The sequence below is a fragment of the Mytilus edulis genome, chromosome 1, assembly GCF_963676685.1.
Source record: "Mytilus edulis chromosome 1, xbMytEdul2.2, whole genome shotgun sequence".
NCBI lineage: Eukaryota > Metazoa > Mollusca > Bivalvia > Mytilida > Mytilidae > Mytilus > Mytilus edulis.
This window is the reverse complement of record NC_092344.1, coordinates 34,204,904-34,340,336: the sequence shown is the minus strand read 5'-3', so window position 1 is coordinate 34,340,336 and position 135,433 is coordinate 34,204,904. Positions and strand designations below refer to the sequence as shown.

At 32.2% G+C, this 135,433-nt stretch overlaps 4 protein-coding genes and 1 long non-coding RNA gene across 9 annotated transcripts; 2 read left to right on the top strand and 3 right to left on the bottom strand.

Moving 5' to 3' along the window:
• Window positions 1-7,245: 7,245 nt before the first annotated feature.
• On the bottom strand, window positions 7,246-34,128 carry LOC139481582 (uncharacterized). Of its 4 annotated transcripts, XM_071265004.1 has the most exons (21): window positions 34,041-34,128; window positions 32,073-32,287; window positions 26,251-26,399; window positions 25,660-25,763; window positions 24,673-25,120; window positions 23,126-23,314; window positions 22,137-22,235; window positions 21,394-21,547; window positions 21,028-21,048; window positions 19,095-19,402; window positions 18,183-18,380; window positions 17,541-17,639; window positions 17,138-17,291; window positions 13,785-13,901; window positions 12,660-12,775; window positions 12,051-12,137; window positions 11,242-11,313; window positions 10,399-10,498; window positions 9,883-10,023; window positions 9,194-9,285; window positions 7,246-8,648 (listed from the first exon to the last, which is right to left on the bottom strand). In XM_071265004.1, the coding sequence occupies exons 2-21, from the start codon at window positions 32,278-32,280 to the stop codon at window positions 8,553-8,555; spliced, it is 2,952 nt and encodes a 983-aa protein (XP_071121105.1). In that variant the 5' UTR covers window positions 32,281-32,287; window positions 34,041-34,128; the 3' UTR covers window positions 7,246-8,552. The 4 variants fall into 4 exon arrangements, with proteins under 4 accessions (XP_071121105.1, XP_071121112.1, XP_071121123.1 ...); XM_071265011.1 differs by lacking the exon at window positions 21,028-21,048 and having other exon boundaries at window positions 34,041-34,121; XM_071265022.1 differs by lacking the exons at window positions 32,073-32,287; window positions 34,041-34,128 and adding an exon at window positions 28,031-28,312.
• Window positions 34,129-34,832: 704 nt separating this feature from the next.
• Window positions 34,833-39,314, top strand: LOC139481572 (uncharacterized). The gene is made up of 3 exons (XM_071264995.1): window positions 34,833-34,994; window positions 36,820-36,940; window positions 38,342-39,314. The coding sequence occupies exons 2-3, from the start codon at window positions 36,827-36,829 to the stop codon at window positions 38,693-38,695; spliced, it is 468 nt and encodes a 155-aa protein (XP_071121096.1). The 5' UTR covers window positions 34,833-34,994; window positions 36,820-36,826; the 3' UTR covers window positions 38,696-39,314.
• Window positions 39,315-42,641: 3,327 nt separating this feature from the next.
• Window positions 42,642-62,796, bottom strand: LOC139481562 (carbohydrate sulfotransferase 15-like). The gene is made up of 8 exons (XM_071264983.1): window positions 62,679-62,796; window positions 55,018-55,341; window positions 51,074-51,281; window positions 50,549-50,671; window positions 49,985-50,141; window positions 48,624-48,786; window positions 48,112-48,259; window positions 42,642-46,873 (listed from the first exon to the last, which is right to left on the bottom strand). The coding sequence occupies exons 1-8, from the start codon at window positions 62,736-62,738 to the stop codon at window positions 46,689-46,691; spliced, it is 1,368 nt and encodes a 455-aa protein (XP_071121084.1). The 5' UTR covers window positions 62,739-62,796; the 3' UTR covers window positions 42,642-46,688.
• A 2,214-nt stretch (window positions 62,797-65,010) lies between these two features.
• Window positions 65,011-103,347, bottom strand: LOC139519379 (scavenger receptor class F member 2-like). Of its 2 annotated transcripts, XM_071311396.1 has the most exons (7): window positions 103,043-103,347; window positions 78,210-78,283; window positions 74,844-74,945; window positions 72,819-72,962; window positions 68,944-69,040; window positions 65,982-66,091; window positions 65,011-65,204 (listed from the first exon to the last, which is right to left on the bottom strand). In XM_071311396.1, the coding sequence occupies exons 2-7, from the start codon at window positions 78,268-78,270 to the stop codon at window positions 65,113-65,115; spliced, it is 606 nt and encodes a 201-aa protein (XP_071167497.1). In that variant the 5' UTR covers window positions 78,271-78,283; window positions 103,043-103,347; the 3' UTR covers window positions 65,011-65,112. The 2 variants fall into 2 exon arrangements, with proteins under 2 accessions (XP_071167497.1, XP_071167506.1); XM_071311405.1 differs by lacking the exon at window positions 103,043-103,347 and having other exon boundaries at window positions 78,210-78,444.
• Window positions 103,348-110,268: 6,921 nt separating this feature from the next.
• On the top strand, window positions 110,269-120,939 carry LOC139481555 (uncharacterized). Its single transcript, XR_011654634.1, has 4 exons — window positions 110,269-110,580; window positions 114,073-114,171; window positions 117,023-117,140; window positions 120,615-120,939. It is a non-coding gene; the product is annotated as an uncharacterized lncRNA (long non-coding RNA).
• The last annotated feature ends 14,494 nt before the right edge of the window (window positions 120,940-135,433 follow it).

Genomic DNA, 135,433 nt, shown 5'->3' with positions numbered 1-135,433 from the left:
TCAAATGACCTCACTATAAGACACGAGAAAGTGTTAACCTCTTAGTCCACAAATCAGTGTCTTTAAGCAAGTGTCAAATGACCTCACTATAAGACACGAGAAAGTGTTAACCTCTTAGGCCACAAGTCAGTGTCTTTTAGCAAGTGTCAAGGGATCTATCTACAAGGTATTAATTCCGTGAGTGAACACCTTCCGGCAGCAAGTGTTATAAGTGCTCTTACGCTAAAATGTCTATTCTTGAACTTATCATAGAATACCTTCAAGTCAGTTTCAAGTTGAATTCTTTAGATAATACTAAATCACAACAAGCATATATTATATGTTCTATTAAGGTATATATACGGGGGATCTGAGACAAGACTTAGTGTCTGCATGTGTAAATCAAGTGTTATTTCTTTAGCGCATAAATAAACACCTTCCAGATACTGTGACGTGTCAAGATAAAACCAAACAGTAAACACTCATAAAAATACCAGGTTTATATTTTCGTATACGCAAGATGCGCGTTTCGTCTTTATAAGACTCAACATTGGCGCTCGAATTGAAACAGTTTGTTGGCCAAATCAACTAAAATGAAATAGAGCGTAGAGCTATAGCGCTTTCAAACCGAAAACTCTGAAAAGTTCATTGTGTTGTTCCAAATACGACCAGGGTAATTAATATATATTGGAAGAAGGTGCATGGTACAAGAACCTTAGTATAGGTCGAATAATCTAAAATTTTATGTCTAGAACATAAAGTTTTATTTTATCTTTCACCATGGCCCCAAAATTGTACGTAGAATGGTGCAACTTCTCAAACATTTTTCTCCTGACCATAAGGGTTAACTGAGGTATATATACACATATATTTAGTAGTTTGAAGTTCTTCCGTACGTTTGGTAGTAGAGCCCATTCTGAGGGCTCCAGAATTTGATAATTACCTCTTTTATCAAAGGAAAATAGCTTCATGGTTTGTTTGAATTTCACTTCACATGTTCTTGCATTTCGATCTGCACATAAGAAACAATATTTGTGAAGCAAGGACCTTCGCAGAGATATCTGCCAAGTTTGTCTGCTTCAAAAGGTTTAGATGTACACGAAAAGAACACTTCATACGGTCAGCAATAAAAAAAAATAGAGAAATCAATGGGACAAAATGTTTGACTGATCATGAAATCGGAAACACAGTAACACTTAAAAACACCTTTAGGAACATGTCTGAAAAAAAATGTTTTATTCTGTCCAGTGGTTCACACGAAGATCAGAATTAAAAAACAAAACTAACAGACGATGATAGGCGCACCGGAAGAGATTATATCTTCCTAAAAAGGTTTTCACAGAAATGTTGCAACAAATGGAAGTTTTTAACGACATTGACTGGCTCTGAGACTACGTGTTATAGTAGTCTCAGACTGGCTATACAGGCCTTGCACGGTCGGTAAATGTTGCTAGGATGGGTTACTTTTTATATACCAAATATAATCAATGGATTGCCATTTCACTAGAGTAATATATCAATTGGTCAGTAATTTTATCTTTCGATTAAATGTAAGTTTGATCGATGACTACTTCTTATTACATATTAATTGATAAGAATGACCACATGCGGTTAACTGTTATAACATCTCTATCCCCTGAAACTTTAATTGACACAATTAGCATATTCTTTCAAATCAAATCAAGATTAATTCCACAGGTATATTTAAGAAATTATTTTTGCCATGAAATATAAATATGATATCAAATTAATAAACAAAAGGAGAGGGTGTATATAGGAAATCTCAGTGACACGTGAGTAATCACATTTTAGAACGACAACTAGAGAGAGGTAGGAGATGGAAAAAAACTCATAGAAAATCAGTACAGAAATAGACTCAATTATTTACACACGGACTACATACATAACAAATTCAAAATGATGGAAATCACTGGAAGACTTATGTGCAAATTTCATATAGATCTATATGTCTTCCATTTAGGTATGATGCGTAACTGCAGTTCTTTAGAAAAGTACGATTTTTTGTTGGTCATTAAATTATCACAAAATTAACGTTTTGGAAGCAAAAGAATACTGTGCATATGAAGATTCATCTAGAATTTTTTTTATTGTAGTTCATCAGTAAACATGGGATCATAATATTGTATTGTTCCAAGACATAGATTTTTTTAGGCAAATACTTTTAGTATTCCAATTTAAAAAGGTGCACTTATATATAGACATACGATTACCACTGATATTGTATCAAATCTCTATATAAAAGACCAAAATATATTACACATGTTGAACATCATCATATTCTATATGTGATGGTTTTAAGTAAGAAGTATGTTGTTCAGTGGTAATTGGTTGCTGTCTGTCATATTTGTTTTTGTTTATTATTTGTTATAAACCAGGCTGTTGTTTGTTTGTAGTTCATTTTTTTTTCGTTCTTTGTCACATCAGGGATATTTTAAAGCTGACTATAAGGTTGCTTATTATGGAAGACTATTGAAGAGACCTTAAGTTGATGAAATCCTCTTCGAATGTGAATTGTCGTCAAATTGGCAATCATACCATGTCTCCGAATTTCATATAGCAACCCAATTGACAGAGCTAAGACATTTACAATTAAATATAACTTGAATGTTTTAAAGATAGAACCAAAATTATTATACAGTTCAATAATGCATATTATAAACAGACATGAGAAGTATTCAGAACTTTTCTATATTTATAGATTTAGTGGGTAAGCTGGCTACATCCTATTGAAAAAAAAAGTTAAGATTTTTGGTAAAAACAGCAGCACATCTATACAATCATATAAAAAGAAACATACAAAAGAATGCTCACAGTTACTGAAAGCATGCTCAAACTACTTTCTGATATGAAACTATATGATGCTACACCCAAATATCTGTGGTTGTACCTAACAGTTGCATGCATTAAGGTCAAGAAGACAACAGAAAGACACATTCCTGTGCAATGCATGGAAGGCACCTGTACAGAATTTCAAAGAACACTATTTTAGTATCTATGAGTATTCTTTGAAATTGCTTCAGTTTTATTAGTCCCTTAGAGGTGAAGCTGAAGGGAACTTTAGGTTTGCTCTCTGTCCGTCTGTTTTCCTGACTTTTTGTCTTCATGCTTGAAGATATTAATTTAATATTTGGTGTCTTGTTTAATCATGATAAGTTACAGTTCAAGTTCGATTTTCACAATTTAATCCTTTCTCTTTGTTCAGTCAAAGCCCTTTCCATAGAATTAAATTTTTGATGAAATACTTATTAATTACTAGATTTCTGTTCAAAGGGTAACTCATTTTTAAAAAGATTTGTAAAAGGCATCGTATTTAGATAAATGACATTTTGGATTTTTTTCCTTTTCTTAAGTAAATTGTTTGATTTTATTGGTAGGTTTGTTTACACCATGACAAGTTATAGATCAAGTTAGAATTTTGTTCCATTACAATGAATTTTTAACTGGTAGGGGACTATGTATTGCCATGCAAAGAATGCTTGCTTTTTTACTTGTACATGTGTGTTTGTTATCTATTATATACCTAATACAGGGTTTAGTGATTTTCTGTACTGATATTTATAGTATGAGCATTTATGTATCTTTTGTTATTCCAGTGATCCAAAAAAAAAGGGGAAGGGTTTGAGACCAAACATAACCAATTTATCCCTGTTCCACATTCATAGTACCAGTGGTAGTAACATGTATAAGGGGAAATTAAGAGCTTGCAATATTGTATAGATTTCTATGGTTGATATCATTTGTTAACCTCTAAATGTCTTTTGGTTTTTAGTGTTGTGTTGGGATGCTATCTCATTGACATGTATCCAACATCTCCCTTTATTCTAAGGTTTTTCTTTAATCAAACCTGTCAATCACTGTGACCAATATCTATCCATGACAGTGGTAGATCCAGGGGGAGGGTTCCAGGGTTGGAACCCCCCCTTTCCTTTGGACAATAAATGCATTTGAATGGGAACATATAGTTGGAACCCCCCCTTTTGTCCTGGGTTGGGAACCCCCCTTTTAAAAATGGCTGAATCCACCCCTGCATGACCAAATGGAACTCCAAATTACCGGTAAGTTGAAAAATAAAAAGATATGGTACGATTGCAAAGAACAACTATTCAACAAAAACAAAAGGGCACAGATGTGATCAACTACAGGTGACTGTACACCCTTCAGCAATGAGCAAAACTTTAAACATACAGCAAATTTTAAACGTTCAGGAATGACAAAATGTAAGATAATTCTGTTTTTTAAACAGTTGACGCAGATAACAAGCACTTGATTACAGTGTCCTGGCTAAATGTAGGAACATACATAATGTGGCAGGGTTAAATATATCATTATTTATCAGCACTGAGCTCTCCCTAAATTTTGACAGAGGTGCAATAGTTAGACAATAGAACAAACTGTAAAAATCAAGCGAAAAGAAGATTGACCTATAATGGTATACTTTTACAAATTGAGATTTGGATGGAGAGTTGTCTCATTCACACTCTAACCACATCTTCTTATATCTATTGTTTCAAACAAGAGTGCACACGCTGAAATGTCTCGCCTTCTTTACTAATCATTGATATTATATTGATAGTCCTAAGTATAAAGCTTTATTACAACTGTCACATAAACTTAACATTAACAAAGATAACTAAACAAAGACCAATGAACCATGAAAATGAGGTCAAGGTCAGATGAACCATGCCAGGCAAACATGTACAGATAACAATGCTTCCATACAACAAATATAGTTGACCTATTACTTATAGTTTAAGACAAATAGATCAAAACACAAAAACTTAACACTGTGCAATGAACAGTGAAAATGAGGTCACAGTCAAATAAAATCTGCACGACTGACATATAGATCATAAAATATTTCCATACAGCAAATATAGTTGACCTATAGCATATAGTATTAGATAAAAAGACCAAAACTCAAAAACTTAACTTTGACCACTGAACCATGAAAATGAGGTCAAGGTCAGATGACACCTGCCAGTTGGATATGTACACCTTACAGTCCTTCCATACACCGAATATACTAGACCTATTGTTTATAGTATCTGAGATATATGGACTTGACCACCAAAACTTAACCTTGTTCACTGATCCATGAAATGAGGTCGAGGTCAAGTGAAAACTGTCTAACGGGTATGAGGACCTTGCAAAGTATGCACATACCAAAAAAAATATCATATTACTCATAATAAGAGAGAATTCAACATTACAAAAAATCTGAACTTTTTTTTCAAGTGGTCACTGAACCATGAAAATGAGGTCAAGGACATTGGACATGTGATTGACGGAAACTTCGTAACACCAGGCATCTACTAGTATATACAAAGTATGAAGCATCAAGGTCTTCCACCTTCTAAAATATAAAGCTTTTTAGAAGTTAGCTAACACCGCCGCCGGATCACTATCCCTATGTCAAGCTTTCTGCAACAAAAGTTGCAGGCTCGACAAAAATCAGTCCTAGCACAAAAAAGAACTACATTGTATAAATAAAATGTCAAGACATAAAATACTGATTTAGAGTCATCACAATTATTGAAGGCTAATTCAAAGCCAATTTCAATTACTAAAAGACCATAATTCCTGATTAAAATTTTCAGCCAGTTCTCTGCCAATGGATAGAGATGTCATAGACAGTCTTGTGCAATTCCCAAAGCAGGATCATCAGTGTTAACAACTAGATAGTAATATAAATTTAGTTTAAAAACACTAAAACTTAAAAAAAAATCATTGATATTACCATAACGATAATAATCAATGATCTTTTTTAAAAATACTACAATGAGTTATTTTGTTTGTTATGTAAGTCAAATTTGCTTACATTTTACCACCTAATACTATAAAAATCATAAACTCCTTCTTAGTCTTGTAATAGAGTGTTTGCCTATACAGCAGACGGCCATATGATTGATCATCAGCTGGGTAAAACCAGGACTTTGAAATTGGCATTTGCTGCTTTTCCCCCTAGTTCACAAAAGTTAGGAGAAGCAACACTGTTAAAATCCTTAGAAAGACAATAATTGAAAATATAGGAAAACCCATGAATTTTTGTTACCAATTGAGTCACAACTTTTTATTGTAACAAATTGTAAATCTGAATGTCACTGGGAGATTTCAAAAGACTTAACAATAATGGAAAGATTATGTTTTATATTTATTATGAAAATAAATATGAACACAAAATATTATAGTCATAAACATATAACAATTATAGTACAGCATAAATTATTGTAAATAAATAACATTTCATGGTTGAAACTAATAATAATAATACTACAATACTCCTTTGAATAAGACATTATTAAGTCACCAAAACGGAGTTTTTGGCGACTTATTGTTTTTGTTCGGTTTCTTCTTATTATTATTCTTATTCTTCTCTTTCTGACCCCTTAAACTATCCTACCATTTTCTTTAAAGCATTAGGGGATGGAAACTTGATATTTATTCTGGGTACAGGTCTGCATCATGGGGGTTGCAGAACCCAATGTCCATGATACCAGGGTGTCATCTTGGCATAATTAGGGGGGCTCAAAGATGGGTGGGGTCATTTTTTTTTGCATTTCATCAATTTTCTGCTGTAAATAGAGTAGATGGTATTATATTTTCTTTTATGAATATTTAGAGACACATGTCAGCTTCAACTTGGAACTAATTTTATTTCAGTAGGGGGTCTCCTTGGCATAATTTTAGGGGGGTGAATTTTTATGGAACATTCCAGAACATCAATGTCAAGTTAGTTCTAGAGACATTACATGGTACATGATTGTATATAATTATGGAGGGAACACATTACAGTGGGGGTTGGACTTTGGAATATTCAAAATGGCCGCCGTTACCATGGAAACAGCAAAAATATGAAAAACTTCAAAATGCTTCAAAATTATTGAAACTTATAGCAAATGTTGCCTAATGTATGTACACTAAACTTTTGAGTTTGGAATTTTCAAAATGGCCGCCGTTGCCATGGAAACAGCAAAAATGTCCAAAAATTTCAAAATGCTTCAAAATTGATGAAACTTAAAACAAATGTTGCCTACCATATGTGGACATTACTTTTGACTTCAAAATTTCAAAAATGGCCGCCGTAACCATGGAAACGGCAAAAATGTTAAAATATCAAAATCCATTCGATTTAATGAAACTTTACACATAGGTAATTTGGCATCATTGATACCGCAGAACAAACGATTTGGGGTCCGTTTTGGTGACTTTTGTGTTAGCATCCTAACACAGGATTACTAGTTATATATATTTTTTGCTAAAACTGATTGTCAAGATTTTCAAGGAGTTCAAATCCTAGTGTGAACAACCTTAACTAATCATTAGCCATAAAAGGATGATCTTAAAAGACAACATCCCTCCCTAAAACACAAATCAAAGGCAAATACACAATTTAGTCATGAAAAGCATTTCCATGAACTTTTCCATGAACTAAAGACTTTTAAAATCAGTTAGCTGATGAGAAGTTAAAAACAAATAAGGTGACAATATAGGTGAAATATTTTGTTGTCTTCTAACAAAAGAACTATTTTAAAAATTGTCTTTCTGCCCACACAAAAAGTAACTGGCAATCTATCAACAGTTAAATACTGTCTTGCGGTAATCCAAGTTGCATAATTTTCATAATTGAAATAATTTATAAAAGGTTTTACAAATTAAAGTTATTACACAAACACATTATGCTCAATTAAAAGTTGAAAACTATCAAAGACTTGGAAATTATTTCTAAGTTGCAAAAGTTATTCCTTTATTAAAAATATTTGGCTTTCAATGTTTGGTGTGGTCAAAAGATAAAAAGACTATCATTTTTATGAAAACCACTAATGGGACTCTGGTGGTCATGAAATCAAACAAAATACTAACAAAAGTACTAATCACAGAAATAAATTATTGCTCATCATGATAAAAACCTGTCACCTGATGTAGGCACCAAAGGATAGTAAAAAAAATCTAGTATCAGAAAATTTCTGAATTGTTTTTACCATCTCAATGAAATCTGATTAAACGTTCTATATTTCTAAGCTGATTTGCTTAGTTCTAATAAAACTTAATCAAAATACACCTCAACCCTTTAAAAGCATCATTAACAATTGAAATTTATTTTTTGAATTGATAAGATATTTTTTTTTTCTATGCAAAACTATACACTACATAGCTTTACAAAACACAGCTTTTAATCATTACATATATAAAAATAAACATAACTAAATACATCATATTACATGTACATTTATGGATTAACTAATTCATGAGACTATTAAAATGTACAGAAAATACAAACTTTTGGTTACTTTTAATTATTCTATAGCACATTATAAATACTTACAAAAATTAAAGAAAATATTAACATAGTCATCACAATATGTCTTCTTTTACTGTTTTTAGCATACACTCAATTCAAATAATTCCAGAAATATTCACTGAACCATGTAATCCCTCACTAAAATCACTTTAACGAAATCATATCTTTATCAACGTCCAGCCTTGCAGTGTTGACTGATGAGCATCATATGACTACACCAATATTGGGTTTACATCTCACTGAGGTGTTTCTTCTACCCACCAATAATTAACATAATAATAAGAAGCAATGTTGTCACTGTTATTATAAGTACATGTGTACCCATCACTACCTTCTTTAATCTGCTATACTGTAAAAGATAAACAAATAAATTAGTTTTAAACATAAATTAGTTTTAAACATTATATAAATAAGATTTAGTATTTCATGTTTAAAATTTATTAGCCAGTTGTTAATAAAATTCATAAGCATACCCCTCTGTCTAAAATGAGTTTGTCCTCAATTTGTTACATTTCCTCATGACTTGATTTCAAGGTATTTCTCATAACATCATGATCGTCATGATAACCATGATTACTGCATTTTTACAAACTGTAGGGGTTAATTTTCAGTGTTGAAACATAATTTAAAAAAAAAAAGCAAAAAAATATTCCCAGGGTGTTTACAGTACGAAATCCGTTCATAAGGTATCAAAAATTTGTAAGTCCACACAATTTGACATCAATTCAAATAATACATCTACTATTGGTATTCACTCTCAAGAGGTAAAACTAGATATTTTTTTTAAATGGCATCAGAAGTTTTCAAACATTTGTAGCAAAAAAACCATCTATTCACATATATACAGGTAATAATAGGTAATTATCCAATAAACAAGAAATAATCAACACTTACTGATGGTTCTAACTGTAAATGTGCATTGCTGTGTGAATAATACATTGGCTTTCTGTGCATTTCATACATATATGTATCATCCTGTTTACGTTCTGAAATATATTATTTTATATCGTTACTAAAGGATTTTCTTCCTTTAAACACAATATTTTAATTACATCACAATAAACAATGATATCCACTGTAAACAAAATAATTTTGTAAATTATAAAAAATATAAATAGTCACTAATATGTAGAACTTTGATATTTTCTTGATATTTATATTTAAACACCATTAGAATATTAGAAAATCATGGGAGTAAAACACAAAAGTTGGCTAGAATGGGGTAAACATGAAATTTATTATGTTGGTTTACAGTAAATCTCATGGGACATGAAGGTTGCATTTCATGGGAAATGACTATTACATCTCGTTGGCTAGTCGATTGCATCTAATGGGATATGAAGACTAAATCTCATGGGACATGATAACTACATCACATTTTTCATGATTACTACCTCACATGGGACATGACTGCATCTTGTGGGAAATCAGCTGCAATCAGCCGATAGATGCACCTATATAGGTAACTTGGAAACTATCAGAGAAATGATGTTTTCTTGTAGGAAGGTACTAGTACACTAAAATCAAGTATTTAACAAACTTAATGTTGAAATCCAGAAAAAAAGGGATGTTGTAATACTAACCTTTTCTTGTTAGAGCACAGTCACTTATTTCTAATATCATGTTGACAGTGATGTAATAACCTACATATGCTACCAGCACCCATCTTAAATATGGAGGGGCACCTGCTTTGGCAAGCTCCAAACCAGCAAATATATTTATAACTGCAAAGACAAAAAACTTTCATTATATTGTGAGTTCTTTTATGTTTTGTTCTCTGCTATATGTCGTTTTGTCACATTGTATATACATTGTACTTGTCTATTCAATGTCATAACATGTTATTTATGCTTTTGCAAATAAAACATTCATTCATTCATTTTAATGTATGGTTGATGCTGTAATTCAGCCAAGCTTACTTGATCACAAGAAGCCAGCTGGTTATCCATGGAAATTATTATAATAATTTCTTAAAAATGTTTTTTTTTTAAGTAGTTGTTAGAAACTCTGCTTTTTAAAATTGAAAAAGCTATGTATGTAACTTTTATATTTTTTACTTTTAATCCATCTACATACTTATGCTAGCACCAAGAAGTTACCTGCTAAAATGTGTCCGATGGTACCAAACCCCCAGTGTATCCAATTAAAACATTTTCTTTTTACTGACCCTGGTAATGGTCTGATCAATGCAACTATTGGCTGAAAAAATATGCATACAAATATTTAATATATTAAAAATATTGCATTTTCATGTAATCTTTTAAATAATTTATCGAAAAAGCCTCTGATCTTATTTTATAAAAAGAATTTAAAGGGGCACTAGCTATGAGATATATGTTTTGTATCACTTGCAAGTGAATAATTTGACCTCATTTAATCCGTATTCATGTGAACTTCAATTTAACCCCTTAGCTTGAGATGGATAACACATGAATTATATGTGTAAAGTTATTTAAAGGAAAAGAATGTCAACATTGAAAGTGAAACAAAAGTAAATCATTTGATTGACTGATTCGATTCACCAAAAAATCGTTATAAATCAAATATGAGAATTTGATTAAAATCGGTGAACATGAATTTGACAGCTATTGCCCCTTTAAATATATGATTACACATTGTTACTTTCACTAATTTCTGCAAATTCTGGAATGTTTGTAACATGTTAAGAAGGTTGTTCAAATCCTGCTCGTGCTTGTGCACTCAACTTCAATCTTAATTGACTAAGATTGTCAGTTCTCCTATTGAAGGTCAGTGGTTTTATCTGGGCACTCCTGCTTCTCTACCAGTAAAAATTGACAGCAACAAAATAGTCAAAATGTGATACTTAAAAGTGGCATTAAAACACCAACAATCAATCAACGTAATGTTAATGTAACTTTAGTGGTCATTAAAACATTCATTAATTTTTAAGGAATGGTAGCTCTGGATAGCAATATACTTACATTAGCAACTGTAAAAACTAGCACAACAATTCCAATTATAGGATGGGCTTGATGAAACATCTGACCATTTATCTGCAAAAAAAAAGAAAACATACACATAGAAATTAGGTATAAATGAAACACTATCATTAATCATCTTGGATTAGAATATAAATTTTAGTTTGGAACAGGTAGAAAGTATGATTTTTCAGCACATCTTTTACATTTGAAGTCAATGAATGACTAATAAAATTTGTATAGGTTTATTCGATTTCTATTTTTTTTGTGTTCAGTAATGTATTCCTGAATTGCTTTAAAAAATTGCATATCTGGTTTAAGTATACTATATCTACATCTACAGGTTACAAAGCACTGCTTCAGAAATAATTTTGCACAGCATGGGCGGTTACGAAGTTAAAGTTAAAACTGATAAGAATAAGATAATAAGCAATAAGAAAGACAGTGAGAACAAGAATTGTCTGCTCTCTGGTCGGGTTGTTGTCGCATTGACACATTCCCCATTCCCACTATCCTTTTATGTGTTCAGTGGACTGTGAAATTGGGATCAAAACTCTAATTTGGCATTAAATTAGAAAGATCATATCATAGGAAACATGATGTGTACTAGGTTTTAAGTTGATTGGACTTTAACTTCATCAAAACTACCTTGACCAAAAACTTTTACCTGAAGCAGAAAGACGGATGGACAGATGAACAAAATGAACAAATGTATGCAGACAGGAAAAAACATAATGTCCCTAGGTGGGGCATTAAAAATTTCCTAATTGTGTTTTGGATCTTCAGATAATATGTTCTACCATACATCTTACCTTACTATAGCCTTCCACATCTAGAAACACTAAAATGGCGCTAATGATCACACATAGAAATACAACTATCATCATCAGTCTGTGTACCTGTAAAATACATTTATACTTTTATTTTTAATATGCAAAATCAGTAACGTTAGCCTTTAGTTTTCATTATGCATTCAGTTATCTTACTTTTAAATTGTAGAATTATAAAAGTGACATAAAATAAGCTTTTCTTGAATTTTAAAATTATAAGCCATTAGTTTTCTCCTTTAATTTTATTCACATTTTTCATGTTGGTATTCTCATTGTTGGAAAGCCCTACGGTTGCCTTTAATTGCTAACATTTACTCCATTTGAACTCTGGTGGATATTTTTATCATTGGCAATCACACATCTTCTATTTTGTTTATATCATGTATGCAATACAATAATTCAACACACCCAACAGTAAAACTATACTTGATAAGCCTTAACAATCCTTTACATTCTTTTGTTAAAGTTCTTTATATAAAAGGTCAGCTGATAATTAACAAATGCTTAAAAAGTTTCAAACAAAATATCAAGTTGTATTCAACTGGAATATAAACAAGGAAAACAATATTTTTCTTTAATAAAATAGGGTACCTGATACCAGATCCTTTCATCACAGATAGTACTTCCCGGCCAAATCCTCTTATAGTATCTAACGATAACTATAGCTATACTGGCACAACCAATCCAGGCAAATATCATCAATGCACCTGTAAATTCAGGGAAAAAAATTATTATACTAGGAAATAAAATCATGTATGACATTGAAATAGCATAGAAATATACTGTTTTCCTTACTACACAATGTTTTACTTGATGTAAATTTTACTATTTTCTTAATAAAAACAATAATACTAATTATATACTGCTGTCTCAGTTACTCCCTTCCTTGACCATAATGATATAAATTTCTTTGATGTTATGAATCAAATAAATAGTAAAGGATAACTCAATGGGTATCAGTAAGACAAACATTTACGAGTTAAAAACAAGAATGTGTCCATAGTACACAGATTGTCCATAGTACACGAATGCCCCACTGGCATTATCATTTTCTATGTTCAGTGGGCCATGAAATTGGGGTAAAAAATCTTATTTGGCATTTAAATTAGAAAGATTATAACCTAAGGAACATGTGTACTAAGTTTCAAGTTGATTGGACTTCAACTGAATCAAAAACTACTTTGACCAAAAACTTTAACCTGAAACTGGCACTATCATTTTCTATGTTCAGTGGACCGTGAAATTGGGGTCAAAAGTCTTATTTGGCAATTAAATTAGAAAGATCATATCATAGGGAACATGTATACTAAGTTTCAAGTTGAATGGACTTCTACTTCATCAAAAACTACCTTGACCAAAAACTTAAACCTGTAGTGGGACAGATTGACGGAAGGACGAACGAACGGACGCACAGACCAGAAACATAATGCCCCTCGACTAATGTAGGTGGGGCATTAAAATACTAGTCTCCTTCAAGCATTTTTGCAGAATTTAATAAAACAAGTATCCACAAAAAAAACCATTTTTTCCTGAAACATAAAAAATGGTCCAAAAAGAGATAAAAATAATAAAGTAATTTTGCAGAGAAAATTAACCTTAAAATCTTGACCTGATTAATAATCTTCTTGATGTTCAAAGTATAACATACAATTATGAGAGGAAAGATTTATACAGATATAAGCTTTGTTATTTTAAAAGAACATATAAATAAATTACCATGGAATTTAATGAGATAGTAAATCACTCTTCCTGAGACAGATGAATTCTTCTGGAAATCCACCAATTTTAATGATACTATTGGTATTTTCTGGATGCTGTGGGGAAGCAGTTTTCCTGAAATGATGAAATTTTTATTTACTTAAATGTGTAATACAATGCTTATCATTCTGATAGTTTATCAAGAAATGCTACAAGATTCCTTATATAATAATATTTTAAAAAAAAATTGAATATTTACTGTACAATATCCCCTAAATTTGACAAAAGTTTGGTATTGCTTTTAAATCATAACTTCACTATCATAAAATTTTGAGAGTTAAAAAAAAAAAAACTTCAAATTTTACTGATCTGTTATACATATTTTTAGGGGGGCAGCTGACACCCACCTCAGGCTGCAGGATTTCTCTCAATGTTGAATACCCATTGGTTGCCTTTGGGTGTTTTCTACTTTTTGGAGGAGTTGTTGTCTCTTCTATTGGAGGGTATCTACATGAGTATTGAAAAACTTAAAAAGTCCTTGAAGAAATCGATAGAAAGGGACTGCTGCCAATATCTTATGTATTATATTAATACTATTAACAATTAACACCAGTATTTGTGAAAAATTCCTTAAATATCAGAAATGATTTAATCATATAAACCAGATGCTCCACAGGGCGCAGCTTTATACGACCGCAGAGGTCGAACCCTGAACGGTTGGGGCAAGTATGGACACAACATTCAAGACGGATTCATCTCTGAATTTGGATTGTGATTAAATAGTTGACACAGCATAGGTTTCTGACACAGAATGAATGTGGTCTAATGAACGTAATTTTTTTTTGCATTTGAACAATTCACTATGCTGTTGAATATTAATCCTCTCAAAAAAAAAACAAATTGAAGAAATTTTCTTTTTAAATTCTGAAATCTGAAATGAGAAAAAAAAATGAACCCCGCTTTTTTTCACCTCCCCCTTTCCCTTATTCCAAAAATGATCTCAATTTAAATTTCTAATGGAGTTTGCAACAATAACTACTCATTTCAATACATCATAAAATATTTAAATATAAAATGTCATACAGTCATGGTTAAAATTAATATTAATTAATAGTAACTTCTAAATCAAAGAGCTGAATAGCTCTGAGGGGAAAGACGGCCCTTGTTTCTATTTCATTTTTTTTGGAGGTTATCTTTTGATAGTCTTCATATAAAGAATGAAAAAAAGAACAGCTAGAACATGTGGAAGGTTGACACTATTGGAATCAATTGTTGTTTAATGTAATTTCGTTTCTTTAGTTTAGGATTCAATTTAGACCAATGGAAGAGATCTGCATCTTCTAAATCTAAACATTCAATTAAAGTTGATAGTTAATTATCTAAAATTCAACTAGTTGAATTCTATCATTTAACAACAACTACAATTATTTTTGAAATCTTAATAGTGTACGACTGAACTGTAGGCTTGGGCCATTTTCCATTTTTTGTGACAGTACTCTTAAATTTTTTTTATTTTTTTTTAAGAAAGTTAGGACTGAAAAATCTATTCAGTTGATAAAGTTCCCAGTTATATCTCTCATCACAGGGATACAGGTACTAATAAAAATAACAGTATGATTGATTTTAACTGTGTGAAGCTTGTTTCCAAATCCTACATTTTGAAATATTTGTAAAATTTCATGAATAAATAGGTTTAAACTACAAAATGCAACATTTGTAATTTTTTTGTAACTATTATAATGATTATGTTGGTACACAAAATTTAGTTTTAATGAAAGACTACTTATCATATACTTAATGTCACATTTTAAGTGTTTATTATAGTGGATAATTAGCTCATAAATTGAGGTGCTCCTGAATTGGAGGAAGATTCTCAAAACAGAGTTTTACAGAAAAAAATGGAAAAGATCGTTTCTCTTCCCGATCTCATGTAGCCCCTTGGACTTCTTGTTTACTTTGAAAGTTGTTGACCTACAAATTAAAGTATTGCATGTTGATGTTTAAATCATCTACAGCAAACATCATTATGTTTAAATTCAACAAATAATATTTTTTAATAAGTGCACAATCTTTGAGAATGATTTAAATAACCAGTGAAGGATATCCCTGCTTATGCGTAGTGTGGCATTCCAACAATGACGTCACTATAAAATATAATGTAGGTTGGATATATTTAGAATATCTCGTCATACTGATTTTTCCGGATTGTAAAAGAAACGTAAATAGTGTAAAGGAGAGCTCGATATACGATAATTTCGAGAGAAACAGAAGGGAAATGTGTAAAAAAAGTGTTTAAAGTCAATTTATTCATTTGTGTCTCCCCATCTCATCATTCTTAGTAAGATTTGTTGGGGGGTTTTCCACACTATAAAAACAAAATGAATGATGTGAGGGAATGTCACTCTGGTCAACCCTATTGGGGATTGACGGCTTGAAGCCGTCTTCCCCAAAAATAAATGGGGAATGTGTCCAAAGGGACACAGATGATGCCCCCGCTATCATATAATGTTATAAAGGGACATAACACAAGAACTGTAAAAGTGAAGCTGCGAAAAATTGAACTTAAACTGAGTTTAGAGGTAATAAGCATTCTATACACATTTCATTAAATTCAGTTGAGACAAACTAAAGTTAAGAACACAGAAACTAAAAAATTCTTCAATTTTTCCACTTGTAAAGGGGCATAACCCTAGAATGGTAATCAAAGTGCTTGTAATCACTGAATGGTCAAGATTGCTTTAATTTATCAGTTGGCAGTAAAGTGAATATTGCATTGTATATTGTATATAGCATTGATTTAAGTTGATTCAACTTCTATTCTGGACAAAGAAAGATAACTCCAATTTCAAAGAAAATTTCATAAAGCATTGGTTTTAGGTGATTCAACAACCAAAGAAAGATAACTCCAATTTATTGACTTGAAACTACAAAAATGCTTGCTTTTGGCCTCTTTTTGGCCCTTTATTCCTAGACTGTTTGCCCCATAACCCCTAAAATATATCCCAACCGTCTACTTATGGTATTAAACATTGTGGTACAATTTCAGAACAGTTGAAATACTTATACACAACTTATTGTCCTGAAACTAGATAAATGCTTGTTTTGGGCCCTTTGGGCCCCTAATTCATAAACCTTAGGAACCATAACCCCCAAAATCAATCCCAAGTTTACTTTTGTGGTTATAAACATTGTGTTAAAAAAATTTAGATGTCTGCTTACTTATTCAAAGTTATTATCCAGAAATCATCCGTCTTCCGACAACAAGATACCAATATATGACTGCAAAAAATTTTGAGGTCGTATAAAAATTGCTCAAGATTTAAATTAACTCAATCTATTTAATTTATTCAACTACTAATAACTTTTATTACCATTTGTAGCTGGTCCATGTGCAAACATAATGTGAAAATCTTCGTCCAAATTGAGCAGTACATCTTCTCCAACAACTTGCTTTTTCCTGGTGAATTTACAATGGAATATTCCATCCTGGATTGAACCATATATTCCACTTAATCCCTTCTTTGGCTGAATAAAAAAATTCATTTAAAAATATAGGTTTATTAATTGTACTATTTCTCATGTCTGTTGATGCATTCTATCTATTAATAATATGCTATTTCTTAATATGCTAAACAAGGAACAAATATTGAATAAGAAATTGAACATAAAAACGACTTGCCTAAATTTACAAACTTACCTTTTGCTGGACAGTTAAAATGTGTATTTTATAAAAAATTGAACATAAAATGAATTTGCTAAAATCTGCAACCATACCTCTATGAGCCTTTGGTTAGTTTTGGAATCTAAATTGACAGACTGGTAAACATCCATAAAACCTTCATTTGTCACACATTCTATTACATTGTCATTTCCCTGAAAGTCAATAAAATTAGTTATTAGTAAGGGTAAAATAAGGTATAAAAAGAATATAAGTTGACCTAGTTTATAACTTAAAATATAAGATATTTGGCTACAAAATCATCTATCCAAGAAGAATATTCTTATATGAATGGTATATGAATAAAATTGCTCATTGAAAACTAAAATTTTAGTTTCAAGTCTTGCTTATAAATTGTACATAGCTGTTAATAGAATTTATAACTATTTGTTATTAATTAAGCCTTTAGTATGTTGATAGATATAGGAAGATGTGGTGTGAGTGCCAATGAGACAACTATCCATCCAAATAACAATTTATAAAAGTAAACCATTATAGGAGTATGTATCATAGAACAGGAAAGTAACAATAGGCCAATCATATATCCCTTTTTACTGAATTAAAACTATTCAAGCCAGTGTAAAGACAGTACCAGTAGTTACATATGTACATAAACTTAAGAGGGATTTTAGGAAGAACAGAAAAGTAAGGGCCTCAGTAAGCATTGATGTTTTTAAAATATCCATTGTAACCCTTACCATATTCTGATCATGTGAGAAGGCTATAGCTATCCACATATTATCTGGATCAGGAGATGAGGCACGACTCTTGATGTCAAACTGGATATCATCTCCTTTGTCCCTCCAAGATATTATAAATTCACACAAACCATTTTTACAATCGTAATAACAGCCTTTAGTCAATCCACAGGCTAAATCTTTCTCCAGACTTAATTTCTGTATAAATAAAACAGAACACTGTTATACCATAATGAAATAAAAATTTTGAGAGCTGCATATCTAATGTCCATAAAGCAATCAAAAGATGTAAGTAAGTGATTACTCTTATTGCTAAACTGTTATTTAGTAAAAGTCAATTTTGTATATTGCCTTCTAGATGTTTTTAGGTTATTTTTGTTGGTGGGCTGCTGTCATATTGATGAGTAATCCACATATTTTTTTCATTTATATTAGTTCATAAAAGGGTACTTGTAGAAATAATCACATATTTTATATATCTTTATTCAATTTTTATATTTAAATGTGAACCTTAGCAAAATAAGAGCAATAAAGATGATAAGTATAATCAATTCTGTGCTGTGTATTGATTCATAATTTTATTTACAGTAACATATCAATCGTACATTTAAATTGATTGTGTTAGAATGATGTCAAGCTGCATGAGTTAAACAAATCAAAATGAGGGTTTTTCAACTTGATGAGGGTAAGATCCATATTTGATAGCTTTAAATAATCTGATTCTAACACTGGTTACTGTGGATTCATTTTTTTTTGTGGGGACCAAATTTCGTGGAATTTGTTAAACTTTCAAATTTGAATTTTAAAATTAAGGTTCCCCTGTACTCAGTGATCAACAACAACTGATAATAGAATGACATGGTGGTTAATTTTCAAGAAACAAATTAACACATGATTACAGTCTAACATTACCTGCAATTTGTCAACGTTTTGTGTTGTGGTAGATACTGTTGTAGTTGTTGTTGTTAATGGTGTTGTTACAACAACAGCTGGAGATGTTTTCTTGGTAGTAGTGGCTACTGTGGTGGTTGTTGTTGGTTGTGGCTGTGGTTTCCAAGTCCATGGTTGTTCTGTTGTAGTAGTTGTAGTTGACTGGATGGTTGTTGGTGGGAGTGTTGAAGCTGGTTGAGTAGTCGGCATGTACTGTAAATATTCCTGTAAATTGATCTTTGTTAGAGATGTAGGTGGAGCAGGGTCATACTGATGTGGAAGTTTCATCCCTACAAAACAAGTTATTGGTTAATTATGACATAACCACTGGTGTTAAACTGATCACTGTAACTGCAGTTATGGTGATCCCAACATGGCGGTAACATATGATATTAAGAACACACACATACAACAATACCGTACATATCAACCTTGTGGCTGAGTAATTCTTTAAAACAATGCGTGCAATGGAGAAATTACAAAAAGACGATTTTACCTGTTTTGGGCTCCGCCATGTTGGGATCACTGTAACTGCAATTACGGTGATCAGTTTAACACCAGTGATAACTACTAATTTAAGATTTTGTAAATTTGCTTTAAAATTAAGGAATAACAGTAATGTAGTTGAAGGTTTGCTGTAAAAAAAAAACCAACAAATATTTAACTTAAAACAGTCTTCACGATGACATATGTATCAACTAGATGGAGCTAATTTGATGGTTTTTCCCTCAAAATTAAAAATGTCTAACATGATCACATGATTTCACGCTCCTAAAAACATAGGTGATAAGTATACACCAATCAATTAATCGATTCTAAATAGGACAACAGTAAAAGGAGTAAAATAAAGACTGATGGTAACACTAAAATGAAGGGAATATCTAAGATACATATGGGATGCACAAACATTTAGTCAGCATATTGTGACGATTTCATGTCTTATAACATAAATTGTAACTTTAAAAACAACTTAATAGTGTTAATTCAGACAAAAAGAGACTTCAAGCTAAAGATAGATATATGAAATACACATACACATGTAAATAAAAATGTAGTTTTTTATTTTTTTGCCAATGAAATACAAGTTAAAAAATTACCAAATTAAAAAAAATACATGCAACATACACAAATATACAGATAAAAAGAATAAAAATTTTATGACAACCATTTCTTTTAAAGAGTTATAACAAATAGACATTTGACATGCTAAAAATGATAAAAACAATCTTACAACTAAAACTTAAAGGGTTGTGACTACTTCAATTTTAAGTAATCTTGCTTCGTCCTAAGAAATACAATTTTTCAATTGATAAATCTTAAAATAATTTCTGACAATGTCTGATGAAATATGTCCAGTCTTGTAATTTTTCTACATTTTCACATACTTTCAAATTCATTGATTCTTTCATACAAAAATCCAAGAGATAACCTTTTCCTGCAGAAATATACTATCCCCCTCCCAAGAAAAATATGGACATATATGGAAATTGTTTGTCATTAAAAAGGCATCTATTTAAACAGACCAAAGGACAAAGATTTGAACATGAACAGGTCACTGTAAAACTTCAACAATGAGAAAAATTCATACCTTATAGTTGGTTCTAAAATGATGACATTTTATGAAACAATTCAAAAGAGAAAAACAACCACAACATTAAACAATAAATATTTAGAACAACAACCACTGGATTACAGGGTCTTGACTAGGGACAGGCATTTAAAGTATGTCACAACATTTAACATGTTTGTGGGCAATAATTGAAAAAAATATAATTTAGATGTATTAAAAAATCTAAATAACAGATTTGTTGGAATTTTGCATTTGATTTGGAAACATCCTTATAGTTGTGTACATGCACAATTCATTATAAAGAAGATAACAAAGAAAAAAAATCAACAGTGTTTAAATACATACCTGCATAATTAGTTAAAGCATCTTAAATTAGTCAAATTAGATATATTCATTATGAATGATAAGTGTAAGTCTCTAACAGATAAAAGAGAACTTAAGTGTCTTAAAATAATATAAACAACAAATAAATAAATAACTTGCTTAAGCACATGCACATAAAGTTCAAACCTTGCTTCAGAATTAAAACTATTGCAAATATTAGTTCCAATAAACTGATTTAGTTTCATTAATAGTTCCAATATGGATTGAATCGATCTTATATAAAGTTACAAACCAGATATATTAAATTGTTTATTATAACCACTCAATGATGTTTAGAATCAGACATTAAAAAAATTAACCTCTATTTATAGAATAAGTTAACCATACCTGACATAGATGATCCAGTAGCAAACATAAGGTACCAGTCATTTCTTAAGTCAAAGATCCTACTTTCTTCTGGTACTATCTTCTGTCTGGTAAAACTACAGGAAAATGTACCATCCACAAAAGATCCTTGTTCATTGGATATTCCCAGTTTAGGCTGTTTATAAATGGTAAAAGGTTAGATTAATAATTGATTTCTTCAAGGTCTCACATAAAATTTCACTCTATGATAAAACAAAATTATAATTCTGTTCACATCTTTTTAAATATTAATCTCCTCACAATAAAGTCAATTAGCAGTTCATTACAAATACTTGTAGTATAAAAATGTGTGTCTATGGTCACTCCCTGGGACTGCTTTTCAATTTACATTTAACAAGAATGTGTCCTCAGTACACGAATGCCCCACTCACACTATCATTTTCTATGTTCAGTGGACCGTGAAATTGGGGTCAAAATCTCTAATTTGGCATTAAAATTAGAAAGATCATATCATAGGGAACATGTGTACCAAGTTTGAAGTCGATTGGACTTCAACTTCATCAAAAACTACCTCGACCAAAAACTTTAACCTGAAGCGGGACAGACGGACGAACGAACGAACGGACGGACGAACGAACGGACGCACAGACCAGAAAACATAATGCCCCTCTACTATCGTAGGTGGGGCATAAAAATACTAAATTCAGTGAGCCTTAATCCTTCTCAGATATTTTCCGTTTGATGTTTTTATTAAAGTATCTTACATTGCTTAGTCTTGTATTGGCATGTGTATCAAGGTTATAAGACTGGAACACACTGATGTTGTAGTCCATTGACATACATTCTATAACACTGTCACTGCCCTGTCAAAAGATTATAAACATTGGTCAAATACACATTTTCATCGTTATACACAGTTTAAATGTGATAAATTCTAATTTCCAATTCCTTAAAAACAAAATTTCAAGCAAAGGAATAAATTTTTCACCACATTCAAGAATAAAGCAGATTTTGAGCATAAAATTCCGCCATGGAAACTACTGTATAAACTAAAAGTGTTCCAATTCAATATGTTTTTTTAAAGTATTGGATTCAAATATAAAGTTTAATATCTGTTAAGGTAGACAAATTGTGAAAATTATTGTTAATTTGAGAAACTAGCTTTATAAATGTATATCGTAGCACAGATTAGGTAGTATAAATTTTGTTATCTATACAAAATAATAATTATAAAAATCATATCTAACTAAAGAAAACATATATATACTTCTTATAAAACATGTCAAATCATAATTCATTGCAAAAGTCATGTGAAATTGAAAAAATACGATTTTTACGATAAAACCTTGACATTTACATCCCTAAATAGACCAAAAATGGTTATATATAGACATTTCCATGTAGAGAGAAAAAAACATTAAAAATCAATGTCAGAATAATGTCTATTTTAGACTAAATTTTACTTAGCAAATCTAAATATAGTTCCAGAGTCATTAATTTTTAAATACATACATGTACATGTAGTACCTTAAGGCACTATGGAAACAAGGAAACTACAAACTAATTCTGTATGACAAATAGATTTGATACCAAATAAAGACGTTTTATGGGAATATCTTCCATATGTTGTAAGGGCTCGTAATGCTTCAACCCTAACTTAGTAACTGCTTTTGAACAATATTTGAAATAAAAATAAAGCAACAAAGCTAAGATTAAAGAAAATATTCTTAAGTTTTGGAAATAGTTAATAAACCATGTGCTTGTCATATGAAAATCCAACAGCAATCCATTTATTTCCAGCTGACATAAGTTTAGTTTTCAATTCCATGTCAATGAAATTAGCACGATCTACCCAGGACACAATAAAACTGCAGCTGTGTTCATCACAGTCATGGAAACATCCTTTTGTCCTGTTACAATCTTTATCTAGTGGCAATCTATCCTGTAATATATGAATGTTTTTGTAAGTGATAGGATGTATCATATCTAAATCAAAATACAAATACAAAGTCTGTTCTTTTAGTTCTGTTTATTGTGTACTGTTTTGTGGGTAGGGGGTTACAATTACATTTCAGTGTAAACTTTTATGCAGCAGATTTTGAGCTTAACATTCCCCAAATGGAACTACTGTATATACATTAATTTTTCGTGGGGTTATTTAGTGGTTTTGTATTGAAAAGTAGCTTCGTGGTTTTTAGGTTGAGAAAAAATTATGTAAATGTCAATTTATAACTGACAATTTTAACTTAATTCTTTTTCACAAAATAAATGAAATCAAAATCCCCAACAAAATTGTCTGCTTTTACAATATATTTGATAAAAGGATTTAACAAAAAATGAAGGCACTGCCATGACCACAATAAAGTGATGAAAGAAGATGGGACAAGATAGTAAACCCTCTTCAACTTCTGTGCATGGCGGCTACTACAAGTAAATACATTTTTGAAGAAGTTTTTTGTGAAAATTGATTTTCCATTTGTTTAAAGTTATAACTTCAAAGGTTGAACTACATTGTATAAATTTCCTATATATGGTAAGTGTTAGCCTTTATACAAGGATTCTTTTTTCAAAATTAGCAATTTAAAAACAAATGTCAAGGTTAATTTCAGCATGTTTATTTGTCATCTTATAGAGCAATTCACAGACATCAATGCCCTTAAAAACAGAAATTGTTTGAAATAACACACAAGAGACAAACAGACTAAAGAAGTGTATCATACATTATGTGTATTGCCAGTGGATTTTTTTTTCTCCAACAAAGTAAAATATTTGTTTACTTTGTAAATAAGCATAAATCTTAATATCTTAATATGTGCACCTGCCCTTGTTTTCAAGGAAGGTCCCACCCTAAGAAAATATTTACAAGGATGGTGTTCCTTAAAATGACTTCTTTGTTATGTTAACCACAAAAGTGTCATAACATTAACACCTAAAGACATGTACTAACAACATATCACAAAGGAAGTCTATTAGTCATAAAATTCATCAATACACTTGCTCAATTAAAACATATTGCAATAAATTCATTTAACTTCATAGGTACCACTTTTCTTTAACAAAAAAAATATCTTTTTAACTGCTGCTTCAATTCATGTATCATCAATTTTTATGGAAAATGCAACTACCCACAATTCATTTATTTGAGTGTCTGCCTCCTCCTAATTAAACCGGGTTTAACCCGACCTTTTTTTTTCAAAATATGGATAAAAATAGGGCCACATTATAGAATAAGGGGTCAAGAGTAACAACTTCTTTATTTGCAGAGTATAGTACATTGTATGTACCGTAATTATGACTTACATCAGGCAGTACATACACCTCTGTTGTAGTAACTATATCCTCTGTTGTGTTTTCTGTACTGTTGTTGGTGGTAATATCAGTTACATTTGTCACTGCAACTGTGGTCGGGGCAGAAGTACTAGTTGTAGTGATAGTTGTAGGTGGAGCTGTAGTGGTGGAAGTTGTAGTAGTTGTCATTGTTGTACTTTTTGATGTTTGGGTCGGGGTTGTCGTACTTGTTGTAGATGTAGTTGTGGGACTTGTTGTGGAAGAGAAGGTCAATGTTGTGGTAGACACAGTAGTTGATGTTGAAGTAGCATTGATTGGTTGACGGGTACAAGAAGGATCAACAACATGGTACAAGCTGTTCAAAATTTGCTGCGATACTGGCACACTATTTTGTTGATCATATACAATAGGGGAGGTCACACTGGTCCAATATGTATTCTTATTTTGTACAATTGTTATGCTGAAAAAAATAAATAAGTTGGAAAAGATTCAAATATATATATTCAATTTCACATGGATAAAAATAATATTTTTGAAGAAATAAATTTTATATGTTTTAATATTAAAAATAGGTTGTCAAACCATAACAACAAGTCAAATGCTTATATCATTAACAGTTCCATTCCTTCTTTTTTAATACAGTAATAGATGTTGAAGTGAACAAAACTTATTTTAAACACGATTTAATGTTCAGTTCAATATTATAGAAGTCAGGAACCTGATGTTCAGTCATTGCAGTTTGTTGATGTGGTTCATAAGTGTTTCTTTTCTGGGTTTTTTTATGTGGACAGCTGATTTTCCTGTTTGAATTGTTTTACCCTAGTCATTTTTGGGACCCTTTATAGCTTGCTGTCAGTGTGAGCATAGGCTCTGTGTTGAAGGCCATACTTTCTGACACCTATAATGGTTTACTTTTTATTTATTGTGTTTGGATGTAGAGTTGTCTCATTCATTTTCTAAGATCTATTCAGAAACACTACTTTATCAAAATGTACTTACACAAAAATAACATGACCCTGTGATACTGGAGGTGCTTGCCATACAAAGCTAATTTTACTTTTATCAGAGTTTTCTCTGTGAGTTAAAGCTTGACCCACTGTACCCTGAAAGAAAATTTTTAGTAAATAACATGCAATCTTATATTTTTAATACATTTACTGATCATGCTGATTTAAAATTCAAATCTAACACTAAACAGCAGTTCAAACAACAAAGACTGAAAGATTAACTTCCTTTAGTACAAAATCATGTAGCTCTAATGTGGATGGCATCAATTTAAGCCTAAATGAAGAGTTCATTTGTAGGTGTATTTATTTGGTCTGAGAAACATGTTTACATTGTACCATGCTAATTTTCCAAATGATTCCCATGCAGGAAGAGCAGATAATTCTTTTGGACATTGACAGTATCCTAGTAGTTTTTATCAATGACACTACATTTCTCCTACAAAGTTGACATGTGTCACAAATAAAGAATTACAGTACATTGATTCAATCATATATCTTTCTGCAGTTTAATAAATATTTTCATTTCGAGAAGTTTCTGGTATATCATTTTTTTTATATGCTGTATTTGGTCAAACATACTTACTAGTCTTAAATCTGGACAGGTGTATTGATAAGGGGCATTGTTGTAGATACCAAAAACCCCAATCTTGACATCTTGTTTGGCAAACATTGCCAACCTGGCCTGCACTAGATAACCTTTGAACTTTGTTTCCCCACATCCTCTAACTGTAACTATAAACAAAACAAAAATATATGCACAACATTGGTAAGATTTCATTGCTATTCTTTTTTTAACAAAATATACATTCACCATATATATTATACATCATATTATGAAAGTGACAGTGATGTAATGAGTGATTTTAAATTTAATATTCTAGTAATTTTAACAGTCCTTCTTCTCTTGTTGCAGAGACTATATATAGAATGGGTTAAAATAATCATGGCACAATCAGGTTTTTTGTACAAAAAGTATTATTATTTGTAGTCTAAAATAACATGAATAACAGAGTAAGCATAGTTAGCATACCAAGTTCTTTTCATAAATTCCTCTACCAAGGACTATATCTAGAGATGTGTCACTGACTTATATACACCAAGGAAATTCTCATACTTATTACAAAGGGACTGTTAGGAACAAATGGAAGTTTTAAATGACCTTGACTGGCTATACAGCCCTCCCACGGTCTGCTTGGTACCCAAAGACTGTTAGGACACCAAGAAGTCTGTTATTTATATGGTGGAGGAAGCCAAAGAGATACATGTAACTGATGATTGATCTCTAGATCAAAGATGGGGCCACTTTGACCAACCAAGGCGTATAAAGCACCCATTTTAATTAAAACTTTGCTTTGAATTCCAGTGGGTGTTGTGTGGGAGGATGAAAATCACCCCTCTAATCATGCTAATGGCTGTAATGTACTGAAATTTCCAGTGCCGAGTGAGAATCAAACTTGGACCATTTCGCACTGTAGTCTATCAGTGTTAACCACTAAGCCGAGACCCCCATACACATTATTTGTTATAAATTAGTCCTAGATACCAAAGAAAAGTATGTGTAAAGTATTTATTTTCAGGAACTGAACACTATAGTCTGAACCACAGGCACTTGTTTCTATCCATTGGAAGACCCACTATCAACGTATATTAACGAGGAAGGTACCCAACTACTTTTTTCACCTCTCCGCTTAAAACCCTTATTTCTCTGTCAATTCAGTCTCAAATTTTTTGTTCCATACACAATACGATTCATGAAAAGTTTATCTTTCAGATGATATACATTGTATTTACCCTTAGAGTACCCCTTACCCCCAGTACACAAGATTTGTCAATGAGCGGAGAAGTGACAAAAGTAGTTGGGTACCTTCTCGTAAATATACGTTGTTATCGGACCACAGATGAATTATCACGTTGTGATTGGTTAAATGCCGTCACGTGGTGACCCCCTATGAGACCGTATGGGGTTAGTAAGTTTCATATGGGGTTCATGACGCGTTATTGGCGATGTCACCTAATAATGTTGTTGAGTTTCATTGTTTATTTTTCAACAAAACGCCACAGAAAAAGTCCAGCGTCCGATAAATTCGTTATACGGTTAACTACTGACCCCCTACGGATCCATAGAGGGTGAATAAAATTCATAGGGGACTCGGCCTCCGGCCTCATCCCCTATGGATTTTACTAACCCTCTATGGATCCGTATGGGGTCAGTAGCGAACCATATAACTTATAATAGTGGGTCTTCCAATGGATAGAAACAAGCGAGCGAAACAAGTGCCTGTGGTCTGAACTGTATATTGTTAAATTTTTACTTTTTTAGACTATGTTCTTTGGCCTATTCAATGCTATTTTCAGTCTTCAACCTTTATTTGAATAACAGGCTGATCTCTTTTGATGCTTAAAGCCTTTGTCGCTCATAAATGACTCTCCACTTGTAACTCATCTAGATATGAACTCATCAGAAAGAAATTCGAAGTTGGAGCAAAAGCAACATTAATTGTGAAAACAAACTCGGTTACGGACTTGGAAAAAAGAAGAAAAGCATAAAATATGTGTAACAACGCCGTACAAGGTACATATTGGACTAATTGGGTATGTTGAAGTTCAAGTAATTAACGAATTCGCACTGAAACATTTAGTGATGCACCTTTTTCCCTACATGGTAATTATGTATTGATAAAGAAACAAAGTTGATACTTGTCAAAAGTCCGGTGCTAAAATGGATGTGATTAAGGTAGATGGGGTGTCTAAATTATGATCCATAGAATTTTTAAATAATTTGCCAAAATGTAGTTCATATCATGCTTTTTAAAAAAAATAATAAAAAGAATGGGTCACTAGGCTTATTTGCATGCTACACGGTGTTCAAAATTGACAAATTTTGTATAGATTATACATGGAAAACCAAATTTTCTGCAATAAAGTGTAATCTACACCATAGAATTTTGAGATAATATATGAGAAGATAGCTTTAATAGTATGCTTTCATTTAAAAAAAAAAGAAAAAATAGGGTCACCAGACTCATTTTCTTGCTACATAATAAAATAGGCAAATTCCTAACACATTCTATTGTAAAAGTACCTTTATCTGAATTATCTGCCCTTGCATTTGAGTTGCCTCCCCTTATGTGGCAAAGTTGGAAAAAATATAATTAAACAAACGTTTTCTGTTTTTTGTAAAATACAACCATAAATATGATAAAACATGTCATTTTCTATATTGAAATGAAAGTTCTTACACATAAATTTCCTTCTACTCTCAAAATTTGTACATTCTATTAAAGATGTACACCTTGTTTTCTAGTATTTCCAAATCCAAGATGGAGGAAGCCTTTCAAACATTATATCATCGTATCTGAATAATACAATTCTTACATGCAACAGGTCCGCCATTTATCTGGGATACAAATGACTAGATAAAATAAGAGTTGACTTGAACAACCACACTGTACATGAGGTTTTAAAATATAACATTGAAAATGACCCAAAAGTTTTCAAACTAACATTGATTATAAGAACATAATACTGGTTAAACTTTTTATCCAGAAAAAAACAATACTTGCAATTCTAGATATACAAAGGCCCCATTCAGTTCATATTTTGGATAAATTAGTTGATGTTTGGAATGATATTCGAATTAAGCAAACATAAAGTTAACGTTTTCAATATAGAAAACTGATAAAAATTACATGAGACATCTTTAAATTCTTTAAACACATTTCTATATCTATAGAAGCAACAAATTAAAATAACTGCTCTGAACATTATGTGAAGGAAAACATGTTCACAAATGAATGTGAATTCGTTAGTCTGCTCGACTCACTGCCTCTTTTTCTTTCCTAAAGCTCAGCTGTTATTAAATGTCGTATACACTATGAATTCGCAATGTAAAAAAAACCAAAACAATTTCAGCCTTCGCCTTACAATATTTTTTGGTCTTTTTGTTTATGCTGTAATGATTTCTGTGGTTGTGGCTTATAATTTCAATACTATATAAAGGTTAATTATGTATTGTATAAAATTATTTTTTCGGTGTATTTCTTTACATTTGTTTTCTATCTTTTCCTGTAACATGTGTAAGTATGTATTTAATGCATAATATGTACGAAAAGGAGTTTCTATAATATTAGAAGAATATCACAAAAAAGTGTTTTCCAAAATTCCAGTGCTGTGACCTTTACATTTGAACGACATACCTCAAAAATTATTAGGGGCCTTATTTCATTATAAAAATAATGAGATAAGGTATGACTGCTAATCAGACAATATATACCATATCTATCTATCTGTAAATATCTTCTGCCAATTAAGGCACACCTCCTGGAACCCGGAATACGGTATATAAGAAATGTTAGATATATATGTTGTGTACAAGTTGTAATGTTGTACAAATTATAATTTGTACAGATTTTTTGTACAAGTTATCAGTGTTTTATGAACTGCTGAACACAAATGGATGATGCAAGCACACAGTCTTTTGTTTTCCATATTTCTGTCTTATTTTGACAACTACATGATACAGTCTAAAACTGAGCATTGGTACAATAAAATTACAAGACCACAAAAAGACTTGATATGGATATGAATATGAAATAAGGAAAAAAAATAAATTAGAATTTAAACAATTCACATATCCTCATTTCCAGTTTGAGGACAAGGAGAATAGCATTAAATGTTAGGTTGGAGTATATAAATTTGAATTTAAAATATTAAACTGGTACATTTTAGAGAATAAAACTGTATCACCTGGTGCAAGAAGGTATGTGTCAAAAACTTATAACTTGTACAAAAACCCTGTACAAATTATAATTTGTACAAACTTACATCTTGACCACAACATATACACTGAATATCCTCCACCAATATTTACAGTAGATCCGCAAGAATTATTTACACTGATAAAAGTTCTTTATCCACACATAAAATAATTGTGTCCGATCTTAAAATCTAAAATTTATATTGTAAAATTGCATTTTAGATATTTATATATTGCATAGAGGTGATCTTACAACACTATTGAAATAACTTATGTTTAATGCCGCATTTTCTATTCTTCTTCTAAATCCAAAGTGCAAATCAGTGATATGGATGTAAAAGAGATCCAAAAGATATAATGGCTAAAAAGAGAACAACAGAGAAACAAAAGTACACAAAACACAACGTAGAAAACTAAAGACTGAGCAACACGCACCCAACCAAAATTGGAGATGATCTCAGGTGCTCCGGTAGGATAAGCAGATCCTGCTAGAAATGTGGCACCCGTCATGTTGCTCGAGTTATCACAAATCCGGTAATAATTCTTATTCGTTAGGTAACATTCGGGAAAAGGCCACGGAATTGTAGCTACGACATAAGGAACTTATCAACTATTATCTATGTAAAGGATATTCCATAATGTTCAATTAGTTCGTGATGGCGTCCGTAAAACTTAAGAAGGGATGCTTTCAACTTCACCACTTAGAACTCTTGGTTTGATAGCTTCCGCGTAAGCAGCAACCCTCTATCAAGGAAATTTTGATAGCAAATACAAGTCCTGGAATATCGTATCAGCTGGGGATATATACTACATATGCAGGCGCTAATAGAAAGTCGCTACATAGAAATGGAAAGTTCACGATTGCGAAGCTGAAATCATCCGTAAAATTTTGTTTTCAATCGACCCTCATTGTCAATTTCTAGATGTAAGTCAAGGTATTCTGTTGCATCCTATTTAAAGTTCGGTGGGATAGATGAGTTCAACATAGTCACCAAATTTTGAATTATTTAGTAGAGAACATCATCTATACAAAAAAAGTACAGTTAAAAGATACTGATAACTTCTTTACTTTCTTACAAAGTAGTTCCTGTATGGAATCAGCATTATATGCATAATGAACAAGTCGGCAAGAAGAGGGGCACAGTTGGTTTCCATGGGAATGCTGTTTGTTTGTTGAATAACGTGTAAGAGGTTAAATCATTGGTTATAACTCATCTAAATTTATCTGGAAACCGAAATTGACATCCGGATAACCTCACGACCAGATGATCTGGAGACCAACAGCTTTCGTCATTGTCATCGGTTGCTGTTTGCCTTATTCATTTTTCTGTTATTTCTCTTTTGAATTGTTTCAAATTTTGTCATACCGAACCTTTTAAAAAATTGCTACTAGTATATGGTATGAGTTTGGTTCATTGTTGAAGACTATAATGTGCCCTATATAGCTGTTTACATTTTCGACCTTTAATGTCTGGTGGTTAATTTTCTCGATTACATTCATACCATATCTCCTTACTTTCAAAATACCATTTTTGTTAAGTCAACCTAAGTGTATCCTTTGCTCAATATTAAGCCATGGAAACGTACAATACCGGTCGTTCTTATGGGTCGTCCGAGTTCAAATTCAAAATAAGCTCTGTGATACTTACCAACAATCTGTTCCCTTGGTGTGTAAGTTGTTTTAGATACAGTAATAACATATGGTACAGGTCCTAGTTGTGGCTGAGTATTACTGTGAAACGGGACCATTGAAGAACAAGACTGAGGACCAGCCCCAGTACGGTAACACTTTGTCACATTGATTAACAATAAAATTAGTCCACTTATGTAAACATGATGCACAAATTCGATTCTCATCTTTAATCTGAAACAAAAGGAATAACTAAACAGGCATGTGTTATCGTTTCAAAATGTAATTTTCTAGGTAGGATTCAGGATTTTTTGAAAAAGGAGCATAATTCCATAACAATGCATATTTGGCCACAATTCTTTCATTAGAATTATATATTTTCCAACTGAAAGCGGGGATGTGTAGGGTGTAGACGCCACCACCCCTTACATGTGCCATTGGTACTCTTAACTATGGGTTGGTTAAGCCTTTTTATATACGACTAAGTTGTGAAGTGGATGCACTAAATTTGTAGGTATTGTCTATTTTTGGTGAATTCTAAATGTGTTTGTATACTCGTTCATCAGCTAATTGTACGGAAGACATATATGTTGTAAACAGTTCAAGCTTACAAGTGCATCTTTAATTCAGAGGTATAAATCTTTATTTTACCCTCAAGCTGAAAATTGTCAATATCTGAAATATTGTTATAAATTTCTTTTTGTTCGACTATCTAAAGTTAATGTTTTTTCTCGTTGGTCAAAAGTAAATAGAATCTTCTTTTATTAAACATCTCGAGCAAGTACTAGAAAGTTGGAGATGAATATTTTCATACAACTTTTTATATACATTTTTTTAGTTTTATCATTACAATCACTGTTAAAATAATGCGGGGTAATTCTACAAAAATGTAATAGACAGACAGTTGTCATAACTGTGAGACTTTTGTTCTGGTCAGTGCTAGATGGACAACATAAATGCCAACTGCTGACAATATTATGTATTATATGTTATACACCGGAGGCTGTAGTTGACGGCATAAGATGGATACATGTACATGGTATGGCTAATTACTTTGGTATTTGGCTAAACGTTACATGTTTTAATTACAGTAGAAAACTTCACATTTGGACATGGTTTGAAAATACATCGATCTTAATAAGATCATTTCAAGTCCTTTTAGAAAATTTCAAATCAGTCAATTTATCCAAAAAAAAAAAGGTTATATTTCTTATTTGGTAAATTGAAAAATTTATATGTCTATAAAAAAAGAATAATAAAAATACTGAGCGTTAAAGAAAATTAAAAAAAGGGGGACCCATAAAATCAGGCTGACATATCGAAATCTGTCAATCAACGGAACTTGTGAAAAATACATCTTCCACATTCGGTACATGCATTTTCCGAAGAAAATGGTGGGTTAAACCTGGTTTTACAGTTGTTTATAGTTCTTATATAATATTACAATTACATCTTTGACGTGTAATCGAGCCATGATGACATATAATCTTAATGTTCAGTTTGAAATTAAACTTTTAAGAAGAAAAAAGTACATTCAACGTTTGTATATAAACAAAAATCGAAATAAAAAAGGGTAAATCCAGTTTCTTCTTCATTTTGATTACAGTGTTATAACCGACCCTGCAGTTTGTTTAAACAAGATTTTTCAGATAAATCATCACATAACAATAGAACACACTTGAAATAAATATCTAGGATTCACAAACAAGCACAGTTGCTTTAAAAAATATATTTCGTAATTTTATGTTATGACGTACAAACTGACTCAATCACTAGCCTCTTTTTTACAGCGGAATTAAGAAGGCAACACTGAGCAATGATGCGCGTGCAGATGTTAATTTCTTTACATTTTAGATCCCTCGCCGTTTGAACGTTTTTTTCTCATTTACTTTGGAACGCGTATTTGGTATTATGCAAAATTGTTTATGGTTATTAAGGTTTGTCATAAGAGTTCTGTATACATATATATTTTCTAAAAATATCTTACCTTTAAAACTTGTGTTAAAATCCAATAATTTAAAAAAAAATCACAATAAAAAAGTCATCTCAAAAAGGGGAATTCCGAACTATAAACTTATTCACATACAAACGAAACAAGCTATCAATATTTAGAGGAAGATGATCACTATTTTGACGTAGACGCTTTGATGGATGTATACCTGAGGCCATTTATTGCTACCTATGATGAGCAATGATTACACCATAACCATAATATCGAATAGGATGACATATTGTAGCATGTTTAGTGCGCTGCCATTTGTTTTCCCATCATTGTTCTTGTTCGACCACACTATTTGAATGTGATAATTGTATTGTTAATGTACTTTTGAGTTACTTAAACATATAAAAACAAACATACCACATCTTCTTATATCTATATAACTTTATTGCATTTTACTGGTTTTGACTCTGAAAACTTATATTTCCATTGTTGCGAGTCCTGTGAACATTGCTATTTTTTTAGATTTGACAAATGCATGAGTTTAAAAACGGCAAAAGTTAAAATTAAACAAAATTGGTTTTCAAGAAACACAGTTCCAGTGGTGTCGCCAAGACAGACGGAACATTAAATCTGTTTTTCGTGTATTTTTCACGTGGTTAAAGAAGACACCCTTATATCGCCTTCGATGATCCCGGCATACAACGCATGCTTGAATTTGATCATTAAAAATAGCATATATGCAACAAAATTAATAAAGTAATAAACTGGATAATCACAAACTATCGAAACGATTTAATATTCGATTCAAATATACGCGGTAAAAACTTTTTACCTGTACTAAAAAATACCTTTAACTTAGTGACTGGGTGATTTTAATTGCAATTAAATCAGGGTATACAGGTATCCCAGGAGTTACCTGCCTTAGTATGATTTGTTTACAAATGGATGACTGAGAATACGACTTTAAGTGTCAACAATTACCAACTGATCATCTAAAAGGTAAGATCAAAAGAGCTGATATTACAGGTGCGAAACTATTGTTTTTTCGACATAGACACTATGATCCATACAGTTGATGATTGATATCAAATAATTGACATTGATATAATAGCCACGGGTATTATTTGAACATTTAAGGTGAATTTGGTGACATTTTTATCGGGTTAAGTGACAAGGTCAATCGGTTTTAGGAATGTGTACAATATGTCTTTTATCTGAATTTGTCGCGATAAAAAATAATTTATATTAAAATTAGTAATTAAAGCATCATTAACTGATTGGTTTTGTTATATATTATATATTTATAGATATATATGATTAAAAAACTTGGCAACACAATGAAAAAACCCGATGCAAATAACCAGCTTTATTTACAACTACGCGAAAGAGAAGATATATTTTTGCAAAATAATGCCTCAGGCTAATAATAATCATCATAAGAACAGTTCCCCCTTCCAAACAATCCGGATTTAGTGCTTGAAAATTTTAAATCCTAATGATTATGATTATTATCCTTGTTGAGTTTATTTCTTCTTCGAGTACACAGAGATCTTCATATAAAGACAACACGAGAAAAGAAAATATTTAGACAGTTCATAGTATAACAGAAGCATGATCATTATCGTTTGGTAAATACTTAAAAAAAACCAAAAAAAAAAACCCAGTTAAGGTGTAAATCTTAAGCATTAATCATTTTCGCTTTCTAATTAACAGTGCTACATACAATGTAGGCCTGTCTTCTGTTGAATGTGGTGAAAGAATAGATATTTTTAACATTAGACCTTAAAAATGAGCGTTATCAGAGAACGAAAATGAAATTGATGTCATATGAGTTTACAAGAATCTAAGTTATTCTTCAGGATATACTACAGTAGCGAAACAAGGAGAGTGACGTGTAAGGCAACAACCATTTGATTTTCTGGGGGTTTCTGAGAAAAAAAATTGTTTGTTTCACCCTCAGCTGCCACTATATGTTATGCTAAAATGGAAAGAAAAAAAAAAGTTTGTACAGAAAAAAAACCCATAAGAAAATCAAATGGTTGCTGCCTAACTAAAGGGAAACAATTGTAAGCAAGAGAAAAACAATTAATGAGAATTGGAAAGCAAAACAGAAAAAAATATTTTTGAAGATGTACAATATTCTTTTATATGTTTAGGAAGTTGATATTGCAATTTGGTTGGATTTTTTTTGTAATAGAAGCATCAAACTATTGACCTAAGTTATACTATAACAAGTTATAATATCACAATAACTCTTAATGAACCAACGCAAGGGTCCGATTAAAGTCCTTCATTTTGAGCATTGTGTAAATTTTGAAAAGAATTAACTTTAATTTATTGTTCTGATGATTATAAGATGTATTACGATTTGCGGTTTTTATTTTAATTATAATACGATTGCTGTTGGTAGCCAGGCGCTTTGAAGATGTCCCCCTTTCTTTCTTCTTGGCATTTTGCGTTTTTGTTTAAAAAATAAATCTCAATATTTCAGTGCAATTTTTGCGTTTTTGTTCTTACTCATTCAATCTTACAAACACTTGCTTACAAGTGCTGCTCCTCATTGGTAGTGGAAGAGTTATTGTAAGATTACATGGTTAAGTGACAAGAACACATAAAAATCTCAAAAGCAGCCCCTTAAAAAATGAGAAGAAAATGGGGTTCTATATCCATAAGTGCCTGTGATACGTATATCTTTTTAACTTGAAAATTTAATTCCCATTTAAGCAAAAGCAAAGTTCTTTTTTTGGTTTTGTGTTACAAACAAAATGTAGAAAATATCTTGTTGTCACAATGGAAAGGCACACATCTGCATTTTATTTTGTAGATAAACAATGTCGTACAGAGTAGGATACACCCTAGCTAGCACGCCATCTACACAGACGATGAGGACGTCATTCCAGCGTGATCGAGTTGCACCAGTTATGTCAATGAATAGAATTGCACAGGTAAGAATTTGAACTTTATTCAATAAAATACCATTTGAGCTGAAAAAACTTCCATTGCCCACTAGGCGAAAAGGTGTTGTATGTGGCATCTAGTTAACGAACCAGAATATGCATACCTTTCCCCGGAGCAGACACAATTAAGAATATCTCTTCAGAACCTTTCGGTTATGTACTCATAAAGATTGCCACTGCAGTCCTATCCCGCGGAAAATGTATTTATCAAGTTTTGTCACAATTATCCAAATAGTTCGACAAAATGAAAAGTTAAGCAATACAATGCCCCTGAACTTACTGAATACTTTTTTTTTTTTTTTTTATTAAAGCGGGATACATGTATGTTGGATATTTTTCATCGTGTGACAAAGCTTGTTGTCAAAATCAACATTATTAAAAAAAAAAAAAAAAAGAAAAAAAATCAGTCAACAACTACGGCAATAACTATAAATTATCTATGCTTCGGTTTTGGTTTCTAGGTTACATTCTCATCGAAGGGCGATAGTTAAACGTCCGGTGGCAGATACTTCGTGAATATTCAGGAAAAAATTTATAATTATACAATAAATATACCAGATGGGTACATCACAAGAGTGTTGGCCGGATTTATGGGCCAGAAATGTTGACTTTTCCTCGAAAAGGACGGAATTTTGGATAGGAGATATTGTGCATTGCAATTTACCACCCACAGACCCATAACAAATATTCCAATCATTAATTTGCAGAGTGCTTGTTAATTTTTCTACGAGGGCATTGGTTGATTGATTGAGAGTAATAAGGCGGAATCATTTGACATGTCTGGATATGTTAACATCCCACACAGTTTAATTAAATGACACATGCATTATCCAAAGCACATGTCTATAAACTGCGGAACGAAAGCAGTGAAGGTGACCATATTTCCATACCACTGTTGATATTTGAATTTAAGGCATTTGACAAAAATATCGAATGAAGTAATGCCAATGTAGTTGCCTGCATTTTTTTCCAACTTAGTAAATATTAAACGTCTGTCAGTGCATTTTAAAACGGCACAGTTTTATTAAATTCTATTGGATAAAATTGAGAATGAAAATGGGGAATGTGTCATAGAGACACAACAACCCGACCAAAGAGCGGAAAGCAGCCGAATCGTTTTTGGCAGTTTCGGTCAATACTATACATAAAAATATCATAAGTCTAAAAATGATCGTAAAATATCTTAAATTCAATGCTGTTGAGTTGAAAAAATAATATAACTGCACAATACTTCATTTTAAACAAATTTGGAATGCCTCATATTTTTAAACTGCATCTTTCATGTGTTTCTTAATTTCATTTATATCAGAAAACTTGACATCTATCCTTTGGGTCGGTGCACCGATAGATAATATATTTTGCATAATTATTTGCATATTACTTTTACAGTTAGCTTGTGAAAGGTTTCTAGTGCTGATGAACGAAACATTGCTCATCAAAGAACATCGGTTGTCTAACATGAGTCAAGTCCTTAAATACCTCAACGGCATGCATGAAGATGTTGGCATGTCGGGTGACAGAGGCGACTTCTATCGGAGAAAACTTGCAGAACAGATATTTTTGAAGTTCGGAATATCTGGTGTAAACCATACAAATGTGATCGTTCTTGTTGAATCAGCAATCAGTTTGGAGAGAGCATCACGGCAGCTGATGAGTGAAGGAGGCCTGACTAGAGATGCACCACCAATAGATATTGATGAAACAGTTCTGGACATTCTTGCAAGACTTGCAGACATGTTTTAATGACGCAATGACAACAAATCAATCCTTGCAATACAAATAGCATTTATGTAATGTATTTAGTAACATGTTTTTGGTTTTTGTTTATTTCATTTAATTGTTTAAAACACCAAAGAAAGTTGTAGTAAGATGAATTTGCTTTACAAATATGATATTTTAGTTTGCTTTGAAAGTTCATCCGGGTGTCTTACAGTAAAAAATACTTTAAAACAAGTTGTCATATTTTGTCTAAAATATCAGTATGTTAGCAGTATTTAAATTTTATACATGGAACGGACGCAATTTTTTTTTAACCCGGTCAGATTTTCTATTTTGTAAAAGCGTATTTGGTAAGTGAAAATGTTGTGAACTATTGTTATGTAAAGACATTCTTATTTGAATATCTTCATGTTCTTTGACAATTTTGTCAATTGTTTGTGGTTATTTGAAATCATCATTTTTTTTATTAAAATGATTTTTTTTTAACATTTCAAAGATTAGATATTGTATATTTTATAGAATGTGAAGTTCAGGAAACTTTGATAGTTTTCCTGGTCACATAAATCACATTATATATTTATTTTAATGTATCATTGTTGTCATGTTTTCTTTTAATAAAACTATTTTATGATCTATTTTAAAACATGTTCAAACAACCGATAGGTCATGAATCACTGACTTCTGATGTTTACGACTGGAATAGTTGATTTATCCTGCAAGTTTATATCATTCTTCAACATGTTAATTTGTTTATTATCATTATACAACCTATAAGGTCTTGTTTTTGTCTCTCGAAAAGGATTATCAACTTTATTCTAAACAAGTATGATCATTAACTTTACAATGAAACAATGAAAACGACTAAGGCAAGATTATATCATTTGATCAAAGTGAATTGAAAATTATAAGCACTAGAAAATTAAAATTGTATTAAAATTATAAGCAATAGACAATCAGAAATACATTGTTTTCATAGTCGTTAGTCAAAAATAGTTTTTTGGATGTTAAAACATGTTTCCAAATTCATTAATGCCTTAGAAAAGGGTGAAGGTTTGTACCTATTAAAACGTTTAAACCAGCTGCATTTGTTTGCTACTGTCCTAAGTCAGGAATCTGATGTTCAGTAGTTTGTCGTTTGTTGATGTGGATCCTTAGTGTTTTTTTGTTTTTTTACATAGATTAGACCTTTGGTTTTCCCGTTTGAATGGTTTCACACTAGTCAATTTTGGGCTCTTGATAGCTTGCTGTTCGGTGTGAGCCAAGGCTCTGTGTTGAAGACCTTACTTTGACCTATAATAATTTAGTTTTACAAATTGCAATTTGAACGGAGAGTTGTCTCATTGGCACTCATACCACATCTTCTTGTATCTACTGACAAATCAGCATTTCAGCCATTTACTATGCTATATAAATACATTTTTTTAAAGCCCACAAGACCTTTAAAGTATTTTTTTCTATATTTGACACAGAGGCATATGCTATTTTGATTGACGCACCCGTTACCTTTTGTGTATTTAATTTATTCAAACTTGTGGATAATCAACCCAGTGGAACCAAATCTGTCCCTTTCTCTTAACGACTTGTTTTTTCTTTCATATAATGCTGAGTTCATTTACGAGCTTCTAAAGCAAAATGAAAGATGCATAACTTTTTATATCCACGTTCACGAAATACCTCAAATTAATGTGTCGACAGTGTCAACATGCAGTGTCGCAATTATCCATTAAATTTGAAATTGTCGATACTACAAATACATTTCGGACTTCTTCACATCTCAAACTGATTGACTGTCAGAGTTGACGCGCGGAACAGAATTTACAACAATAGAGATGACTTCAATTTATCTTTTGTGAACTTTTCATTTTTATGTTGCAACATTTCAACTGCACATGTTACATTCATTACTTTTGTTTTTCTATCCGTTTTGTTTCCTGTATATAATGATATGTGCGGTATACCACAAAGAGCCTGGTAAGATAACTGCATTAATGAAACACACTCATAGGTCCACATAGACACGGCTGGTAATCTACACACGCAGAACATTTGGTTCTGCAATGAAAACCGTGAGAGGATTTTCCGGTTATGCTTGAGTGGAGTAATTGTCACCGCTTCAAAAGGTATGAACATTTCTAAATCGCAATTTTCTCATTCGACTGATCAAAATATTGAAAATCGGAGAATACTATGCTGTGGTGAATACTTTAACGAAGAGATACATGTATCATTTACTGTTGTACGTGGAGTTGAACTCCTACAAAATCAGTTGCCCCACGAGAATTTGCCTAAAAAAGTGACATTTCGATTTTGAAATGGTTTCAATTACAGACCCTCAAGTTCAAATTTACTTTTTATTCGAGCAATGGGTATGAATGTCGTTTTGGGCGGCGTGGACGCTGTCCGGTGTTAATAAACATCTTAATCAATCTAAAAACCTCATATTTTCATTTTGTCATGCGTGAGGGAATTGGTTCTGATTGAGGACATCGTGAATGCGTGAGGGGGCTTGAAATCATATCTTTGTATACAAGCTATCAGTCTTTGAAAGTTGCCTTAATATGGTTAGATTGTTTATGAAAAAACAAACTTGTGTGCATAAATAAAAATTATGAGAACTTTGAAATAACAAGAAATGACCATGTTTTCTAATATAATAGAATGAAATTCAAAACAGTGTAGCTGTGGCCATTGATTGACACATCAAATTCATCCATTGACTGGGACAATTTAGGTAAATGTTTGTATGTAACGACCACTGCTCACCATGTACTTTATAAAGACACTTAAACTGAGGGGTCACCAAAGGTTCTCAACACCTAAATAAAGTAATTTCGAAAAATTAATCAGAAATAACACGATGTTTGGATTTATATCAATTATATAAATCAAAACATAAAGGTTATTCCTAATTAATTTTTCGAATTATTTCATAATTGAAGGCGTTAAGAAACCTTTTGTGACCCCACAGTTTAAATGTCTATCGTGGGTACGTCGTGAACAGTGGTCGTTACAGATAAACGTTCACCTAAATTGTCCCAGTCAATGGATGAATTTAATGTGTCAATCAATGGCAACAGCTACACTGTTTTGAATTTCATTCTATTATGATTTTACGTACCCTCACGCATTCACGATGTCCTCAATCAGAACCGATCCCCTCACGCATGTCATAATGAAAATATGAGGTTTTTAGATTTATTAAGATGTCGATCTACACCGGACAGCGTACACGCCGCCCAAAACGACATTCATACCCATTGACCGAATAAAAAGTAAATTTTAACTTGAGGGTCTGTAATTAAAACCATTTTAAAATTTAAATGTCACTTTTTTAGGCAAATTCTCGTGGGGCAACTGATCTTGTAGGAGTTCAACTCCACGTACACCAGTAAATGATACATGTATCTTTTTGTTCAAGTATTCACCACAGCATAGCATTCTCCGATTTTCAATATTTTGATCAGTCGAATAAGAAAATTGCGATTTAGAAATGTATATACCTTTCGAAGCGGTGACAATTGCTCCAGTCAAGCACAACCGGAAAATCCTCTCACGGTTTTCATTGCAGAACCAAATGTTCTGCGTGTGTAGATTACCAGCCGTGATAGAGTCTTCTGTCTTTCTAAGGCTTATTGTTTATTTTGCAATTAGGAGGATTATAAGTTAGAGTCCCAGAGACAATTTCTTTTAAATTTTACATGTTTAATGAAGGAAAATTTCCTTGCTATGCCGAGTTCCAAATAGAATTACGTGCGATCACAACCAATATCCTATATCACCATGCTGTTTGACACTTGACCCTTGAATTCTTCATCAACCACAATGTGCGGTAAATCAATGTTTTTTTACGTCATTTTTTTTCCTTTTTTTTTTTTTTTAAATTTTTGCCTCCAAAGTTTGATTTCATGTAATTCTATACTTTTTGTGATGGTGTCCTATTAAGGAAATACTACATATAACAATGCTGCAATGTTTGTTGACTTTTTTTAGCCTTGCAAATTTTATTTCTCAAGAATCCATCATGAGAATGTGAATGTTTAACATTTATACTAACAACAACATACATTACAATCATATACAAAAAGTGAATGGAATGACATGATTACATATGCAATGATATAAATAGATATAGGAAGATGTGGTGTGAGTGCCTATGAGACAAGTTTCAGTTTCTAGTGATCCCGAGTCTCCAGAAATCTTGTCACCCTCAGCTCTATTGACTCACAAGACGGAATCGGCGGATGACTCCTTCAGCAACCTTGACATCACCGACATGTACAAGGCCCAATGGAAACGGGTTCAAGTGATGGCGGAAATGTTCTGGATTAAGTGGCGACGGGAGTATCTACAGACACTACAAACTAGGCGCAAATGGCAATTTGCTACTATGAATCTTTCAGAAAACGATGTTGTCCTTCTTAAGGGTAAAAGCGCCCACAGGAATGAATGGCCAGTCGGAATAGTAACGCACATCTTTCCGAGTGAAGATAAGTTGGTAAGAAAAACTGAAGTTCGAATTATGAAGGATGGAAAAGTTCATATTTTATGGAATTAACAGTGACTTTTCTTTCATTTGAGAAAATAGTAGATTTACAGGTATTGAAAAAAGGTATTTCACATAAATTGCATAAATTACAGATACGATCATCACATTCGACACCCCAAATATGACCCTACTTTAATAAAAATTTATGATTCATACACTTAAAATTATTATGCCTTTCGAAGATCAGTTGTTAGAGCAACAACATAACTTTCAAAATTATGAACTGTTTAAAAAAATTCAAAAAATTATAGTTTAAAAAGACTAAGCTGAATTATAAACAATAGTTACACTGTAAAAATGGTGTTTAGATCCTAAACACAATTCTAAGCACATCTTTTGTGCACTTTTTTTTACATGTTTAGATCTAAATGTGTCTCAGTACAATGTGTTTAGGATTGTGTTTAGAATTGTGTTTTCTTAGAAAAATGTGTTTAATTTCTATACACTTTCATTTTTAAAGGTGTTTAAATTCACGTCATGTTTAAATATTATTTGCTTACTGAAAAATGTGTTTAGAAATTAAATACAATCCTAAACACGTTTAGATCTAAACATGTATCACAAGTGTTTAAATTCTAAGCACGAATTTTAAACAATAGTAACCCATATTTGCGTCAACTGATCACAGATATATTATTTGACTTGAGTTGATACATTTATATTCGTGTGTACACTTTGTGCCAGTACCCTATAAATCAACAATTATTCAAAGTATTTTCAATACAAAGAATCTATCTAATAAAATTGAAAATGGAAATGGGGAATGTGTCAAAGAGACAACAACCCGACCAAATAAAAAACAACAGCAGAGGGTCACCAACAGGTCTTCAATGTAGCGAGAAATTCCCGCACCCGGAGGCGTCCTTCAGCTGGCCCCTAAACAAATATATACTAGCCCAGTGATAATGAACGCCATACTAATTTCCAAATTGTACACAAGAAACTAAAATTAAAATAATAATGGACTTATATATATAAAATAAAAAGATGTGGTATGCTTGCTATATAATGAGACATATCTCTACCAGAGACCAAATGACATAGTTTACAACTATAGGCCACCGTTACTATATGCATGTTATATGATAACTTGTACAAAGTATCAGCAATTTTATCTTGCTTATTACAAATAATTCAATTCTTTTCCAGAAATGTACATGATACAATTTGGTGTACATTTCTTCAAACTAAGGATATTTTTATAAAAAATGCAGAAAGAATGATTCCATTCTACCGTTACCAATAAACCCGACTTCTAACAACCATACTTTTAAATAGGTAAAACAATTGAATCTGACATATTTTTCAATACAAACCTGAATATCAATAGGTAAATTCATTTTCTACTTTTTAGTTTACCTGGCCTAAACGGGCAAACTAGGTTATCTCATCACTTGACATCCATCGCCGTTTGTCATCGTCTGTTAGCTTTTTTCACAAAAAAATCCCTCTTATGAAACTATTGGGCCAAATTTAACCAGACTTGTCGACAATCATCACTAGGGTATCTAGTTTTAAAAATAAATGTGTCCGATGACCCCGCCTGTAAACCAAGATGGCTAACAAAATATAACATAGAGGGTCAAATGCAAGTTTTAATAACACAAGATCTGCAAATAAATAAAAACGGCTAAAAACTCAGCAGTTCCCTTATTAGAGTTATTGCCCTATAATGACGATTTTTACCAATGTTTTCATTTTTGTCTAATATTTCAACTATATAAGATAAATAAAAAAGAAAACAAAAACAAAAACAAATGAGTAAGACAAAATCTACAGAAAAAGTCAAACATGAACGATATTGTCCTTTGCCGACGATTTAAATTTTCCCTTTTTTGTCTATTATCTTGAAAAATATTTTAGATAACTAGATACTTTAAACAGCATAGCAAGATGTTGGAGTTATTGCCCTTTAATAAACTTGTTTTTTGCATTTTTGTCTATTATCTTGAAAACTTTAATAGATAGATAGAAACTTTGAAAGGAAAACATACCAACAGGATCAGATCCACAAATATGTCAACATGACTGAAATTTTCAGTTATAGGGTTATTCCCCTTTGAAGATGATTTTTACTCAAACGTGTCCATTGTTGAAGATACAGGTGAGTGACACAGCCTTTTTTGAGCCTCTTCTTTTCATAATATTAAATATAGCGTTTCTAGATTGACAAACTAATCTTTCTTTATTTTTACATGACGAACCAATTGACGCAAACGGTATTTTATAAAGATATGTAAAATCATCAAAACTATATCTACATTTGAGAATGCCTGTACCAAGTCAGGAATATGACAGTTGTTGTCTATTCGTTACATGTATTTTGTCATTTTTATTTTGCTATTTGATTAGGGACTTTACGTTTTGAATTTTCCTCGAAGTTCAGTATTTTTTTTACCATCATAAGTAAATGCTAGGTTATCATTCATTTTAAAAGTACGTTTTCTACAATGACTCTCTTAGTCTTAGCCACATCTACTTTTAATTTTTAAATTAACAATACAAATGCATGGCATTCAAGGAAGATTGTAGTTCAAGGTCAGACTCTCCTAGAATAACAGTCGTGAGAATAAATTAAGTTTAAATTCTTTTTTAAATATACAGCTATTTCATCATTATCAAGGAAAATATTTCCAGTATTGTGAACATTTAAAAAACCATCGAATGTCACAAGAATTCAACTAGATCATTTAAAAACAATGACAAGAGTATACACAGATGACAAATTATCTCCTTGGCGCACACCAACATTGCTTTCAAAGAAACTTAAAGGTACACAAGATTTAACAATTCTATACGCCCGTTCACGGGAAGCTTGTCACGGGTATAGCGTTGTCCGTCTGTCTGTCCGTCATACTTCGCCCAATAACTCAAAAACGCTTTCGCCAATTTTCATGACAATGTGAGAAACAGTTTTTTAATCCCGTGGATATTATAGAAGTTTTCTTTTTTGGAGGTTTAGATCTTCTTTCCGTTTCTTGATATGTTATAATAAATACATTGAAGAAATGATAAAAAGAAACAGAAACTCATGGCATTGAATTAGTATCATTGGTAGACGGAAAATGTAGACAACAAGTGGTTTAGTATAAGTAACACAAACAGTAAAAATACAGAAATTATAGGAGTTCTCAGAAAAACCATAGTGTGCAGGACAAAGATAAACATGTAATAAATTATATAACAATAAAAAACAGAATAAACAATAAAAAACGTAAATAATAAAAAAAAGTTATAAGGCTCTATAACAAGCAAATAATTCATAACTAAAAAACATAATGGCATACAATAATTAAGTACAGTTCCCATGTCTTTCTACAGAAAGCGCAAAAATCACAACACAAAAACAACCTTGTAAGTTGTAGCATTTCCACTAACTCAGCTTGGTAATATCATAAATCATGCCACCTCGCTATGAAATAAACGACATCTTTGGTAACCACAATGCACCATCCTTTTCTATAAATAGTGTTACCACCGAAAACGTGAATCATTAAGCAATACTGCTAGTTCATTGTTGAATGGCGTATATAAGTTCAATAATTTCTCTCTGGTTACATTTGACATTGGTGCAACTTTCTGTTTTGCTTTTGTTTCATATACGTGTTCCTTTGAAAGAATTCCAAAATCGTTCATTTGCTTCATACTTAGATCACCTAAAAGATAAAACTTATTAAAGACCGTCAAATCAATAGACTAAAACAACAGGGAAAATAGTACTATTACATTTTCCCAGCATTAGGTTGACTTTTTTTTGTACCCAAGGCAGGTGAAGGAAGTCAAATTAGGAGCGATGTGATTGGATGTAAGGGTACAATATATATTTTTTGATTTATCTATGAATAGCTGCAGTGTGTATATTTACAGTATAAATTTTGAAACCTATCGAAATATTTTCTAGAGAATTATTCGAAAAGACTTCCAAATTTTCATAATTCTGGTGTAAAATGACGGTGGGCATCGATAACATAAACAAGCTCCGTTGGAATTTGGTCATGATACTATTTAGCTTCAATTCTTAAAACAGAATAACAAAGTACTTTACACCACACATAACTGTTTTTTTAACTTTTGATTCTGAACATATTCATTCCTGATTTGGTGAATATTTAAAGCGACAAGTATCATTTGGTAAGATAGTTGAAAAAAAAGTGACGATACTGAAAATGCAAACAGCAAACAAATTTAAAGAATATTTTCGATATACGATTTAATTAAAGCATATCCGATCTAGAAGGATGCAAGTTATTATGAACATTAATAATTTTGACATACGAAAGTCTGAGTACAGCAAATACTGTTATGTGTTTCAAAGAGAATACAGAATGTGGAAGTCTGCATGTGCATGTCTCAAGTAAGAAGTCTGTAATTGTATGTTTGTCGTTTAATTTGTTCCTCTTTATCATATTTGTTTATCGTTTATAGTTTTGTAGATAAAGCAGGCTTTCAGTTTTCTCGTTTAAATTGTTTTACAATTGTCATATCGGTTCGGTTGTCTCATTAGCACCAATACCACATCTTCTTATTTTAACATCCGATTTTGAACTGTTGGAACGAGAATAGTATTTAAAGTATTCTCAAGGCACATATAATATAGTATGAAGCATGCATGCTTGAATTTATTTTCTCAGACAACTCTCTCCAACTCTACAATGCAGATTTAAATTTAACCTGCATACATATACATCTTTATCTATATACATATAATTCGTTTTTTAAAACATCAGACCAACAATGTTAGATCTGTACATTTGATTTTGCTATTTTTTTTTGTTCTTCCTTCGCCGGGATTCGAACTCATACTACTGAGATATCGTGACCAGTACAAAATCGCCTGCACTGTATATATATATATAATAAGTAATTACATGTTTTCCCGAAGGTGTTATCTTACCTGCTCCAAGAAATTTATGCAGTTCCGACATATGATGGAACACATCTGTAGAATAATCTTCTGTCCTTAAAATAATGAACTGGTCTCTAGGGAAAACTTTAAACCATTCTAACAAATAAACATAATAAAATCCCAAATGTATTCGAGCCTGAAAAAAATAATTACAATATAAAAAGAATGGTTTACTTTAAACTAGGTCGAAGAGAATTATTTACAGCATAAAAACAAATAAATGCATTGCAAAGGAAATGCTAAAATGAACAGTTAAAAACACCAAATGATTATGAGGAAGAAATCTATTTCTTTTGCAAATGATTTTAAAAATATGCTGTCACCATGTTATAATGATATTGAGGATAGCTGTCACTGTGGAACACTGGAAAAAAAACGTAGAAAACTTTTTTGTTAGAAAACACTTTCAAACATATAAACATAAAATCCACACTGATCTGTGTCCACACTTGTTCAAGCAAAAAAACACAATAAAATGTATTAAATATTCCAAGAAGTACCTTTATATCCCATTTATAATGTTGTTTCGCATCATACAAGCATTTCCGGAGACTGTTTACACGATTGCATTCATTAAGGATCTGCAGAGAGGAATTGACAGCAACATCAAAAGCAGCACTTGTTGGTCTACCAAGTTTTAGAAAAAAGTAATCCGAGTATAACCTACAATTTATAACAACATTTTGTTATGCATAAGAAAATAAAAAGTCATCAACTTGTTTTCGCTCTTCATTTTGTTCCAGCTATGAATATATTAACCCAAATGAAATAGGTGAGATGTGGTTTGATTGACAATGAGAAAATATTTCATCATATACCAAAGTCCTACGGTGATGATGTACACATCAATATCAGTTTGTCAATAGTCAATTAAACCACATATTAACCGAAACAAAAGACAGTAATTGTTTTATTCCATATTCCGAGAGAAATGAATGAAATGGAAATTATATACCAAAACCAATTGTAAAACAAACCCAAAATTATTGCTTAGATCTAACATTGTCGGGCTGATGTTAGACGGAATTGTATATACAGAATGTATTGTCAACCTTTTATCACCATCACTGCTGGTGAACCGATGGGTAAAATCTGCTTTAGAGTCGTCACTGGTTCAGACGTACTTATATCGGCACGATCACTTGTGTTCTATATTTTTTAAAGCGTAGACCTAGATTGATTTATTGATTGTTATTCTTGGGATACTACTAGTGGAATATCTTTCTTGTACGTTTAGGACGAGAACAAATTAACATTTTATATAATAGGTAGGTCTAACAAGGTAGGGGAAGAACGGCGTGAATTGAAGAACGGGCAATTTGGACTGACTCTGAAAAAATGCGGGCATGTTGGATATGGATGGATTTTTTCCCCTATCCGAGGTTTGACAAATGTTCTTCAACGTGCAGAGGCGTGACCCACTCTACATGTAGTACATGATCGGTTGGATTTAACGTACACGTACATACGTGTGTATGTGTATTAATTCATCCGGCTCAGTAAAATGAAAACCTCACTTTAGCAAGGGTTTTACTGCCGGAACGAGAGAAATCCGAGGGGACGCCATAGTCAACCCTTCGGGTTTGCAGAACTAATTTAGTTGAAATATATTTCTAGAACTAGAAGTCTATACTGTTTATATTTATGGTGCAAAAACCGTTGCGTGTATAAACAATGGTGCTCAAGCTGATATTTAAAAAACTGAAATTATCACAAAAACGTTAACCAATGTTAGAACCATGAATATGAAAATAAAGGAGAACTCAATACATATCAACTGGTTCAGAAGGAAGTGTTATCTATAGATTTTATTTTTTTGTTGTTAAATATCAAATGGTCCTAATTCTAAACATTCAAGTACCTATCTATTGGATTTCGTAAAGTAATTATAAATTTCATTTCTGGATAAAGATGTCTAATAAGATGTGGTGTAAGAATTTCAGGTTCAGATTTATTCATGTTTTGTGGTATCTGTGGCCATCCTCTAAAATCCCACATATCCATTGGGGTGCCATCACCTGAAAATAAACACACTTTTAGCAATTTGGGCAGGGTTAATCAAACACTTAAAATATGATAAACATTTATAAATATGCATTAATGTATTATACAAAATATTCTCTAATCGACACAGCACTTCGTTATTATAAAAAAGAAGATGTGATATGATTGCCAATGAGACAACTGTCCACAAGAGACCAAAATGACACAGGTCACCGTATGGCCTTCAACAATGAGCTATGCCCATACCGCATAGTCAGCTATAAAAAGCCACGAAATGACAATGTAAAACAACTCAAACGAGAAAACTAACGGCCTTATTTATATAAAAAAATAAACGAAAAACGAATATTTAACACATAAACAAACGACAGCCACTGAACTAACCATACTTCAGCTTATGAATAATTGCAAGATTACTAACCTGTTATCAAGTTGTGATATCCTTGATCATTTGTAGTGTTGCTTATTTGTTCTGCTGACACGGCAAAGTAGGATGTGTAATCATTAAAATTTTGTCGTTTTATTTTCCGTGTTAACCATAAACCTAAAAAATGAAAAGAACTAAATAATCAACTATTTTAATAGTTTAAATAAAATCAAAAACTATTTTTTATACACTGCAATTGCTTCAAACTAATAAATTTTCACTGATGTAAATGAGCTTAAAAGCATTACAATTTGACCAGTTTGTAGAGGCGAATTCTAACATTTGAGCAATTGTAAATGTGAAATAAATACATTAGTTTGATCCTGCTCGACACGTGGCACTCGTCGTGTTACGCTAATACAATACGTTGATTAGTTACATCTTGTGGTTAACATTACACAATAGCGGATCGATAATAATAAAATTAGATATGTCATTACGTACATGTTGTTTTTCCTTCAAGAACTGAACAAATCTATAAATAAAGATCATAAGAGAATTGTGTATACTTAAAATTACCATATCTTTTCCAGCTCCACCACATTGTTTCTTTTCCTCGCGACCCAGTGTTCCCCTTAATTTCAGGATGTTTTATCAATCGATCGAAAAGATCTGATGATCCAGATTTGTCCATCCCAATTAACATAAAATATGGAAGACATTTAATGGCATGATTCACATCTTTCCAGCAAGGGTTCTTAAAGTTTGGCAAATACTGAAATGGTTTCTGAAAAAAAAATGTTTTGTAAAGAGTTCCTAAACAAACTGTTGTATTTTGCAGATTTATTACAGCAGATTTCAGCGAGCAGGGGCGGATGCAGGAATTTTCGAAAGGGGGGGTGCTAACCCAGGGCACCCAGGGCAAAGGGGGGGGGGGTGCAAAACATATGTCCCGATACAAATGCATTGATCGGCAAAAATAAAGGGGGGGGGGGGGTGCGCACCCCCGGAACCCCCACCCCCCCCTGGATCCGCCACTGGCGAGTATGAAGCTACAGGTAGATTCTTTGGTTAGCCTCCTTGTTAGCTCAACCATGAAATGATTATTACCTTAAAATTGGGAGGAGCATAGCACTAATTCATCATCCAATGAAAACACTCATATCAATGGCTTAATTGTTTATAATATGCATGTTTCATACAAACATGTTTACCTAAACAACTTTGCAAATTAAATTTTATTTCATAAAGAATTAAAAAGTTCTTTGTATTACAATAAATTAGAAGCAGATTTACGGTTTGTGTTTTGTTCAAGGATGATAACATTTAGTGTTTTATTCAATGCTAAACAAAGGGAAATTTTATAGAAAATCCACAGCATTCCCCTTGTACTCTCGTAGTTGGCAATTTGATGTTTGATAGATGGAGGATTGCAAGCAGTTCTAGCTATGATTTCCTTAAAACAAGTTTATAAATTTATTAGATATTGTTTAAAACAAATGTAAATATGGACCAATTCATGTACACCTTCCAGGGTGCGCTCGATTTTTGTGACTTTTAAAAAAAAATTGAAGGTTCTTTAGGACTTTTTGTAAACAATTAATGCTAGTCACATCATAGAAAATCAAGTGAGTAATATATATCTTTGACTGTCACTCTGGTATCTTTCGTCCCTCTTTTCTATGCTAAAAATTGTATGACAAAAATACCTTTTCTAAAAAAAACTCTTGAAATAAAATTGGCAAATCAAACACACCTTCAACATGTTATCAATAAATTTTAAATTTAGATTGAAAACTTATTTTTAAACTGACTTGTAAAACTAGTTTTACAATGTTTATATTCTGTCACTAGTTCTGATTGGTTCTCTTTTTAACTATTGACTCCACCCAAAGGCTTGTTTACCTTACCTAATAATCATTTCATGGTTGAGCTAACAAGGAAGCTAACCAAAGAATCTACATGAAGCTTCATACTCGTTGGAATTTGCTGTAATACTTATAGAACAGAGAAATTGATGATGGGGAGGGTTGACCGTTCGCAATCGTGTTTAGCCCAGCCTTATTGTTTATGTGCCTGTTACAAGTTAAAAGCCATTAATTCAGTGGATGTTGTTTTTCGCTGTTACTATTGTTTTTCGTTTATTATCCGGTATTTTGTCAAAAATCAGCCCTATAATTTTTTCTATTTTGTCAAAATTCTTATATGCAGCATATAAGGAAATACGTTGATATGATTAGTTGAGAGGACTTCCGGTAGTTGATATTGACGTTGGTTATTTTTCGATAGACGACGTTGACAGTACTTCTTTTCGTAACCAAGGTAAACAAGATGGCGGCGATAATATCACCGACGTTGGCAAAATTTATTTTCACTGCACGTTAATCATTAAATTAATTATAATACACAAAAACATTTGTTTAAATGATAATAAGAGTTTTTGAAGTTTATTTTTTATCAGATAGCAAATTTCATTGAGTACATATTTTTGCGCTAACCAACAAATATATTCATGCGCCAGGCCTGTTTATCAATGCCATATAAAATATACAATTTTCGTGTGGTAGAGGTAGCAAGTGTATAAAATATATTCCCAATCTCATACCTTAAAGAATTATAAGGATTAAACGCCTTTTAAAAGGAATTTATTGGTGTATAAACTGGACCAAATCACTCACAAACATATCATAAAAGTCCTTTGGAGTTTTATTTGTTTGTGAGTGAATTGGTCGAGTTTATACACTAACAAATCCCTTTACAAAGGCGTTTAATCCTATAATAAATCAGCCGTATGTTTTTTTCGCCTGAATTGTTTAACGTTCTGTCGCGTCAGGGTTTATTATAGCGGACTATATTATAGGAATTACTATAGGCACCAACTGTACCCCTTTAATTGCATATTGTTCCTGTATTGTCATCAATCTCAGTGTTTATGGCCAAACTCAGTTAAGATTCGTCTTAATTTTATTTCATAGAAAATTTAATAACAATTGCCGTTAGAACTATGATAGCATTGTGCTATAATTTCTTTATTCTACTGCGGAAAATTACCAGCCGGAGCTTACTTTGAATAATTCTTTAATAAACAGCAATAATACTCATTTTCTAGATTTGGCTATGATTTAAATTTCACACAAGGAACGCTAATTAGAAAATAACGAAAATACGGCGTTGTCCAGTCCCAGATATATATTTTTTTCGATATAAAGATCCCACCCGTTTTTTAAAAATTAATTTTGTATTTACCTTGAGTTATAGATCAAATTCATTCGTTCAGTGTATGTAAAACTTGTTTCTGTTAATACGTCTTTTGATCGAGTTACGCCATTTCACTTGATATTTATAGTGTCTTTCTATGTTAGATGTTATTTCAGGTAAGGGTGACGGGTGAAGGTTGGCGCCTGTTGAATCGTTTAAACCTGCTGCATTTGTTTGCACCTGTCCTAAGTCAGGTACCTGTTGTTCAGTTGTTGTCGCGTGTTGATGTGGTTCATTAGCGTTTCTCGTTTTTTATATAGATAAGACCGTTGGTTTTCTTGTTTGAATAGTTTTTATAGCTTGTTGTTCGGTGTTAGCCAAGGCTCCGTTTTGAAGGCTGTACTTTGACCTATAATGGTTTACTTTTACATATTGTGACTTGGATGGAGAGTTGTTTCATTGGCCATCATACCGCATCTTCTTATATCAAATCAATAAGTTCTAAATGCTTACAAAATTCCATAAAAATTCAAAATAGAGCCCAATTACGTACAATTCTCGAAAATCAAGATATTTATTATCTATGAGACATTCAATTTAACTCTTCCTGGGAAACAATTTTCTTTAATGTTAAATTTATCACTGAATAACATTTTGATCTGCTTTATATGTGAAAAAATGGTTAAATGTTTGCTTTTCTCTCAATTAAATTCTTAAAATAGGCATGGTGATCTTACAAAGCGTATTATTATGAAGAATAAAAAGGGAGGGACGGGTAATACGTCAATAAGACAGCAACTCAACAACACAAATAATTAAAAAGCATATTATTTTCAACAACAGATAGTTGTCTACAAAGTTTCGTGTGTTTTTAGCCAAAACGCCATCTAATTAAATATCGAGTTGACCTCGTAAAACCACCGTGTCCATATAAGGTATATAAACATAAATATAGATATAAATAGATTAGGCAAAATCATGCAATTTGATTTTTCTAGGTCTCTTTAACTTCATTTAATAAATTAAAAATATATGTTGATCATCGTTTTAACCTGTATAAGAATGATTTTTGTCGATTGGATCAGCCAATCAAATAATTTACCTTTGTTTCACATGCTAGTGATTAATTAATATTCAATGTTTCTTAGCATATTTTGTCAAAATTGAACCATTTTGGTTGCTAAAAGCGAATTATTATTTCACTATTTCACTTTCATTAATTATTGAATAAAAGAAATCCTATTCTAGATTTTTTATATATCTCGTAGCTAGTGCCCCTTTAAAGGGTGGGACTAATATATCCAAGGTTACCATTAAATACAAACCATGCAAAGAATGTCTTCGACCTTTGTATTTTGTCTTTTGTTTTGGCAGTATTTTTCCTGATGATCTATCCATAAGTGAGATTCATTTGATCTGCTTGAATGAATTTTGGAAGACGCATTGAAGTCTAAGAACATTTTTTGTCTGTTTAAGGAATCCAAAGTCAAAGTGACTAGTATACAAGCTATAAGAAATATCACTATGGTACTATACAGCTTTTTTAATTGCCTAGATAGTTTCACAGCAATTGGATTCCAATGATACTGCATTCGCATAGATAGTGTCATGTTATAGTGGAGTTGTTCTGAATGGTTTTCAAAGCATGTCTGAAAAAAACCCAACATTCATATAACACTTTTTGGCAGATTAAAATAGTGCATAGTTAGATGGTGCAAAACCGTTTTTTCACTGTTCAAGATAATAGATAGATTTTCAAGGCATTCAAATATATACAAAATAAAAAAAAAATATTTTTCATTTTTTTTGTTTTTTTGTGGGAGAATATTTTAGGTACTTGTGTCATACAGCTGTTTCGGTTCTTATAATCCTTGCTTTTCAAATATTGGGCTTTGAGCGTTCCTTATGAAGGTAAATCCAGAAAAGCGCTTCAGAAGCATTACACCGTGTTTTTCTTTATCTTATGACTCGCAAAGGACTATCTGTCGCCTTTTATGTTTTAGAAATTGTCTTCCATTAAAGTCCTGCTATGAAAAAATAATATCAAAAACTTTCAATTCAAAGGCGAGTGTTACTTTCACGGCGTTGGGTTATAATTAATTGTAGCCTTTATAGATATCTGCATGATTCGATTAATATATACTTCCACACACTGTTAAAACCACACAAGAGTGTGTAAAGAAATTGACTGCTTTCCATTTAACTTTGCAACCGTATTTTTCCAAAAATGTTACCCATTGTATGGTCAGATTTTGATGTCTTATTGAAACTTAAAAGGAGCTGTCAAAGTTATGTTCACTGATTTGGCTCAAATTCTCAAATAAACTTAAACGTTTATCGAAATAAAAAAAAAGTCTAAATAAAAAAATTAAGATGCATGAGCTGGATAATATGTACTTTCTATCCAGGACTTTGCTACAAACTTCTTAAGTCTTTGTTTAAAAACATGGACATTTTTTTTTACTGGTAGAGGATTCGGTCTGTACTTTCTATCCAGTACTTAGGACAATATATTGATAATATCAAAAACGTACACATTACAAAAAATGACAGCTAGGTGTCAGAAAACCTAGAAATGACAAGAGGTGACGATTGCGCCAAGCAATGTTTTTGCTCATATAAAAAAAATATCCAAGATCAATAAAAAGAGTTTAAAATTTAATAATTTAATTTTTGATGTAACACTTATTCAGACATCTTCGCTAACCAAGGTTTATGCTCGTGTCCCATCCTCTCCAGATCGTAAGCCTTGGCTAGCGAAGATGGTATTCATATTGGCTGAAAGTTTTTTGTCTTTCAGCTCATAGACATTTTGTGAAATTTCGTCCACGGGACAGAATATCACATTTGTAAACTATAACATAGTGTCTCCCTTAGTAAAAAATTGTCCCTAGTACTTGGACATAATTTTATAAAAGGACAATTTTTCATAGTACGTGTAGCTATTTTTTTCTGTCCCTAAAGAAGGGAAATAATTTAGCAATCATTGAAATGTTAGTTAAATCATAATTGAAATTTAAATCAAGACAACACAGATGTAAGCAAAAATGGAAAGTGGTGAATATAAACAGCTATATGACTTTTTGTGTTGTGGTCAATACCCTCCAGAGATTAATATTAATAAAAGAAGATCATTTAGAAGGAAGGCCAAGCAATTTGAAATTAAAAACAATGAAATGTTTTATACACATGTGATCACATGTTGACAAAAAAAAACAACACAGGCGAACAAATTTAAATTGTTATTCATAAGGGCAAACTGAAACAGGTGTTGTACCTATAGATGCCATAATGAGAGTGGATGCCATCTTGGGGTTAATAAGACCTATAATAAGATACCTGGAAAATATTACTTCCCAAGAATCACAGACATTGTCAAGAAATATATATCAGTTTGTGATGAATGTCAGCATCAAAATGATTCACTATGAAAAATATCCAACAAAGGTCAAAATAGAATATCTTTTCAAGGGACACTTTTACACAGAAGTGGACAATATTTTATTATAAAATTCTGTCCTGGACAAAATTTCACAGGTCATATCCATGAAATTTTGTTCATGGGACATAATTTCATGGGGGACACTCTTTAAGCACACATTTAAATACCCCCTACACGGGTTTGAAGAGGAAATTAGTTCATTCTACCTATTAAAAACCAACCAACAAGTTTTCAATGTGTTTTGAATTTAAACTGTTCTACTCTATAAAGTTTTAAAATGATGACGAAAAGAATGCCTACCTTACACATCGTAGCAAAATATTATCAACTATCTTAATTTAGGTTCAGATGTTTAAGATGCATTTTTTTACATCATATTGATAATTTTTGTATTGTCTTTATAACAATCAGTATCATATCTAACAACAGCTTGCTTTCTTTATTTAACTAAAATAAAAGAAAAGGATAAAATGTATTGTGTTTCAAGTACAGAAGAAAACGTGTTAAATGCCAATTTCTGTGTATCGCTACTTTCTTCTTCTATTAGATATCAATCCTATTTGCAGGGTCACCGCATTTAAAATATACCAGAACACTCCCGCGAAATCGCGGGCATATATAGACAGCTTGCGAACTGTTGTAGGATGATTTTTTGTAAAAGATATTATGTATGGAGAATTTCATAACAGCCCTCTCCCTTTTTCCAAAGTCCGATATGTGTTTCCTTTCTGTTAAATTCAATTATTTTCGTGTTTCTGGCCTCAGACCACTATTATTCTTCTCATTTGCTACAAATCATGCATCTTTTGGTAAAATTTTATATTTTCCGACAATGTACATATATTGTATATTTATCACGGCTGTCATTCGGACCATCGACTGCATATTGAAGAAAACGACCGTAAAAATAAGTGGCGATATTCAAGCATGGCGATCGGATCGGATGTTTGTGTCAAAATGGCTTATTTTCCCTCAATGATACTGTGCACTTAGGTAAAAAAAGATGCAACATTTTGAGACAAAACAAAAGGCGACACACAGCCCTATGCCAATCAGTAGAGAAAAACACATGTTGAATCTATAATGGTCACATTTCAATAAATCAGCATAAATTTGAAACCAAGTTTGTTGTGTGTCAGAAAGTACAGTTAGTTTTCCTTGAAACTTGAAAGGGTCCAAATTATAAAAAAAAAAAAGGATTTTGAATAATTTTCATGCAGAACGGCGAAAATTTGCCGAGATACTTTCATACAAATTCAATATTTATCAGAAATTGTCTAGAAATATAAAGACACAAGTCATATTTTTGGCGAATGTCGAGTAATTGTTCATGTAAATTGAGACAATTGATTTTTTGGACTTTAGGACATTTGTAGTGACTTCACAAAGCATGTCTTATTTGGCTGTCTATGTTGTTAAAAACACTGGCATGTGTTTAAATTGATTTTATTTCCCATAAAATTGAAAATAGAAATGGGAAATGTGTCAAAAGAGACCACAACTTGACCAAAGAGCAGAAAACAGCCGAAAGCCACCAATGGGTCTTCAACACAGCCAGAAAATCCCACACCCGAAACCGGGCGGGCTTCAGCTTGCCCCTAAACAAAAATGTGTACTAGTTCATAGAAAATGGATGTCATTCTTAACTCTAAAACATATGCATGATTTGTTTTATTGTTAATTGTTTTTGGCTTTTAACTATCTTCCAGTAACTGCAAGTACTCTAAATTCGCACTTTCGCGTTAATTTGACCTGCTGACAGAATTTGTAATGCATTTCTGTAATTCAATGATTACTTATTTTATGTATATAATGTCTCGACTCACTATTTTTAATATGTACTATCTGTGATAAATTACGAGATTTTTGAACTAATTGTCAAATTTTAAACGTTTTACATCTTCATACAACGATATCCCTTGCAAACAAATTTCTTTTTTTAGAAAGATGAAATCTAATATATATATATAGTTAAGCAATACTGCTGATTCATTGTAAAACAATTCAGGTTTACTGACCCCAATAAATATACTTAGCAATGGTTTTTCTCAACATGACAACATCGTCATATATTTTGACACGATTTGACATGCTACTACAAAGAAAATGATCATATCATTTGTATTTACTATCATTGGGTCCGTATCGCTGTTGGTGGACTATCATTTTTTGGCAGGATTTAAATGATACATTTTGTGTACCTCTACCAACAGTAAAACCCTAACCAAAAAGGGGGCAAAAGATACCAGAGGAACAGTCAAACTCATAAATCGAAAATAAAGTAAAACTGACAGCGCCATGGCTAAAAATGAAAAAGACAAACAGACAAAAAATAGTACACAAGAAACAACATAGAAAACTAAAGACTAAGCAACACGAACCCCACCAAAAACTGGGGGTGATCTAAGGTGCTCCGGCAGGGTAAGCAGATCCTGCTGCACATGTGGCACCCGTAGTGTTGCTCATGTTATTACAAACCCGGTAAATAGGTCACATTCATGAAAAGGGAAGGGGATTGTAGTTACGACGTAAGAAACATATCCGATATCATCTATGAAACGGTTATTCCTTAACGGTCAACCAACTCGCGATGGCGTCCTTAAAATTTACGAAGGGATGATTTCAACTTACAAGTAGATAGTCATGTCCGGTCAGAATAGGACGTTTAATCCAATGCCTCAAATAAAGAGAGTGCCACGCTCTCTGCACGTTAAGAAACCACGCGTCCGTATATGTGGCCTGTTGCATGGCAAATTGGTTGTCTTTATCCAATATACCCGCATTATCCAGTGTATTTTATCACTTTTCAGACAGCAAAAAAAAAAAAAACACCCCAAAACAAACATTAAACAAACAAACATTAGAGATATAGTTACTTCAATTTTGAATCCCTTTCATTTCTGATATTCTATCATTCATTGTAACTACCAACTTTTTTTTTATTTTTTATAAATATATATGAAGTATATGAAAGATAAAATAATTTTTCGATTTGCATTTAATAGTAAGGACTTATATAGTTCTATTAGATATTCCTAAATCAATGGTTTGGACAATATATAAAAATCAAACATCTGAAAAATCTGTCCCAATTAACAAAAAGTAAAATCATAAAAATACTGAACTCCGAGGAAAATTCAAAAAGGAAAGTCCTTAATCAAATGGTAAATTTAAAAGCTCAAACACATCAAAACGAATGGATAACAACTGTCATATTCCTGCCTTGATACATTAAACCTGGTTTTATAGCTAGCTAAACCTCTCACTTGTATGACAGTCGCATCAAATTCCATTATATATTGACAACGATGTGTGAACAAAATAAACAGACATAATTGGTAAAAATGTCAAAAATAGGGGTACAGCATGGGCAGTCAATATTATGTTATAATTCTTATCACTATAAACACAAACAAATATGTAACAAAGAAGCACAAAATGGCATATAGAACAAACCATTTAAAAAAATTCACAGAATTGTCGAATGAAAACTAAATAGTAAAATTAAATGATAAACTGACCTCCATTAATGATATTCATATAATATATATACTTTGTGAACATACGAAATAAATGTGACAAAACAATGATCGCCATGAGAGTGATTGATAAGGAACTAAATATCGCCTTTAGCTTGTGATTGTACAACATTTGATGGACAATACACATGAAATTACACTATAATCATAAAGATTTACACATTATTCAATGTTTTTTGTCGCAATATGTGGTTTTTATGTTATTCTCTATTCCCAAAAAGTGCGAATTCGTGTACTTGTATCTATTTGATTAAAAAATACCTGTACTGCAGAGTCGAGAATATGACGTCAGTTTTCCATTTGCTCAATTGGTTTATAGTTCTAACGTTTTTGTCAATTTTTATGGACCTATCCTTCTTTTACTTTCCCCTGGAAATTGGTATATCTGGTAATACTTACTATTAAGGAAGCAACATTTAACTTCAGAAAAAAGGTGTGTATTAGTTTTTGACTCAGTCGGATTTTTTTTAAAAGTTTTTCTACGATATCAATCAATTTTTTTTTAAATATTTAACACTATAAGGTATGAGGAAAATCTGGATTTAGAATATTTTTTTTTGTCATCTGCTTGACCAGAATACTTTTTTTCATCAAATTGGGGATCAAAATATGATTTTAGATTTAAAAAAAAAGGCATACCCCCCTCCCCAACCCTTGAAGTTAATAGTCGTTCCCTTACTATGTTTTTGAAGTTAGTCAGGAGATGTTAACTGCTTAGTCAACAGGCACTCCATTCAGAAAAGTCATACAATTATTCGATCACATTTTGAATTAAAATATAAAGTGTTAAGAAAATACTAAAAATTGTCTAACATTAAAAAAAACTTACACTTGTGTACTATTATTGGCAAAACGTGTGGTTAATATATATCCATGCGTAATTAGAAAATAGTGACCACAATACTACACTCATTCATATTACAAGAGAGAAGACGATCATTTTCATTGCATGTTCGGACTACATATGTTTATTGCTCAAGGGATTTTTTTCCGAAATGAGGAAGTATTCAGTCAAGGCGATGACCATTTATGTCAAATGACCTGTTTTTCCTTTTTGAAAGTACTTTTCTTGTTCTGTTCTCTTTCGGATTTCTTAATTTAACTTTTCTTAGAAAACAACTATGTCAATCAAATTAGAGAAAAAAAATCATGGTTATATCTTCTTTTTCAAAAGTTTTTATTTTGAATACATATGTTTATTTTACAAATTCAGTGTAAAATACCACAAAAACATTATATAAATACAAATTAAATATTGTCATATTAAAATGGCAAAATTAACGTCATGATTTATGGCTGTTTTTGTGTGTCGATGTTTTTCTGACAAATTGGGTAATACCAGGAACATATATATTGACAAACCATTTTAAAACACTTCACATCGAAAAAATTACATTTATTTTAGTCATTTTATATGGCAAAATATATTTACTTTATGATAAAATTTAAGTTACGATAATCATTATGACATCGATGGGTCCGGGCCTAATGGGCGCACGCCCCCTATAAAAAAAACCCCAATAACTATATCGTAATCTGCTAAGAAACGACATCAAAAGTTCAATGAAGGATAAAAAAAAATACTATTACCCCCGATCCACCTAAAATGTTTTACCATAATTATGCACTGATCATTCCTCCTTTGTGATTTGAATATTTATAATGATGTTTTTTTAGGCGGATTACAATTTTTTATTCGTATTTTATACAGAAGGGAAGTGAAAAAACAGTCTGTTCTTAGTATTGAAATAAAAGGGTGAGATTTTCAACATAACAGTGATGTAGAAAACGAGTCACTCACTCAATTATTCCAAACAACAGACTGATGTTATACCCTCAAGCTCAATTGCTTACTTTTACCGTGTATTTTCCCCATATAGCAAAACAATTTCAGAAAAGCCCTCTGATATGTATTCTGTAAATATATATACAATGATAGTTACATATAGTACAAATATACTATTTAAAAAATTTATTCCAAGATTATTAGTATCGAAAATATTACCTTAAAACTAAGAAATAGAAAAGACAATCCTATAAATATATAGCTAATGGCGAAAACCATTCACATGTCCCAGCGACTGAATACAGGAATACGGGTATGAATGGATTTTTATTACGGTAACTATAAAGCATGCAGGTAAAAAGGTGTGTTTGATTTGTTGATATCTCATTTTGATTTGATGATCGCAAATTTCCATTTTATACTCTCCAGTTAAACTGCAGTTGTAACAATATTCCGCAAAATTATTATTTATATATGACAATACTGTTATGTGTGTTAAGTATTATTTTTCTTTAAAGTATTAAAAAATATCACTAAATAAAATCGGGTGTTGCTTCCGAATTCCTATGAAATATTTGTTATTTCAAAGCAAAGTTCCCCAAAATGTACTGGAAAACTAATTGACTTTGTCACTATGGCAACCGTGACCTAACAATACTTTGGGAGACATTTTTTCCCTACTTTTAACCTTATTATACGATCAGGCTAAGTTGCAGGAAAATCGATGACTGCTTGGCTACTCCCTTTTTAAATGATTGGTTGTTACAGATAATTGTTTTAAATTATTGCATTTGAGAAGTGTTCTATCAAATTTTAAATAATTAGAAAAATAAATCAAGTAAAGCCTACTTTTCTAGATCTTGAAACACGATGAGAATGAAACTTTTTACTTAATCTTAAAAAGACTAGAAGAATTAACTTTTGCACCCTATTTCATGTCAGTCAAAAAATGTGTGTTCACATGATGCCGATAAAGGCAATGACTTTACCCTTTTGGAGTCCAATAGGTTTTCCGTACAAAGCTTTTTGAACCAAAATCTCCTTGGTGTTGTGTTTAACCCTTTGGAACACTATGGGTTTTCCGTTCAAAGTATTATGAACCAATAACTCCTTGGTGTTATGTTTAACCCTTTAGAATCCTATGGGTTTTCCGTACAATGCTTTATGAACCAATACCTCCTTGGTGGGATTTTTAACACTTTGGAACCCTATTGGTTTTCCGTACAAAGTTTTATGAACCAATACCTCCTTGGTGTTATGTTTAACCCTTTGGAACCATATGGGGTTTCCGTACAAAGTTTTATGAACAAATACCTCCTTGGTGTTATGTTTAACCTTTTCGAACCATATGTGTTTTCCGTACAAAGATTTTTGAACCAAAATCTACTTGGTGTTGTGTTTAACCCTTTGGAACACTATGGGTTTTCCGTTCAAAGTATTATGAACCAATAACTCCTTGGTGTTATGTTTAACCCTTTAGAATCCTATGGGTTTTCCGTACAATGCTTTATGAACCAATACCTCCTTGGTGGGATTTTTAACACTTTGGAACCCTATTGGTTTTCCGTACAAAGTTTTATGAACCAATACCTCCTTGGTGTTATGTTTAACCCTTTGGAACCATATGGGGTTTCCGTACAAAGTTTTATGAACAAATACCTCCTTGGTGTTATGTTTAACCTTTTCGAACCATATGTGTTTTCCGTACAAAGATTTTTGAACCAAAATCTACTTGGTGTTGTGTTTAACCCTTTGGAACCCTATTGGTTTTCCGTACAAAGTATTATGAACCAATAACTCCTTGGTGTTATGTTTAACCCTGTGGAACCCTATTGGTTTTCCGTACAAAATGTTTTGAACCAATAACTTCTTGGTGTTATGTTTAACCCTTTCGAACACTATGGCTTTTTCGTACAAAGTTTTATGGACCAATTTTTACTTGCTGTTATGTTAAAAGTGTCCCTTGGTTATGAAGAAAAAAGTAAACAATAACGACATTAGCAACAGGTTGGTCCCCTTTGTATATATGCACAGTATGCCTTTATAACTAGTCCAATACTGGTACCATGCAATAAGATGGTTACTGCACTACATTGTCACAGACATAAGAATGCTAATCTTGAGGCAAAGTTAACTAGTTGTATAAAGCTTTTTATTTCAGATGGAAGAAGACCTAGATATTTCGTATCTGTTTTAAAGATGCCTCATATTCTTAAGTTTTTGGAATATGTCTGTTGTACTTGATCTCATTTTAATGTTTCAGATATTGCTAAAACGTTTGTTGTGTAATTTTCTCACTTATTAGTAAAAGAGAGACGAAAGATACCAAAGGGACATTCAAACTCATAAGCCATAAACTTTTATTTGACTCTTCATAAAATGCAAGCCCTTGACACAGTGCAGACTCTTAAGCATGTGATGCTTCAATAACTGGTTCTTGACACAGTGCAGACTCTAGTGCATATGATGTCTTATTGACACATTCCTGTTTCTATTTTCTATACTATACATAGTTCTATAGTTTCCTTATACTTGATTTCAATGAAAACAATAACAAAAACATGTTTTATTATGAAATAAAATGAGTATTTTATAAATAACATATAATATTGCATAGAAACATAAGTACACTTAACAAGAACACAGACATTTATCATACAACATGTACAATGCGTTGACTTGATGAGGAGCACTTGTTATTACATTGAACCTTAAGTGGTTCCATCTCCACAATAAATGTTGATTCTGAAAAGAGAAAAATTCGAAACACATGAAAAGTGATTAACAAGATTTGTTATTGGTCCATATTTTGTCTAGCTGATTGATTGATTGATTGGTGTTTAAAGGCAAACAATATAGTTACAGGAGAGGTAAACACGCTGCTGACGTGAAATGTTATTTTTCGCGACGTCAAATATGCCTTGTCGAGTAATTTTTATCATTAGCTGGAACAAGAGTACATGGACCCGTCTTTTTTTAAATGACGCTTGGCTTGCTAATGAGTGAATTTTATTTGTTCCATTTTTTTTTAAATAACCAATTGAATAAGATAAATATATGGCAAAAAATACCGGTATTTTCTTTACTTTTCCATGTGCAATGATTGTTGTAAAATTTCCAACTATCGACAAACTCGAAGTGGCTAAATGGGTTATGTAAAAAATACTCACTGACTACAATTTAACACTATCAAAGATGCTGACCAAATACTAATTAATTCCCTTTCATATATGCCAAAAAAACAAACTTTAACGAAAATTTTCCTTCTACAATGAGTGTTGAAAATTTTTCACTATCGGCAAGCAGAAAGTGGCTACACGGCGGATGTAAAAAATTGCTTGCTCGCTACAACTCACTATTATAAGGCTACAGACCAAATATCACACCATCCCCTTACATAGAAGCCATAAAAACATTGACATAAGTTTCCTATTAATGGGTTTCCGAACGGACATAAGCGCGGTTACAAGACCTGCTTTCTGCGAGGTAGGTTAAAATCGACAAAATATATCTAATGGATACCTTGTTGTTCCTTTAACTTTCTCATTAATCTTCTCTTCCGTTCCAGCTTATCTCTATTACATGGACAGTATATACAGCAACAACAACACCCTAAGTGTAATGAACGGTATCTGAAATTATTAAGTATTAAGAGTGTGAACATTTTGACACCATTTTTCAATAAAAATATGCATATAACAAAAGTAAAACCAAATAAACCAAACTCGCAGGTATAAATTAAGTAATGGGAAGACCATTCAATCTAACAAAAAAAAATATCAATCGCTCGACTATTACAACCAACGGAACGAAAAAAAAACCAACTGTCATATTCCTGACTTGGTACAGGCATATTCCAAAGAACATGGTGAGTTGCATCTGGTTTTAAAGCTTCCTAACCCTCCCACTTGTACGACAGTTGTTTGCAGTTCCATTAAAGTACAAAAGACTCGCGACGTCAAGGCTTGTAAAGTACATGGTATGTTAATGGAAATCCCCAAAAATGCTTCTGATCAAAAGCAAATTACAGAATGGGAAAAATAATGGAATATATTGATTAAATGCACACACAAACATGTTAAACCCCGCAACATTCTTATGTGTCGGTCCCAAGCCAAGAGCCTGCAGTTGTCAATGGATCGTGTCGGTCCCAAGCCAGGAGCCTGCAGTTGTCAATGGATCATATCGGTCCCAAGCCATGAGCCTGCAGTTGTCAATGGATCGTGTCGGTCCCAAGCCATGAGCCTGCAGTTGTCAATGGATCATGTCGGTCCCAAGCCATGAGCCTGCAGTTGTCAATGGATCATGTCGGTCGTAAGCCATGAGCCTGCAGTTGTCAATGGATCGTGTCGGTCCCAAGCCATGAGCCTGCAGTTGTCAATGGATCGTGTCGGTTCCAAGCCATGAGCCTGCAGTTGTCAATGGATCGTGTCGGTCCCAAGCCATGAGCCTGCAGTTGTCAATGGATCGTGTCGGTCCCAAGCCAAGAGCCTGCAGTTGTCAATGGATCGTGTCGGTCCCAAGCCATGAGCCTGTATGTAGTCAGCGGATCATGTCGGTCCCAAGCCATGAGCCTGCAGTTGTCAATGGATCATGTCGGTCCCAAGCCATGAGCTTGCAGTTGTCAATGGATCGTGTCGGTCCCAAGCCATGAGCCTGCAGTTGTCGATGGATCGTGTCGGTCCCAAGCCATGAGCCTGTATGTAGTTGTCAATGGATCATGTCGGTCCCAAGCCATGAGCCTGCAGTTGTCAATGGATCATGTCGGTCCCAAGCCATGAGCCTGCAGTTGTCAATGGATCGTGTCGGTCCCAAGCCATGAGCCTGCAGTTGTCAATGGATCATGTCGGTCCCAAGCCATGAGCCTGCAGTTGTCAATGGATCATGTCGGATCCAAGCCATGAGCCTGCAGTTGTCAATGGATCATGTCTGTCCCAAGCCATGAGCCTGCAGTTGTCAATGGATCATGTCTGTCATATTGTTTTTCGTGAATTGTTTTGTAAGTTGATCGTTATTTTTATCAATTAATTTGTTTCATATCTTTTTTATGTCGTTGTCTTTTAAAGCCGACTTTATAGTATGGGTTCTTCTCATTGTTGAAGGCCATACGGTCGCCTATAATTGCTTGCATATCACATCTCCTTATCTGTATAAGATTATGAGAAGTTTTGATAAAGTTTAATAAGTAAGGGGCAATCACAGACAAGGCTACCCCAGCTCTATAACAAAGCGGGGGTTCAAAACACAAAAACGTCTTACACAGATCTTTGAGTATAGGTGACACGAGACCCTACCGCCCATTCCACTGATAATCAATACTTTTGTATCTTTTAAAGTCATAACAAACGAGTGACTGGTGGAAACTAATGTTTATCCAATTTTTGAACCAATGCATGTATATATCATAAACTTAGTCCTCTGTGCACGATTTTATCATTTTCTACGCAAATATATCGTATAATTGTCAATTCTTTTTTCTCTCTGTCTGTTATGATTTAACAAATATGGCTACACATTAAATGCCGTGTTTAGAAGCCGAAGTTTACCGAGTGTCACCTTAATCAATATGAGTTTCTTTGCAACATGGGTAAATTATGTCACTTACAGAAGGAGGGTAAAACTCAAATTGATTTTTAAAATGGATGCGACTCGCAAAAAAGTTTTACCCTTCTTCTGTAAGTGACATAATTTACCTTTGTTTGGTGATGGTTGGATGTGTAGTTGCAAAGCATTACCCTTCTCGATCATGAAATCAGCCTATTTTTAAATTTTGGTGAGGTTTGTCACATGTGTGTTAAGTCTTTCGTTCTCTGTGATGTCTTTGTGCACGGTTTTTTGTCTTTTTGTCATGTCATTTGCAGTTTGTTTTCGACTTATGAGTTTTAATATCCCTTTGGTATAATATTTAGCCTCACTCAGCAGTATCAGCTATACTACTCAAGGAAGACGGACCGATTGCATTGATCCGCAACTCCTCTGAAACCATACCAAGTCGGAAATAATAGTGATATGACGTGTAATGTAATGTTTTGTACTTCATAAATTTGTCTTTGAATCAATTTTTTTCCCCAAGAAAACGCCAATTTTTGAGAAATAGTCAAATTTCGTAGGTTATCGATCCGTGTCTTATTATCGACATTCTGCCCGCAAAATTTAAAAACTCTTTATTTCAGCACTTGGCCAATTGTACCGCAATTTCGCAGGCATCTTCTAGTACATATAAATATAGAAGAAAAACAAAGGATATGGGATATCTATCCATTACACAAAATCAGGACATGCACAACAAAACAAAATACAGTGAAACCTGTTTAAAAAGAACCTCGTCGGGGCTTTAGATTTTGCTCGGTTTTGGCCAACGTTTTTATCAGGTTCACAACGCATACTATTTGATATGACGGTGCTTAAGAATATGATTGGTTTATACAGGTTTTACTGTAAATAGCAATGGAACCTGTTTGCGTTAAAGGCTGATAAAACATACTTTATTATACCAATTTGTAGAAGGTAGAACCCCATTATTCCACCAATAAATTCGAAAAACATAATAATAGCTTGTTCTTTTAATTCTTCTGGCGTAACTGAAAAATAGAAAAAATGCAATAATTAATGATTAATTTGCTTTGATAATACTATTTGTTCTGTGAATGTAACCATAAACAATTTATCTGTTGTAACATACATATGTTTCACATCAGGAATGTGGGTGTTTATACTAGACGTCAAAGCTATATTTTATCCAGAAAAATAAAAATAAAAATTCCAAGTTTCCAATTTTGCAAGTCTACGTAGACGTTCATTCTTACTTAATCAAACATCAATTGGGACCAATTTCCTTTTTTCAGTTCTTGATTTTAGAAAGTCTCATGGTATTGTTCATGTAAAAGTAATGAGAAAAAGATGACGTTCATTTCCTGTTGTTAATGGTCCTTTTCCCCTTTCTTTGATGGTGATGTTCCATAGGTCCCTTATTATGGATTGTACATTTATCGCTTGGTTTGATATGTGCGGGATTGCAGTACCATCTCAAATTTCTATATAGTTTTTACGTAATATTTCTATTTCTAAAAAAAGAAGACTTTTGCAGCAGGAAAATAAGTATCAATTAGTAAAACTAAATTGTATCACACATATAGAGATTTATTCCGAAAGTATGATCCCACCTACGGATATTTTAAAAATTAAAAAAAATATTTATAAGGAGATGTTGAATAATTTCCAATGAAACAATTACAAAAACGATGTTGATTGAAGTATCTAAAGGTCACCATCAAGCCCTCAACAGTAAGCAAAACTCATATCGTATATTAAGCTATAAAATGCCCCGACATGACAAAATGTGAAACAATTCAAACAAAACAAAAACTTCACAGTAGCTTGAATAAGTAATCTTGCATGTTTGCCCAAAATTACTCCCAAAGGAGTCATATGTTTGATAATGTTTGCTGGTTACAATTTATACATTTATGTTATAGTTTTCCGAGATATTAGGCAAAACCACAAAAAATAGTCAGAAAGAGTAATTTATAGGAATTAACCCTTAAGCCATCATCCAACATTTCCGTTCATATTCGCAGTTCGTAGATATATTGTATAGCCTTGATATTCTAAGCTGTTTGCTCCGTCGGATTTCTCTAACTATTATGGCTTTCAAGATATGACAAATAATGTATTATACGTTTGTGTTCAATTTCTATCCATGGCGGTCGTGTTTGTTGAATGGCGAAAAAAAATTAATCACGAACTGTATAATAGATAAATCCTAAAGGTCTTTCATCCAAAGTTTTGTTGCTATTTGGTTCAGAATTTTAGACGAAAAGACTTTTGATTGGTATGAATTATGACACAAACAATAACGGTTGGAGCAATTTAACAGCAAATAACGACAATCATTGAATTACAGGCTTCTGAACTCGGACATGTACACATATCACGAGGAGGGGTCATGATGAGGGGTTGAACATGTAAATAAGAGCTCAACTCTTCCCCTGTGTAACAGCACGACATAGGCAAACTAGAGGCTCTAAAGAGCCTGTGTCGCTCACCTGTATTTACTGATGCTTTGGAAATCATGTAAAATAAGGTTAAAATCATAATTTATAGTATAAGATATCACTAGATACTATAATAATAATATCTAAGATAATAGCAAAAAACTGCAAAATTTCCATAAATTACTAACTGAGGGGCAGCAACTCAACAACTGGTTGTCGGATTTTTCTGAAAATTTCAGGGCAGATATATCAAAATCTGATAAACATTTTGGCCACCAGTCAGATTTGCTCTAAATGCTTCAGTTTCAAAGATATAAACCAAAAACTGCATTTTACCCTATGTACTTTTTTTTAGCCATGTCTGCCATCTTGGTTCGCGGGCAGGGTCAGCGGACACATTTTACTAGATACTCTTATGATGATTGTGGACAAGTTTGGTTACATTTTGTCTGAGTAGTTTCAGAGGGGAAGGTTTTTGTAAAAGATTACAAAAATTTAAGAAAAATTGTAATGACTATAAAGGGCAATTACTCCTGAAGGATCAACTGACCATTTTGATCATGTTGACTTATTTGTAGATCTTACTTTGCTGAATATTATTGCTGTTCACAGTTTACCTCTATCTATAATAATATTCAATATAATAACCAAACTAGAGGCTCTAAAGAGCCTGTGTCGCTCACCTTGGTCTATGGGCATATCATAAACGAATAAAAATTTACAAAAATTACAAAATTTACAAAAATTGTTTAAAATTGACTATAAAGGGCAATAACTCCTTAAAGAGTCAAATGACCATTTTGATCATGTTGACTTATTTGTAGGTCTTACTTTGCTGTACAGTATTGCTGTTTACAGTTAATCTGTATGTATAATACTATTCAAGATAATAACCAAAAGCTGCAAAATTTTCTGAAAATTACCAATTCTAGGGCAGCAACCCAATAACGGGATGCCTGATAAGTTTGAAATTTTCAGGGCAGATAGACTTTGACCTAACGAATAAATCAATCTCATCAGATTTGCTTTAAATGCTTTGGATTCTGAGATTTTCGCCAAAAACTGCATTTTACCCTATGTACTATTTTTAGACATGTCGGCCATCTTGGTTCGCAGGCAGGGTCATCGGACACATTTTTCAAACTACATACCCTAATGATGATTGTGGACCAGTTTGGTTAAATTTGTCTCAGTAGTTTCAGAGGAGAAGATTTCTGTACAAGATAACAAAAAGTTACGAAAAATTGACAAACATTGACTATAAAGGGCAAGAACTCCTTAAGGGGTCAACTGACCCTTTTAGTTAGTTGACTTATTTGTAGATCTTACTTTGCTGAACATTATTGCTGTTGACAGTTTACCTCTATCTATAATAATATTCAAGATATAAACCAAAAACGGCAAAATTTCCTTAAAATTACCAATTTAGGGGCAGCAACCCAACAAACATCAATTCATCTGAAAATTTCAGAGCAGATAGATCTTGACCTGATAATCAATTTTACCCATTTCAGATTTGCTCTAAATGCTTTGGTTTCAGAGATATAAGCCAAAATCTACATTTCACCCCAATTGTTCTATTTTTAGCGATGGTGGCCATCTTGGTTGGTTGACCGGGTCACCGGACACATTTTTAAAACTAGATACCACAATGATTGTTGTGGCCAAACTTTGGTTAAATTTGGCTCAGTAGTTTCAGAGGAGAAGATTTTGGTAAAGGTAAACGACGACACACGGCGACGACGACTACGACGGACGACGGTCGACGACCGACGCCGGACGCAAAGTGATGAGAAAAGCTCACTTAGCCCTTCGGGCCAGATGAGCTAAAAATGTGAATATGTTGTAAATGACATGATATATCAGATCGGCATGCACAAAGCACAAAAGGTTGTATTTGTTCACAGTCCCCAAGGCTGTCATCAGCATAGTAGTCATTCATTCGAAATTGGTATGATTTGTAACAATTCTTTCTTAAATTGTCCGTTTTTTTAAATTTAGACGTTGTAAAGAAACTTATGTTTCGTCTCCATCAAGCATAGTTGACCTTAAAGGAATCTCGCTATTATTATTTTTGTGTTTTTTGCCCATTTTGCTTTGATCGTCCTGATAAAGTTAGATTCAGGAAAAACGCTATAATTGCATGAAATTTTGAAATGAAGTGTTGGTTTTTAAAAAAAATCATAGGCTCTGGACGATCTTTCCACGATAACTTCAGTTGGTGTTTCATTAATATTTTGGAATATAATTATGATAAAGTTGTCTAACTCTTGCAAGAACTTTCACGTCAAAACTAGTATTTTAAGAACGAATTACACCTTAATTGTGACGCGGGGAGTTCTCTTATCAGTACAGGGGTACTTACGAATATCGTCGTCACAAAAGACTCCACTCCATCCATATTCACATCCATAGGTACAATTACCAGACTTTGGATTACACATTTTATATACACAATGAATACTACAATTAAAGGCACAGTTCATTCCATACGACCCTTCTGGACATTCTGAAATAGAAAATACCCATTATATATCATCACTATCGCAGCAATCAGTACTTTGGTACTGATGTGATTTATAACAAACAATCTAAGATTTCCGTTAATAAATTTGAAATATGTAGAATCTTATATTTCAACACCCGCAGGCAAAGTTGCACTTAGATGGATTCGGCTATTTTTTTTTAGGTCCAAAAACTTGTTGATCTCAAGATCTTCATCTTTTCCGCTTATTATACATCCTTTCCTTTCAAATGTTCCTGATGAAGATTAATCCAGAAAAGCGTGATGTTAAAAGCGTGTTTTTTTTCTTTTTACCACAACATGGACAATCATTTAAAAATAGATTCTATATTTCAAAATGACTTTGGTGAATAATACTATCTCATTAGCAATCATACCACATCTTCTTAATATTTTAAAACTGTTGAACACAATGTGTCTTAAACAATTGAGATCGTATATAATAAGTAATTGAATAAAGGAATATTTAAACAACTCCGTATAAAGAGGTGCTGAAAAAAGCTCCAAACTTTTACAAATTTCAAAAGAATGAGGATGGGGAAATTTCCCTGACTTTTTTTCTCACCAGGGTAATTGTCGAAAGTCTCAATCTTTAATAAAATTAGAGTATCACAGCCCAAGTTGCAAGTAAGATTTTAGACGTTTTTTGTGTTCCTATGAGTGAAAAATATGGTGGAAAGTGTCCCTACTCGTACAACTGTTGGACAAACAAGATGGCAAAAACAAAAGAAACTATATATGCTTTTTAATGGTATATGTTATGGGTTGTATCATAACATCACAAAGTATTTATTTTTTTAAGTGTCACTGGGTCACCCAGACATTCCACTGGATTTGTCTTCATACTCTGTGCTTAGCGTAACAGACTGGATTTTCCTCGACCAGTTCTGAGCAAGATGAAAACGACAAAAATCTACTTCTAGGGGACAGCAATTATATATGTTGGACTCTAAAGTGTGATGGGGACGCTAAAGTACGATGGTCACGCTAAAGTGCGATGGTCCGCGAAAATATAGACGTTAGAAAGGTAGTTTGATAATGACGTGAACAGCCGTTTATACAAACCAAAAATGAACATGCCGGAAGATAGATTAGGAATATTTGATTAACAACTTTCTCTCGCACTTGAATTAAAGCTTATACAAATGAGTGTTGCACATTCCGACAATGAACGAATTTTGTATTTGTAATTTTCAATGACGACTGCAAGGGAGGTTGTAACATTAGTGTGAACGGCAACATACACCAATTATTCAAATATTCAATACGCTCCGAATTGTTAAAAAATCATTTTACTGGTACATGAAATATAATTTGTTGCGACACATTAACATTATATTACCTTTATAGCAATTATTACTTGGTCGGATTTGTTAATTAAGAAAAAATCACTTAAGCCTACCGGTAAATTATAAAGCCTATCACATATGTTATACCTTAGCATACTAGCTTTTGCAAAAAGACTTTTAACGTCGATGTTTTTTAAAATCCCTCGAATCTTACCGTTTGGACCATCGAACTTTAAACAGCGTGATGCATCATAATACTTTAACGAACAAACAACCATCGCACTTTAGCGTGAGATACCATCGTACTTTAGCGTATACCATCGCACTTATGAGTACCATCGCACTTTAGAGTCCTACATATACATGTTGTAATTGACCATTCATAACGTATGTACAACTGGCGAACGGAAGAGGTTCGTAATGATAACTTAAAAAAATACATTCATCTTTAGTTTACCAGTACAAAATCGGCGCAAATGAAAAATCGAATATTTCCAAAATCAGCGTAAATGTCATACGCCCAAACATTCTCCTTCAAAGATCATATGTGTATATGTTTGGCATTTAAAGTACAAACCTTTAGTGCAATTATGCCCAGTCCACCCAGGATAACATGTACGTCCAGATATTTTTCCGAACAGAGTTTGGTTTTCTGGCTGCTCTGAATAGTCAGTCACGGCTGAAAGAACATACAAAAATGTAGCAACATCATACTTTGGGGTAAAAAGAAAAAGTGCTGGGGAGAAAAATATATTGCATTTACTTTGATAAACTTTATACAAATAATATATTTATGGACAGTAATTAGAAAACATAAAATACTTACAATAATGAATGAAGAATTTTATTTTCATTTGTTTCATAATTTTCCTACTAAAATTAAGTTTGCTGCAAATTTTCATAAAACGGTAGGGTAAAGTCTTAGAAATATGTCTTTTTTCCTAAGAAGATATGGAATTATGATACGAAACGGACTTAAAAAATCTTTTTTCACATACACTATTTTACAAGAAGCTGTTAATGTTGCTCTCATAAAGCAATGCTGACTTTTTTTTACATAAATAAGGACGTTAGTTTTCTCGTTTGAATTGTTTTACATTGTCTTATCGGGACCTTTTATAGCTGACTATGCGGTATGGGCTTTGCTCATTGTTGAAGGCCGTACGGTGACCTATAGTTGTTAATGTCTGTGTCATTTTGGTCTTTTTGTGGATAGTTGTCTCTTGTTTATATTGACCAAAGCACTCAATTACTACCTGATATTTGTATTTGCTGGTTTCATTTCAGTCTTTTTTTTTTGGTTCTGAAAACTTGGTGGTTACGGAAGCCCATTTAGGATAAATAAAAATAGTTTAAGTTTGCTTACAGAGCTGTGTTTGTATCCTTAACTTAATATTTATTCACTTATTTTCACTAAGTTTTGTGATGCCATGGAACTTTTCCTACCTTTCACCATTGTGCATCTGATATATTGTTGTCCTATTGATTTTTGAATTTCCGATAGAAAAAAACCCATCCCACCAACCACATCTTTTATATACTAAATTGTAAGAAAGGGTTTCACATAGAACAAAATGAACACGGCATTATTACAGTTAGGAAGCAAAGTTGAAAGCAAATCAAATTGAATTTCTTATTTGTTCTTTTTAAATTTTACATGTGTTTTTATCGTTATATCGATGTTAAATAATTCATATTTTTTTCTGAATAGATTTGTATTGTACCTTTATCTGTAAACCTTTGTAAGTCCAATGATCTTGATGAAATGGAGGATGGTTGATTACTACAAAACTAGTTTGACCTAGCCATACGTTCACATGATTGTCCTAAGTCCAAGTCAGGGAGCAACCATTTAACTTAAATTTGATGGTTTCAGTCAGATTTGTTTTTTCGCGCAAAACCTGGATTCAGAACATTTTTTTTGTCCTCTGCTTTAACAATTTTTTTCTTTTAATATGAATAATCTTTTAGGAAAAACATTACCCCCCCCCCCTTTGAAGTTAATTGGTTGTTCACTATATAAGCGGTTGTCTTGGGTAATTCTTTTTGATTTTTTTTCCATAAAGGAATTTGGGGTTGACGTCAGGTCTTTGTTAGTCCCTGCTTTATCATTTCACTGCGTTACTAGACTATGATATTTATAGCTTTACTAAATTTTAAATTTTTCGTTTGCTTGATCAATATATGTTGACCTCTAGGCGTCCTTCCATGTTTTTTGTTTGTTATTGAGTTGCTGTATGATTGCTGTTTTTTCTAAAAGGGTTTCTTTATAATTGAACATGTCTCCAGAAAGATATATATAAATATATGGAAGTTTTTAACGACCTTGACTGGCTATACAGACCTTGCACGGTCGGCTTTAATTTCAAATAGAATGGGTGTGACTACGTATTTATACATCCTGTACCATCAGATTGCGCATGACTATGTATTTTCATACTATGCAGTCAAACATACTTCTCGGAAAATAGACCCATATTTATATAATATCCCAAGATCTAAATACCCCAATTCTAGAAAAAAAACTGTTATAAATACAACAGAGACTTTCTAAGTCCTGACTCAAATTCCAAATTCTACAACAGACAAAAATCACTAACGAGGATCCTGACTTGGGACAGGCATATGAACATGTGACTGGGTTAAGCTTAAATGAACATCAAATGAATGATACAATATAACAATAATTATAAAGTGTGAATGATTTCTCCGTACCTTGTCAAAATGATGGTTTATTGAGAATAAAGATATATAAATTCAACTGAAACTCTGAAACTCTGACACGAAAAAGTAACTGTAATAGGCCACTTCACGGTTATTTCAGCCTTATTGAATAGGGGCAGATTTTTGTTGGATAGAGGAGGAATTTGTTTGAAAGTACTGGAAATTCTTTGCATGTTTTCCAAGCAACCGTTCTGTTTCGAGTGATGTTTTCCCATATTATCCAAACCAATTCAACAAACAGTACAAAAATATGCCCCTATTAAACTTGACTGCTATAACTGTGAAAAGGTTTATTTTATGCATGTGGTTTACTTTTCCAAAGATTAAGAACATGAATCGGATAGTATTGACGATTTTATTTATTTGCGTTGGAATGCAAAATATTCCTGCATCTTTTTCGGCTGTTTCATGATCTATTCTGAAATGTTGTGTGTCAACAATTGTTATGTGGATTATTGGAATATTCTAAAATTTCGAATCTGTCACCTACTAGCATGCAGAGAGGATCTTCAATTATCGTAAAATCCATCGAAAAGTATTTATATGAAAAATTTAATATCAATGTATAATATATTTCCATTAATTCAATTGTCGACGCTGTGCTTGTCATCAGCGTAAAAAGACCAGGAAATTCGTGTAATTATTTCATTTCCTGAACAAAACAGATAATTTTACTTAAAAGACATTACTTATACCATATCTGTATGGTCATAATATTTATAAAATATATGTACATTGCCGGAAAATATATAATTTATTTGTACGAGCTTTAGAAACTGGACGAACAGCGAGGCTCGCAGAGCTTTTCTCTGTTTTCATAGCAAGTACAAATACATTTCATATATCCGGCAATGTATTTTTTATTGTTTTTATCCTGCAATTTACTCCCGGCTCTTGTGAGTTAGTTGTTTAAATCCAAATTATTGTTTCTGATTTTATGAAGAAATCGACATAGTTGAACGCGGACCGCGAGGAGGAAACCAAAATGAACTGTTACCCAGGCAGATATATCCAGGATACCGCTTGATCACTGGAAGTGGGTAACAGGAGACTTTATTTGTACATCACGGTACAAAAAAGCAAAAATTCATTTGTATATCTGTTATTTGTACAATAGTTAGCTGATTGCAGGATAAATATTTTATAGACAAACATGTATTAATATGGATTGGTTCGGCAAAAAATCTAGAAAACACGGGAATATTTGACAAACTCTTACCATGAACTGTAATCCATGTTCCCCATAGGATGAGTACTGTAATCACATTATGGTTTGGCATCAGTCATTGACTACTGAAATGAATTTAGATAAACTTTTCCTTTTACTTCAATCAAAATGTAATGAATTTTTCATACTAAGCTAACATAAATTTCAACATCACATATAGTCAGTAACAATTACTGTCCTTAAAGAGTTAAAGACAAACTAATCAAGGACTTTGATTTACTGTTTCATCTGGGGAGATTGGACAACAATATAATAATAATTAGCAATCTGCAAACAGATGCCATTAATTATGTGCAGTTGTAATCATTGCTTCAGCAACATAATCACTGACACATTGTGTAATTAGAGATCAATAATTATCTACTAATATTTGGTCTTAATGTCCTTGTTAATATTGATATATGTATTACCAAGAGTCATGACGTATAATGGTAAAATAAACACTTCTTAATGAGGAAACTATAGCACTATAGATACTATAGGAATTACTGTAATTCAACAATTATATCAGAAACATATATTTGTTTAGGGGCCAGCTGAAGGACGCCTCCGGGTGCGGGATTTTCTCGTTGCATTCAAGACCTATGGTTGACCTTCTGCTGTTGTCTGTTCTATCGTCGGGTTGTCGTTTATTCGACACATTCGCTATTTCCATTCTCATTTCTTTATAAGCTGATCAACCATATTCATCAGCATGTTTTATTTACTAGATACAGGTCGATATATCCTGTATTCACCTCATACAAAGGCTATAATTGTTATATTATCAATTTCTGACCAATTTTGTACCAAAATCGTCATTGCGTTATATTCCCCTTTTTTCGATCATTCAATTTTGTTGGAACTTTATGGATATAACATTGTCACTTTGACATTAACAAAATATATAAGCTGTTATTTCAATTATTTCTTATGTGTTTTTGTTTTTGTTTACATCTTATGTATTTCAATACAGGGTATATCGACCTAGGACTTCGTCCTCAGTCAATATACTTCTTTGAAGTCAATATATTTGTGTATCAACCTCTTACAAAGGCTATATTTGTATAGTATAGCACAGTAGAAGACGTATACTTTCCCAAATTTTTAAATTTAAGTTACATGACTATCAACTGAAGGATTGTGCATATGTTTCAGCATTGTAAAGAAAGAAGGGGTTCATCTACATATACAATGCATTCAATCATATACTAGATTGTGCTTAATCAATATGCAAAAGATCTTATAAACGATTAAGACCCTATATCTAAACATAAACCCGCGTCAAATGATATATGCGATCAGTTGATATTTCGATGAGGTGCAATGTACAAATGTTTGTAACGTAGGAAGGGCCGTTCGGGTCATAATTCATTTCGTTACACGTTCCATAGATTTATGCGTAACAGGTCGTTCACGCACCCTAGAGGTACACGTAACACTTTGTTCACGTAACTATTTTTCACATAACACTTTGTGTATGTACCCTAGAGGTACACGTAACACTTTGTTCACGTAACTTAGAGGTACACGTAACTATTTGTTCACGTACCTTGGAATTACACATAACTGTTTGTTCACGTATGCGTAATAACCTTTATTCCCTGGGCACAATGAACTCGTCCGGCGAAGAGAGAAAAATGACCAAACTAAATCAAGCCTTTTTTTTTCGAAGAAAAAAACTGTCTGAAAACCATTTGAGAATTTTTATAAGCAATAATTTAAATAAGTGTTTACCCTTTTTATTTTTTATCAATAATTCCTACTTGGTTCCAAGATTTTCAAACACATAAATTGGAAGTAATACATGTAGTTCTATTTTCATCTTAGGAAATATGATTCATTCCTAGGTTTAAAATTTGGTTAATCTTAGGAAATATGATTCATTCCTAGGATTAAAATTTGGTTAACATAATCTTAGGAAATATGATTCATTCCTAGGTTTAAAATTTGGTTAAAATTATTAGTTTAATACTTAAACTTATATTTTATATTAAACATTAATGTTTGCAACATATTGTGTTCATGAAAAACAGTTTTTTTTCGAATTGTTGACAAATTTCAAGCACTTTTCCAGAGTTACCTCCCTTATCCAATACACATCCTTGAAGGATATGATTAAATAAGTGTCAGCGTCTCGTGAATTTTAGGCGGAATTTGATTGGATATCGAAATGATGCAGACACAGATAATCCATTATGCAGGGAAAGGGATTACATGTTTTCTTCAGGTGAGCTGCACAAACAAAGAGTTACGCGTACCTCCAGGGTACGTTAACCAACAGTTACGCGCACCTCTAGGATACGTGATCGAAATGTAACGTGTATATCTAGGGTACGTGAACAACCTGTTACTCGTACCTCTAGCGTACGTGAACCTCTAGGGTACATAAACGACCACATCAGTGTACGTGTAACAAAATTAATTATGACTCAAACGGCCCTTCACAATAACGGCGTTCGTGAGAACACTTCGAGCAATTCAAGAAGTAACCAATGCTTCAAAAGTTATTACGCATAATGTGCAAATTTTTATAAAAGAGTTAAATCTAATTTGCCCATCACTAAAACTATATGATTTCTTCGATTAATTATATGGCAGGATAAAAGTATACTTAAAAGGAATTAAAATCAATGTAAATAGATAATTAAAAATGATCTGTAAGGGAAATATACATTCCACACGCAAAATCAATTCATTTTCATCTATCAGTTTCATCCATTATCTCTCATACGGCTAAGCGATCTGAAGATTACCTTTGATTGATATTTAACTGTGATTTTCAAAATCAATTTTATTAATGTTCTGTCAAATAGATTCATAAATATATCAAGACTATTCCTTTATCTTGTCATACAATCCTAACACAACGATTTAGTTTATGTTTCTTTATACATAAGAAAGAAAGGGATTTTGGACGGAATTTATCCACATCAATTATTACCAATTAACATTAAGATAACCACAAAGAAAGAAAAGGGTTCATGTATACACACTTACCAATTTAAAAACAAATGCAAAAAAGAGGATTCAGACCAAGAACCAAGTTATTATTTTTAAAAGCAATGAAAGAAATGGGATTCGTCGCAATATAGGCAACAGTAGTAAACTGGCGTTCAAAAGTCATAAATCGTTTGAGAGAAAACAAATCCGGGTTACAAACAAAAAGCGAGGGAAACACATCATCTTTAAAAGGAAAAAACCCAAGGAACAATAGGAACACCGAAGTGCAACAAAAACAAACGCTAACACACTAAGAAACGAACTGTTGATAACAACTGCCATATTCCTGACATGGAACAGGCCATTTCAAGAAAAAAATGATGGGTTGAACCTGGTTTTGTGGCATGCCAAACCTCTAGCTTTGTGAAAATGTTAAAACATATCGGTAAAACACTACGTGCAGAAATACAGTACAAATCCACAAAAGAACATTCCTAACAGAGAAATGCAAAAACAAATAATATAATAGTCGACACAAACTACAGAACAACAACGAACATATTCCGTCAACGACAAACACAACAGGATATCAAAAACAGTTACGCACTAAGGTAACTTGCAATCTCAAACGTTATATACAGATTATTTTCGCAACATTCGTCCGAACAATTTTCATGACAAGGATTGAATGGAAAGGCAATGTTATAATAATTTGAACTTGAAAAAACATAACAAATTAGCCAACCGAAACCATAACAGACAGAAACATAAAAAATGAATCCATGAATGTTGGAAGTAAAAAACACCAAGACACGTCACACAGCAATGCTAATCCACATTCATTATTATAGTTATATTGAGGAATATGACAATTATGGTATTGAAAGGCAATTCTATAATTATTTGGACAACAAACGATACGACGTAACACATTATTCAACCGAAACCATAAACACAACCCCATCAGAAACAAATACATGACTGTTTGATGCACAAAATATCGAGACACGTCGTATAGCAATGTAAATTTACTGTCGGTATAACAGTCATGTTCGGGAATAGAATACATTACGTATTTAGCAGACAGACGACATATATGTTAAACCACAATATAAGACGTGGTCAAAATGTCATTATTTAGTTTAGACACATCAATTACTAAGAAAAATTAACATACCGACAGAGAAAGAAAGGGATTCATCTACAGACACGATAACCAACTCAATGAACATTAAGATAACGACAAATAAAGAAAGGGGATTATCTAAACACCACCAATTCAAGGGAAATTAAGATAACGACACAGAAAAAAAGGAATCATCGATACACATCAATTACCATGGAAAATTAAGATACAACAAAAAAAGATTTTTTTTTAACTATAAACACCAATAACGTTAACTCTGGATCATTAAGATAAACAAAAAAGAGAGAGGGATTTATCTAAACACACAAATTACCAAGGAGGATTAAGATAACGACAAAGACAGAAAGGGAGTTAATCTATAAACCCTAATTCAAGGAACATTCAGATAACGACAAAGAAATATATGGATTAATCTGAACACAACGATTACAAATTCAAGAAACATTAAGATAACCACAAAGAAAGCAAGGGATTCATCTATACACACCAATTACCATGGAAAATTAAGATACGACAAATAAAACAAGGGATTCATCTTTTCACACCAATTACCATGCAACATTAAGATACGACAAAGAAGGCAAGGGATTTATCCATACACACCAATTACCATGCAAATTAAAGATACGACAAATAAATCAAGGGATTTATCTATTCACACCAATTACCATGTATTAAGATACGACAAATAAAACAAGGGATTCATCTATTCACACCAATTACCATGCAACATTAAGATACGACAAAAAAACAAGGGATTCATCTTTTCACACAAATTACCATGCAAAATTAAGATACGACAAATAAAACAAGGGATTCATCTATTCACACCAATTACCATGCAACATTAAGATACGACAAAAAAACAAGGGATTCATCTTTTCACACAAATTACCATGCAAAATTAAGATACGACAAATAAAACAAGGGATTCATCTATTCACACCAATTACCATGCAACATTAAGATACGACAAATAAAACAAGGGATTCATCTTTTTACACCAATTACCTGGGAAAGTTAAAATAACGACACTAAAAATAATTGATTCACATATTAATTACTAGTATACACACCAATGGCGGTGGATCATTTATGTAACGACAAAGAAAGAAAGGAATTCGTCTTTACACACAAATTGCCAAGATGTCAGCCGTTTATTATTTCGACAGATCCTGCAGATCTTTGATTATAAGCTGAATATATTCAGAACAAACGACGACCATCAGAGTCTATTTCATTGAAGACTATTTCTTAAGCTTCCTTATTCTCAATCTGGAGACCCGTACTGGCCATGCTAAAACCCAGTCTGAACATTCTGTAAACCTTGGATGCCCAAACTTTAATTATTTTTTAGAATATGTTTTTGTTCGCTAATCGTTTACATATGTTTTTGTTTGTCCATAAATTTCTATTGTATTGCTTTAGTTTATATGCTTGCTAATTGTATACGTATGTGTTTATTGACCATAAAGCTTCTACATTCCTGATGTTCATAAGTTCACTTCGTATGTGTATGTTTTTGTTAGGTAATAAATCTCTCTCATTGCTTTTATCATTTTAAACAACATACACAACGAAAGAAAAAACCTTCAATAACAGACAGATGTCTTAACAATATAGAAAGCGCTAGTTAACCCATAAGTATAGAACAGTCGATGACGCACCCGGAGCACCTTAGAACATAACTGCTTTTTGTGGGGTTCTTGTTTTTCTGTTGCGTTTGATGTGCTGTTGTTTGTATATAGATCTTTTTGTTTTGCCTTGGCGTTGTCAGTTTATTTTCGACTTAAGCGTTTGAATGTCCCTTTGGTATCTTTCTTCTCTCTTGATTCGGTAGTTTAATTCCTGCTATGTTTTCATTTAGGATATAACGTTGGTTTTTGTTTTACACCAAATGTTCCTGGAAGTTATCGAATGTTTTAGAACCTGTTTTACGTCATACTACGTTTTTAGGTTTTAAATTATACATAGATCAGTCTTATCGATAAGGGATAAAACAAGGAGTTTCTTAATCATCTATTTTGGTAGAGAATAGCGTGATCAATGATCATTAAAACAATGGCAAAATGATTATCGTCTGTACCATCATGATGACTGTATTAACTCCCTTGCAGATATAAATGTACGCATTGAAAAAATGTAATAATGTTTTTTATTATTTTAACCTTATAAATATGATATTACTATTTTATTAATATGAAATATACATATTGGAGTGCTTGGAAACATAACGAAAGGTTTTTAATGAATTATACCAATATTCAATATCACTAGTATGTGTGTTGATAGATTGGCGTGATGTGTTTGAAGGGGGTAGAGTGGAATGTTAAAATGACGCCATGATTAAGAAAAATGGCTGATAAGTTATTTCTTCTGAATTTGCTCCTTTTCTAAGGATCAAAATACCAAAGTTTCTCAAACCTAGTAAGCTTGAGAGATATCAAAGTATAATAATATTCTTTTGAACATTTTTTAACATTTTTTATACATATATCTAGAGACGTATATATGTCTCTGATATATCTATAAATAAAAAAAAAATGCTGTTGTAGAAAATTTGATCTGATATCGAAATGTTTAGAGATCATTCATGACTTCTACTTCAGACAGAATTTGGGTTTGGTTTAAATGCCCTCTTTATTTTCATTACTCCATTTTTTTCAAATAGCACTTTTGAGCTAAAGGTTTAAATTTTGCTATACTTTTTGGACCTTTTGGATTATAGCTCTTCATCTTTTATATAAGCTTTCGATTTCAAATATTTTGGCCACGAGCATCACTGAAGAGACATGTATTATCGAAATGCGCATCTGGTGCAGGAAAATTGGTACCGTTAATGTTACTACTACCACTGGGTCGATGCCTCTGCTGGTGGACTGTTAGTCCCCGAGGGTATCACCAGCCCAGTAGCCAGTACTTCGGTATTGGCATGAAACTACGGATTTTTTGTGTTATTAAAATTTGCTGTTACAAAATATTAGAAATTATTATAAATTAAGGAATGTATCTCCCTCATGCAAAGCTCTGATTCCTTTCACGGATTTGGCTATACTTTTTGGACCTTTTGGATTATAGCTCTTCATCTTTTATATAAGCTTTGGATTTCAAATATTTTGGCCACGAACATCACTGAAGAGACATGTATTGTCGAAATGCGCATCTGGTGCAGGAAAATTGGTACCGTTAATGTTATCAAACATGTTCAGAAACATGTTATAACTTTGTCACGTTGTGACATCCTTGTATTTTTGTCTTTATTGTAAGAAAGATGTTACTATGTAGCGACTATTTGTACACAGTGTGCTAGTGACCTAATGCGGTACATATTAGCTCTTGATGTTCTTAGAAATGTACTAGAACACACCCGTGATATCGCGGGTCCGTGACTGAATTAAAGTATATAACTATGCGCAAGTCTTATTTTAATATTAGTATTGTCATCTGATAAAGTCATGCCGATTATCAGATACACAGTTTTCTCTGCTTTCAAATCTTTCTGTTTGAATCCGTCAAACTGGAACTTATCAATTATTGGTAATATTAATTATTTGGAAAACAAAAGGTCCTGGAATGGAGTATTTTTTAATCAACAGCATTGTCCTATATTAGTTATATATAAAGTTGAATTCTTTGATTCGCTGTTTTACGTCATGCCCGCTAACAAATTGAAAACTGTACCTATACGCCTTATTTTTTAGTCCAGATTTGTAGTATTCTTATTGTTATCTTAGAAAGTCTTACTGATTAAAATACTACAATAGACCTGTAACAATTTGACAATTTAGTAGTGTCAACCCTGTGATTATGACCCGTGTATATAGCATATTAATCCTGAATAAGCATATTAATCCTGAATAAGCATATTAATCCTGAATACACCGTTTGTTGGTGCGCCTGTCAGATGCGGAACGTACAGATAAGGCAATAGGTAATAGGTGAATATACTATTGGTATCGGTATCGGACTCGACCCGGAACTTCTTAATTATTGGCAATATTAATAACGTGGAAAACAAAAGGGCCTGGAGTGGTGTAATTTTTAATCTACACCTTTGTACTATATTAGTTATATATAAAGTTAAATTCTTTGATCCGTCGTTTTTACGTGATGACGGCTGACAAATTGGACCTCGTAATTTTAGTATTATAGATAGGAGGTAATAGAGAAAAGCTTTATTCTGTCACCAGAATTAAAACAGTTGTTGGTTGTTTGTAGACAAATGTTTAAAAAAGCGTGGATATCATGGAATATATATGAGCATAAATTGTTTAGGAATGAAGGGCCATAAATTGGAAAAAAAAAAATCTTCCATAAACTCATACTTTCATTTTTTTTTAAAAAGCAGGCGTTTCGGGTCAATACAAGATTAAGTTGAATGATCACAAGTAAGACATGTTTCAACATATTAAATTTGATTGTCCGTCTTTGATGAACTCATTTTAACACTGCATTGCCTACTCAGATTGTGCCGAATTTAAATATGCCAGTTAGGCGAACAGGCTTATCAGAATCTATAGCTTATAAATCCTCATTATATTAGGTACAGGTTTAATGTGAATGGAGAACATATAAAAAAAAATGCAAAGTGTATTTCACACAAATGCAGTCTAAAAGTATTAATCATTTCGTCAGAGTGTCTGTTCGAAAAAACAAAAGTATAGATAGTACAATTAATGCCAATTAAATTGTATATTTTACAAAATGAAAACGACTAATATAATCATCATATCGTTGTTGTGTCTGATCGATAAAAATACCATCTATCTTTTTTCACTAATTAATATTATTTCCAATGAATGTGTCGCATTATTTTATGAACTTTTTGCGTGCTTTAAATGTACCAGGTTTTATTTCGAAATTTCAATGTCAAGAACTTTAAAACTTCTCTCCATTTATTTTAGCATACCAAGAGAAAAAAAAAGAGACAGCTAAGCATCTGTAGAGGTTCAAGGTAATATGTAAACAATTGTCTTCACAATTTGATTTGAGTACTTTAAACTAACAAGATTAAAGACTCCTTGTCATGACAATTTTGTTCGATTATTCATAGGATATTAAGATAAGCACTTCAGTATAAAGTTATGATCTATATCAAAATGTTAAAATTCCGTTCAAACTGGCATTAATCGTTTGCTCACAATAGTTGTTGAACCCTATAACGTAATAGATGGTCTTAATGAGCTAATCGGTAGTTTAACAGATCGGCGACGATAGAATGTCAAAACCTAAAATGCCTACTTTTTGGTGAACTTTTATTTTCTAACGATTTCAACCAACACTACATCTTTATGTAAGATTCTGAAACTCAATTGAGAATAAGGAAATCGCCCTCGTGCATTACTCAAATTCCTTGTCCGGATCAGGTTATACTCTAGGTTTATTTTGGTTTTATCATCTCTTTAACCTGTATAATAGCTTTAGAATTTTCGAAATGTTTGCTTCTAGCATCACTGAATAAACTCATTAAAGATACCAGGGTTGAAATTTTGGTTGAAATTTTGTTTTTACGCCAGAAAAAAGACCCATCAGTGATGTTCGAATAAAAAACAAGTTAAAAAGGCCAAAGAAAGTACGAAGTTGAAGAGAATTGAGGACCAAAAATTCCTAAAATGAAGAGTCATTAATTGCCTTGTTCAGTATTACACGAGACGATAATGTCATTATTACCAATGGGTCCACACTTCTGTTGGTGGGTAGCTAGTCCCCGTTGATATCATTAACTCTGCAGAATCTGCTATGGCACTGGTACAAAGAGCCAGATATTGTCTTATTGAAATTTGCTTTAACAGAATTTTGGAAATCGTTATATATATATGGATTTTATCTCCTTCATGCAAATCCTTTGATTCCTTGCCCGAATTTGCCTTTACTTCTGATCCTACTATTGTTTGATCAGATCTTCAACTTTGCAGATGTTGTTTGGTTAAAATTTTGGAAATGGTTTTAGATTAAAGAATATATCTCTCGCTGTTACAAAGCTCTAATTCCTAGTCCAGATTTGCCTATACTATAAGTTTTATCTAGTTTTATCATCTATATACCATTTGTATCAGATTTTAATATTAAAATATTTTTGATTTAGAGCATCACTAAAAATACATTAATTGTCGAAAAGACCTTCAGGTGCACTTTAATTGGAACGTTTATATTATTACATTTAATGTGGATTTTCTATATTTTTACATAGCTAGGTAAAATTTAAAAAGTAAAATAAAAAAAATACTGAACTCTATGGAAAATTAAAAAAACGGAAAGTCCCCTAACAAATCGCGAAAATCAATGTAAAAACGACCCGAACGTATTGACAATTGTCATATTTTCGACTTGGTGCATGCATTAATTTTCCAAATGTAGAAAATGGTGGATTTAACCTAATTAAACAGTGTCCCGGCCGAATCCCCTATGGATTTTATTCACCCTCTATGGATACGTAAAGGGTCATGAGCGAACCATATAACTTATAATGTACAGACCCAAGGTCGACCTTTCGACTATTACGTAGACACATTAGACCGACCAGCGGCGCTCACATTTACTTCAACAGTTGAATGAGGAAATGAACGGTCAAACGTGCTCAGTTAGACGGGAAGTTTTACACTCATACCCAGGAGTCTACTCCCATATCCGGAAGAAAAATTATATTATTGCCATGAAGAAGTAGCCAACGTAGAAACACATATCCGTTAGTACACATTGATTGACTGTCTTGCTATTATTTAATTTTTATTCACCGGTTGTCTTTAACTGGAAACATAATGGCGTGCTGAGTTAGTTTTTTTGTTAAAAATAATCGTTTCCTAAATGGCTTTGTTTTTGAAAAAAAAGTATATCGCTGGCTAGATTGTATTGTTAATAGTTCACTTGGTATTATCCTCAAATTATTAATTATTTTCAAATCCCTCGAAGTGCTCTTTGTTAGCAGGATTTGATTTATCTGATAATATAAAATGATTTCCAATGCATCCTTGGGAAAGATCATAATTAGGCCTATTGATTGAAAATTTAACGGCAGTATTGATAAAATGCTTTATTACCTAAGACAAGAAAAGCAAAATATGGTCCGTTTTTCTGAGGAAAAAATCGAATCAAATTTGTATTTTAAAAGCATTGACGATTCATTACATAGTTTTCTCCTTTGGACAATATTATAATCAAATCAAATCAAATCAAAATCCGTCTGCTAAATGAAATATCTGTTTTGATTGAAGTTGTTTAAATGTTTTTGTTTTAATTTAGTCAGCTTAAAAAAAAGCTCAATAGACAAACAAAAAGCGCAATAGACAAACAAAAAGCGCTGACGAGATTCCGGAGTTATTTTTGGATATATATTCATTAACTCTTTGAATTGTAGGGATATACTATTTCAATTGACAAATTCACTTATGTTTGACGTTTGTATTGTAGAAGACAAAAAAATAGCAAAATATTACTTCCTATTGGTTGATTTCGACATTTTTACCTCTAAGTGTAGATGTTATAAGCCATTTGCAGACGGAATACCAGCATTAAAATGTGAACAACACGCTTATTTGAATTTCTTACTGTTTTGATCTGAGCGTCACTGATGAGTCTTATGTAGACGAAACGCGCGTCTGGCGTATCAAATTATAAGCCTGATACCTTTGATAACTATTTACATTTACAATGTTGCAATAAAAATCTGAGAAAAAAGCCAAGACAAATTTATAATAAGTGTTTAGCCTTAATAAGCTAATAAAATATTCCCCCATCTGATATTAAGATTTGCACGTCATGGTATAACCATGATAACTATACTGTACATTAAAAAATATGTTTTTTTTTTATCATCATGATTTTTTTTTATAGTACGATGCATAAAAATCTTTTGATTTGTAACCTTCATATATAATACGGTTACATTACATTTACATCCCTAATGTGTAATCAAACTTCTTTATTGAAAAACATATTTATTATCTACCAAAACAAATTACCATTTTTTTAAATAATAAAAATCTTTCATTCATTATTTTCAGAATAATGCAGATATTATATTAATGTAAATTCAAAACGGTCGAAGCCAACAAAAAAAAAAAAAAAAAAAAAACCAACACCAAATGAAGATGCAAACCGATTATTGTCAACTTTAAATATGGTTTACAAGGAAAGATTTATCGGTATGTTTTATTCATCATTATGAAGACCTAATTTAACGTTATAGAGATATAAAATTCATAATTATTGAGATATAAAGAGTCGAATTTTTCGTTTATCGCTTTAGAAATCTTTAGATCTTACAGCAAAAAAAAGCTGTTATTTTTTTTATTTTTCATTTTATTTATCAATTTTGTTTATAAAGTTAGAGCATGAAAGGAGTTTTTCTATTTTGATATTTTCTTGAAGTTTTCTAATGAGAATGACTATGTGATATACCCTGGATATCAAGGTGATAAAAGTAAAAAAAAATCATTTGACATTTAAAACCTATTTCTGTTTAAAAAGTTTGTTCTTTAAGTTAATCAATTTGACAATGCTGTTTCTTCAAGCGAACAACTTTCTACTGAACATGATATCCTCTAACAGAATAAAAAATCCTTGAAGAAAAACAAACGTCTTATTAAACAAATATATTATTAAAGTCAATATTGAATGTTCTCATTTCATTTTCAATACACCTGCCTGTCCACTGTCACAGAAATGAAAACACCGGATGTACCTGTTTCCGATAGTCGTGATTGAGAAATCGAACATCAATAACATCATCAAATAATTAGTCTTTAACATCTATGCGTGTGGAGATTGGAAAACTAACACGTTTGCGACCTTTTCACCGGTTCATTTAAATCGATAGTAAAGGTTTCACTTTCGTCTAAATGCCACATTTAATCTTAATATAGTAAAATCTGAACACAAGGAGATGAAGGATATGCATCAAATGGACAGCAGAGTAAAACCCGATGAGACCGTAGTGAATATACTAATAAGTCATAAGAGATTGAAGTATAGACCACTGAGACCAGGGAGTATAGACAAATGAGACAGTAGAATATATACCCATGAGATCGTGAAGTGTAAACCAATGAGACAGTGGAGTAAAGACCAATGAGACAGTGGAGTATAGACCAATGAGACAGTGGAGAATAAACCAATTAGACAGTGGAGTATAGACCAATGAGACAGTGCAGTATAAACCAATGAGACAGTGGAGTATAGATCTATGAGACAGTGGAGTATAATTTAATGAGACAGGGGAGTATAGATCAATGAGACAGTGGAGTATAGATCAATGAGACATTGGAGAATAAACCAATTAGACAGTGAAGTATAAACCAATGAGACAGTGGAGAATTAAGCAATGAGACAGGGGAGTATAGACCAATGAGATAGTGGAGAATAAACCAAATGAGACAGTGAAGTATAGACCAATAAGACAGTGCAGTTGTACCCCTAGGACAGTGGAGTATAGACCAATGGGATAGTAGAGTATGAGACTAGTATAAACCACAAATGAGACAGTGGAATATAGACCAATGAGACAGTTGGTATACATAAGTTAGATAAGAGAAAACATATATTTTAAGTTTTGATTGATTGACTGATTGATTAATGATCCAACTGTCAAGTGAAATGTTATATTCTATTTAAAGTGCGAGTAACATTTGATGAATAGGTCCTCCAAGTAAGGCGTGTACATCACAAGTACTCACTCGGAGACAGTAGATTATATGATAACGTCGGGTTGTGCCATTTCATTTTTATGTATTGAGAGAGTGTATTGATTGTTGCTAATTTAAAGCCTGTAAATACATATTGCATGCATGCATGACGGGTGAAGTGCAAGTTAACAACCAATCAGTCTGTGAAGTGAGTGAACATGTAGAAGTTGATGAAGATTCTGACTACCAATGGCACGTATAAGAAGCAAAAACTTGGCCTAAAAGTATCTAACACAAGGACGCATTTGCTACATTTTTAGTAAAAGTCTGCAAGTGGCTAAGTCAGTCTTGTGTCTTGTAAATTCTCCGTATTTCAATAACAAGTATATTGAGGTAGCAATGCCCAAGATGATTTTCTTCTAAAAAGCATATTTGATTAGAACTAAATTCAGTATTTTTGCCGTGGCGATGAAAACAAAAGTAACATACTAGTTAAACACAAAAAAACTTTAAATCAATAAAAGATAATATGCATGTATATCGTTGAGAATTACTAATATATACAATTTACAATCACACTAAGCCTGAAATTCTATCTTGTCATTGAAATTGATTTACAAATGACGAGTGATACAATGTATATAATTGGCACACTATATCAATGTGATATTTTTATGATTAAAAGTAGAAAAATCTGCAATTTCAATAACACTTGTGGACACAAACATGATGGTAGTCTCACCTATCAGAAACCAGCTCAAAATCTCGAGGCGTATAGAAAAAAGTTTGTATAATTAGTTATCAAAAGTACCAGGATTATAATTTTATACGCCAGACGCGCGTTTCGTCTACATAAGACTCATCAGTGACGCTCAGATCAAAATAGTTAAAAAGCCAAACAAATACAAAGTTGAAGAGCATTGAGGACCCAAAATTCCAAAAAGTTGTGCCAAATACGGCTTAGGTAATCTACTCCTGGGGTAAGAAAATCCTTAGTTTTTCGAATAATTCAAAGTTTTGTAAACAGAAAATTTATAAAAATGACCATATAATTGATATTCATGTCAACACCGAAGTGTTGACTACTGGGCTGGTGATACCCTCGGGGACGAAACGTCCACCAGCAGTGGCATCCACCCAGTGGTGTAAATAGTTATCAAAAGTACCAGGATTATAATTTTATACGCCAGACGCGCGTTTCGTCTACATAAGACTCATCAGTGACGCTCAGATCGTGATTTTCAAAAGTTTATCCAAGTCCAAAGCCCTAAATTACAGCAAAAATTAGACGAGCCGAACGAAACTTAAACTTGATCTGTGTAATTTATCATGGTTAGCTCACATACCAAAAATCAACTCAATATCTGAAAGCATTTAGAAAAAAGGTTTGTATAACCGTGATTTTCAAAAATTTATCCAAGTCCAAATCCCTTAATTACAGCACAAATTAGCCGCACGGAACGAAACTAAAACTTGATCTGTAACTCATCATGAATAACTCATATACCAAAAATCAGCCCAATATCTGAAAGCATTTAAAAAAAAGTCCTTATGACTGTAATTTTCAACAATTTATCAAAGTCCATAGCCCGTAATTTCGACAAAAATTAACCAAGCCGAACAAAACTTTTAATTGATCTGTAACTCATATTGGTTATCTCACATGCCAAAATTTATCGCAATATCTGAAAGCGTTTAGAAAAAAAGTCTGTATAACTGTGATTTTCAAAAAATTTAAAAAGTCAAAAGCCTGTAATTTCGGCAAAAATTAGCGGAGCGGAACGAAACTTAAACTTGATCTGTAACTCATCATGGTTAACTCACTTACCGAAATCAGCCCAATATCTGAATTCGAAGGCGTTTAGAAAAAAACCTCCGTGCGGAATGACGGAATTACGGAATTACGGACAAGGGTAAAACTATATGGCACCGGCAACTTCGTTGCGGGGCCATATTAAAAGTACACTACACGGACAATTTTACTGACACATACAAAATAGTTCATACTTAAAGACCCAATGTCATGCAGTGTCTCCTTGACTTCTTTAAAAAAGATGCCAAGAAACCCGTATACCTGTTCTACTTGACGTGATTGTTTATTATTGATTAACAATAATGACTCATTAACTTGTCGTTATTATCTATTAAGACAAACCGATATCAGCTGTTGCTAACAAAATATCAATTAGAAGTTACTAAATAAATATACGAAGTAACGATTTCTTCTGATCGGTTTGAAGCAAAACTACGTTTATCTATTATGGATGAAACAGGTAATGTTAGAACCTCCGCTTTTATACTAGTTGACCATTTTGTTAGACGGAAATAACGATAGATGGTTTGATAACAGAAATGTCTTCATTAACGTTATAAAAGTTATTCAGAATTGAATGGAAGTATGTTTGCATGTGTCAATAACCGCGAAACTTAATTTGACTTGGGAAAATTTAATCAACAGTCTTTGCTATATCCTTTTTGTCGCTAACTGAAAAAAATAATTATCCTTGTCAAATGATGTCAATGATGTTTAAGAAATTGTACAAATGATTAACAATAATGTTTTCCTACCACAATAAATCTACGAATTCGGATTAAAATATCAAATGCCAAATTACGTCATCGACTCTATGGCATCATTGATAAAAAAATTCGCTTTTTGTTACATATTCTCATGCAAACATGAAGAATTGAAAGATTTTTTGTAGACAAAGTTTTAAATTCCTAGTATCAATTCTTTAAAACGAAAAAGTCTTAGAATTTGATCTATTGGAAAGATAAGTACACTATTTCCTCAGTAAAATAGGATTTAAATGTCAAATTCTAGAAAGATCAATTCTATGTAAGACAATGACGGTTTCTTTGATTAGTGTAATGAAACTGTTTATCCATCATTTAACTATTTACGGTGTCCAAAAGTTCAGTCACGACAACTTATTATATTGAAAAATGCTACAAAGTTCGTGCACGGTACCTTATGTGAAACAATTATTTTCCGTTTTGTAATTTAGCTTTAAATTTACATTGGCTTTTGTTCTTCCTAAATAAGAAAAAAAAAGTTAAAAATAATAAAGAAAACAAACGTCATTCGAGGTTATCAAATAAACTAATACGAATTTTAGCTTCTGACGTTGATAACATTTCCGTTGTGATCCTACAGGATGGAATGGAATAGGCTAGGTAAATTATTGGCAACTTTTCCGTCGGAATCCAAGTTTTAACAGGGGTTGGCTGGATATTTGATCTGAAAACAATTAGTTGTAATTCTAGATTTGAAATTCACTGGCCTGATATTTGATTGAGACTTTTCCATGTTGATCGACTTAACAACTTGGATCGCTTAGCTATATGATTAAAAAACTTTACAAAACATACTTCTTAAATATCAAATGCCCGATCTAAAATGACAACTTAGAACGGTTTAAAAATCTTGAACCGTCATATTACAAAGCAAACATCGATCACTTCACTGTCTGTAATCTTAAGTCATACACATTTAATACCAATTAAACTAAGGAGAAAAGGCTTAACCTTCTTGGAGAATAAATCAATAGAATGCAATCTATGAACTATGAACAAAAATACCAAAAAAAAGGAGATGTCCAGGTGACATACATGTACTGTTGCAACCTCTAGAAAATCTCTTTAAAATATTTACTTTGGATTAATTACTGATAGATTATCTTAGCCCTGAAATAGAAGAGATCTTTAATTTCAAGATCTCCCCCTTATATCACAGTTATTACAGCTCTATATAACTCTAGAGTATACGTCCCGTGTACATGTATCAATTCATCCTGAATATTTATACATCCCACATCTGTAGTTTGGCATATGCTTTCTCCTAACAACACATATGGGATGCATTAATTCAAAATCAAGGAAGTATAAAAACATGTATGATCCAATTTTTCAACTTGCGAGGGCTGGTATAGCCATTCAAGGTCATTACCTTCGAAGTGATGTGTAATCGTTGCATTATCTGTACGTTCTACGTGTATTTCTTAAAATGTGTTGGGCTTAGTTTAAGACTGAAAATATATATATTAATATGTTTTCAAATGGTTGTGTAACCCTTGCATTGGCTTTTCAATGCAGACAGAATATCGGAAATTCGTCTCATGTAAATAAATAAATAGATAAATATATATATGCCAAATGTCATTTAAAATTATTCGCAAAATTAAATAAATTTTAACGGATTACCAGTTATATAGTTTAATAGTTTATTTCAAACCAAAAGCAATACAGCTTATAGGTATACATGCGTTAAGTTAATTGAAATACAAAACGCCAAGTTAAACAGAAATGTGTTTAAAGAACGCGTTAGAAAGTATATATTTTATTTTGTCTCTTGTGGAGAGTTGTCTCATTGGCAATCATACCACATCTTCTTTTTTATTTGTACACACAATAAGAAGGAACCACAGAAAGATCGCCGTCTAAACAAATAAAATTAAAATACGCAAAGAAAAATCATCTCTTTTGTCAATTTTTTTAAATGCCGTTTCTCTTATGCGAACTTTATATAATATCAAAATCTCGAAAAAATGAAATTAAGATGTGCTATGATTGTCAATGAGACAAATCTCCACCAAAGATCAAATGACAAAGATCGTCAGTTATGGTTGTTTTTTTAATAATGTTAGCTTTATCAAAAAGGGAATTCTTGATTAATTAAAGCAAAATCCCATCAAGGTCATCGTAAGTGTTATTTTTCTGTACTGAATCGAATTTTGACGGATCCTTACTGAGTTCAGCCATAGACTTTGATTAATAATGAATGATACAAGAACACGTCTGCTATTAACTTATAATTAAGTGGGAGCAATTAGTGCTTAGTGCATTCCAGCAACAAAAGAACGTTTGCTTTTGATCAGCAGAATAATCTATCCTTTCAAAATTGAGAAAATGACTTGGTGTCTTGTCGTCTACTCCATTCTGAAAAGACTGCCAGCTTGAGTCTGGTACAAATCTAAGCAGTTCATTCATCAATAAGATTTTCATCCTGAGATAGGGAATTTAAAATATGGCCACCACCATGCACAAGCTAGCGGACATCAATGAAGTTTCCGTGTCACAAGTTTTCGCTGACATACTTACACTTTTAGTTGTTTAGCTCTTTATTTTTTATGCCCCACCTACGAAAGAAGAAAGGCATTATGTTTTCTGGTCTGTGCGTCCGTTCGAACGTCTGTCCTGCTTTAGGTTAAAGTTTTTGGTCAAGGTAGTTATTGATGAAGTTGAAGTCAAATCAACTTGAAACTTAGTACACATGTTCCCCATGATATGAACTTTTTTATTTTAATGCCAAATTAAAGATTTTACCCCAATTTCACGGTCTACTGAACACAGTAAATGATAGTGCAAAGTTCAGGTTATATTTTTTGGCTACAGTTTTTGGTCAAGTTAGTTTTTGATGAAGTTGAAGTCCAATCAACTTGAAACTTAATACACATGTGACTTATGCTATGCTCTTTCTAATTCCAATGCCAAATTAAAGTTTTGACCCCAATTTAACGGTCCACTGAACATGGAAAATGATAGTACGAGTGGGGCATCCGTGTACTATGGACAAATTCTTGTTTTTTACTGTTTTGTTTATAAAGTTCCAATTATGGTCCAGTGATGCTAAATCTTCTGAACCATTTAGTCTCCGTACTAGAGTTAGTATTGTTCGATGATTCTATTTGTAGTGTAGTGTTTTTGTCATGTATATAAACGAACCGACTACTTGCGATTGAAAAAGTCCGTTTTAGATATGAAGCCTACAGTTTGATGCCGTTAAACCGCACTCCCTGGATTAAGGTGGGACATCTCCTCAAAGATACATACATTTCTGTATATCAGTGTATTTGTTTAAATACAAGAGAATTTTCTATGCTTCTAAGAGTGGCTTAAAGGGGGGATCTGCAAGAAAGAACGCGAAATAAAATGGCTATTTCACGATGAACGAACAATTAAAAATGTCTTGCACGTTGATATTTTTGCCGATTTCACGAAACACGGTGAATAACGAACCCTTTTCACGGCTGCACGTGAAATAAAAATGACAAAACACGTTGCACGAAAATAATCCTTTACCACCCTCTTCTAAAGTATATATATATATATCATTGATGGCGATCCGATGGATACATCTGTTGTAGAGTTGTCACTGACTCAGACGTACTTATGAATATAATTATTTTCTGTGACTGTATATTACATTAATTTGTAGGATCCTTTACTATAGATAATTTAGCTGATCTGTAACAATAACATCTTCATGCCTTATATATCATGTACTGTAGTACGCCGCTAGATTAAAACTGACGATTCCCTGCGAGGGAAGAACCAAAAATTTGCGAAAGCAAATTTACAGATCTAACATTGTTGGGTTGATGTTTAGACGAGTTGTATATATATATATATATATATAGATATATATATATATTAAAAGTGTCCTATATTCCTTCAGTTGTAACAGGCCGATGTCTACGTCGTCAGAATTATCTCCGTATTACGTGTAAATGTATTGCCCATTATTTATTTTTTCAGTTGAGAACAGTGAGACCATTGAAGAAACGACACACTGTCATGGTAGTTCCGATACCCGTTAATTTAATTCACATTGGATTTTTTACGATCCCTACTGGATTTAAAAAAAACTTATTCGGTTTTAAGATAAAAACAAAAATCTGTCGCCAGGGGTTTAGGTGGAAATTTTAATGGGTGTCACTCAGAGAACACTTGATGTCTTAATTCAAAGACATTTCATTTTGTCCATATATTTTGTTTACTAGAAATGCGAATTCTAATTACCATTATATCATCATTAGGCGTTAAGGTATATAAAAAAAAGTTTGCTTATAAAGCGACATTATCAATTTCGCCCCCAAAAATGCATGCGTCCGAAACGTTTTTTTCGATTTACCTTCACCCGGAGCGCTCAACGCCAAATATTTAAAAAGTCAAGGATGTATATTAAGAAGCAAAACAGTCGCAGAGTTATATATTACCAAATAGGGACATAAAAATGATAGCAAAATCCAAATAAGATTATTTTCAGGATTTCTGTTGCGTAGATAGAGAGACACATCAATGCTTGATATTTATCATTCCATGAATATACTTCATTGGAATTTATGAACATGCATCTTCAAGATCCAAAATGATTTGCACCTACTGAATTCACTTGTTTTGTGTTTTTTTTACCCTATCTAAAAATCTAAATTTTAATATTTAGCGGTATATCATAATTTGCGTTTAAATAAGTAAACTAGAACACACCCGCGAAATCGCGGGCATTCAGACCGTAGTTTAAAGTATGTAAAGTGTTGTTGGAAGAATTTTGTAAAATATTGAATGACTGGAGAATTTCAGCAAATGTATCATAAGTCATAGGTTATTGGTGACAGGAAAATGTTTTTTTTATACCTCCTTCTTCATTTCCAAAATTCCCAATTTTTGGTTTTCTATCAATTTCAATATGAACATACATTTAGTATGTTATGAACATTTAAGTAAGGAACCTGTAATTCAGTGGTTGTCGTTTGTTTATGTGTTACATATTTGTTTTTCGTTCATTTTTTGTACATAAATATGGCCGCTAGTTTTCTCGTTTGAATTGTTTTACATCATCATTTCGGGGCCTTTAAAAGCTGAGTATTCGGTATGGGCTTTGCTCGTTGTTGAAGGCTGTTCGGTGACCTATAGTTATTAATTTCTGTGTCATTTTGGTCTCTTGTGGAGAGTTGTCTCAACATGGCAATCATACCACATCTTTTTTTGTTGTTATAATAAATGAATTTTGTAAAAGATTAAATGACTGGAGAATTTTAGAAAAGGTATCAAAAGTTTACATGAATAATTTTAGCGCTTATCTGTATATTATGAACATTCATTGCTATATAAATAAAGTGTATTTACTTTCAATTCCAAGTTTACTAATCGATCCATGGTTGTCAATTGATATAGTATACAGACCCTCTCCATTTAATAAAATCTGTGACCGCCGTGGATAGTAAACTTGAAAATGATAGCAGATAGAATTAAAATACAAAGTATATAGAAAAAACAAACCGGAAGTCTAATCTGACTTAAAATTTCGTCCAATGACGGGACAATATCCGGATGCCTTTTTTCTCGTTTTTCACCCAAAATAACTCAATCTGAATAATCATATAAATGGATGACAAATGCGACTATGCACTGTACCTATAGGAAACAGAGGCGTGTTGATTAATTTATTGTGGAAAGAAGAGAAGCGACACCCAAAATGAGGTCTTCTCGTTTAATAGTATAGATTATGTTCAACAATGTAATTTTTACAGCTGCGTTACACTTTAAATGGCCATAGAAACAGATGGAAACAATTCAAATATGCCTACCGCGTTATATTCAACATTATACAATATATAAACCGTTTTACCTTTTCTGCACTTTATTCGGGTTGTTGTCTCTTTGACACATTTCCCGTTTCCATTCAGACTCTTTCCTATTATGATATCAAAAAATAAAGTTCTTTTGTTGGTCAGATTTGTATGCAATATGTCTTTTCATTATTACATGTAGGTGTATCATATATCGACATTGAGAAAAAAAAACCTGTATACAAATATTTAATTGTGATATATATAGTCGCTTCCACTAGAACATTTGGACAATGACCTCCCGAACCTTCATTTAAGCAACCGGTGTTTCTACTATAAAATTGAGAATGGAAATGGGGAATGTGCCAAAGAGACAACAAACCGACCACAGACAAAAACAACAACAGAAGGTCACCAACAGGTTTTCAATGTAGCGAAAAATTCCCGCACCCGGAGGCGTCCTTCAGCTGATTTAAATTCGCTTATATAAAATATAACACATAATAGAATTGGTACGTCTTTTTTTCTAGTTAATTTACAAATCAATATATCTAATCATAATTACTTATGCAAGAAGTAAGAATAGAAATGTTCTAAACCCCCTAACCTTTCAGTAACTTTTCAAAATCTGTCGTTTAAACGAGTATGTCTTTTATTCCTGGTTTTAATGCTCATATACAATAATTTTGCACCCCATCCCAATATTATTAAACGTACCCATGTAATAAGATATATTTCAAAGAACTGAGAATATTCAAACAAACTCCAAAGTACGCACAATGTACAAATATTAAGCAATGATTTTGATAATCAACTTTCGAATACAAACAGTCCTTGTTTAAAGAATATGAAATCAGACACTTTTATCAATGTTGCCTAGAACAAAAATAAATAAATTAAAGAAAAAGTAGTTCAACATGAAAATAGACAAAAATAGAAATAGTTATACAAAGTATAAAGAGAAATTTTTCCACAAGATTTGCATTCTAAAAAAGTTTGAGAGCATAAAAACAGGACAGTCTAAAACGAAGAGTCAAAAGTATTTAAGGTCATGTTTATCTGAAATAAAAAAATAACTGTGTTTATGAAATTATTCAAATGTGTTTGCCACATCGACTGAAGCACCCATTCAGATGAAGAGGTTGTAAAAAGAATTGGGCCTTCTTGCAACACATTAATGTCAGGGACAATGATTTGATATTCTCGGAATGACAGGATGATTTTGCAGATTTTCTGAACATTTTTATCTGTTGATACGCACCCCCAGTTAATGATAGGCAACGATACGCATTTTTGAAATTCTCCTGCCTTCACAACAAGAAAATCAAATAGTAGTCGCCATCTACATTTCTAAGTATAAAATCACTTCCACTAATTACTATCATGTGTCCATAGTCTAATTTTGACAGTACTATACACACTGCCAGGGCTTTTATCATTAGGTTCAGTTGACCTTTCTCCCTTATGTACCAAATAATAACATTTTTTTTAATCAAAGTTTTCGGGCGTGCTACATTTAATCCAAACCAAAGAAGGAGAAACATGGTCGACGATTCCTCTGTTTTTGTGTCCTAATCAAATAACGTTGTCTCTCTGTTCTGGTGTTTTATGTTTCCCTATGCATAATAATGTCCTCAAGTTTTTAAGAAAGTACATAAGACGCACTAAATATTCTTTAAGATAAAGTCACAATTTGGAAATACCATTTTTTTTTGGAGGTCTTGTTTAGTTTTGAAGTGGATCGGTCTGCAGGTAGTCTTGGACACCTTTTTCATGCATCTTTATGCTTAATAAAAAGCTTATATTCCAGTTTAAATTTTCATTTCCTTGAAATCATTTACTGAAATTTTATAGCTGCAAATTTTTATAATTATTCTTTTGTTATATATGTCTAAGTGCTTCGTATATATATGCTTTTAGGGTTAGCAATATAAAAATATATATATGCCAGACTAAGAGTATTGTGGTGTCGTTTTTTTTTTAAATACTACGGATTTATTATTATTCGTTCAATATTAATTGACGTGGATTTCGTGGGTACAGGTAAACCACCAATTTAAATGTCCAACGAATAACAAATTTTCCATATATGCTTGTATATAGAATTCGGCAAAACCACGAAATTAGATATCCACGAACATGCAAATTTTGCTCAATCCACGAAAATTGGTACCCACGAAAATAAATGAATCCACATGAATCAAATGAGTACAATTTATGTGCATGCTGGATACCTCGTTTTATCTATTATTGTATATGTTTTGTCAATATGACGAATTAAAAAAGAAAGATTTACTCACCCAGAGCTTTTTGGTTATAAGACAAGTTGAAGCCCGCACCACTAACACAATTCACTATGACCATAATTATCATAATTATTTGATGGGCTTATTTTAAATTGTTGAAGTTTGAATTTAACGTCAAAAAGGGAGTTAAATGATAAATAAAAGAAATATTCTGTTTTATACAAGTAGACTAAATGATGGAGTCGTTTCGTTTTTTTACGAATACACACTCAATATCGTATGCTGCGTAATCATAACGCAATTTTGTTAAATACTTATAATAGTTTATTGTAGTATATCAGTCCCTCCTTTCAAATAGGAGGTTACAAAGACTGGTCAGAATATTATTATATTTTCTACTTCAATAAATATAAATAAGCTTCCTTGTTCAATATGTATCTGGATTTGTAAAAGAATGATTGAATTAATACTAATTCAGTGTGTAAACATTGATTTAGCTGTCTGCTTTAGAAAAACAAATCGACTTATCAGTACATACCCTAAACTTCCTTTCCATGTAAACCTTAAAATACATTTCCAAAATCCTTGAAGAGAAATTAACGTCATTCACATTTCATATTTCTCAGTACTTATATATATTATGAAGACATCAATATCAATCTGGTTGAAAAAGACTGTCTGTTCTCGGGTGTCTGTCCTTGGATGTTTAAATAATTCATCCAAATCAAACCTATATCATAATTATTTCACATTATACGTAAATTTCCTATTAATTTTTTTCCATCGTTTGAACACATTAAAATGAAGTCTTGCACCTGTTTATGTGATTTCTAAGTAATGGGAACGGAGATTTGTTTTACATAAGGTAAAATTTATTGATTTTCTATTGATATTGATGCCATAATATCGGGGTAGAAATGATATCAGAAAGTGATTTGTTTCACCAGAATAAGCAGACATTAACAATATTGAGTGATTATTTCTGAAGGCGCAGAGGGGATACTAATTAGAAGTTAAGGAACTTTTATAGAGGTTATAAGCAGGTGTCATTCTCTAATGGTGTTGCCTGACCTCTACCGCATACCAATCATGAAAAAATATATCATTCCATATTTATAAATCATGTCTCCTATAAAGAAAAAGAACGTCATTTCATACACTACGTCAAAAGCCTGTTACATGATGTCTACAACAAAGGGGCGAAAGATACCAGAAAGACAGTCAAACTCATAGGTCGAAAATAAATTCACAACACCATGGCTGAAAAAGAAAAAGACAAACAGACAAACTATAGTACACAAGACACAACATCGAAAACTATAAAGACTCAGCAACACGAACTCCACCAAAAACTGGAGTTGGTCTCAGTTGCTCTGATCTCAGATTAAAAGAATTAAAATATAGAATAAAGTAAGAAAGTTAAGAAACGTGTTGACTAACCGATAACAAACCCTGATTATATATCGCTATATCTCTCGTCACTTGCGTCATTTCATTTTACAAAGCTGTTTATAAACGGGAGTACTGCTCTCCCAAAAATTAGGAACAAATAATTGCCAACAGTATAAAAATAAGGAAAAGTTGTATGATTGCCAATGAGACAACAATTACCCAAAGTTCAAATGAATTGGATGTTAGCAATAATAGGTCACCATCAAGCCTTAACAATGAAAAAAAAACAAAAAAAAACCATACTGTGTTGGTATGGTCGGCTAGCAAACGTCCCCACTTGAATAATATGAAACAATTCTATTAATCGCGTAATCATTATGATATTTATTTTTTGCTCTAGCCTTCATATGGTAAAATATATTTTGAGATTTTAAGATATATCCATAGTAATTCATCCATTACTGTTTCTACGTTTGAGATGGCATAGGATATCATGAGCTAACATAGTTTACTTTTATTTATTTGTGTACAGAAATACCAGCTTTCATGACAAACGCCTACGTTGAAATAAGAACGATGTATATAATCTTATCATGAACATCTAGAATGAAAAACTGTAATATTATCACACAGTCACATGTATTATCGTCATTTCACTTCATCTTTTATGAAACATTTTTAAACCACAGGAATTCTAGATAAAACTGAACGGTTGTAATAATTCTATCTTTAATCCCCATTTTTTTTTCTTTGGGCAGAAAAACCTATTGAATGTCTAGTCTAGTTTTAATTGATCGACTACGTATATATTTGTAACAGGTAGATCAATGATGAACCAGCTATCTAATTTTCTGTACTTGATTGATCAAAATCATCGAGAGTTGTACAGTGTAATTTTTCAAAGAAAATGCAATGACACGAACATTTTATGTTCTTTGGAAAAAAAGATCCAATTAAAAACCATTGATTACAAGTATATTTCAGAATGTTAAGTTTTGATTACAATTTGTATTTTTAACATCTGTCAGTTGGAGATATACAAAACAGCATGCTGCCGTTATATTTTGTGCCATTAAAAAGCTTTTGAAACCTAATAATAACTACATAAAACAGTACCAACGGCTATATAGTCACTGCAATCTTTTTAGATTACCTTTACCATTAAATCGATGCTGGATGACAAATGCAACTCAATGATTGATTTATAATGCAAACATTTGCTTTTCAACAATTCATGAAGCGATCTACCTTTTTGCCTTAAGGTTTCCTTTCTATAAAGGTACATGTACTAGGATACCAGATCGTTTCACGGAAGTCAACCAATCAACTGTCATCTTTTCCGTGCTGGAAACAGTTATCAAACTTTGAATCATTTTACTTTGAAGGAAAACTCATACAATATTCTGAAAAATTAAACCGAACTTTCTTTTTCGTCTGTTCTAGATATTGGAATTTACTTATGCTAAATCTTTGGATGTTATATATTTCATCAATTGCCTGTCACTGGTACTAGGGCAAAAATGCCACACATGTGTCACGCATGTACCTAAAAACACATGTGTCACAGGTGTGTGACATGCGTTATACACATGTTTCTTGCCACGCATGGGAATCATGCGTGATACACATGCGTTCACATGCGTAACACACGCATGTGAATCACATGTGTCAAAAATACACCTGTGTCACGCATGTGTTGGATAACGCATGTGACCCATGCGATATTTGCATGTGTAACACATGTATAGTAAAACGCATGTGTAACGCATGTTTGACACAGGCAAATTTTGTTGACGTGAAGTTAAATTTTTCCCATGATTTTAAGGTAAAATTATTCACTTGAAATTCACTAAAAAAAAAATTAAAATTAAAAATCAAAAATTGTTTATTTTAAACATCTAATACCTTGCATTTGCCTTGTAAGACATGTTTTCCATTGAAAATCTTAATTTACTTTCAAAAAAATCTATTTTCAGTGAAATTCATGTGAATAATTCATAATAACAATGTTCATGTGAAAAAGTTAAATCAATTTTATCTGAATTAAAACATGGAATTAATTAGAGAAATTCAACATTCTTGAGTTCAATTTTTGTAACATACATGTAGATGTACATGATGTATGAGATACAAATTCACCTGAATTTTACTTAAATTCCAAAATTTACTCCATTTTTTATTTGAAGAATTTAATCATCAAAGCTATTCACCTTTTTCTGAAGATTTTCCATAAAAGGGGCACATATATAAATCATCAAATGATTATAATACTGATCTTTTATTTGGCATAGATTATCTCCCTTGATAGTGGATTAGATGTAACTACATTTTTTTAAAAATATTTATCTCTTGTTGTCATAAGGGTGGAATTTGTATATATACATATGTGTGTGTATACATATCTGGTTTTAGTTTCCTAGATACCTAGATTAATTTGAAGGACTAATATTGCTTTATCAGTAATATCTCTATGATTCTATGATTAAACACATGCTTTCTAGAGGTTATTGATGTGTAAACCAGGGTGATTAACTCAAACACTGAATAAAAGTCCTTTGGTAATGTTTGTGAGTTAAAGCCCCGGTTTACACATTTTATTAAAATAACCTCTAGAAAAACTGATTTTAATCCTTAAAATTCTTGAACCAACATATATGTTATAGACTAGTAGACTAGTCTTTAGGCCAAACAGGTGCTTCATGTAGTAAGTAATGGCATTTAATTAAAGATTTGCATATCTTATTTAGGATTTTCTTATGTATAGCCCTTTTGTTATAAAAATGACTGAATGTATATGTACATAAACATTGTACATGTGAGGCTAAATTAAAAATTACCTGGTTTGGTTGTTCAAACAAACGTGACCAATACATGAATGTTGACCATTCTGATTATCTGTCCAAGTACAAAACTATGCTAACAAGAAAATACACATGAGCATATAGAATGTACTTGAAAAAGTTTCAGAGTATTTGTCATTGAGGTCTAAGGTAATCTATCCTGTCAGTCAATGCGGCTCATAAGGTTTAGGGGAAAGAAACACTACTATCGTGTTTAAATCACAACAAACACCAGTCACTTAGTCTAAGATCGTCTAATACTTCCTGGGCCTCCCCTCCCGTAGGCTTAAACCTTGTTCAATGTATAGAATAATATACCTGTAACCATATAACTTTATCATACATTTCTTCATCTTTTGTTTTTGATAAAAGCAAAGGGCATAATAACCTGCCTCTGTTTAGTTTTTAGCAAGCACTTGATGGTGGTTTACTGTTATAAACTTACCACCTCCACGTTTGACCACCTTCTTAGTGTTGTCAAAAGTTACACATGCTTGTGTTCTTTCAAAGTTTATAACATGGGAAATATAAAATGTCCCCAATTTCTCTATTCTATCTATAACTTAAGGGGAACGTAAATATAATTGTTGCTGCCTTCCCGGCATTGTGAGGGAACTAAAGAACTGAGTTGTTTAAGAATAGATCAACCACGAATTTGTATATTGGATCAACAGTGATAATATTTTTAATCTGTGAAACATATTAAACAGTCTTGTTATGAAATTATGGACAGATTTCTCCGGCCTGCAGGTGAAAATAAAACTTTTTAATGCCAAGATTAAAAAAAATACAATACATAGTCTTTAGCTGTGGATTTGTTGTTAACAGTGAAAACGAAACAGGATACCAAATGCAATAGTAGTTTATAACCAAACATCTATAATGAATTGAGAAAAGTCAAAAGAACGATAGGTAAAAACGACAGTAACCGTTGGACTTACCATCACATAAAAACTAAAATTGTGCCATGCAGTGATCATGAGGGACCTATAAATTTTCATAAGAGTTCCACTGTCGGGCTGCTTAAGAGATAGCCTCTCTAGTCATGCTTCAGTGATACCTAAATAATCAATAAAGTTTTGCCCACATAAAGGGAAGGGGCACAGTGCTCTAAATCCGCCTATGTGCAACACGTACCTCCAAAAGGGTACACGACAACTCGTACTTTCGGCAAGTCGTACTCAACCAACTCGTACCCTATTTTTACCAACTCGTAACCATGTTTTATGTGATATTATTTTATTCTAGTTTATATGCATATTTATTGTAACTTGCTTTCGTATATTATTATATAGCAAAATACAAATAAAAAAACAACTTTCATTGTTAATAAAATGCAATCATAATTGTTTTAAATAAGCTTATAAAATGCTAATCGTTATAATCATTAGTATTCCTTAGAATTGATTGTTTGAAATTGTTTGGACGGCAATTTATTTGTTATGCACATTTAAATAATTATGAGTACACAATATGCTAATCAGTGGTCATTAGTGGATAACATACCTACAAAAATAGAATGGATTTGTTAAAAGAAGAATAAACAGAGAGAAGTAAATGAAAACAAAAAATCGGTATAAGAGCGGCACTATGAACATCAAAGGCCGTTGAGTTATACTTAAACAGTCACCATCCTCACCGAAAAGAAAAATCATGGATTAAACTTTGTAAAAACCAAGCTTTGAGAAAAAATATATAGACTATGGTGAAATGTATGATCATCTTCAATTGCAATCAGCATGGTTCGTCCACGTTTTAATGTATGCAAGAAGACGGTTACGATTCGACAAGATACATTGTGATGAAATATACATTTTAAAATGTTGTGCAAACGTACATGCAGACAGATTAGATCAGGTGTGAAGTTGTTTTGATAAGTTAATTAATGGCACGCTTCGTGTGTGAATAAGGGCCGATTTACTGGTAATCGACATGCTTCAGGTGTGAAACAATGATCAATGATCAATTAATCACCGGCATGCGAACTGCAATAAATAATTTGTTTAATAAAGTGTCTACATACTGCTTTCAAAACTATTAGGAATGCATTCATTATATACATAAAATATACGAAAATAAGACATATAAAAAAGAAGATATCGTATGATTGCTTATGAGACGGACCTTATGATACAACTCTTCACAAGAGACCAAAAATGACACAGAAATGAACAACTACAGGTAATCGTACAGTCTTCAACCATGAGCAAAGCCCACCCATACCACATAGTCAGCTATAAAATGACCATGTAAAACAATTCAAACGAGAAAACAAACTGACTGCCATACTTATATTTAAAAAAAAAAGAACAAAAAAACAAATCATCAAACAACATTTTTTTCGCAATATTCAGTAAAAAATCTCTTCAAATATTCTAAGGATCGAGCACACTTTGACACTTGAGGATTTTTTTTAGATATAAATCCTATCAGTAGATAAATCAGTAGGTAAATAATCAAATATGAAGCATTATAATGTTAAAAATATTTTCTACTAACACGAAAAAACTAAGACATGTTCCCTAAAAAATATCCTTTTCATATTCTATGGATCTACCTCAGGGTGCACTGGGATACTTCAGGGAGTTAAAATATCCATATCTACGGATATAAACGTAGAAAACTTATACTATAATGCTAAAAAAATATTGGGTACAACTTAGTAGAAGTACGAGTTGGTAGAAGTACGAGTTGCCGAAATTACATGCCAGATCAGTTTCGTATGTCTCAGACAATGTTGAGATTTGTTCGTCTGCTATATTTCCTACAACACGATGAAGCAGATACAGCACAAAGAAGCGATTTTCTGATAATACTAAACGCGACTTAACTCTCCAATTCCCTTATCATATGGTCTATGAACGCAAAACATAATGAGACTTTCCAATACTGTTTTGGCGTGTTAGCAGGGTGATTGGCTCCGGTAGTCTGTCGGCCACATCGCCTCTGCATATTTTCTATTATATCGAAGGGACCTGATAATTCTCATGCCGATTGGTATATCTCATTCCAAACTGCTGAACCGTACACTGTACAATGTGCTCCAAAACTACATGTCTTAGACTGAATATTACAAATTCAAATCTTGTAATAGATACAAGTTACTGTCCGATTTTGCCATCAATTCCAATAAAACTTTTATTTTGAAACCATATGCCGTTATTCAATGATATTTCATCAATTAAAAAAGTGACAACATAGATGTTTCCTTTAACATTCAATTTATAAGTTTTTACTTTGCCATTGTTTTTTTTGCATGCCGAATCGATGTGCACGCAACTGCGTGTTGGCGTATAGGGAGCTACGCGCCTGGATTTTGGATTTTAAACCAATAAAAATTACTTACTTACTTACTTACCGTTTATTGACAAACATGTGATGATAAGAACTGGTGAGCTTTTCGTTGAATATAATGAAAAGATTGTGTTGAAAATGTTTGCATAGTTCATGTCAGAGTTAAAAATTATAAAACAAAAGATGTTCTTAATTAATTTCCCATTCTCGATTCCAACCTAACTCTCTTATCTCATTAGACGTAAATGCGCGTCGAATACGGAAACCGGGAAATCTTTCACCGTGGCCGTTTTTTATACTATGACGCAAAAGGACGCTCGTCTGCTGATTTTACTGTTTGAAAGGATGATACAAAGATTGAAACAGATGGTTCACAAAGCTATTGTAAACAGATATATTGAAATGGGTTGCATTGTCGATTAACTGGAAGAAATCGGGGAACGAAACATACATTTAGAAAGTGTAGGCAGTGACCCGTGTATTGTTTGAGTACTTGGACCATCATGACCATGGGAAAGCGTAATGGCCAAATGTCAAAATATTATGAAAGGTAAATATCATCCCCCATCATAATCATGCACATTTTTTAGGAAGATGATAGTATTATACCTTCATGAAAAACATAGGGGTCACTGTGTTCATGTCATGCATGTAAACCAGAAAATCAGTCAACTCGCCCCACTGGTAAAACGCCCCACTTTTTTAACAACAGGACCTTCTTTTTTTTTAAATCGCCGAACTCATGTTGAGGGAGCTTATAGTCTATGCCACCATTTGTATTGAATTGGATACAATTCAGTGGGTGGTGGGGGTTTGATTGAAATTGAATATAAAAGCCAGGATAAAAAAAGGGTTACTTTGACATGTTTGACTACAATGGACAATGCAGGATAACATTTTCATCCTAGCCAGCCCTCCCCCCTTTTTCCCCCAAAAAAACCTAGTCCAAATAGCTATAAATAACTACCCAAACCCTAGTCCAAATAATTATGACGTCTTGAAAGGCTATTATAATGTTGATGTAAGGCGTCAAAGAAAAAAAATATAATAGCCTTTCAAGATGTCATAATTATTTGGACTACCCAAACCCTTGAAAATCAAGTGGTTATACATCTTATCGCTTGTCGATGTAAGGCGTCAAAGAAAAAAATTATAATAGCCTTCAAGACGTCATAATTATTTGGACTACCAAACCCTAGTCCAAATAATTATGACGTCTTGAAAGGCTATTATATGTAAGGCGTCAAAGAAAAAAACTATAATAGCCTTTCAAGATGTCATAATTATTTGGACTACCCAAACCCTTGAAAATCAAGTGGTTATACATCTTATCGCTTGTCGATGTAAGGCGTCAAAGAAAAAAATTATAATAGCCTTCAAGACGTCATAATTATTTGGACTACCAAACCCTAGTCCAAATAATTATGACGTCTTGAAAGGCTATTATATGTAAGGCGTCAAAGAAAAAAACTATAATAGCCTTTCAAGACGTCATAATTATTTGGACTACCCAAACCCTTGAAAATCAAGTGGTTATACATCTTATCGCTAATCCCGGCTGACCCGGCCGCTTGAAATTTTGACGCATACAACATACACTTTTCCATTGTACATGTGGCATCATATATTTTGTATTGTGACGTTAAAATTTTACAGGGACTTGTGTGATATCCAGTAATGGGATAAAATCACGGGGGCGGATCCAGCCATTTAAAAAGAGGAGTTCCCAACCCAGGACAAAGGGGGCCTGAGGGTTCCAACTATATGTCCCCATTCAAATGCATTGATCAGCCAAAAAAGGGGATCCCCCTCCCCCCCCCCCCCCCCTCTAGAAAAAAATATTTTTAAGTCTGACAGTGTGGCCCAGGTTTAAAAAAAAATAATTGTCGTCAGTAAAACTGCATTTTCGGCCATCAAATCAACAATGGACGGTGGCAAATCTTCAACTACTGTACTGTTATTCCGATTCTAATGCATAACAAAAAGAAATAGTATGTTCATGATGTTAGAGCTTGAAAAAATGTATAAATTTGACATACTAGTACAAAAAAAATCCCCAAAACTTCATGAATGAATTTTGCGCAAAGAACTTACATTTTGTAAGTCATGGCTAAATGTCATTATGTGACTTGAATCTTCATAGAAATGAAAACGTTCAAATTGGAACCTCTTTGATACCAATTCGAATAAAATAACTGTTAAACGGCGAATTTAAGATGGTGTTGTTCTATTAATGACAACATGTAGTAATCCAATCATTTCAAAATTCAGATCCCTCATTAGTTATCCCTGGTCATGCTGGTTAGCTGTGGAATTGACGGTAATTATATAAACTTTAGCCAATTGTAGGATAAAAATTGCATTAGAATCACTTATTTACTACATGTATTATTTAATGTTTGCATTTATTGGAGAAAACATTAATTAACTAACCCGTCGCCAGTAAACTTAATTTGCGACCATCAAATCCACAATTGATGCCGTGGGAGCTTAAAATACAATACAGTTATCTCCTAAAAGTATGCATGGTCACAAAAAAAGCTGCCTGCCGGGTTTACAAAAAATTCTCATGTTAGGGGAAACCAACAATTAATTATCCATGGCCTTACAAGAATGAAAAAAAAAGGAGATCAAATGACATCAATTTGTTACCAACTATATATGTCACCATACATCCTTTAACAATGAGCAAAGCCCATACATTATACCATATACTGTAAATTCTGAAATTAATGTATGCATTAAATCATTTATTATTGCTAATTTGTCTTAAATGCGATTTTAATTTTTTCGATTTTGAGAAAAATCCTGTTAAATTCATATAAAATATTTTTAAATGTGAGTTTAAATTATTGCGTTTAACTGTCGCATTTTAGCAATAATAAAAACCTTGCAATAATTTCTGAATTTACAGAAATCAGCTATATAAAAGAACCTATTAAATGAAAATAAAAAATGTGTAAAACAATTCAAACAAGAATACTAACAGACTTAACAACAAATTAAAGGAAAACCTGCACCACTGAATTACAAACTCCTGACGTGGGACAGGCACATACTAATATGCAGGATGTGATTGGGGCTGGACTATATAGTTAGCAGTTTGTGGTGCCAAAATAAACCCACCTATATATATATATATAAAAGAAGATGTGGTATGATTGCCAATGAGACGATGGTCCACAAGAGACCAAAATGACACAGAAATTAACCATAGTTACTATAGATCACCATACAGCCTTCAACAATGAGCAAAGCCTATACCACATAGTCAGATATAACAGGCCCTGAAATAAAACTGTAAAACAATTCAAATGAGAAAAGTAACGGCCTTATTTATATAAAAAATATGAACGAAAAACAAATATATGTAACGTTAACACATAAACAAACGACAACCATTGAATTACAGGCTCATGACTTGAAACAGGCACATACATAACCTCAGTCCTTGTACATGATGTGAAAAGGGATTAACTCATCAGATCTATACCATGTATACAAAGAAGAAAGACATCTATTGACTAACAAAAACACACACAAAACGTGCTTTTTGACAGAAAATCTATTGGCATGCTGCAAGATACATGAAAGGTTGTTCTTTTGTTAAATGCTGGATATACATGATACATTGTATATGGATTATAACAGAAATGACAACGTGCTACGTTCGAACATGACTTTAATCTTTCCTATATCATGTATATGAAAATGATGTATTTTAACAGCAAAACAAGATCTAATAAACATCTGACGGTAATTAATGCCTGAAATGATTTTTTAACTCTATACAGCAAAATATATCAATTAAAATCAGAAAGTTCATACTGTAAATGTATTTTTTAGCTACATGTAAGATGCTGTTCACCTGTTGATCTTCTTTCTGTTGTTTGCTTACATGTTGTTTGCATTCACTCAAAAGAAAAAGTATATATAGTAAAGGTATAAATTAGTGAGCATCAGTTCAACATGTTCATACTACAATGCACATCTAGTTTTTGTCTGGACTTCTTGATTAAATAATTTAGATTTACAATTTTAGCTTGTTACCAAAAGAATGGAAAGCACAGTATTAAAACCACTGGTGAACATGTACTATACATGTAGGTGTGAATGTCCTGAAAAAAGAACAGATATCAAAGTATGTTCATCTGTAGAATTGCAGTTAATTTTGATAATTTGATGTACTGATAACTTATGTTTTAAGTATATGTAACCAAGGGGCTGCTGGCTCTGTCGCTACGCCTTGTTACGGGGTCATAATTTTATGCGAAAAATCATTAGAAAAACGTCTACACCAATGACAGGAACTAGTTGTTGCAGTTATCAAAGATCAAACAGATTCACTTTTGTTTTCATTTAATTCCAAGTCCAAGAAATAAACATAGGACAATGTCAATATCAAATGTACGACTCCTAACTGTAACTATCTCGACTCTCTGTTCTTACTCCTTATCCACACTATTTCTATTCTCTACGCACTACTCTACTGTTTTACATTTATTTTTCATACAATATTTATAGTATTAATCAGACAATACTTCATTTGTAACAATACTCAAATTAATATGACATTTCATAACACCTAGGAATAAGTAACAGTTTTCACATAATTAATATAAAAGATAATTATAATTCCTCATATAATCCCATTAACACATATTCTCTTATATGCTTAATTCTCTCACATTAATTCTCAATCTGTCACAAATCCTTAAATATCAAATGTCCCTAATTAACTCACATTTTGTTTTGACATGTAAAATATTAAATTTGTAAAAACAGTATTTGTGTAAAAGTCCAATTTTTGAATAAACTAATAAAATAAAATACAAGTCCACATTAGCCCGGCAATGGACATTTGAGCGCATTGGCAGGACATTTGAGCGAAAAAAAAAGGACGTTTGAGCGCCAAAGTATAGGACATTTGAGCGCCTAAATTTTAGGACATTTGAGCGAAAATAAGAATAAGCGTAGGACATTTGAGCGAAAACAAGTCTTGGATAGAGAATTGTCTTATTGGCAATCATACCACATTTTCTTACGAATATAGTTCATTAAATGAGGAGTTTACCAACAAAAAGATTAAAACATATTTTAATTGTAAAAAACAAAGCACTAAAAACAAAGCACAGTCATAAAACAGGAGTTTACCAACAAAAAGATTAAAACATCTTTTAATTGTAAACAAAGCACTAAAAACAAAGCACTGTCATAAAACATAAAACTCGGCAACGGCATTATTTACAAGTCTGTTCGGGCTTGGAACTTATATCCCAGGCTTCTGACATAAAAATCCCTCGTAATTTCCTGCTGGCAGTATTTCGAATGCAAATCCCGGAGATTCTGTTCCTTCTCCTTTTCTGTTCGGCTCTGCGGTGCATCAATGTTCAAACTCCGAATTTTTATGTAAGTCACAGATTGCAATTTGATAATAATCCCTTATTAGTCTCGGTCAAAATAATATCCATTTTAACACGTACATGTATTATTAGTATTAAGATTTCAAGTGCCAAGGGACATTTCACTTAATAGATATATATATAAGAATTTTAGAACAAAGAAAATTTGCATAGCCAATGAATTATAGTAGAATTGATTGGTAAATAGAGATCAACTTAGGATTTCACTTACATAAACCAGCCAGAACCGGTCGAATTACTCGGGTGTGAAATAAAATAAAAAATATTTATAACTAAATCTTACTTTTTTTTCTTACTTTTAAAAAAAAATCTTAATTCGTGTAAAATTATCAGGGAAAATTTCGCTCAAATGTCCTGTCTGAAAACTCAGGTAAGGTTAATATCCCGGCGCTCAAATGTCCTATGAAGTCGGCGCTCAAATGACCCTATGTGCTTTTTTCTTTTTCGCTCAAATGTCCTATGCCCCATTAGCCTTATGACATATAATTGTACATGTACACTGTTGCTTATTTTTCTATCTTTCCAATGTCAAGTATGCTTCAATGCACTCTTACCCTAATCCCCTCCTACTGCCCCATACAAACACACTTGAGATGTCAGAAGTTCAAATAATTTTAGCATCTGCATTACAAGCCTACCTATGTAGACTGGCCTACCCAATGTATATTTTTGCTTAAATTAAGGGTTTAAAACTTTTGAAAACTGTTGAAAATCAGTTATACTGACTTTTTATGGGCATTATGTTTTTTAGTCTGTGCGTTTGTTTGTTCGTCTGTCTGTCCATCCGTCATGTCAAAGTTTTTGGTCAAGGTAGGTTTTGATGAAGTTGAAGTCCATGAACTTGAAACTTAGTACACATGTCCCCTATGATATAATCTTTCTAATTTAAATGCCAAATTAGAGTTTTACCATATTTTCATGTTCCACTTAACATAAAAAAAAATGATAATGAGGATGGGGCATCCGTGTATTAGGGACACATTCTTGTTTTCTATATGCCTTCATGTTTTAAGCTGAGTTTTGATATGTGATACATGTAGTACTTAGTTTTGAGTCCTGCACATAAACATCACTGTACATTGATTGTCATTGGAGTTAAAATGACAATGACAGGGTTTTTTTTAATATTGCTTCTTAGTGTTGATCAATTTACCTTATATATATATTAAATAAATAAAGTTTATAAATTATTGTCGCAGATTGAAATTTTTTAATATTTTAAAAATAAGCTGAATTAATGAAAAGAGATTGTGGTTGGATTGTCAACAAGAAAACTTTTCACTAGTCGAAATGAAAAGGATGCTATAAATTTTAGGGTCTCAACAGTGAACAAAACCATACTATAGAGTCAGCTGTAAAAGATCCTGTCAAAACGAGCAATATTTAAATCCAGAAAACTAGTGATGTTCCAATTACCATGTTCAGTATATATTGGTTATAATATATAAAAAAATCACTTGTTTTCTTTCTCTTAACCAAAGGAGAACTTTATTGTCAATTTATTTTTATTGGAAGATAGTGCATCAGGTTCAGGTTTTATATGATAATCACAGGAATTTAAATTTTCAGTATTAGCTCCTCAGATGTCAGTGGAAGGGGAAGCTATATATATACATTATATGTTTAAATGAAATTGGCGACAGGATTAGATATAGAGGAGATCCTATAGCTACAGTATATGTAACTGGTATGTATTTGTTGAGGTATTTAATGCAAAAATACAGTATTTAAATTTTAATACAAAAATACTGAATTCCAACATGTCCAAGGCAATTTCAAAAAAGGGAAATCCATTGTGGTAGTTCCTAGGTTTTAAGAACAAAACATGTTTTTTTTTAGGTTATTGCTTTAATATACTTTGAATAAACAAACTATGTGCCATGCAGGGGACATTGGAACCCTGTACTTTTTCTTATAGTTAAAACTCCTTAAAAATATATGTCCCTGCATACAATACCAAGAGGTTTCTGTGCACTTTGATTTTCATTTGTAAAGTTTACAAACATTCATACCAAATTTCAACCATAATGAACTTCCGCAGCAGAGATAATAAAAAAAGTAGTGCAAATAAACAATTTGCAGAGCATTTGGAGTTTTTGAGTTATACCCCTATGGAAGATAAATGACAAATTTTGTAGCTAGATGTTAGCAGAATGCATCTATCATGTCTATAGAGCTATAGACATTCCATTTTTATATGACCGCCTTAAAAATTTGGTGTTCTTTGTCATCTTTGTAAGCATCGTCCGAAGACACTTAGTTTCCAGACAGTAACCTTAGTTTAAATGAATGGATCTCTATGAAATATAAACACAAGGTTTGAAACCACAAAAGGAAGATTGGGATTGATGTTGGGGTTATGGTCCCAACAGTTTAGGAACAAGGAGCCCAAAAGGGGTCAAAATAAGTATTTTTCCTAGGTTCCAGACAATTACTTGTGTGTAAGTGTATGGATCTTTCTGAAATTGTACCACAAGGTTCCATACCAAAAAAGGAAGGTTGGGATTGATTTTGGGGGTTATGGCACAAACTGTTTATGAAAAAGGGGCCAAAACAATACTTTTCTAATACTTTGTATAAATTGCTTTTTAGCTCACCTGGCCCTTAAACAGGAGCTGATCCAGTCATTTAAAAAAAGTGTGGGGGGGGGGGGGGGGGGTGTTCCAATTACATGTCTCCATTCAAATGCATTAATCGTCTAAAAATAAAGGGAACCTCCCTATGCCGTATGGATCCGTGCCTGTCTTAAGTGAGCTTTTCTCATCACTTTGCGTCCGTCGTCCGTAAACTTTTACAAAAATCTTCTCTGAAACTACTGGGCCAAATTTAACCCAACTTGGCCACAATCATCATTGGGGTATCTAGTTTAAAAATTGTGTCCCGTCACCCGCCAAAATAATCAAGATGGCCACCATGGCTAAAAATAAAACATAGGGGTAAAATGTATATTTTGGCTAATAACTCTGAACTCAAAGCATTTAGAGCAAATCTGACATGGGGGTTAAATTGTTTATTAGGTCAAGATCTCTCTGCCCTGAAATTTTCAGATAAATCAGACAATGGGTTGTTGGGTTGCTGCCCCTGAATTGGTAATTTTAAGGAAACTTTGTCTGTGTTCGGTTATTATCTTGAAATTTATTATAGATAGAGATAAACTTTAAACAGCAATTATGTTCAGCAAAGTAAGATCTACAAATAAGTCAACATGATCAAAATGGTCAGTTGACCCCTTAAGGAGATATTGCCCTTAAGGGGGTTCGCGGGTCTAAATCATTTATATAGGTTTTCTCTATATTTTTCTATAAAGAAACTTTATCTTATCGTTAATAGAAAAATAAAATAAAGAAATGGGGTCACCGTTCATTTGCGCTCACAATCTGCCTTCGAAAGAAGCATAAAAGTGTTTTTTTTCTGTTGAACTAATAGAAGAAATAAAGGTAATATCGATATAAAAAAAGAAATTTATTACAGAAATTGCTCAAATTTTACAATAATTTAGTTTAAGTACAGCATATATCGAAATTATATTAAAAAATATAGGTCACCGATGAGTTAAAAGAGATATTTCAATTTTAAAGCCAAAAAATGGCATTTTTCCACCAAAGGGAGATAATTTGGAACTTTTTCAATAATGTTTACATTTTAAAAGTCATCTAGGGCCAACACGAATTATTTGTTTTGAATGTTTTTGTACCATATGATAAAGTAACAACTACAAAAGGTAATAAATAAAATTTGTAATAAAAAAACAAATGTTTATTTTTTTTCTGAAATTTTTATACCCTCGAGCCTCCTTAATAGTCATTTTTTTACCAATTTTTCATAAATGTTGTTATCTTTTACAAAAATCTTCTCCTCTGAAACTACTAAACCAAATTCAACAAAGCTTCTAGTTTAAAAATTGTGTGCGGTGACCCCGCCAACCAACAAAGATGGTCACCATGGCTAAAAATAGAACATAGGGGTAAAATGTAGATTTTGGCTTATAACTCTGAAACCAAAGCATTTAAAGCAAATCTTACAAGGGGTTTCCTTGTTTATCTAGTCAATATCTATCTGCCCTGGAATTTTCAGATGAATTGGACAACTGGTTGTTGGGTTACTGCCCCCAAATTGGTAATTTTTAAAGAAATTTAGCCGTTTTTGGTTATTATCTTGAATACTATTATAGATAGAGATAACTTGTAAACAGCAATAATGTTCAGCAAATTAAGATCTACTAATTATAAGTCAAACATTACCAAAATGGTCAGTTGACCCCTTAAGGAGTTATTGCCCTTTATAGTCATTTTTTAACATTTGTCATTAATTTGGTAAATTTTGGTAAGTTTTTACATAGTGTCCTCTGTAACTAAAGGGCCAAGTTCATTATAGATAGAGAAAACTGTCAGTAACAAAAATGATCAGTAAAAGTTGATCTACAAACACATCATCATCACGAAAACACAATTTTGTGATGAATCCATCTGTTTCCTTTGTTTAATATGCACATAAACCAAGGTGAGCAACACAGGCTCTTAAGAGCCTCTATTTTTTTTACCAATTTCAATGGGGTTTTGTTCTTGAATTCATAGAGTTCTCTATTAAATATGCTGAATCAAACCGTGTATTATTTTTTGGGGGAATTTGGTCCCTGTATTTAAATTGGTCTACATTAAGGTCCAAATGCCATATATATTATATATACAGGTAATGTGTAGTACACATGCATGAAAAGAGTTAGTTTTCATTATTAATTATTCATTTATTAAAGTAAAAAAATAATATGTCGTATTATTGCCAATGAGACAACTATCCATCAGAGTCTAAATGACTGAATGTTAGCAACTATAGACCACTTTACATGTATGTACAGCTTTCAACAATAAGCAAAACCAATACAGAATTTAGCAAGCTATAAAAGATCATAGAATGACAGATGTAAAACAATTCCAAAGAGAAAACTTACAGCCTGATTTACTTAAAAGACAATAAGCAAAAAAAACCAACCATGTTAAATAGCAAAAAGAAAACTATTATTTCTACACTACAGTTGTTCACACGATATTTAAATACATATATGTAAGCTTGGTAAATCATTACTTATTTAATTTATGTTATCATTTTTGCTTGATTGGTAAGCCAATATTTGATGTTATATAGTGTTTTTTTTTAATTACAGCAACTGTATTCCAAGAGTGATGGCTGATAATGTATTACAGGATTTTATCATTCAAGCAACATCTTAGAAGCCTATGATAAGTGCTAATGTATGAAGGAAGCCTTGGATACAAATAGCAATTACAGCAATTCCATACAGGATAGAACTCTTACAAGTGGTCATGATATGGGAATGATGTATTCAAGAAATTTAAAACACATGGAATTAAATATTGTGTATATTTTTTCAACCACAAGTACTTTCAGATTATAATACAATTCAAATTCAAATTATTGTGTCAAATGACAATTATAGTCTAAAATGAATAACACATGTTTTAAACTGAATTTTATATAAATATTTGAAATTTCAAGAATTTTTAGCTTATTATGCAGCCAAACTTTGAAATCTTCTAATGGTATATGCTTATTGTTTGTCAACAAATTGTTTTGAAATAAGAAGGAAATGGTTGAAAATAACTGCAATTTATCAATATAATGTGATATGAGGTATAAATCAATCAGACAGCTACACAACAACAAAAGCACATAAAAGGCATTATGGTGCTAACATACAGTCCTCAACAATAAACAGGTGTCTAAACGATTTCATGATCTACTTAATTGACCAGAGTCTACCTATCAAAGCACTGCTATTAACACCAAATTTTTGAAATATGTTTAGTTAGGATGAGACTTTAGACAACTACGGAAACCCTGGCTTGAAACAGGCACATGAATATGGGGCTGAGTAACTACTTTTTTTCTTCAAAACTTTTAAAACAAAAATAGGCATCTTTTGCAAGTAAGACAATTGATAATAGGTTAGTAAAGGAGTAGTATGTGTTTTTGGTGCGTGTGTCTGTCTGTCCATTCGTCCATCTTATTTTAACTTGAGGATTTTGGTTAAAGTTGTTGGTCACAGTATATGTAGTTAGCGATGCAGTTGAAGCCCAATCAACTTAATTGACACAAATAAGTGACATAATGGCTTCTAGTTCAGGTTTTGACCCTGACTTTGTGCTATACTGAACATGAAAAGTGTGAGCAGAATATCAGTGTACTATATTATATAGTGACACTGTCGCACATTTTCTTGTGTTTTTTTTTGTCATGCTTCAGCTTATATATTGATTTAAGTTTTGGTTTAACAAGTTACAGATCAGGTTCAAATTGTATTGCAGTCTGATGATTTTTATAAAATGTTTCTTCATGAAGCATTCACAATAGGTAGAACAGGATAAATATGAAACTTCAATAATATTAACTATATGTATACTAATCACTTTTGCTGCACCTGAGAACTAACAAACATATCAACAACCATGATAATTAGACAAATAGGAGGACATTTTGAAAAATATTTAATACAGACACAATGCCTTTTACATGCAGAAATCACGCATGTATCACAGGTGTATTTCTTGTACACATATGATTCACATGTGAAACGCATGATCACATGTGTATATCATGCGTATCACATTTTGAAATTTTTTTAGTACAGGCACCATGCCTTTTGAATGCAGAAATCACGCATGTGTCACAGGTGTTTTTTCCTACACATGTGATTCACACGTGAAACACATGATCACATGTGTATATCATGCGTATCACATTCATTTTTCACACATGTGTCACATGCGTGGCATGAAACGTCTCTTTCACATGCGTGCGACACACATGTGAAACGCATGTGTCACGCATGTTCACATGTGTGGCATTTTTACCAGTGATATTATCTGACGAATCAATGTTGTATTTCAAATACTTAAATCCTCGACACTATAAACCAGAGACTCTAAGTAAACCGGTATCTACTCATGATTCAAAGACGCTATTCTAATTTTAATTGGCAATTATACTGCATATACCTTTTTTTTTTTATATATTACTATGTTATTTCTTGGGGCTTTTTGTATATTCCAATAAACCACATTGAATCATTTTTTTTAAAAACAATATAACATTGAAACGCATTAATATATTACATATCCTCACGATTTCTTAATACATGCGTACAATGCTAATTTCTTAAATTGACTGTCTATAAAGACTTATTTTCTAGTCTAAGAACGATTTATTTTTCAAAAAACAACGTACATATGTGAAATTTAGATCTTTTCGTAAAAAAACAACAACAACAACAACATTAGAAAATGGTGAAAATATATCCACCGTGAAATAGGAGAATGGAGAAGTATAGGTCATCACCATAAGTTTATTTATATAGTGTTTCAATAGATGCTTACTTTCATTGTAACTTTTCCTTCATACACGATAAAAATCACAGAACTGACCATGAACTTTGTCGAATATAAACTAAACCATGACACATCTGAGCAAAAGTTTCTTTAGCAAAAAATCAAAATGTTTATATTGTTTAATTGTTTGACATAAAAACGCTCAACAAAATCATGTCCAATTGGACTTAACCATGACAAAATCACTGTACTAAACGCTCCTCGATATGACGAAGTTACTACCCGTGAAAATATAAAATAAATATATAATATATTTGAAACTTATTTCAGTTAATCGAGCAAAGTTTTTCTGTGCACAACTGATTGTAAGTTCTACTAACAACACTGCTCAAAACCAAACCTTAAAGCACATACTTATATGTGCCAATAATTCAGTGGTTGTCGCCGGTTTGTTACTATATATCAAATTAGTTTATTGTTTTGTACACCGATCAGGCCGCTAGATTTCCCTTCTGAATGGTTGTATATTAGTCATTTTGGGGTTCTAAGTGTTTATAATACTATGTAATATGGGTTTTGCTCATTTTTGAAGGCCGTATGATGACCTTTAGTTGATTAATTTCACGTCATTTGATCTCAGATGGAGTGTTTTTTTCATTAGCAATCATACTACACGTTTATATTTTTTATGATATATATTGCAATAAAAACATCAAGTTAGAGAAAAGCTGAACAGGTCATCAATTGTCATATATATATATCAACATTGATTAGACTTATTTACAATGTGGTTTATAACCTCTTTAAAACTTGAAGGCCGAATCCTGTCATTCTTTTGAAATATTTTAAGTCGAATTGTTGTGATAAAAAAGTTCAAATGGGAAAACTTACATTCAAAAAAAAAATCGTTTCAAAATTAAGTTTATAAGAGAATCATTTTCATAACAGTTTGGACAAGACCATTTCTTGGTGCGCTCAGGTTATAAATTGATTTGTTCAGATTAGATGTCTGTGAATCCAACTTGTCATATCGTACGTGTTATAAACATTTAAAAATTTCAACCTTAGGGTCGCCAAAGATTCTAAACGCCGCAATCAAATAATACGAATAACTAGCAGATGACTAAATCTTGTGTGTTGATTTAAGGTGGTATGGGAGTCTAAAATAAAAATGATAGAATTTGTTCATACTTTGCCAAAACGTAGTATCTATTGATATATGTTGAAAAATATAATAAAAATGATAGGTCACCGTGCATTTTCTCAAGCTACAGGACGTGACAAAATGACACATTTTGTATGGATTATACAGGAAAAAACACCATTTTGTGATTAGAAACTAAACAAAATGATAGAATTGTTAAATACTTAAGGAAAAGATAGCTATCAGACAATGCTTTGAGAATATCAAAAGAAAAGATAGGGTCACCGTACGTTTTTTCCGGCTAAAATACAAAATAGGAAAATTTCATGTAGAATCCTTCAGAAAATGCACTGTTTTAGAGTTACCTTCCCTTGAAATGCCAATTTAAAAAAAAATAAAAACAACTAAAACTAATCAACATTTGCAAAAATATTAATATTTGTAAGTTATATTCTTATAAATTGGTTCTTTTAAATGAAAATCACATTAAATATCTGCATTCCTGCATCCCATTTTGCTAACTTGATAGAAAATATGGACCTTTGGTTCTCTGTTTTTTACAATCCAAGATGGAGGAAGACACCCATACCACCTTAAATGTTGAATACTTAAACTTTCTTTTTTCTCCTAAGCTTGTGCACCTGCATTTATTTACCTTTTTATTCTATTTAAATCAACTTTGGAAGGGCTCTCACAAACTGAGTGAGCGTAAAACCACTGTTATCGATAGCCGATGACAAATAAGTTCAAGGTAAATGATTCAGTATTTTTACCAACATTAGCGTTGCGGTTGTCTACGCTGTTATGAAAATTATTCTATCATATTTACTAGTATAAAGAATTTTCGAAAAGCGGATTCATACAGAAAAAAACATTTTACCATCGTAATAACCTGTAAATTTATTGGTAAAAATCGTCATTGAAGGTCAATAGGTCTTCAAAAAAAGTACAAATAATACTTCCAAGAGACTGAGTATACCAAAATAAAAAAGAGTATTAATTCTTATACTGAGTTATTTGTAAATCTTGTCTTACGGATAGTTGATACTACAGTTCTCTCAGAGATAATAGCCAAAAAAAAAAGGAAACCATTGATAAAAAATGTCTTATAAGGAGTCGTCTTACAGTACTTTTGCTGATCATTATTGCTTTTATGGTTAATTTCTATATGTTATAGTTTTCAAGCTGATAGCCATTTTTAACAAAATTATTTCCACATTAAATTTAAGATCTTGTCTTGATGATAATTTTGGCTTTCAAATATTACTCTTTATTTTTCAAACCTTTCCCGATAATAGCATAAAACGCAACATTTGGTGAAATCGTGATTTGAAGGTAATTATTCTAAGACTGTAATGAGTTGTTTTAGCGATTAAATTCATATTGACTTATTTGAACTACTACTACGATAGTGTTAAACAACCATGACTGGCTATAAAATCCTCACCAGGTCGGGTCAGAGCCTTTAGTGCGTTGTCAAAAACTTGGTCAAGCAAGGGGCTGTAATTTTTGTTTAACGCAAGTCGATTTCATTCTTTACTTTACTTCTGTAGGTTTTATGAACACTCAACTGATTCTTTATGGTAATATTCTTTACAAAGCACAACAATGTTGGCATTCCCCTTTTTTCAGAAAGGATATAGTTACGATACAGTTGTCAGGTCATTAAAAATATAGCATATTTTGGTAGTGGTCTTTGCATCGGAAATAAATAGAGAACATCATATGTCTTTTTCCAATATCTCATCCGTATCTACCCGAGTCACCAATATAATCCGGAGAGCTCTACTCGGAGTGATTATATTGACTGAGGGTTGATACTCTGTGAGATATTGAAAAAGCCACATCATATACATTATGTGGTATTACGTCATAGTGATATAGATTAGTGGTTTGCTAAAGCCTTTGTAACAGTGACTGACACCAATAACGTGACGTCATTCAGATTAAAGGTGTCATAAAGCCTTTGTAACAGTGACTGACATCAATGACGTTACGTCATTCAGATTAAAGGTGTCATAAAGCCTTTGCAACCGTGACGGTTATCGATATCATCACGGATAGCTGAAAGAGCACTATTAACTGTCTTTGACCATATTACATATACAATTAATCTGTATTCACTACTAATAATTTACAACCTGTATAACAAACATATTGATTATAAAACCATGTGTTGGATAAAGATACTACCCATATAGTCTTGACGAAAAACATTATTTATATTTGTAGTTAAAATATATATCGTTTGATCTTTAGTGTCATTGGCATTGGCAATAATACCACATATTATTTTCATATATAAAAAATTCGTCTGTTGCCTTCATATATCAAATGGTAATAATTTGAGACATTCATTACTTCATATTACTGTAATTACGTTACTTTTTATGGATAACAATTTGTAAAATTTGAGATGGATTTGATTAAGTTGCTAGAAACACATCTAAAAGCAAAACAAGATTTTTTCTTTTAACACCAAAAAATTATTTAATCAGTTAGTATACGTAAATTATCTTGCAGAAGCTTTAATTTGTTGCAGAAACTGAATATTTCATTCATTACTTGTCAAATATATGTGGGTTCTCATTAGAATAAATTTAATTAGCACCAAGAAAAGGATGAATGGTAATATATTTATGCCATGCAATGACTTTATTATAAAATCAATTAGTAGTTAACAAATAATTGGAAAATTGTAAAACGCCAATGTAATGCATCTTTTTTTTTTCTTAAGTCTTACAAAGAAGAGGCTTAAGTTGATATATGAAATGAAAAAGATTGCTTATCCTTAATAGACATATATTTTATAAAGAAATTCATCTTAGCAAAATCTACAAGTATCAGGATGGGGCGCAGATTTGTTACATTTATTGATTATTTGATTAGTGTTTAACCCCCTTTCAACACTATTGTGCTATTTAGTGGTGGTCAGTGTTTATTTGTGGAGGAATGCTAGGAGGCCACAACCGACCTTTGCTAGGAAAACTTACAATCCTATATTATAGTCAATTTTATTTTAGTCGAGTGCAAGATTCGAACTTAACACCTCAGTTTTGTTACAACACTGCAATCAAATAGCAAAATCAGCTTCTAGATAGAGACAAAGCGTTTATTGGTGTCGTATATCCCCTTCCCTTTCATGAATATGACCTACCGAATTAGACTATTTACCGGACTTGTAATCACATAAGCAACACGACGGGTGCCACATGTGGAGCAGGATCTGCTTACCCTTCCGGAGCACCTGAGATTACCCCTTGTTTTTGGTGGGGTTCGTGTTGTTTATTCTTTAGTTTTCGATGTTGTGTCGTGTGTACTATTGTTTTTCTGTTTGTCTTTTTCATTTTTAGCTATGGCGTTGTCAGTTTAATTTAGATTTATGAGTTTGACTGTCCCTTTGGTATCTTTCTTCCCTCTTTTTTCAATATACAATCACACGCTCTACAGATGTTTTTCAAATCCATTTTAAAATAATAGCATATTGTACACAGTGACATAAGGAAATATGTCCATGCAGTTATTACGAGAGTTAAAAATACGTAGACATGACAAGCCTAAGCCTAAGTCTATTACACCAAGAGTACCCAAATTGGACCTATTCATCTATAAAAGTATCGGAAATCAACAAATGTTTTTAAGACCAAATAAAGGCAACAGTAGTATACCGCTGTTCAAAACTCATAAATCCATGGACAAAAAAAAAACAAAATCGGGATAACATACTAAAATTTGGGATAGATAAGTATCGTGACACGTCTTATAGGTATCACGTCTTATAGGATACAATTGGTATCATTATGATTTGACATTACACACGTCTTTCAACTAGTGGGTAGCATATACACAACACGTTACAATTTAGGTACTACTCATTACAGAATGAGCACTCCTGGATGATTTGGAGGTTTGTTAATTTTTTTTTCTATGATTCATTATTGATTCAAAAGATTCGATAAACAATTTCACCGTACCTAAACATAATGATATGCTATATCTCGTATTTCGTCGTTTTTCGTTTTTTGTCATGGTATTGGCAATTTATCGCGGTTGTAGGAGTTTGAATATCGGTTTGGTAATCTTTCGTCTCTCTTTTGATATATACTGTTAAATGTGTTGGAAGTACATAATATAAATTATATTTTGATTTGCATACATAATTATTCTTTTGTGAAGTCAATACGCATGAAATAGTGCAGATTTTCTTTGAAACTTTGAAACTTTGAAACTTTTTATTTCACTAAAGGCCTCACCTGAGGTATTGTAGTACAGTAAATTTAACAACAAACATAATTAATGCATGAACAAACATATATACATATGAAGTTGAAGTAATTGCAACAGGAAGTTGAACATTACAAATAAGATTATTTGAATACATAAATAACAATTTTGCTAAATTTTGCCGAGCATATAAGTGTATATTTATCATGACTATTTATTAACCCAGACAAACTAACAATGTTATTGTTGCTATAGATATGTACAGGTCGAAATTTATGTCTTCCAGCAATAAAAAAGTTGCAATTAAATATGTAATGAAACTCATCACCTAGTTGTTCCTTATCACATATATCACAAATTCTTTCAGATCTATCAATAGAAAAAAATCTACCAGCCTCAATTGGCAACTTGTGTCTTCCACACAATGATTATAACCACATTCAAGTAAAGTTTCAAATCTTCGATACACGATAACCATTTAGAGTGATACACATAACCTTCGTCAAGTCTATATAACATTTCATATAAAATACGTTGCCGAACCCACCATTCTTGCTTTAATATAAATAGACATAGATACTCTACCAAGCTCTCCATAAACAATACAATTTGGTGTACATTTTTTAATCTCCGAAATATACTTGAAAAATTCTATATGCAAAGATTCAATAATATCATTGTTTTTGTAACCTCACACTTCAGCACCATATAACAATATTAACAATATTAACAAACAAGCAATTTTCAAACATTCTTGTAGTTACTTCCCCTACACTGTTGTGCCTTACGAAAACAATTTATCTTATCAAATAGACTTCTGAATATTTTAATAACACACCATTTCACCAGTTAGTTATGTTACTTCTTGGGACAAAGATTAGGGTGACGGTTAATGAACATTTTTCAACTGTCATCGAAACAGACGCAAACCATGCAAAGCGATGAAGTGAAACAAGTTTTATTTCCGCACGAGCCTCATCCTTTGCCTATCTAAACACTATGTCGTAATGTAAACGTTGCGTAATTTTGGACGCCATCATGGTCTGCCTACCACTCGGAAACACAACATTTAACCCTATTTTTTTGGTGCAGTTCGACTTGCACAATCTCTAGTTTCCTACGTTATTTTTTTTTTATGGACGATTGTTTGTATTTTTGTGTTTTGTGTGGGTGTTTGTTTTTATTTAAAAGCAGTACTGCTTAGATAATAGTAGCCACCGCACTTAATTAAAATGTAAGAGAAAGCAACAACAACAAATAACCCTCCCCAAACAACAAAAATAAAAAATCGCATCTTTAATTTCATTTTACATTTGTGATGACATGTCACTTAATAACCCGCATTCCAGTGACAGTTTGTATTTAAGTGAGCTTGAATACCACTGAATCTAAAAGTGAAGCCTCATACTTGAAACCTCTTCTTTGTTTTGGCTTAATAAGAGACGACTTGAATTACAAGAAATGATAAATCTGATAGTTGCAGCTATAACATTGTCAACTTCGCATTTCTCATATCTTAATAGTTATCAAAGGTACCAAATTAATGTTTCAGTCTTAAACTGTTTAGTATATTGTACCAAAAAGTTCCTTTTAAAATTAGTGATTTTTATTTTATTTTAACTGCGAATTTGAAAAATTGAGTCTTTGGTTTCAGAAACATATGTTACGAAGGCTTTTAGTGTTCATTTACTAAACATTTTGTTCCTATGAGATGAAACCCACAAATTGCATGAAAGTGTTTAGGTAAATAATTAACGTTAAATGAGTAAATTTGTTCTTATTATAGCTCTTCTCAAATTCTTACTTTGTAACTAATTTGATTTGTTTTCTGAATTTTCTTTTTCAATTCCTTAGAGTGACATGTTAACGTGACAATGACTTCACAGATACAGTTCTAATAATTCATCTAACTATGTTCCAGATTTGCCTGAAAAAAAACCCCAACAACAGTAAATTACAATTGATATGTTAAAAATCCTTGAAATCAAAAGGAATTTTGATTTGATATTTGTCTTGTAAACCCATATAAATTCTTAAAATGCACATTTTTATTATGTTTTATGTTTTATATTTTATGTGTGTTTATATATATGATAATATATATATAACTTTTATAGTCTCTCTTAAGGAAGCACAATACAAAGATTTTCATACCTCCAATTCCCCAGTTTTAAAATGCTGTAACTTTCTTTACAATGCTTGAAAATTTATAAAAGTGGTATTTATGGATAGCTAACAGATTAATCTTTCAAATAAATGCAATGTTATCAATTATAATGTTAACTGTGGCTACAAAATTTTACAAGAAATTTCCACTTTCAATTGAAATTGTCTTCTTCGTGGAAACCCCGAGAGGGTTTATTTTATCATACCGTGGGAACTCGAGTATAAGTCGATCCGCTTATAAGTCGGGTGCCCTTTTCAGCTTTAAAATCGGAGGATTCAGTCTTGACCCGCCTATAAATCGGTTTAAATTGGGACTTTTTTTTTGCAGCAGACAGTAACTGATCATCGGTAAAATCAAGAAATTAAATTGAGTTTCATGCATTGAATGCATGTTTGTTTCTTTAAATGTGTACATAGAATTGATGTTCATCCTGATTATTTATTCTGTTGATAATAAAAATGTTGTTTTTATTTCTTGTTTCTTGTTTTTATTCACTGTTTTGCCTCATGTTGTTTATGTAATGCATCAATGATTTTGTAGTGTATGACCAAACACCTACTGTATAGAAAAACGAATATAAACCAACATGAACCTGAATAAAATAAAAGTCAAACGAAAAAAATAAATGAATCAAGTAAACTCATTCACAACAGACCAGTCATAGAATAAATAAACTTAGACATAGGATAGACACCATCAATTAAAGGATTATAGAAATAAATGGACACGTACTAATTAACCTATTAACAAGAAATTTCCACTTTCAATTGAAATTGTCTTCTTCGTGGAAACCCCGAGAGGGTTTATTTTATCATACCGCGTATGTTGTTCCTAGAGCCATTATCTACTTAAGGGTGTCTCAGATTTCGGATAGAACGTATAGATAAAATTTTACACCTAATCAAACATTATCTACTTCTATGTGAAAAGGATGTTTACACTAATTACAGATTTATGAGAGAATGGAATAAAATAGCGATAATTTGAGACACCCTTTTGTAGCTCCAGCTGTGTTGATTAAGAGTTTTGGTAAAGTTATAGAGTTGATAGAGCGAAATTCATTCGAGTGATCTGACCAAGATTTTGCCATTAACTGCATAATAATTGATTATAATTGATTAAATAGCAAAAAATATTGCATTCATTTAAAAGATTAATCTTTTGTCTATCTATGTATACCTCTTTTATTAATTTACATGCAGTCTTAAGAAAGTAACAGCATTTTAAAGGTTGGAGATCAGAAGTAAAAAACTCTTTGTAATATGCTACCTAAACTCTTCCTTCAACTGTCATTGGTGATTTAAAACACCATAAAAAGTAAAATCACAAAAAAACTGAACTCAGATGAAAATCTATTCGGAAAGTCCATAATCCCATGGCAAAATCAAATGACAAAACACATCAATAACGAAAGAACAAGACCTGTTATATTCCTGACTTGGTACAGGCATTTTCAAATGTAGAAAATGATGGATTAAACCTGGTTTTATAGCGCTAAACCTCTCACTTTGTTAACAGTCTCATCAAATTCCGTTATATTTACAATGATGTGTGAACTAAACAGATATAATAAATAAAATAGTAAAAATATGGGTACATCAGTCATCTTCCTTTGAGAAGAGAGTCCCATAAAGATAAAGACCAGATGATTTAATAGAAATGAGAAGATGTGGTATGAGTGCCAAAGACACAACTCTCCATTCATGTCAATTTCAAAACGGCAACACAATTATATATGTAAATTCAGAAATTATTGCGTGCCTTTAAATATTACTATTTTGTCATTTCAGACAAAAATGCGATTTTATTGAATATTGAGGAAAATCCTGTTTTATTCAGTTATTTCAACACTTCTGTGTTGACTTGAGTTATCATTGATATGTTCATAATTATAAATTAACTGTTAACAAATTTAGAATTTTTGAAGTACTAAGGCTTTTCTACCTCGGGAATAGATTTCCTTAGCTGTATTTGATAAAACCTCTAGGAATTTTTGGTCCTCAATGCTTTTCAACTTTGTACTTTATTTGGCATTTTAACATTTTTTGATTCGAGCATCACTGATGAGTCTTTTGTAGACGAAACGCGCGTCTGGCGTGAATATAAAATTTCAATTCTCGTATCTATGATGAGTTTATTTAAATTATTGCGATAATAACCCTGTAGTATTTTTCGCAATAATAAAAATATCGCAATAATTTCAGATTTTACAGTTCACAGTTAGTTTGAAAAACGCTCATATTGCCTCTGACGTCTTTTTATTTTGTGGCTTAATAACAGGAAGTGTAGATAAAACTTAACACACAAACACTAAATCAAATTGAAAAAAATCAAATGATGTTATACTTTTTGAAAATTTGTGATAATTTACTTATAATCTTCAACTGGTTTATCTAATGTCTTTGCGGCGGGTTTGCTTCCAAGTAGCTACGTTATGTAATTACGTGTTACTTTCATTGATATCATCATGATAATACATGAAATCAGTTTTATTCAGGACGCAACTGTTAAAACACATATACTGTGTTTACATAAATAATGTAGATACATTTATTAAATCTACGGTTAAACGTCTCTTTTTATGCAGAATAAACAAGATTTAAAAGACAAACAATCTTACTGACAGATCTATGAAACCTAATCAATTTGATGAAAAGGGGTTATTAAAATCATTCTTTTATATGAATGAGGCAAATCAAAAGCAACACTACAGATGGATTAAGGAAGAATTTTACTAAGTTACATAAAACTCTTTAAAATAATCCTATCTATGTATATAAACAAGTCTAAATTGAAAACTACGTTCAAACCAACGATTGCGTTATATATATATATACATATATAAACAAGTCTAAATTGAAAACTACGTTAAAACCTATGATTGCGTTCGATAAAAACCGCAATTTTTATACGTATGTCTGTAAAAAAAATTTCGTTGAAGAAGGTTCTAAATACAACACAAACCACATTTTCCAAAAGACCCACAAAGTGAAAAAAAGTATAATCTAACGAATCGCATTTGTCTAGAGGGAAAATATAATACAAGCCCAAACGACATAAATATAAACAGACTAAATTGAAAACAACGTTCAAACCTTTGAGGTGTCGGATACAAACCGCAATATGTATACGTGTGCATGCAAAACAAATGTTTTTCTTGGGGGGTCTAAATACAGCACAAACAACATTTTCAAAAAGACCAAAAAAGTGAAAAAGTATACTGTGGATTCACTTATTTTCGTGGATTTCAATTTTCGCGGATTGAACAAGTTTTTTAAATTTGTGGGTATTTAGTTTCGTGATTTGCCAATATCTCCACACAAAGCCTTTAGAAAAAACTGTAATTTGTTGAACATTTTAATTCGTGGTTCACCTGTATCCACGAAAACCACGAAAATTGGTATCCAACGAATAATAATGAATCCACAGTATTTAACAAAACGCATTTGACTAGCAGGTGGAACTGATGTTCTTAAACACTGCTGACTGCCATTGGCGATTGCAAAACAAACGGATCACAAGATATAACAAAATGAATCTTATTATTAATTAATTACCAAAACAGATGGTTTACCGCAATTGTGAGGTGCGCAAATTTGTACACCATATCCAGATTTCGACAATTACTGTCTCTTCAGTGATGTCAGGAATCGAAACGGTATTTGGAAGGCCATATAATTTACCTCAATTAAGGATAAACTTGAACTTGAGTCGAAAAAGTATGATCAGATCATATAAACCCGAAGGCAAATATAATACAAGACCAAACGAAAAATATGAACAAGTCTCAATCAAAAACATAAAACCCCGATGACTGACATTGACGATTGCCAAATAGACGGATCACAAGATTAACAAAATTGATCTTAATTATGTGTTAAATATATTTGATTTTTTTTTACTGTAATACCTTATCAATTATAAATATCAGATTAACAAATGAGAAAATGCAGTAACTATAAAAATAACATTAACGATTACATTTGTTTATGCAACGGACGTGCATTTGACAATTAATGACTCTTCAGTGATGCTAGAATCCGATTATTTTTTGAAAACCCAGATCTATGTTATCTATGCTGCCGATATATAACTATCTTTCTTTATTTCTTTCACATCATTGGTGTGTTATGCTATTTATTTTAAAGGCCCATATCTAAAAAAATAAACAATTATAGTGTTTATAGTATTTGGTATAATTGGTATAATGTATGAGCAGTTTTCTTGTAAAATAATTTTTTTCTTTTTTCTTTTTATTAGTGGATTATTCATACGTCCAATTATCCTCAACGAAAAGCGTAAAACATTAAGTATTATGGCAGTTTACGACATTGCTGGAATATTTATTTCTTAAATAAAAAATGAATTGTCTTTTACTTTAACTGCAAATGTGGAAAACTGATTTTCAGGTTTTAGAAACATATGTTTCGAAGGCTTTTAGTGTTTATACATTTTGCTCCTATGAGATGTAATCCACAAATTGCATGAACATGTTAAGGGAAATAATTAACGCTTTTGATTAATCTTATTCTCACAATAGCTCTACTAAAATTCTTACTTTGCAACTTATTTGATAAGATTTCTAAATTTGCTCTTAAAAGTTCTCAGAGTGTCCTGTTAACGTGACAATAACTGTACAGTTACAGTTCTAATTATTCATCTTTCTATGTTCCAGATTTACCTAAACAAAACCAACAACAGCTAATTGCAATCGATATGTTAAAATCCTTGAACATAAACGGAACTTTGATTAATTTAAACATTTGTCTTTTATGCCTTTTATATCAATACTATCATATTTCCTGCAAAGTAAGCTTCAAAATCATTTAGTTTATCACTTGTTTGTTGGTTTAACGTTGATTAAAAATGTCCTGTACCAAGTCAGGAATATGGCCATTGTTATATTATTGTTCGTTTCTGTGTGTGTTACATTTTAACGTTGCGTCGTTTGTTTTCTCTTATTTTTGAGTGTAATTTCACATTGCGATAAGACGTGTGTTGTAAACGTAGAATTCCGAGCGTTCATAAATTTATAACTTAACACCATCTTTGTAGAAAATAGCAGTCACGATTTATTCACACTATGTGTATATACAGACGTT

What these genes read in the sequence shown, in the direction of transcription:
- LOC139481582 (XM_071265004.1), bottom strand. Translation starts at nt 32,280, where the DNA reads ATGAGAATCGAATTTGTGCATCATGTTTACATAAGTGGACTAATTTTA. An exon ending in TTTCATATGACAAGCACATG is followed by an intron (nt 22,236 to 23,125) that starts GTTTATTAACTA and finishes ATCTTTTGACAG; the next exon opens with GGCAGTGACAGTGTTATAGA. An exon ending in CTGTGCTCTAACAAGAAAAG is followed by an intron (nt 9,286 to 9,882) that starts GTTAGTATTACA and finishes AATATATTTCAG; the next exon opens with AACGTAAACAGGATGATACA.
- LOC139481572 (XM_071264995.1), top strand. Translation starts at nt 36,827, where the DNA reads ATGTCGTACAGAGTAGGATACACCCTAGCTAGCACGCCATCTACACAG. An exon ending in CAATGAATAGAATTGCACAG is followed by an intron (nt 36,941 to 38,341) that starts GTAAGAATTTGA and finishes TTACTTTTACAG; the next exon opens with TTAGCTTGTGAAAGGTTTCT.
- LOC139481562 (XM_071264983.1), bottom strand. Translation starts at nt 62,738, where the DNA reads ATGGTTTTCGCCATTAGCTATATATTTATAGGATTGTCTTTTCTATTT. An exon ending in ATTATAAATGGGATATAAAG is followed by an intron (nt 48,260 to 48,623) that starts GTACTTCTTGGA and finishes TATTTTTTTCAG; the next exon opens with GCTCGAATACATTTGGGATT. An exon ending in GCATAAATTTCTTGGAGCAG is followed by an intron (nt 46,874 to 48,111) that starts GTAAGATAACAC and finishes TTTATCTTTTAG; the next exon opens with GTGATCTAAGTATGAAGCAA.
- LOC139519379 (XM_071311396.1), bottom strand. Translation starts at nt 78,270, where the DNA reads ATGCCAAACCATAATGTGATTACAGTACTCATCCTATGGGGAACATGG. An exon ending in TGGGCATAATTGCACTAAAG is followed by an intron (nt 72,963 to 74,843) that starts GTTTGTACTTTA and finishes TTTCTATTTCAG; the next exon opens with AATGTCCAGAAGGGTCGTAT. An exon ending in CTTTTGTGACGACGATATTC is followed by an intron (nt 69,041 to 72,818) that starts GTAAGTACCCCT and finishes TCTATTTTTCAG; the next exon opens with TTACGCCAGAAGAATTAAAA.